Raw genomic sequence first — 144,179 nt, forward strand, 5'->3', positions numbered from 1 at the left:
AAGGCCATGAATGAATTTTTAGAGGTTTTTCGGCGTGTCCATATCTTGCACCCTAAAAAAGTTATGAGCACCCTAAAATGGTTCGTCGGGGAAAACCTATACGGGTTCTTTTAAGCTCTTTTTTTGATGCGAAAGAGATCCTTCATCGCCCAGTTGCCTTTCTAGTGCGCCAGGGAGCGATAGTGCGTGAGGTGAAACCGTTCTTCGCGAGCTAGAAGAGTTCTTTTGGGCGTCAAAAACATTTCAAAAACGATTTTTCTTTTAAAGTGTAGGTTGCTATTTTGACTGACGAGGATTCCACGAGAGTAAAAATGCGAGCATCGAAACACAGCTTGGCAAGAATGAAGCAATTATTCATTTTCCAACAAAAAAAAAAAAAAAAAAGGAACTGGCACATTTTATTTTAACACTTCCTCCCCCTTTTCTCTTAACAAAAAAAAAAAAAAAAGACGCGATTCATGCCTTATGCGGAGAAGATCGGAATGTACTGGCTGTTTGCTCGTTACTACGACCGAGTCGTCTGCGAGGAAGGGTTGGGACGCTGCCATCGAGTTCGCATCCTCTTAAACTTTGTTGACCCCAAAGCTGACAGTGCGGTGGGAGCTACGTGCCCGTTTGACCAGTCGTACGGCGATCTCTTGCCACGTGATCACCCTCCCATCGGTACCCGCGCGGAGAGCGGAGTCAGGTGATCAAAGGGGAGTAGATGATTGGTCCGACGAGGGCGTAGATCCCACCGCTTTGTCAGCTTTTTAGGGGTGATTGTGGTATCGCGCGTCGGCCGAACGGAAGCCCTGCAGGGTGTAAATGCAGCCCGTCGGGGGTGCGGCACCGCGTTTGTTCGAAGGAGGGACTTCGACGAGGGCGTGGTTTCGGCGCGGCCGTTTGTCTCCGAAAGCAAGCGTCGCGGCAAAGGGGCGGGACTGCGTCGCGGTCACGCCCCCCTCCAAACAAGCGAAAAAAAACACAAAAAAACACGGGGCTCCGCCCTCGCGGTTTTGACCGAGTGTCAGCACAGAACCCCAGTCTGGAACGCGGTGCAGCCGTCGACGAGTGGATCACCGCCATATCGGGGCAAATGGATGACGACCGTCGACATCTGGGTGAGTACTCGGCATTTTTGCGGTTCGACCACGATGGTCTTTGGTGCCACGTGACCGATCGAGGAGCTTTTGTTACGCGTGCTGTTTTCCGTCGAGTCACTCAAACGGATAGTCGGAGCGACGCTGCGTCAAAAGGAGTATTGTGCGGTGCTCGAACAAGGTACGAGGAAATTCAGGAATCATCCTCACTCGGGCTGTAGAATTTATCTTAATAAAAAATCTCTAAGGCGCAGTAGCACTGCTCATTCATCATACAAAAGACGCGGTGACACTTCCAGACACGATGACATCTGTGGATGTGTCTCAAGCATGTTCTAAGCATGTTTATCTGACGTGGAATTTTGCGTAGGCAAAGCCTCGGCTGATTCGCAGATGATTAGTCACATCGAAGTGTCACTCGTCCCTTTGACTTTATGGCTGCCGCTGGCCCATCCTTCCTTGAACTTTCGTATTCATTCAAACACACTTCTTTGCGACAAAATACATTCTTTATTTCTGTGCACAAAGACTTTGGTAAAGATCGGCTCAAGGCACTCCCTCCGACCACAAAAACAATGGCTCCTCACCAGTGGCGTAGCCAGGGATTTGTTTTCGGGAGGGGAAAGGGCGAGGAGGGGGGGGGGGAGGGCGAGGTGACTGGGAGGTCCATGATTTGGAGTTCGGAGGGGGGGAAGGGGGGAGGGAATAAAAATACATGCGTATATTATAGGGCCGGCTGAAGGGGGGGGGGGGGGGTCGCTGAAACCCCATATCCTTCACCCCCCCCTGTGCTGCTCCACTGCTTCCCACCTGTCAGTGTTGGCAGTAACGCGTAACAAGTAAAGGCGTCACCGAGATAACGCATTTACTTTTTTCTGTAACGTGTAACGTACTCCTTACTTTTTTTCAAAACAGTAGCGGGTAACATAATTACGTGTCTTACTTTGAAGAACGGGTAACGTTACGTTTTCTTCCTAAGACTTAAAAAAAAAGTTACAATTCAATTTGTTTGTTTTTTCTAGGCGGTTTCGTGTTACATCTTTCGAAATGAAACCATAAAAAAGAAAAAAAAAAGTAATAATGTTAAGTTTCTGCATTGACATGCAGTTTCTTGAAATGTAGCGATTAGCATACCTGTAACGTCAAAACAAAGAAATAGTGTCAATTATTGATGAATAAAGTAACGCAAAAGTAACCTTCGTTACTTTTCATCGGTAACGGTAACGCGTTCCTTTTATTTTCATGTAATGTAGCAAGGTAACGCGTTACACTTATTTGCAAGTAACGAGTAACGTGTTTCGTTACTTTTTTCTTTCTTTCGGTAACGCCTACAACACTGCCACCTGAGCACTTCAGAAGTAGGGCAGCCATTCTTTCTCTCACCTCAGTCACAGCTGAACTGGCTTTAACAGGTTCACACCTGTACAAGAGTGAATGGAGAGGGACGGCGACCGCGTACGAAAAGGTTTGAGTTTTTGTAATTTTTGAATCGCCTTCAGGTCACAGACAGCATAGAAAACGCACGGCTTGTCGAGTCTCGAGCACCTAACTCTCGCTTTCCAGCCAATGAGAATGCGTCATCAGCCGATAGAAGCAGCAAAGAGCTAATCGCGAAGCGAGAAGCCTGGGGCCCTGCCTTTGTCGAGCTTGTCAGCGACTAAACAGTCGCGACCACACTGCCTAAAACATCGTGCAAACGACAGCCCGCGGACACATTCCGAGGCGTGTTTTCTCCTCGCGTGACGGTCCCACATTGGTAATACAAAACTGTCCGCAGGCATGTTCGGAGCGTAGGTATTTAGTTGCTTCGAACATTCTTGAGGTGTGTCCCATAGAGTTATTATAATGTACGCTAGAGATTCAAGTGGCACTAGTGTGCTGAAGCAAATTGAAGCAGACTACAACCAGCCGAAAATTGACTTCCGGTAATGCATTTCTATGGGAAAAAGTGAGTGCATTTTCTCTCTGCGCTCGATCATAAGAGCAAATATCCCAAATAATTCGTAGGTACTAGGTAGCTTGGAACATTTCTCAGTCAGGCCGACAAAATAATTAGGCAGTTACGGCGTTTTTCTCTCAAATTCATCGCATTAAAAACGGTGCTAAAACGGCTTCGTCCGTGTATTTATGTCCACTGTCGGACACTGCGCGAACACGACGTCGGCGCTTTTTAGCGTGGGGGATATACGTGCCAAACGAACGAGGAACATCCGGATATTAAGAAAGACGGCAAGAACTACGCAGTAACACCGGATTAGTAATTACACGTGCATGTTCGATCAAAATAAATTGAAGGCCACGGAATATATTCCGATTTTAAATAAGTGAGTATACCGCTTTATTCTTTCTGCCCTGAGCGAAGCTGCTTGTTCTACGTTCAAAAAATATCACCCGCACGCTCGAAATCTTTGAGAACAAGTGCCCGATAAAAGCTAGCCGGCAGAGAAAATGATACGAAGAGACACCTTTCATAGGCCACGGACTTTATTCTCAACGTTTTGAATGTTTTTATCCGCTCATGCCACGTCGGGTTCATTTTCATATAGTGACAGGACTGGCATATTATCAATATATAAGCGTTACCGGAATGCTGGCGAGCCTTGAACACACTCTATATTTCTTTCGATCGTAATTTTGCTTTGGATCGTCGCTTGTTTTTACACACCTGCTGCGGAACACACGTCTGGGACTGAAATATAGTGAAGTTAAACATCGTTCACTGATGAAGAAAAATGCGCTAACTAAAGCAATTACACTTTTACAGTGTTAATCAAGTTACATACTATTCGGTACGACCCAAATAACCAAAGTGTTCCGTGTTATTTTTCGGCGAAGAGGCAAAATGCACGCGCGTTTTCCCTTAGGAATGCACAGGAGCACTGTAAAAGTAGACTGGTTGCTGTCTGCTTCAATTTGCCTCCCGGAAGTCGCATAGACACTAGCGCCAGTTGAACCTCTAGCGTACATTATAAAAACTCTATGGCGTGTCCCCGCAGTGTGTTTTCAGTTATGTTCGGTCGACCATGTCCGGTGACCATTTTTAATTTTGAAGACGAAACAAATATTTTCTTGACTCAATGCATATAAAACCAAACCTGACTTTAGTAAAAAAAATGTATTTTTTGAAAAAAAGTTAGTATCACACTCTCAGCCCTTAGCGCCTTCTGCGGGTTGCGCAAAGTTGGCATTTTGGGCACCTCCCCCGGAAGAACGGCTACGCCAACAAGTTTTAAAATAGGCGTGAGGTATTTGGGAACATAACGGTAGAGTGAGCAAATAAAAAGATGTTTCGAAGAAATATTAATATATTTGCCGGGAATTCGGCACAGATAGTGTTTTCTATTCGTGTTCTCAAAGGTCATTCAATAAAACAGCGGCAATGACCGATTCGATGCGGGTTCGAAAACGACTGCATGCCCCGATCAAGTGGTCCTCGTAGATGCTGGCAATGGCGTCAACGATGGCAGCGTTTAACGACTGTGGTTTTATGGGGCCCCTAGTTGGTTCTTCTCTCTCGACGACGCCCTAGACATAGTTTTCGAAGGGGTTTGCACCTGAAGATTTATTGAAGGCCACAAGTGGCGGGTGACGTGGTCATGAAGATTTTCAGCCAGCCAATCTTGGGTCGCGTGTGCCTTGCGGCATGAAGCAGAGTCTCGTTGAAAAATGTATGGCCTTCCCTGGGCCACCTTTTTAATCCAAGGTTTTACAACAGTGCCCAGGGTCTCGCTGTAGGTCTTCGAGTTGGCACCAAAGCCTTGTTCGAAGATGTGCGGTGGCATGACGTGATCCTCGTCCCTCACAACGGCTAGGACCATCACATATGACGGAAACTTTGTCTGCGTGATCGTAGGGACCTCATCGGGGCTCGCACAGATCCACCTGTCATTTTTTCTGTTGGCTTTCTGATCTTGGTCAAATCATGTCCGGTTTTTCAGAGTACTTGAGTTTGTTCAGCAAGCGCTTGGGCTGGATGACGCGGTTTTCCTGTTTTTTTTGGGGGGATACAAACTGCCTTCTCCTTATCACTTACGACTGGTATCTGGTCCTCATGCTCCACAAGCCTGATAGTGGGCTCTGCCACCTCCAGCTTGTTGGCAATGGCCCTTATTGACTTTCTGGGGTCGTCGTTCACATCGTTCTGCACCTGCTGGACAATCTCAGTGGTCCTGGTGACCTTCTGACCGCTGGGAAAGTGTTTTTCGCTTGTCGATGGATGCGACGTCCCCGCTAGAAGTCGAAAGCTGTTTTATGACGTTGAATGCGAAGGACCTTGACAGGTTCAAAAAGGTGGCTACATCCAAATTGCTGCGGTCGGCGGCCAAGGTAGCCAGGGCGGCATGTCTTCTTTTTTCTTGTGTTAGACTGGAAGCTGCCAGTTTGAAAGAGATACACCAGGTAGACGACATAGATGCTGTCGAGGGCGAAGTCAAGCGTCTAGACATATAGTATAAACATGATAAGTTAAGCACTCTGCAGTTGTTTTTAAGCAATGGCGTCGTGTGTTTGCAAAGAAAAATCACAAACACGTCCAATTGCGTAATATTGCTTATTGGTTTTTTCCCCTCACGTATATACACGCTGGGACCTACAAACCGTTTTCCGCGCATTGCTTTACATTTTGTCAGTCTTTGCACTAAATATTGTTGTTGTGGTTAGGAGACAAATTTACGAGAAACACCCAAATGGGGCCATATTTCTAAATACGAATTATCCTGAAAATCAGTTAAAACAAATGGTCAGAATTTTTTTTTAAACTATACAAATGCCGGAAGACATAATTTCAAAAGTGCATGCTATCTTGATCCTCAAGAGACTGTGAAAAGTAGCAACAAAAGTGACGTCGTTGCTTTTATCATTACTTTATAAATGGTATAAATACAGTTACTAGCTACATAAAAAAGATAACGTGTTACAGTTTAAAGTTACCGATACGTAACTTAATGTATGTAACTGCTGAGTCACTGTTGCACTATATTGTTATTCTTTTTGAGAAATCTTTATCTTCATGTTTATTACCCAATGACTGGAAGATTCGTGAAGCTGTACCCGTGTTGAAGTCCGGTAAAGCGTGTTCCGTGAACAAAGGCCAATTTCACTAACATCAACATGCGGGAAACGTCGTACACATTCGTTTTTGGGTGATTATAATTTGCCGAAAAGCTCCCAGCACGGATTTAGTAAAAGGTTGTTCAGCGTTACTCAACTAGTGGATTTCGCGCACCATTTTTTTCTTTTGTCCTACACCGTAAAGGTTAGGTTGACGTTATTTTTCTAGACGTGAAAACGGCATTCGATAAACTTAACCAGAGAAGATTACTAGTGAAATGAAAGTCTATACTAAAAAAGTTCGTCCTAGTCAGTTGGATTGAAATGTTCGTTTGCGAAAGAAGGCGATTTGTAGAATTTAGGGTGGCAAACACTCGGATATGTGCAACGTGAAATCAGGTGTACCGCTTATTAATGCCATACACTTAAATCTATCTGTGAAGGCAAGGCTCTTCGCCGATGACTAAACTTTGTATAGTGAAGTTAAAAACCCCGCTGATCAATTTCTTAAATACATGTTTAGCCTGCATTGCAGAGTGGTGCAGTATATGGCTCATGCCACTTAATGTCGAAAATAATTGTGTGCATGACTATTACAACACTAAGCCAGTTGAATTTGATTACAGTCTTGACGGACACCCGATACCAAGGGTTAGCAATTATAAATATTAGAGAGAAACCCTCTCGCATGATCTAAGTTGGTGAACGCTTCTAAATAATATAGAAAAAAAATGAAAGACGTTTACAATCCCCTGTAACGCCAAATTAGAGCGCAGCTCTTGAGGAGGAGGAGGGGAGGTACGGAGAGGAGGCTATGCCACTCCTCCTCTCCTGCTGGCCTCCCATTTAGGGGAAATTATCCGCTAAATTTAGCCGGGAAATTTTCCCACTATATTTAGCGGGAAATGTTTTCCGCTAAGCGTGGAATTTGTTCTGCTAAATTTAGCTGGGAAATTTTTTCCGCTAAATTTAGTGGGGAATTTTTCCGCTAAATTTTGCGGGGAAATTTTTCCGCTAAATTTGGCGGGAAAATTTTCCGCTAAATTTCGCGGAGAAATTTACCCATAATACACCGCGCGGTTACGCCGACGCCCACGGCGAGGGCGACGCCGCTCAAGCTGTAAACGGGCGCCTAAGAGCTGCGTTCTAAAAAGCGAATTCCAAATTGTGCAACTTGAAGCGGAGATTGAAATTAAGTTCGGTTGATACAAAACTCTTGGCGTATAAAACACTCATTCGGCCACTAAACGAATATGCATGAGAAGTCCGGGATCCCCACAATGCTAAAGACGCTCTAAAACTGGAAAGCGTACAGCGGCTCACTTTGAGTTTTCTTTTTTACAAATATAAGTCAACTTTCAGTGGCTGTAGGTAGACTGTCCGATAACAGTCTACCTAGAGCCACTGAAATTCGACTTATATTCAGCGGCTTTAAATCTACCCAAAAGCAAACTTATCAATACTTAAGGCTAGGCCCACAGAAGAAGAGGATACATTTTTATTCTGATTATAAACAATTTAGAGCACATTGATAAAACAGCGTGCCTGACTCCTGGTGTATCTAGGATTACTCGAAACAAGTATAGTCGTAACATTCACCAGCCTAGGTGTTTCAAGGGTTGTTTAAAATATTCCTTATTTCCGTCAACTACCAGCGGATGGAAATCGTTACCTGCCGATCACTTGAATCATTTTGTTCTTATATTGCTTTTAGAAATGACGCGACTGGTAACTAGTAATGTATTGTTTTGCCGCGCTATGAATGACGGTTTTTATGGTCTATACATATTGCCACTCGCGTCTCCGAGCAAGCGCTCCCATGGCCGAATCGTTATCGTTTTGGCTCCCACGCAAAGGGCCGAAGTTCACGCACCTTTTTTGTTATGTCTGCAAATGTTGTGTTCTGGTGAATTCGAGAGCCTTGTTGCTTATTGGAGGACCGAATATTTTACGCGCCGACCCTTCTACGCCGATTTTATAGAAGCCCACGCGTGCACATAAGGGGCCCTGTGGCATGCCGCCAGGTCGGTCTCACCCCAGTGCTCGATCCTGCTTTTAAGCCGCCATCGACGCTAGCCTGCGACGCTAGCCTCCTTCTATTTTCTTTTGGGCACACGTTCGCTCCATTAAACGTTTAGTTGTTTTGAGTCACTCGTCGCCTCATCAATTGTCATTCGTGACATTCTGATGGAGGTGCGGGGTAACGCAGCCCATGAAGCGTACCCCATGCTCCGAAACTTCGCAGCGCAAGTCCAGTCCCCGGCTCAAGAATACCGTCCGTGGAAACGACCGAGGCCCGAGGAAGCCGTCGTGCTCAAGGCTTGCCCCCGGAATTCAGTTTATTGCCGGAGCAGGCCCGCCATCAATCGACGAAGCCGACGATGAGCAATCAATCGTCGCGGACTCCCGGCGCTGCCTCCCCCATCGTTTCCCTGCCCGTCGCCCCTCGAACTCCGACGACCTTCCAGGCGAGATCTACGAAGACTTCGAAGACTGGTTGCAGCAATACGAATTGGGGGGGGGGGGGGGGGGGGGGGGGGGGCATCATAACCAATGGACTCCTGAACAGCGTCTTCATAACGTATATTTTTCTCTCGAGGGAAGCGCGCGACGCTGGATCAAAAATCATGAATGGTTGCTTACCAACTGGGAGCTACTCAAGCCAGAGCAGCGTCGAAGCTTCACAAACTAAAAACAAAGGGCTATTCAACCTCGGGGATTTCCAGACCGTGGATCCTTATGCACGAAGTCCATAAAACGATTTTTGGTAGCCTACCACCATCGATGGTTTTGTAAAGAAAGCAACGAACATTGAGCGGGCCCTCCAATCCCATGCCGTCCCCTACCAACGACCGCCCAACGTCGCTATTCCTGCGCTCTCTAGACTCGACATCAGTTCCAGCCTCGCGGGTATGCGAGAGATGATCCCCGACGTCATCCGCAAGGTGCTGAAAAAATTGCTGCCGGATAGCCGCCCCGCTTCGCTCTCTGTCACCGAAGCAATCCGAGGGGAGGTTCAACGGGCGCTCCAACCAGATGTCCCCGTCAGCATCGCGGCGCCCGAGGGACCCACCCTGAGCTACGCCGCCATGGCTCGACGACCACCGCCAGCGACCCGCCAGTACCAGCACCCGGCGCACCCTCGACGGGATGGCGCATCCTCGGCGCCGCATTACGCTCGGCGCACTGAGGAATAAGCCCCGCACATCCGAGCCGAACCACCGGCGCCAACGAAGAAGGACGTGTGGCGCAGGGCTGACCGACGTCCGCTGTGCTACCACTGCGGGGAAGACGACCACGTCTACCGCCGTAGCCCGTACCGGCAGCTGGGGCTACGCGGTTTCCACCTTACGGCCCGCTTCCACGCTACGGTGAACGACCTCGGGAGGTCAACGACTACCTACGACGTCCACCTTCTGCGACGCCTGCGGCTCGGCGTGGGTCCCGGTCACCCTCACTACGACGTCCAGCTTCGCCGATGCATAAGCCTCGCCGTGAAAGCCTGTTCCCCTCACCCCTCGCCGGGGAAACTATAAGCGCCGCAACCCCTGGAGGTGGAGTTGCCGAAGACGACAGTCGCAAATATCCTCCAAGAACGTCGAAGTGCCCCCACTCTATAGACGACAAGCATCGGAATGACGATTCTGCTACGGGGCCCAACAACCTCAACATTGCCATCGACGGTCGTGACTCATCGGCACTCGTGGGCACCGGAGCAGACTACTCAGTCTTGAGTTGGAGGCTCTTTCGCCGCCTGCCATAAGTGTCGACGCCTTGGGATGGATCTCAAATACGAACCGCCGGAGTGGACCTGATCACACCAGTCGAGAGGTGCACCATTCGCGTCGAGATCCACGATGAGACATGCCCTGTGAAGCTAGTCGTTCTGCGAGACCGTATGAGGGACGTTATCTACGGAAGGGACTTTCTTTGCGAGTATGGCGCCGTCATCGACCTCGACGCAAACCAGTTGACGCTGAGAAAGACTATTCTGCTGCCGGTGGAGCCCAACACGACGTCAACCGCGATCCGATTTATATCCGATTATATGAACATGCCGCAACGGTCGAGTGTTTCCGTAACCATCAAAACCGACGCAGCCATGTGCGGTGAAGCTCTTATGGAAGGCAGCGTCCAATTGCGCCTTGAAAAAGAAATGGGTGTCGAAAGGGTGTAACGGATCTCTAAGACGGACGTAGAACTGTCCTCGTGAAGAGCTTTCGAGAGGAGCCGCAGCACCTAACGCAGCGTACCACCGTGGGCCACGTTGAGGAGCTTGAAGCGCCAGTCGTGGTGACCGTAATCTTTCAGGGAACCTTGTCGTCACAGCAAAAGAGCACATCGCCAGCGCAGCTTGACATCGACCCTGAGCTCCCAGTTCTGAAGCGGCGGCAGCTGGTTGATCTCGCTGAATACAGTGACTGTTTTGACATTTCGTCGAAAGTTCGACAAACACCATTGGCGAAACATCGAATTGTTACCGACAGCGACGTGCACCCAATCCACCTGTCACCGTACCGTGTCTGAAAAAGAGGGAAGTCATCCAAGAACAGGTTCAGAAAATGATCGACGATGACATGGTCAAGCTGTCAAGCAGCCCTTAGACTTCACCTGTTGTGCTCGTAAAGAAGGAGGACGGAACCCTAAGATTTTATGTGGCCTATTGTCAACACAATGCTGTGACAAAGTAAGACGTCTACCTGCTCCCCCGCATCGACGATACCCTAGACCGCCTGCGCGCTCCCGAAACTTTTCGTCGACGGACTTGAAGAGTAGCTACTGGCAGTCTGAGGTTGGCGAACGGGACCGGGAGAAAACTGCGTTCGTCACGCCCGACGGAGTGTACAAATTTAAAATGATGGCCTTCACTATCCGCGCCGGCGACCTTCCAGCGTGTCATGGACACCATATTAGCGGGTTTAAAATGGCAGAGCTCTCGCGTCTACCTCGACGACGTTCTGGTGTTCGCCAACAACTTCGACAAGCACTTACGACGACTCCGTGCCGCACTTCAAGCCAGCAAGGACGCTGGACTAACTCTCAAGCCAACGAAATGTCGGTTCGCTTATGGTGATGTCAAGTTCCTAGGCCACGTCGTGAGCAGCGAAGGTGTTCGTCTTGACGCCGAGAAGACGCGCGCTGTAGCCGCATTTTCTTCGCCTTCAGACAGAAAGGCCGTAAGAAGATTCCTATGCCTCTGTGCATACTACTGGCGCTTCGTTCGAAATTTTGCGAAGCTTTCTATGCCAATGACATACCTTACAGAAGACGCCGTAAAGTTTCAGTGTACAGAAGAGCAGCAGCGGGGGTTTGACGAGTTTAAACGAAGACTTCAAACACCTCCCGTCCTTGCAATTTTGACCAGCATGCAAAAACAAATTCGCACCGACGCAAGTTACTCTGAGATTGGCGCGGTGTTGCTCCAAATACAGAAGGGAACAGAAGGGGTAATCGCCTGTGCAAGCCGGACACTATCAAAGGCGGAAGGTAATTACTCTACGACGGAGAATGAATGCTTCGCCGTCGTCTGGGCTATCACCATGTTTCGCCCGTTCTTGTACAGAAGCCCGTTCCGAGTGGTTACTGACCACCACTGGCTCTCCTGGCTCGTGAATCTGAGGGACCCCTCAAGACGTTTCGTTTGGTGGAGTATACGACTGCAGAAGTTTGACATGACCGCGGTGTACAAATCCGGCCGAAAGCGCAGTGACGCCGATTGTCTGTCAAGGGCCCCCGTCATGGCCGGTCCTGCCTGCACTGAAGACAACGACGACGAGTGTTTTCTCGGCACTCAAGGCGTCAGTGACCAGCACTCTAAAGAGATGATCTTGAACTGCAAGGACTCATCAAACGCCTATAGGGAAAAGGAATTGTGGTTTCCCGCGTTTTTTTACGAACGCTGGCAACCTTCTCCACCCGAAAAGATGTGCTGTACAAGGAGAACATCAGCGGCAACAACACTGCATAGCTGTTGGTGATTCCTTTCAGTCTTCGAGAGTTGATAGTTCAAGCCTGCCACGATAACCCGACGGCGGGACACGTTGGATACAGGAAAACTCTTGCCAGAATGCGAGAAGTACTACTGGTCCAAGTTTGCGAAGACAGTCCACCACTACACCCGATCTTGCCACGGGCGTCAACGACGGAAGAAACCACCGACGAGGCCGGCCGCACAGAGGCGTCGGAACTATTCGGGAGGTGGGGGTAGGAAGACGGTGTCTGTGGTGGGGGGCGACGGCGATTTTGTGCCCCTTCCCCTGTGTTGTTTCCATTAAATTTATGAGCTGTAGAAGAGGGGGGGGGGGGGAGGGCGGTCGCTGCCCCTGCCCCCTGTTTTGACGCCACTGCCGGCAGGACGTCTTCGGCCTATTGCGTCGTCATCTGCCCCATTCCAGCAAATCGGATTAAATTTACTTGGACCGTTTCCACTATCGATGCTTGTAAACCGATGGATAATCATCGCGACCGATTAGCTCCCAGGATAAGCCGAGACGAAAGCCCTTCCATCAGGCACTGCTGTTGAAGTTGTGAAGTTTATCGTCGAATCCATCGTCCACCGGCACGGCGCCCCCGAAGTTCTCATTACCGACCGTTGATCATCGTTCATGACCTAGATGACGCAGGAGCTAGATCCTTCGTCTCAATTGATATAACCAGCCACCATCAAACCACTGTGTACCATCCGCAGATGAATGGACTAACAGAACGGCTAAACAAAAAAAAGTGAAAGCCGTTTACTACTCCCTGTAACACCGAATTAGAGCGCAGCTCTTGAGGAGGAGGAGGGAAGGGTACTGGGGGGTGAAGTGACCTGGGGGGTCACGTGACCTTGGGGGTCACGTGACGATGCCGATGATGTCATCAGTGACAATGACGATGCGGACTCCGATGACGTCATCAGCGATTATGACGATGACGATGCGGATGTCGGTGACGCATCAGTGACGTCACTGATGACGTCATCAGTGATGATGACGATGCGGATGCCGGTGACGTCATCAGTGACGATGACGTCATCGGGGAGGTCACGTGACCTCGGCGGGGGTCACGTGACCCTGGGGGTGGTCACGTGACCTCGGGGGTGTCACGTGACCTCGGGGGGTCACGTGACTTCGGGTGTCACGTGACCTTGGGGGTCACGTGACCCTGGGGGAGGGGTCACGTGACCTTGGGGTGACCTTGGGGGTCACGTGACCTTGGGGGCCGCGTGACCTTGGGGTGACCTTGGTTACGCCGACGGCGACGCCGACGCCGCTCAAGCCGGGAACGGTCCCCTAAGAGCTGCGCTCTAAAACATCGCCGACACGATTTACACTTACGTCGACGTAGAGCACAAGACGAGACGAGGTGTTGTCTTACGTCACATTCGCCTACAACACTGCGGTTCAAAAGACAACTGGGGTTACACCTTTCTAGCTGGTACATGGACGATAGGTAACGACCATGCTTGACGCGATGCTGCCAAGCGAGCCAGCTGACGATGGGAGTGACGACGCCCAGGTGGTTGCTCAACGAACCGAAGAAGTCTGCCAACTCGCTCGACTCCGTATTCAAAACCAGCAACGTGTCGAAAACGGCCGCTACAGCTTTCTTCGTCGGGACGTTCACTTTCAGCCCGGAGACAGGGTGTGGGTGTGGACACCCATTCGACGCCGCGGTCTCAGCGAGAAGCTGCTGAAACGTACAAGTACTGTACAAGACACTTCGTCCATTTGGTGATCCGAACTACGAGGTGATGCCCAACGGAACAAGAAAATTATCACGCCGCCCACCACGACCTCAAGTCGTCCATGTTGTGCGCCTCAAGCCGTACTACGCTCAATAAGACTGCGAACTGTAATCTCATGCTACTCTTGACTGTGTTTTACGAGCATCCGTATTTTTTTCATTCTTTTGTTTCTATTGCTCTCCTTTGTTTTCTTGCACCTTGCGTCGAGACGATGCTCATCTTAAAGGAGGGAGTAATGCCACGCGAGTCTCCGAGCAAGCACGCCCATGGCCGTATGGTTATCGTCATTGGCTTGCACACAAACGGCCGGCGTTCGATGTCTGAGCGGGCGCAGCTTTTAGAGCCCAGCTCTTAGGCGCTTGTTCAAGTGTTTTGCGGCGTCGCCGTCGCCATAGCCGTCGGTGTAACCGGAGGAGGAGGGGAAAGTAGGAGGAAGAGGGGAGGGTACGCAGGAGGAGGAGGGGAGGGTACGGAGGAGGAGAATGGGAGGGTCCGGAGTAGGAGCGGAGACTATGGAGGAGGAGGAGAGGGGGAGGAGAAGGAGAAGGGGAGGGTACGGAAGAGGGCGAGGGGAGGATTCGGAGAAGGGTACGAAGCTGGAGGAGGACACGGAAAAGGAGGAGCAGGAAGAGGAAAATTTATTTCTTAAATTGCATGGTATATCGCAAAATCAAAATACCTCAAGAGCTGCGCCCTAATTTCCCATTACAGAAATTTGTAAACATATTTCATCCTTTTTTAATTTCATTTTTTTTTTATTTTCGAGTGACTTTATTGTTTTCCAGTGAAATATAATTTTTACCTCTAAAAGGGGGCGCAATTTTTTTTGTTTGTTCTTATACTTGACCCGATATAAGCAGATTTCATGTTCCCCACATGCAAATTACCTCAAGCAACGAGCCTCGTTTTTTTTTTTTTTTTGTTACTTCTCTAAATGTGGTGTCCTGGTGAATTCAAAAACCCTGCTGCTTATATCTGGTCTCCATTCCCTTGAGCTGCGGCCATCAAGGCATAGGTCAGACCGGCCGATGCATCAATCCCAGACTTCGGGAACATCACAACAAAGTTTCTAAAGCCTCTCCAGATTCTTATCATCCCATGCCCGTTCGTGTTCGCCTTGTCATCCCCTTTTTGATGAAAAAAAAAATCCGGGGGGGGGGGGGCATAATAGCAGATTCGGCAGGGAGATCATAGGGTCATTCGCCATGACCACAGCAAACAACAATGCGTCAAACCTGTAGTAGCGTAAAAGGCGAGAAAGATTCGAGACAGAGGAACGTGCTGGGCTCACGTGAATCGAAAGATTCGGATGCTGGCGCGTACAAAAAAACGTCTTCGCAGTGCAGTTCTCAGGTCCAAAGTAAAGTGGCTTTAGGTCGCCATATGGGTCCGTTTCCACTCCGCTAAAAATTGGCGACGAGTGTTCGTGGAGAATTCCTGGAGAACGGCTCAAGACGGTGAATGCATCGGGCGAGACATCGAAGCAAGCAACATCGAACGTCTTCCGGTTCATGGGACCAGGACCATTCGATCCGAAAAAAGAGGACTGGAACTTATACCTAATAAGGTTCCAAGCGTCTCTGGGCATTGCCGGAACGACAGATGATGCCACAAAAAGGAATGTTATGATTACATCAATGGGGTCTGAGACTTTCGAGCTGCTGCACTCTCTGGTTCAACCGAGGCAGGTCAGTGAAGTTCCGTATGGGAAATTGACAAACACACTGGACACTTATTTTTCCCCGAAGCGTTTCAAGGAATTTGGATCAGCGAAGTTGTTTTCAACACGCTAGGATGAACGTGAAACACAAACCGAATTCCTAGCACGACTACGATCAGTCATTTGCAACTGCGAGTATGAGAACGAAGTCGATGCTCGCACATGTTCGTTGCTCACTGCTTTTATAATTGGACTTTGAGATCAACCCTTGAGAGCACGTCTCGTTTAAGAGAAAGAGTTATCGATCGACATTGCACTCAGACTGCCGGAAAGCTTTCTTCGAAGGGAAGAAGAGTCCCGTCAATTGAGAAGTGTCGCCGAATCACCCATCGCAGTCAGCCAGGTGAGAGATCTACAGAGGTCTGCTAGACAATGTTTCCGTTGCGGGAATACAAACCATGTGGAAGACAAGTGTCGGTTCAAGCCTGAAAACTACAGAGCTTGTGGAACCAGGGGGGCACATTGCCAAGATGTGCAGGAAATGACAGTCTGGCAAATTCCGATCAACAAGGAAAGGGACGGTGCAAGTAATCACCAGGGTTTAGTCCGTTTTCGATCGAGATGGCAAGTTTCTGGAATGTCAGATTGAAGGCAAGGGAGTGGAAGTCTAAATAGACGGGGGTTCACAAGTCACCTTACTGAACATTCATACTTGGCATCGCCTCGGAAAACCGAAGCTGAACGCAACTCCGTACAAACTGCGAAGTTTCAGCAAGGAGGTCATTAAAGTCAAGGGTCAATGTGAACTTCAGGTTGAATTTGAAGTCAAGGACTACGTCTAGAGGCTATTTTTACAAACACAAGCCAAGTCAACTGGTTGGGGAGGATCTGGGTAAGAGCTCTGAAAGTGGATCTCAACAACTTGTTCGTCGCTCGTGTGAAAACAGAAGAGAGCCTGAAGACGCTGCTGACTAGGCACAGATTGAGTACTGTTCAGAAACGAACTTGGTCGGTGCAGGAAGATCAAGGTCAACTTCATTTCAAATAGAATGTCATACCGAGGTTCATGCGGCCAAGACCACTACCATTAGCATTGCGCGAAGCGGCAGAGTCTGACTTGAAGAAACAAGTAGACAAAGACGTATTGACTCCAGTGGAAACAGCGCAGTGGGCCACTCCGATCGCTGTTGTCCCGAACACCAGTGAATCCGGGAGGGTATGCGGAGATTTCAGCGTGACTGTCAATCCTCAGTTGAACGTCGCGCAGTACCCACTCCCACGACCCGAGGAATTTTTTTCAAAACTTAACAGAGGGCGGAAGTTCTCGAAACTGGATCTGTCGGAGGCATATCTTCAGATGGAGCTGAAAGAGGATACAAAAAAGTATTTCGTCGTAAACACTCACCAGGGATTGTTTCAGTTTAACCGATGCCTTTCGGCATATCATCAGCGCCTGCAATCTTCCAGTGAACCATGGAACAAGTATACGCTAACGTGGGAAGCGTGGCATGCTACCTGTATGATATAATCATCACCAGAGAAACTGATCAGCAGCACATCAAGAACTTGGAGCTCGTGTCCTCACGACTCAAAAACTATGGGTTCACGCTAAAGAAAAAAAGATGTGCGTTTATGTCTCCAGAAGTGGAATATTTGGGTCGGATTCTCTCAACGGAAGGAACACGTCCATCTCAAAGGAAAGTTGGAGCTATACTGAACATGCCGGAGCCGTCTAACCTACATGATCTACGGGCATTTTTGGGCACGGTTCAGTATTACGAAAAGTATTTGCCAGAGTTGGCCAACCTTTGCGCAGCACTAAGTAATCTACTTAAGAAGAACGTTCTTTGGCAGTGGAGTTTGCCTTGCGTAGAACCATTCGAAGACACCAAAACGCGTCTAACGTCCATGGAGACTCTTGTTCACTTCGATCCAATCGAGACAATCTATTTGGCGGCTGATGCTTCATCAGTTGGCGTCGGAGCGATCATCTCCCACAAGATAAAAGAGGAACGCCTTATTGCCCATGCATTGAAAACGCTAACTTCCGCGGAGAAACGATATGTCCAGATTGAGCGAGAAGCTCTAGCCATAGTTTTTGGCGTAAAGAAGTTTCACCATTATCTGTGGGGAAGATTTGTTTTGTATACAGATCACAAACCATTCACGGTGAGGTTTGGTCCAGTGAAAGGAATCCCTGTGACGGCTGCAAACAAACTTCAACTATCGGCCTTGATCCTACAAGGGTACTCGTGTGACATTAAGTATACTACAACAACTCAGTTTGGAAACGCATATGGCTTGCCACAACTACCTCAATGACCTGATCCAGAGTTTGACATGGAAGTTCAACATGAAGTCGCCGATGTTGTGAGCTTCATTTCTTCAGACATCATGGCGATTGTTGAAGAAAATATGACCAAACTTCCAGTCAGGGCGTCCGACATCGCGGCTGAGACTGCTAAAGACAAGACACTGTCGAAGGTCTACCGGTACGTCATGAAAGGATGGCCATCGGTTGAACGCGGCGTAGAGATGCAACAATACGCATTGAGACATTGGGAACTAACTGTGGCGAATGGCTGCCCAGTTTGGGGCATGCGCACAGTGATCCCTCTTAGGTTTCGACGTAGTCTTCTGGATTTAATACATGAAGGACACCTTGGACAATCAAAAATGAAGATGTTTGCCCGTTCCTACGTGTGGTGGTCAAACATGGACAAAGACACTAAGCGAAAAGTCGGGCCTGCGAAGCTTGTGCTTGTCTCTGACAGGAACGAAAACGCTCCCCTAAACCAACGGGAAGCACCAAAACGACCCTGGTACCGATTTCATAAAGATTTCGCAGAATACCAGAACACCATGTACTTGGTGGTGATCGACGCATACAGCAAGTGGCCTGAATCACTTTGATGCCGTCGACCAGAGCTGAGTGGACGGTTGAAGCATTCCAGGAAATCTTCCTTGTTCAGGGACTGCCGGAACGATAATGGACCACAAAATACAAGTGCCATTTTTAAGAATTTTCTAGAAGGACAAGGGATTCGACACATCTTAACACCACCGTACCACCCGCAGTCAAACGGCTAAGCCAAAAACTTTGTGAAGACCCTAAAGTCTGCCTTGCGAAAATTCAAGAAGGGGGAGGAAAAGAAAGGACTGAGACAGTTCCTCCTCAAGTAAATATTTCCATGTTGTTTAGCCCTTTCAAAGTCGAATGTTTTTCACAGACGACGTTTCCAAACAGTTGTGTTTCGTTTCCAAAGGAAGCAGTTAAAAAAAAAAAAAAATTCAATGATTTTTTTAACAATCTAGCAGGAACATCTAAAATGCTTGAAGCCCTTCAGCTTTAGAAGCATCCATTGGAAATACTGAAAGTGAAGAGTTTTCACGTTTCTTCTATTCGGCTTCATTTTGGCGTGTCCGCTTCCTCGACATTTCGGCGGTTTCAGATTCCAAACTGGAGGTACTTCACAGAGCACCTCCATCAGATAGTAAGTTCTCATCCGCTCAATTCCATTCTATGAAGGGTTAAAACTCGGAATCAGAAGAGTCGGCGCTCTAATGGACCTTTCTGAAAAGTAGCGCGCTCCCTCTAATGGGACACGTGAGGCATCATGGGAACAGTGAGGGCCGCTGCTCCGTCGTCTGCAGCTACTGCCGTAACGCCTGTGAGAACCGCGTAGCCTACGTTGGCTTTGGGTCCCCATGAACGGCAGACGGCAATCTTCGCCGTGTGCTGCGCGGCGTTTCCCGAATGAGATGAAAAACCCTCAATCACCGTACGCCTGTCCACTGTCCTTTTTCGGATAGGCCATTATTCTAGACGGGCCACCGTTCTTTTCTAAATGGGACATCGTGCGTGGGCCACGCGCTAGAAAAGCACGCATCCATCTGTTTTTTTTTTGTTGTTTTGCTATGAAAATTAGTTAGCTATACTTCGTCTCACCTTAGCATGGACTGATTGCAAAGGCTGTGCAAGTGCAAGCAGCTAGCCTTAATTTCCTTGACTAGAGCCATAATATCCTTTATTCTGACAAAGCCTGGCAGATCGCCACGAGAAGCGGCCGCCGAAGTTGAAAGGAGAGCCAGGGGAGGAGAGCCATGTGACGGGCACCCAGCTGCGGCGAGACGTCGAAACACACTTCCCCCAGGGCGATGGAATGTCCGCTCGCGTTCCTCGCGCTACCACTTTTTTTCTCGTCGGGATTGAAAACCATGTTTCGGGTCCTCGCCGCTGCAAAAGCTGTGCCTGACGTCCAGGTTCTCCGAGAAATGCTGTGTGCTACCAGGTTCTCGTGCTGCAAATCTGCGACCGGGCACTCTATGGCTCCGTGGTAGAACTGCCAGGCTTTGTAAGTATAGAGGAGGCTAGGCTGGAGCACTCGCTGCACGAGCGCTCCTGCAGCCGCCGAGGTTTCATCCAAAGCAACTAGCTCGCGCTTTCAGTATGCGCGGCTAACAGTAGTCCATGCTAAGCGGATACGAAATACAGTTGGCACATTTTAGTTTCCCCCGCAAATAAAACAATAACAAAATAAAACTACAACAACGCGGCTCCTCGTTTCAACGTTCGAAGACCGTTAGGTCGCCTGGATGCATGAATGGTTAAAAATGGTGCTGCAGTTCGGGCGGTAGCGTGCGCCGCCTAGCATGCAAAAGCGCAATTACGCTATATTTGGCTTGGCTAAAGGGTGTGACACCTCACAGTTCCCATAATGCACTGGAGCGCTCACTGCTGGCGCTGGCGTTTCCAGGAAGGTACAGCCAGCCGAGATGCGAAGCGACCATCTCGCGGGAATTACGCGCGGAACAACGTGATTCCCGCGAACTGGTGCCCCGCGCGTACAAGCACGAGCAGCGCGCGCGTGAACTATGCTTTAACGACCTTGCATTTGCACGGACGTGGCCGCACGAGGAGAGACATTGCGGAGACCTGTCACGCTGCTTGCAATCGTCTATGGGGTTTACAACTTTACATGAACGAATACATGAAATGATAAAACATCAAGGACGGGGACGGAAACAGGACTTGTTTCATTGAGCAACAACATGGAATGATACACAATATAAAACCACCCCCAAAGGTTTTGACGTTTTCTGGCAGTAATGATTGAAAACGAGCGCGTTGGTGAATAAATACGAATACATGCATTTTCATCTATTCACCAACGCTACCAAGCTTAAAGGGTGCTACATTTGTATATCTATTTTAATCACATAATTGCAGGACCGCGTGCACTGTGCACCAAATTTGTTTCTTAATTAAAACTTTCATCCTAACTACCATTGTGGTGGGAAGCGCTCATTTGGGTCAATAATCTACACGATAAAATTAGGGCTCGCCTCTACCTGGGGTTATGTGTTTTCAGATAAATCCGAGAAATTTCGAAAAACGCCCGCCAGCAAAAGATTTGTCAATTCGTATTTATCCGAAAAAACGCCGACTTTCGAGGTTACGATGGCAAAATGAAAAGCAAGAAGACATTTTACATATGAAGTTTGTCGAGTACAAGTTAAGCACTCCTGAAAAAAGGCCTCCTAATTTTTCTTTTAAATTTCGGATTATTAACAAAATTAATGTCCTCATGAATAGGCGAGTTGGTTCATGGTAAACGGAAATAAACAGCGCGCAAAAAAAGACAGGGACGAAGGGAAGATGCCAACGACACAAGCGCTGGACTCACAACTAAACAGAGAAAAACACCAACAAAGTAAACTGCACTATCGCTTCAACACGTGTCAAGATAAGCAGTCTAGAACAGCGGTTTGTAAGAACTTTAAACCGACCGTACTCGACGCAAAAAGAGTCAAGAGCACTGAAGTTGTGCGAAACTCTCGAGTTGACCAAATTAAGAACAGACATAAAGAAGAGTAAGGAAGACCACCCTAAAGGTTTTCTTTTCCGTAAAAACACATAAGGTGGACTCACCCTTCCGGACTATTGTAACGGCTATTGTAGCGTGGTAGAAGCAGGTTAACCAGTTTCTACTGTATCATCTTAGTGCCCTAGAGCTCCGGGATCCGTTTCTAGTGCGAAATTAGGATGCGGTTGTGGAGTATCTTAGTGCAGGCGAACACGCAGATGCAGCGGCATTCTCTATAGATGTGGAGGACCTTTTCTACTCCGTGCCTCACTAGGGGCTCGTTGCGTCGGTCCGGGAATGTATTGATGAAAACGATGTCATTAAGTTTCAAAATCAGAGTGGCGTAGGAGTCGATAATTTTATGGAACTACTAAAGATTTATTTGCAGTCAACATTAATCATGTGTGCCGATGTTTACGATGTGCAAAAATGAGAAATTTGCATTGGCTTTTGTTTAGCGCCGGTACTTTGTGACATTTTCTTAGCCAAATGCGATCAGGCAATCAATGAAAGCTTAGACTAGGAGTGGGTTAACAAAGTGTTTAGATACGTGGACGATTACCTAGTGGTTACAAGAAGGTCTGAGGGTGCCTCTGAGGACAGGGGTGTAAAAGCAGTGTTGTATGTGTTCACTCAGCATTCTGGGGGGCTAAGGTTTACCCATGAACTACAGGATGGGGCACACCTCCAATTTTTAGACCTGTGACTAGACTTTGGAAAAAGTCACTTGTGTTGGCTTTACCAACAACACCCTAACCTCCCATTCACACTGGAAGCGGATCCGCGTTCGCGAAGCGGTTGCGAAAGCGGTTGTATAAAGATCCAGTGCAATTGCACGCGCATTTGATGTCATCGTGTGCGCGTGCAATTGTACTGAATCCTTATACAACCGCGTTCGCAACCGCTTTGCGAACGCGGATCCGCTTCCAGTGTGAATGAGCCCTAAGAAGGGACTACTCCCTTATGACTCTGCTCACTTAAATTCGTAAAAAGGAGCACTGTGTACTCTTGCCTCAAAAGGCCTGTTCACACATACAGCGGAGCGCTAAGTTAGCGCTACGTGAGCGCTCCAAGGAGCGCTCATGTGGCGCTTCCAGCGCGTGACTTCGTTCTAATATAGCGCGTGGTTAGCGCTTTAGTAGCACCTTGTTAGCGCTCCAGTAGCGCCTTGTTAGCGCTTCAGTAGCGCCTTGGTAGCGCTCCAGTAGCGCCTTGGTAGCGCTTCAGTAGCGCCGTGTTAGCGCGTCATTAGCGCTTCTTGTACCGCGGTGCTGCGGATTAGCAGGTGCACTGCGGTTTCGGTTCCTGTGGTTGGATGTGCATCAGCAGCACCATGGCGGACATGTGGGATGCTGAAATAGAAATGCGACAAATGCTCTTAGATACACGATTAGTGCACATCTGTATGGACGGCTTAACTCACAGAAGAGCCTTCTGAATGTGCGAAATCTTTCGCCGCCGAGATACCAACAGGTAGCCGGCGAACCTTGTTCCTAGGCGGAGGGACCGAGACAGAAAGCTCTTTCGAAGGCGATTATTTTTACCTGCGTGTCCTTGAAACCAGCGTCACACATATTGAATTGAAAGCTATGAGGTCGTACACAATCAATTGGTCGCTCAGAGTTCATGACTCTGGGTCACCTGCCCTACCCTCTGCCTAGAGAGCGGCTCTTTTACTTCCTATTCTTTCAATGCCAAAGGAAAGACAACAACCAAGGAATCGCCGTGCACGCGCTATTGCGCTGTAGCAAGAACGGCACAAGGGGCGTGAGAGCGCTAACAGAGCGCTTCTGTAGCGCTAACAGAGCGCTAACAGAGCGCTACGTCACGCGCCAAGAAGCGCTACATGAGCGCTCCTTCGAGCGCTCACGTAGCGCTAACTTAGCGCTCCGCTGTATGTGTGAACCGGCCTTACCATTCAAAGTTAGTAAGCTTTAGGATGCAGGTACAGTGGCCGACAGATGCTCCCTTCCCAGCGTCAGTTATTCTGGCATTGGCGCAGACGTTGTTAGAAAAGATTAAGGGAAGGTTAAGTAAGAAAACAGAGAGACCCACAACGAGGCCCCAGGTGCTCCCTTACATGAATAAAATCTCGCACAATTTGAAAAAGGTAGCTGGGCGGTTTGACGTCCCCGCTGCGTTTTTGGCTCCTCGAAAGTTGGCGCAACTCTGCCCTATTGAATTGTGAAAAAAGCTGGGGGCAAGAGCCAATGTGCCGTAAAGCACAGGAACAAGTATGTTGATTGCGTGGTTGGGGTGGTATACAAGATCTTACTAAGCTGAGGAAGAGTGTACAGTCGGGGACAAAAGTCTCCAGGACACGCGAGCGGCGACTGAAACGCATTGCTCTGCCATCTGCCGGTGGGTCGCCTGGTTTCGAGATCACAGAAAAGCGCATGCGCGTCCTACTATGCCTGCCAACATGTGCGCTTTCCCGCTCTTCTGCGGCGCGGCGCCTAACTCGGAATCGGGCGCGTGGTACCGCCTCGGAGATAGCGCTTACTGACATGGCAGATATCAAGCAAGAAGTCACGGCATCTCAACTGAGCGATAAGCTCAACTGGTTATAAAGCAAGGTGCGCTGACACGGCGAAATGCGGCGAAATGTCCCAGGCGGTATCTCGAGTTTCGGAATGTGTAGCAGACGCTCGTCAGCCGCCAGCGCTATCTCCGAGGCGGTACCACGCGCCCGGTTCCGAGTTAGTCACTGTGCCGCAGAAGAGCGGGAAAACAGACATGTTTGCAGGCAGAGTAGGACGCGCATGCGCTTTTGTGTGATCTCGAAACCAGGCGACCCGCCGGCAGATGGCAGAGCGATGTGTTTCATCCGCAGCTCGCACGTCCTGGAGACTTTTGTCCGCGACTGTACATCGTCCAATCTGGTCGATGTATTCATGACAGGCACGTGAACGTGACTGGTCACTCCGGTCGACCGCTGGGGGTTGCTGCGTGTAAATTGTGCTGCATGTAAATCTCAACCCAAATTCAACAACATCATCATCATCGGAAGGGGCACAGATAAAACCACCAGAGAATTATTAGAAGGGTATGCAATAACAAAAGAGGGGCAAGGTGCATGCGTCAACTAAAAATCGGCTTTTCTTCAGAAAAAGAAAATTGCTTATCTTGACACGTGCTGAAGCGATAGTGCGGTTTGCTCCGTTGGTGTTTTTTCGATAAATGTTTAGTGGTGAGCCCAGTGCTTGTGCCGTTCGCATCTTCCCTTCGTCTTTGTCATATATTTGCGCGCTGTTTATTTCCGGTTATTAAAAAAATTTAGTTTCTCGCTTGTCTCGTCAAGATTCGTTGAGTACAACAAGTCAGTGTACTTCTGGGCCAAGACTAAAGTCACTTTTCTGGACACCAGGTTGGACCATACTATTTCTGCTTCTTGGATACAGGAGGACGGTGGTATTTTTATCAGACTGAAACAAAATAGTAGGTTCTACAGAAGGGCAGTTGCAGAATTTAATCCGGGGTCACACTGCTTATATATCGTAAAAAAGACAGTCTGCGTACAGGCTCGAACCGGAGCCATCGGGAGATCCATGCTTCGAATGCGGCGTGGCATTGAGTTCAAGGGGAAACTTGGCACGCGGCATTCAAACCACGAGAATATCGGTGACTAGTGTTTGCAGACTTTCTTTTGTATGATGTCTGGGCAGTGTGCCCCCTGCCTTACGCTTACCAGCCACTACGTTCAGCACTTCGGCTATATCAAAGTATACTGATGATTATTGAAGCAACACATTTTGCAAGATTTCTCGTGGGATAGATAGTACTTTCAATTGCACGGGTGTTATTGCCAAATGCCGCTGCAGAAATACCGTATTTTCCGGACTATAGTCCGCACCCGGTGTATAGTCCGCAGGGGGAAATTTGGGGTCAAAAATAAAAGATTTTGCTTAGATAGCCCGCACCCGGTGCATAGCCCGCACCCGGTGCTTAGTCCGCACCTGGTGCTTAGTCGACACGAAAATCTTCTCATAGACGGCACACGTTTACACATGTCTGCTTTTTAGCTCACAATAAAGCCTATAATGTGCATAAATCATCATTAACATAAACTTTCGTGCACAAAATTCGTCACGTCTCGTCAAAATAAATGATCTTGAAAAACATAATTCCTGTATAGTCCGCACGCGTAGATAGTCCGCATAACCAGAAATTTCAGCTTTTAAACATGTATAGTCCGCGGGCTATAGCCCGGAAAATACGGTACTTTTCGATACCGGAAGACTTCATCAACTTAGGGTATGCTTTTTTTTCAGAAATGTTTAATTATATAATTAAAGTTTGAAAAATTTAAGAAAAGAGTGAAATTAAACTTCGAATTTCGGAACGTTGACAATTCAACAAAAATATAGTCTGTTAAACGCCAAGTTCCTAGAAAAAAATTAGCTCGAAAAAACCACCTCCGAAGCTTACGAAAAATAAAGTCCTAAAACACGGAATCATACCTTATACCCTTTAGATGGAGCTGCGAATGCATGCAGAACCTTGGCATTACTACACTCTAGGGCGTTGCCCTTAACTTTTCTTCTGTTGGGGTCACACATGGTTTTCGCGTGTCTTTTATTGCTAGTAGCGCAAGAGGTTCCGTACCTTCAGTATGTTTTGTCTAGAACCTGCTTTCCGTATCAACATTGCACTATCGTGCTTGGTTCTTTCCTTCTACTCTTTCTGCGGTGACGAACTCCTCGTTTTATGTTCCCCCCTGAGCCGCAGAGAAATAATTCTGTTTAAGAGGGCTTTGCACGATTGTGGGGTACTGTTGCGCTTGGTTTTGAATCTCGCCTGGTGGTGGGCTCGGGAGAACGATTGACTATCCCTTAAAAATTGGTCCGAACCATCACTTTTCTTTCAGAAATTCTACCTCGATCTTCAGAAACTAAAATATTCCCTCTAAGTGTCCACTATGACGATGTTGGTCAAACAGCCGTGCTTTGGTCATCGAAACTCCTTCTGTTATAGTACGCTATTAGGAGTAGCTTGGCAAATTTTTCAACAATATCTCGCACAGCATAACGGTGTACAAAACAGCGTCAACTTTTAGCCCTCTATGTTCTCGTAAGTATGCACAGTGTTCAGTAAGTTGCGAAGAGCGAAGATGTCAGTGGATGATCCGCCCTTCGGTATTCTTTTAAGAATTTTTGTTTTATAATATTCGACAACTTATTTAGTTCATATTTACGACTTGAAATCGCTGCAAGCATGCGCTGATTTTTCCGGCCGATTTGAGACTGAGCGGGGGATTTATGGCAGCCTATACGTATGCGATGTACAGGGTGTTTTTTTTCTGGAAGGGGGGGGGGGACTAGAATTTGGAGAAGGAACTTGCATTAAGGTTTTTCATAGCCCTGGGCCTTCAATGGGGGCTATGGGGGTCACTATAGAAAAGGTACGAAATTGGCAAGTTAGGTAATTAACAAAACAGTTTTTTGACTAACGTTTACTTTTCCAGTTTATGGGGAATAATGCAGTTTTAGCATTGACGCTCGACGACATTATACACTAGCCGTGGCTCGATATCGTTTATTAAAAGAAAACTACAGAATGACCACTACAGGGTGGGAAATGTCTATCTCGTGTACGGCTGGAAAATCAAAGCTGAGCCGCTGAAGCGCCCTAGGGACGTCAATCACTCCATTCCGCGCCGGCCCCGCAACCCCCGTGCCCACGACGACGGTAACGTGAGTGGTGCGATGCAAGTGCAGGTTCCAAGAATTGAAATCGGAGGTGGGGGTCGGTGGCACAGTTTTGGTCTCGAGCTGGGTGGACAGGGATGACATTTTTTGCCTCGTAGGTCCCACTACGAATATGTTAATACAAATTTCACGTCACGCGGCTATAGTCACCAGCAGAGGGAGAACGGCAGGGCCTGTCTCTCCATAGCCTCCTCTATACTCGCAAAGCCTGGCAGTTCGACGACGGAGCCATAGAGTGCCCAGTCGCAGATTTTGAGCGCGAGGATCTGGTTGCACAAAGCATCAAAGAGCTATTTCTCGGGGAATCTGGACGTCAGAGCAACAACTTTTGCAGCGGCGAGGACCCAAAACACACTTGTTCGCTCGGGAGAAGTGGGTTTCGGCGTCCCGCCGCAGCGGGGCGCCAGTCACATGGCTCTCCTTTCATCCGTTGTCTGCCGCTATACCTTTTCGATTTCGGTGGCCGCTTCCCGTGGTGATCTGCCAGGCTTTGTCAATATATAGGAGGCTATGGTATTTCGAAAGGCCGGCCTCCAGTACGCTCTCCACACCTTCCAGTGTGCTCTGGCTGCGCGAACACGCGCTCGACGTGCACGAGACGCTGAAGTGTTCTCGAAGTTAGAAAGCTGGCGCTCGAGGGGGCACAACTGAACTTCCTCTGCCGTTTGCACCTTCTCAGTGACTATCGGTGACGTGAGCGATCGAAAGCGTCGCTGTGGTCGGCCTGCCACGATTGGCCGAATGCTGACAATGACGTCAGCAAAGGATTTTTCATCGACGGAAATAAGAGTAATGGAGGAACTTCAATTTTGACGGTGTTGGAAGCGCTGGTTTCAGAGCGCAATGATTTCAAGCTTCCACCAGGCTCATTACAAACACCATCTAACTTGTTGTTCGTGAGGTAATGACGTCACGAGAGAAAAAACATTGGAGACCGCCACCAAAACATCTCGCCGTAAATAGACTATGAGGCCGAGCTTAAATTCTCCGAGTACATTACGCCCCAAAAAATTAAACTTAAAAAAAATGTTGGTTAAAACTGCTTATTTGGTTAAGTGATATTTCGCTTTCACCTTTTTTATAGTGGCCCCCATGGCTCCTACCTTGACCTTAGGTCTATCAAAGCCCTATAGCAGGTTACCCTCAACTAAAATTTGGTACCGATAACAAACCAAAAGAAACCTTGTGTATTCATTTGGTTAACATACGTTCTGATCTAAAGACGCTCTGGCTATCTGCCGAGAATCTAAGGTAGAGGTGCAGATAATGAAGGCTCGGGGACGTCAGAACAGCGAGCTCTGGTTCGAGTGATTAATGTGTAGAGCTGAACCTAGCAGCCTTTGTCTCCCGAGCACCCGTCGAACCCGTTCGAACGCGAAAGCCAAACGCCGGACGCCGGCGCTCTGAGTTCTAACGCGTTCGACGAGTGCAGTGGAGACAAAGGTTGCTAGGTTCAGCTCTACCCACTAGTCATTCCGACCAGAGCTTGTCATTCTGACGTCCCCGAACGTTCATTGTCTCTTCCTCTCCCAGAGTTTCTCGGCGCATCGCTGCGATGTAACTTCAGTACACGGATAGCCTGAAGGTTTAAAACAGCGTTCTTTTCTGTTTTCTCGAAAAACTCCGCAGTGACGTCCACTTCCTGGATTGGGCGCCTCAAAGTAAAATGTGAGCAAAGCCACTCCGGGGAAGGTGAGTGGCACCTTTGCCTCGAAGCGACGGAGTTGGCCAGTGGCCGTTCCGTTTCTCGCATTACGTACAAGAATTATCATGTTTCCTTCGATCAGTGTGCTGAGTTTACTTCAGTTCACATATTAATGGAGAGTGTGTTTATGGACTGCATTTTAGGCAAAAAGTGTCAAGCTCGAGTGTAACGAAAAAGGGATACAGGCTGGCCGAGTGCAAAGCACACACAGTCCATAGTAGGCAATGCACAAGCATCTAAAGAGAAAATGCATCCTAAGTCATAATTAATTATACGTACCCATAATTAGTCGCAAATTAATGGCAACAAGCTGATTATAGACGCTTTGTAGCAGATTCTATGTATATACAAAAAAGTAGAGGGAAAAGGGGACAGCCTTGTCGGAGAAAGCGTTGTACCACAATACGTCTCCCTACAGATTTATTGACTATTAGGCTAGTTGTACAGCCACTGTACGCCATGCGCACCCCCTCGCGTATGACTCTTCCTACGTTAACATGATCGAGAATAGCCAATAGGACTTCGTGTGGTACCCGGTCAAAGGCCTTCTGGAGATCCACTTGTAGCATGGCCACACGGCTATGCATGGCGTCGCAGCATTCCAGGACACTCCGCGCTGTGTGAATGTTAGTAAAAATTGTTCTACCTTTTATCCAACAAGTCTGATGAGGTCCGACTATCTTGGTTACAACGTTTTGCATTCTTCTGGCCAAGACCTTCATCAAAACGTTTTGGTCGACGTTGGTCAAACTTATGGGACGATACGATGTCACGAGCCTGAGTTCAGCTATATCTTCCGTCTTAGGGATGAGGATGGTATGAGCCGTTAGTAAAGACGGCAGATGAAAGCTAAGATCGAATGCTTCGTTAAAAACGTCCGCTACACAAACCCGATACTACTCCCGAGCTCTGCGTTTCCGTCTTTTATACTAGCCATTTTGAACGTACGGAATTTCTAGATGACTGCCTAAGCAGTAAAAAATATTCTCAGCATGTTGATCGTTTTTCAGCAATGTCATACCTCTGAAAGTATTTTTAATGGCTCAGTGGCTCAGGGGATGCATCTCTTAATAAAAAGAAAACGCTCGATCATGCCGTAATTATTTGAAAGCCAATAAATCAAGCCGCTCCGATGCGGTTCCAAGCCATGAGTTTGTTTCCCGCACGGCACTTCGTAGCCAGTATTTCTATTGTAGTGTTTGCTTTTCTATTTGTGCTGTTCGCGCACGGCTGCAATTGCAGGCTTGAATTAATCTCTGTAGAGCGGATATTCACTCAGCTGGAAGTGATGCTTCACGGGCAGAGAAATCGCCTTTCGATCAACTTGAATATAGTTAAAGCCGCGACTTGCGGCAGGTGTTAAGTGTACGGAGCTACGCCGTGGCGTGCTCGAAAACTTCTAGCGCTCATCCCAGCGCGCTATTTGGAGGGCAGTTTCTCCAGCAACCGTAGTATATTTAAACAGCAAAATAAAGGATAGCTTTTTTTCGATTTTACCTATTATTTTTATGCTAAAATTTTACTGTAAATATACGCACTTTCTGTCATAAGTTCGTACTGTTCAGTCATTTCCCCAGAGCGCAATCGCTCTCGGGGACCGACAGTCAGATTGGCCACTGTACGATTGGAGCTTACCGTTCAGGCCAGCGTTCCAACATGACTATCCGCACGTCGATCGATTGCACCTAATCCCTATTGATGCACGCTAAAGTTTGCTCCACTGTCTTTTTTTTTTTTTTTTGATGAATCGATTTAGGGTTTATAATTCTGGCGACTGGAGGACGATGTAAACGATATAGGCTGAGAAGTGGGATATGAACCACTTTTCAGTGCTGTCGAAGCGACTGTTGCGGCATGTTGGTTTTGGTAATGTAGTGGTGACCATTCACGGTTCGGCGGCAGAATATCTGCAAAGTGGTACTCCCGAGCCTGGAGAGGTCAATCCCAGGCGTTGTCGCGGTGAGTGGGTGATATCCGTCGGGTTAATTGTTCCTTGGCGTTTAAACTGCTGAACTTAACCCTTGACTTGAGGGTTCTGTGTGCGCTGACGGCTGGCGAGCCAAGCTCTCATCTCGGCTGCAACTGCGGCTGTCTCTGTGGTTCTTGCTATTGCTTCGTGCTCTCTCCGCGCTTTGTAAGGCTGTGTACATTTTGTTCATCGGTAGGCGTAAAACTTGATTCAAGTCGCCCTCTTATACTGCGACTCAGGTGCGGCCTGTTGCGGCTACGCGATTTTCGCCGGCTGCGCGATCTTTGGGGGGACTGCTGCCGCAGTTTTTTGTTGCGCTCGTCCTCCCGTCGGGTTTTGTCTGCCTCTTGTCACACCAGTTTTTCGGAGTGATTAGCTGGATTTCTACCCCGCAGTTCTGGCAGTAAGGCACGCAGTTGTGGGGCGTATTCTCGGACGAACCAGGTGGGAGCTTGGTTCCACACCTCAGGCGGGTACAGAAATGGGGCTTGTGTGAGCACATATCCGCTTGGTGGCCTATGACGACACAGATGTTCCAGAAGAGGCTTGTTGACCTGTGAGGGTATAATCTCATTAACAGCCCAATGCATAGCGCGAATCGAGGAAGGCAGATGCGTTTCAATGTGATGAGGGTCGTTTTGGATGAACCGATCCTTCTCGCTTGGAGGATCTTTGTTCATTGTACCTCCAATTCATGTTAGATTTCTTCATCCGGAAAGGGCGTATGAATACCATGGATGACTATTTACCACGTCTCTCCCACTTGCTTGATAGGCGAGGATAGGGTGTTGTTGGCCGATAATCTAGGGGTGGCGGAAACGAAGGATCTCCTCCGCTGCCGTCGGTCGGTAGAAATCAATCGCGCTGATGATTCAGCGCGGTTGATTTAGGTCGAGTAAAGTGTGTGGGGCAGGCCTCTGAGCGGCCGCCTGCACTATACTTGGTCATTAGGCTTAAATGAAATTCGCAAATTTTGGGGTGGTAAATTCACTCACCGTCCGACCGGTGATCTTATGCGCCTCTCTGACAACATTGATGATGATCCATTTCGCTTTTTCCAGTGAAAATTATAAACAAGTGGCGGAGCGACGGGCTCCTTATGTTGAATCGTATTCTTCTTCCCCTGAATTTATTATATTACTATTATTTTTCTATTATTATTACCAGGAAAATACATTCGACTTCGCTCATTCGCATTAAGACCCAAACACATGGGGCGATTTCCAAGCGCTACGCCCGTGTCAGCGTCACGTCGAGTTGGCGCGCGTCGCGTCGTGCCGATATTTGTCCCGACCAGATCTGGACGTCGGCTCGCACGTAGCATTGTTGTGGGTGACCTCGAGCGACGCGCTTCGAAGTTGACGCGGCCGAAGCGCATGAAACAACACCCCATGGGGTTGGGACTTTAGACAGTGCTTTTTCAGCTCAAAGTCGTCCCCGAGCAGTTCGCAAACGAAAGTCGCAGGAAAGGTAAGACAGACGCAGACGACGTTGCGAGCAGGCGACGTTGCAAAGGAGCAGACGACGCTCAGATAGAGGGTCGCGATCAGCCAATCAGGGCTCGGCGTTCTGACGTCACCGCTACCCCCTGCGCAAGAAGCAGACGAACTTGCCCTCCGCATATGGTAGCGCAGAGCAGAAAGGGCAGAGATAGTGTGCGAGCGCTTGGGTCATGAGCGGCCGCTCCCCGAACCACGCTTGTTTTTGTGTTTTCGTCACCGTCGTTTTCGTACTCCCGGAGAAACGGCTGCAGCGATTCGAAAGGGCGCTGGCAACAATGCACCATGCCGGCGGTGTCGGCGGAGTCGTCAACGTGCCAGCGGAGTGCGTCGTCGTCGGACCATCGTATCGCGCAGCGGAAGAACCATGCAGTTTTGTCTAAGTCGGTTTCGCGTTCGAGGTCCAAGGACCGTTGCGGAGATGCGGGCGCAGGGAGAAACGGGAAAGGAAAAGGGTTGACGTTAGGTTTCTCCTCTCCACAATACCGAAAAAAAAGACGAAAAAAAAAGTGTTTCTGTGTTTAGCCGCTCGCTCTTTTGTAGCGCTAGCAGGCAATCTTCCCCGGCTCATAGATTGACCCAGAATATAGCGTGAGCACTCGATTTGGGCTCGTGATAATCAATAACTCGACAAGCCTTCGGGTAGTGATTCGTGCCCGATCGATTCAATGATGACAATAGCTGAACCATAATAATTTCTGGAACTCAGCGTGTGTCCTGTGCTTTGTCAATTCTAGCGCGTAGATGATGAAAATTGGCGGCATATAATCTACTCCAGATCACGTGGCCACCTGTTCTGACCATGAATTGAGAAAGAAAACGCTGCTCGTTTTTCTTTAATATATTTTTTGACTGCCAATGCACAATAACAAAAACTAACACGCGTTTCGTGGGTTATAAACACCAGAGATTCATTCTAAGCAGTATTTACGCAAAGAACAAAAATCGTTGCACCGACCCATTAAGTAGATCACGCAGTACAGCTAAAGCAGGAAAATGTTTTGTTTTACCGAAATAGGAGACTGTAGACTGGTAGACTGTGCATGATAATTCATTTAGTATGGAAGTATTAGTATGAAACTCCAAGTAATTGTTGCCATACTTTGCTCGCTAGTTTTTCAGAAGTCTCGACGCAGGACGTGGATATATTACACTTCCGCGTATAACTAGCGAATTTCCCTTCTTCGGTGTCCTCTTTCTGCCCTGCGCAGTATTGCCCTTACGGGTTCGTATTCCACTTGTGTTCATTTGACCTCCTGGAAGGGGACGATTCCGCGTCGCACACCTAATGTGCGGTGAAGATAACCAATCTAAATTTAAATAGGAAAACTCTCATGGGCAATTGCTAACCACCTTAAAGGCGTTCTTTAATTTAAATTGAAATAATAACTGTGAATCATTTTGTTTTATTTCTACAATAACAGCTAGCTTAAATCCGGAGCCTGATCTCTGTATCCTAGAATATACAAAATATGCACAGCGAAATAATGGAGTTACTTTTCTCACCGCAGCCCTAACTCGTTGCCATTTTTTACCACCATTGAGAACGTTTATATTGTGTGCTCTTGTGTTATTTATGAAAAAGTATCTTTATTTTCAGTTTTACTTGTATATTGAATTTCTTGTCAAGGGCCCCGCTTTGACTAAAGCTGGTCTTGCTTCGTGGCATACGTTGACCTGAAATGCCAAAAGGCCTTGTCACAGTATGCGGCAAACACCACTTTTCTTCTTTTGCCAAGTGAAAAAAAATTTTATTTTTTTTTAGACGGAAATTTGGTTTGTTAACGATTACCTCAAGTAAAAAAGCGCAAATACACAAGAAAGAGTGAACATGGTTGATACAGGACGCAATGGGGCCAGTTCTTTCATGTAGTACATTAAAAAGCGCCAAAAATCGTTCGTTTGTTATGGTGCGATTACGCTTGCAATGTTCAATCTCGGGAGGCAAAATTACCGTGTACGCAGCATACACTTCCACTGTGTGCTGTGACCGCGTTTTTTTCTTCTTTTTGTGTGCATGTTTGTGATTAAGAGCAATGTTGAAACCGCAAATCGCAAGGAAAACAGCGCCATGTCAAATCGGCTTAACACGACCACACGCTAGTGCTATTCACGTATACAATTCCCCTTAGCATGCAATCCCGATATCTCAGCCCACGTGCATTTATCGCGTCAGCAGGCAAGTACAAACGCGCCATATTAACGCCCGCTGAGGATGACACCAAGCAGACGCTCTTCAATGAACGGGGCTCAGCTCGGAGACAGCTTTCCGGGGCAATGTGAAGCAAGCTATGGGCGCCAAGCGAACGCCACTTAAAATAATCAAGGCCCGCCGAACATCCCCCTCCTTCTCCCTGGAACTTCATCACGCTCGGATGGCGCCGACTCAGCAATTGGGCCCGAGCCCGATGCCCAGCGTCCTTCGACACGCTGATTGGACGCGAGGCCCAGCCGAGCACTGACGCAGCACTCGGTGTCCAATCTGTGTATGGACGTCGATGTTCTTGTTCAGGGAGCTTTGATACTCGAACGTGCTACGCGGACGCCGATCAAGGTCATGCACACGCCTTAATAATTGTGGCTGTGTGGATATTTAGACAACATGCAGTTAATAATAATAATAATAATTTTTATTGCATTTAGTGTACACATACAAAAACAGACGTGCCAAAGCATCATTGGGCTTGTCTGGCAGCGTCTGGTAGTCACCAAATGAAACTCAGACACACAAATAGAGTACAGAAGTTAAAAACTAAACGAAATCAAAATCGAAACCAAAGTCAACCAGGAGAGTAGGGAGGGGTGGGGGGGGGGGGGGGGGGGAGGGGGGGGAGGAGGAAGGGTATCATTAATGTTTCTGAGCGTTTTCTTCAATTTATACCTTGTTGTGGGATTAATAACACTCGACGGGAGTTCATTCAAGCATGCATGTACCTAGTACAATCGGGTTCTTTTACCATATCTTGTAAAACACGGATGTGTCTTATAACGCTCTTTCGGTCTGAGTACGGGCAGGGACGTACGGAGACTTAAAACTGTTGGCCCAAAAATGTCCTTGCAGTTGGTCAGCCATCTAGAAGTTGCGACGAGTCACTCAGTAAATGGGAAATTTAGCCAGTGCAGTACAACCGCTAACCTGGGGTCTTTAACGTGCACCACGCAATAGTGTTACATGATACAAAAAAAAAAAGGAAACACATGGCGGAAGTTGCATAGGAGCTGTTTCACACACAGGAGGCATCGGTGTAAACGCGAACCAGGCATATCAGATTGGTCTCGCCCACAAATTCTGGCTCGTCCTTTACCGAGCCATCTAGACTCATAAACCCGGAGATCAAACTCGACCTGGACATACTCTTAATGATGTGGTTAACCAATTCTCGCACTTCCAGTAACTATGGCTTAGAGTTAAAACTTAACGTTCATACCCTAAACATTTTGTTTTCGTTTTGTTTTTGTTTTCTTTTTATTGCTACGCAATGGTATAGTTGCAGAGAGAAAGTGGGAGAAAAACAACGGGCATTCACCCCGTCAACTCGAAGCCAGAACAAGCGGCCACGTACTTCAGTGCCTATTGTACGCCACCAATGTTCATCATATAGTCACGCCCTGGGGTTGGTAAAGCACGGGGCATGTGCTGACTTGTCAAGCCCCGGTCACACTGCTAGTACATCATACAAAGGACAGTCTGCACATAGTGTCTGAGGCGTGTTTCCTTCTTGATGTCGGTCCTGTCGGCATCGGTCACAAACAATGTCTGCAGTCATGTCGACTGTCTGAGGACACGTAGACAAGGACTGTCAGCGCAGACATGGATCACACAAATAAAATGTCTGCAACTTGAAGCAAACACGCTTCGATCATGCTTGGCGCGTATCCCCAGATAATTCTGTCATATCTGCCGCGAACACCGTGTCTTTTGTATGGCGTATTAGCAGTGGGACTGGGGACTTAGTGTTTGGCAATTCCCTTCATCGCAGCGATTGGACTCGAACCACCACGGAAATGCTCGTCCAGGTATCAAAGTATAACTTGTGAATCGGGGAGGCTTTAATTTGATAAGTATAATTGTTTTGAGTATGCTAAAATGAACTCAAATTTATGATTGAAACATTTTGGACGATTTTATTCTAACTATTCAATAGGAAGTGCATGAAGGAGCTTGGTTGACCTTTGGAGCGCAGCTCTTACCGCTCATTCACACTGGAAGCGGGTCCGCATTCGCAAAGCGGTTGCGAACGCGGTTGTATAAAGATCCAGTACAATTGCACGCGCAGTTGATGTCATCGAGTGCGCGTGCAATTGTACTGGATCTTTATACAACCGCGTTTGCAACCGCTTTGCGAACGCGGATCCGCTTCTAGTGTGAATGAGCGGTTAGGTGCCCGTTGCCGGGTTGAGCGGCGTCGGCGTCGGCGTCGGCGTCGGCGTCGGCATCGGCGTAACCGCGCGTTGCATTATGAAAAAAACTTCCCGCTAAATTTAGCGGAAAAGTTTTCCCCTAAATTCAGCGGGAAAAATTTCCCCGCGAAATCTAGCGGGTTAAGTTGACGTCACGTTACTTCTACACCAATTTAGTTTCCCCGCTAAATTTAGCGGGAAAATTTCCCCGATAAATTTAATAAGAAAATTTTTGTCAAATTTCACGGTAAATTTAAAGGAGACATTTTCGCTAATGCTTGTGGGAAATTCAGTGAAAATCTTTTTTCTAAATGGGAGGGCAGCAGGAGAGCAGGATGGGAAGAGGAGGAGGGGGAGAAGGGACCTATTCTTCCCTCCGCACCCTCCCCTCCTCCTCCTCAAGAGCTGCGCTCCAATGCGGCATTACATGGAATTGTAAACATCTTTATTTTTTTTTTTCTAACAGTCTTTAGTACAATATTCGATGATAAAAGTGTACTCCACGTTAAAACCGTAGCAGGTTTTCATTTTCGGAGGTCGCGGAATCATACAAACACGCATCGTTAAAAGTAAACTTGGAAATAAGGACTTGTGATGTCTTGTCTAGTATTGCGTTCGGCAGTGGCGATGCCGTGAAGGGAACGAGCTTATAATCGCCGAAATGAAGGCGTGTACCTACACGCTATGGTTTTAAGACAAGCTGAATGTTGCACCTCGGTAAATGTGAGCTTGTTTTCTTTCGTCACAGGAGAGCACCAGATCAAGAGCAGTCCCGTGATTGGTCGAGTTCTCCGTCCTCACTCCACACCGGCCACACTTGTCTGGTGAGTTCGGTCATGATAAACTGACAGGGGAAATAAAGCAACACAGTCTCTCTTGATAATGCTTATCTGAACGAAAGAAGAGATAGTTAACATACTTGAATAGTAATTCAATGAACCTGGATGGATGAATAAATAAATGGATGGATGATGCCGAACCTATTGAATCGGGTGGTAGCTGGCGCCACCTAGCCAGTGTTTTTATCCTAACATTTATTTAACACAGAGTTATATATCTAAGATTTATTCTTAAAAGTTCCGATACGTACGACGGAGGCGCCTCTATGCAACCGGGTGCACACATCTTCCGCCCTACGGGCCGCCCGAAAGGGAATAAGAAAATATTAATTCTTCCCTCGACCTATGCCCCCCGTCATTGATGTCTCTACCTCCCCAATGTTTGTTTTTCTCTCACTATCCCTAAATCTGAATGCGTTTGTTAAATTAGTCGCCTCATCAGCTATTTCAAGGTGAAGCCCCTTACAGTAAGGTATAAAGTGCTCAGCCGTCTCCTTTTCCTCTCTCCAAGCTCCACAGCCTGTATCTACTTCGTCATGTCTATACTCTTTTTCACCTTATGCTGTACCGCAGAAAAGGCTACAAGCGCGAGCTTCTTGCTCTGGGGCACATCTCGGCGGCACAAGCTCTCGTGCAGTAAGAGCAGCTGCCAATGATATGAGCTCGCGCTTCTAGCCTCCGCTGCGGTCCAACATAAGGTGAAACTCAATGTATCTTAATCCGCAGCACTCCCGTACACGCCCCGAACAACAAGGAGCTCCCCCTAGAATTGTCGAAGATGGGCTCCTTAGTAATGTCTTTTTTAAACGATCTGTAGACTTTCAATGAGGCTTTAGTCTGCATGCCTGCTTCCGATATTTTCCTCTCAGTTTCTTTAACTTTTTTCTTAATTATTTTCTCCTTCGCCTCCTTGAGATTGCCCATATATTTAGATCTAAGTTTTATAATCCGCTTTTTCCATTCTGTATCGATGTTTTTTATGTGTTAATGGCTAAGAACTCTTCGTGCCTATCGTTCAGCGTCTCTCTCAGCATATCGTCATATTTATCTACTGCTAGCTTCCCTGCCCTCAAATAAGTACCATCCAATATGGCTTTCCGCACTTTGGTTCAGTGTTTTGCCACGTGCTCGCTGAGCCAGGCTACCTACTGCACGGTTATTTATTTCTAGCGTTGTCTGGACGTCCAGATTTCTGCAGAAAACTGCATTTGTAAAAGTCAGGCTTGGAATCAAAACCCCTCTCCAGATCTCTCTCACCACTTCATACCTGTTATAGTTCCACAGTCCTCTATCTTTCATTACAGCTGCATTTCTGTTGCCCTTACCAGTTATGCATCTTGCATGTTAACGAAGGTATTCTGTACCCTAGTTAATCCAGGCTCCTTGTTACTTGTATTTATTAACTCACTCGATCTTAAATCCTTGTATCTTTAACTCTTCAATTCCGTCATCATTGAGCACCATCAAGGCTGATTTGTCACTACTGAATTCTAAGCCAAAGATGTTCCCCTCTGCGCCGCATATATTCATCAGGGACTGAAGCTCTGTGTTGCTATCGGCCATTAGGACTGTATTATCAGCATGCAACACAGATTTTTTTTTTCAGTAACGAGCGCCGTCTGTGGACCGGCCTGTGAACTACAAATGAAGGGAAGCTCAATAGGCCTTCGCACGTCAAAACACGCTGGCATCACTCCGTTGTATCGGTTTTCATTGCTTTACCTGCTTCATACTACCAATGTCCAAAAAGAGATTCGTCAAAACTAAGAAATACGTGAAAAGATGGTTGCTGACAATGTTGGTCGTGTGGGATATGGTGCCATCCGGAAATGTCGACAGCGGGCAGCATGGCCAGGGGAGAGGTGTACGCCTCAAGACGGCAAAATTAAACCCGTTATCTCACGACTGTTCAGTTATAATTAAAAAGTTACATTCTTAAAAAACTGCTCCAAGCTAAGGAGCACAAGGTTGTCTCAATCTAATGACTTTTGATCAAAACCTTGGCCAAGCGTAAGCAATTATGGACATCAGTTCAAACCAATGACAAAAAAAATGAAAGGTTAAGACTGTTTCATAATAAACTGTACGTTTATAATAATTTCTACTCTTGGCATGAAAGCACGAACTAAAGAGTCATACTTCGAAGAGAAAGATCGCCACCCATAGTGACGGAATGACCAAGCGACCAACCTGATTTGTGCCAACGTACCGAAAAAATATCTTAGAATAATTTGTGCGAGCGTGCAAAGTGTGGTGACTAAAAGAGAGCAACTAGAGTCTGCGTTGTTAACTTACGACCCACGTGTGGCAGTGATTCCAGAGAGTTATAATACGACATATCGGATAGATTTGTTTCCGCCTTCCTATACAGTATACAAAGATACCGACAATTCAAAGGATCCGACGCAGTAGGTGTAAAATCCGCGACCTCCTTACAAACCGACTTACAAGTAGAACTCGCTAACTATCCCGCCACCTCGGCGTGTAAGCAATTGAAGGAACAGTGGGGAGAAAATACAGCTTTCTTTATTTGAACTAGCCTTCGGTAAATCAAATTAGACCCTTAAAGAAGTTTTCATTAAACAAGATACGGAATATGAAAAACACTTCACCGAACGCAACGCCAGAAGGACGTAATAGGATAAATATTAAAATAGAAGAGTTCGCTGTCTCACAAATATGTTAGCTTCTAAGTGCCTATACGAAACCGGATGCATTATTATCAAACTCCACAGCCTTTTCTTTTCTCATTCCGATGGAAGCAAGCTTCAAGACTGAAGAAGGCGAGCGGGTTGAACATGAATACATAAAATTGAAAGAATAAAACACAGAGGACAAGCATGGACAAGACCATGAAAGAAAGTGGTTGTCCTGTGCTTGTCCTCTGTGTTTTATTCTTTCAATTTTATGTAAGCTTCAAGAACTCGCGCATTCTAGAAACGTGTTATGAAATGAGCACACAGCAGCATTTAGGATTTACGAAAGTGTAGGAAAATAAAATCCCGTGACGTAATTTTTTTTTTTTTTTTTTTTGCGCAGTTTTTTAATTTTCTTTCTTCTGTGCAAGCCGCGACCAACGCAATACTGGTTCCTATGTCAAGATTCATGGATGCAGCGTTTGTCAAGATTCATGAATGCAGCGTTTATATTCCTAAGACTGAGTGGAGAAGGAAAATATGTAAGCGAGGTGTGTGTCAGTTGACGGCATTTAAAAAACAAATGGCATTGATAGCACATTCATTGTCAACAGCGCGTGGCCGAACCGTTTCGACATGAGTCGGTAACCGTTATTTTTTTTTCGGTTCAGTTCCGGTTCGGGTTCATCGCGATAACAATATAACGGTTCGGGTTCGGGTTCAGTTCCGGAAAAAATACCGCTTCGGTTCCAGTTTTCGGTTCGGTTCGGTTCCGGTTCGACACCCTGATATATATATATATATATATATATATATATATATATATATATATATATATATATATATATATTTGTAACTTTTGTAACTCTTGAACTCGGCTGTATTAGGATTTTTTTATTCTAGGTTATCCTGATACAGCTCTTGGGTCATTCAAGGATCATGACATGAATTTACTGTCGAATAAATTCACAGATCATGGTGAACATTGCGTGCGGACTTTTGTCCCTGCAAAGCGAAAACAAGTCGGTTCCAAAAACCTGCGGATAATGCGAAATTCAATTATTTAAAACAAAAAATCAAACGCCAAAGAAAATCGCAGTTATGTAACGCAAATGTAATTTCGCAGCTTCGCGATTTCATAAAATAAAAACTGGCAGAGGGCAGGTGCAATTATGTTCCCAACAAACTTTCAAGAGTTATGAAATATTGACCCCCGAAAGTTTGGCAATATCTGTCTCAAAACAAAGAGGACATTACGCAGATTCTTCGCAAAGGTTACGCCGTACGGAACGATAAAGTGGCTGATTTATTTAACCTGCATTTTTAGATCGTTTTTTCTCACGCAAGCGAAACTGGTCCACTTGTAACTGGCGATGTAAGAGAAAATGAGTTGTAACAAAATTACAAATCAGGGTGTGCCTGCTATGCTACTTAATATTAACGCTAAAAAAGTCGTGTAGCCCGGAAGGTATCCCAAACTCTTCTCTGAAGAGATATGCGGAAGTGCTGGCAACTTTTTTAACAGTTATCGTCAATGCGTTATTTTCGGTTTTGATTGTACCCCATGACTAGCGCTCGGCACGTCTGGTTCCGGTTTTTAAGAAGGGCAATCCTCTGCAGCTCTCGCCCAGTATATTTAACTTGCTTATTGTGTAACCTTATCGAACAGATGATTACAAATTACCTAACCAAGTACCTTTATGAGCACAATACACTTTCGGACGCGCAGCATAGGTTTAGGCGGGTATTTCCCACAACCCAACTAACAGCTATCGCACTATAGGCTATAAAAGCCGCACGCTTTCTATCGACGTCAGCTTAAAGCGACGAAATGCTTTGATATTGCTGCAATGCGGAGAAACATATGTGCTGATGAACGAGTTTATTTCGATGTGGATTTGACGCCGCTCCTTGGGTAGAAGCTCGCATTCCAATCGGCCTCTCCCGCTGATGCTGCATGTCGGAGAAAAGCAAACTGTGCCGATACTTATCTGAGAAAAGGTACCTTGAACATATACTCGGTACTTGTCGAAATCTTTCCTGCTGATGCACGCGAGTCATTAGCGTTCTTACTGAGAGCGGCGGAGTGGCCGATTCTTTTCGCACTCGCGCGTTCATAATCTCGGCAGTCATAAATCCAACCTAGAGTCCGCAACCTTTCTCTCCTCTTTTTCTTTTTTTTTCAACTGCGTCCTACTGCGGCAGCTGATTCTCCGCAAGGCACCCTCCTCGCAAAGCAAAGGACGGTGTCACCTCAACTACCGAAAGAATTGCTGAGTAGAGCGGCCCGTGCGGTCGAAACTGCCTGCTGTCACAAACTCAAAGATGGCGACCTACCCAGAGTGCACCGCTTGCAGGCAGCGCGTTAGGCAGCAGAGATCTTTGCGGACAGCCAACAGAGCGGGTGATCGGCTGCGTCGGACCCACGTGATGAGCACGCTCCAGGACTATGTCCAGGGACGGACGCAAAAAAAAACAGCGTTCCCCCCAACAAAACAAAAAAAAAAACAAAAACGAATCTTATTAAAGCGTACCGGAAGTGGCGGGAAAACCTCCGTTTCCAGTGCAGTAAGTGCTGTGCACAGCAGAAAGCGGGTCCTGTTTGGACAGCGGGCTTGACAACATCCTGTGCCAGGCGGTTACACATATGCACATCCCAATTTGATTTTGATTCTCTTTACTGTGCAGGTTAGAAGAAAACTACGAGGTTGCCGAGGGGGTCTGCATTCCACGAAATACCCTGTACCTGCATTACGTGGACTTCTGTACCAGGAACACAATGCAACCGGTCAACGCGGCAAGTTTCGGAAAGGTGAGAGAAGGAAACGTGACGGAAGGCTGTCTCCTTTAAACGACGGGAGATGGCGTCAAACATCTGTGTGGTACTTTACTCAATTCCACATTAAGTGCTGCCGCGGCCAAAGGTACGACCTGATAGTGCCAGTCAAGCAGCGCCAAATATCTATTTGCTAAGTAAAAAAAAATTGCTAAGCAAAAAAACAAACAAAAAAAACAAATTGGCTGCAGATTTGGTCATTTTGCGAAACGTGTTTAAATGTGACAGCTTTATAGGCTGCGTGGTGCGCTCCGTTCGTGTGGTGCCTAGGGCAGGATTTAGTCTTTCAATGCCTGGACAGGTGGTGCTCATAGTTAAGGTGGTATGCCCAGGGTTTTGCATGGAAACTGATAATGTCACACGAATGTCTCTTTGTGACGCTGAGCGCGCTTTCCTTTAGCACCTCCCGGATACAAAGCCTTTTGCGCTGAATTTTCTGGGTCATCATGAGAAGGGAAGCGTGCATTCCTGCTCTTTACACTCCTCGTTCCGCTGGTTCTTCCTACACCATCTTCTTCTGCTCCCCTTTTTGTTGCCCTTCCCACCTCTCTGCGTTCACCGCGCTTTATCACGCCACCTGCTTCTTCTCTCTCCTCCCGTTCCTGCGTGCTGGGTCCGTAGCTCAAAGATTTTCGCCGGCTTTCACTGAGCGCTGGCGTGGGATATTAGACTCCTCCAGAGCATCTTCAGCGGCACAGCCGGACCGCGGTGACAGGGATGACTCAGCTTCGACTGATTATAAGATTACCTTGACGCCACTGCCAACTGGTTTCGCGGTTTTAAACACCGTCTTCATGCATGCTGACGGTCGGGGCCGCCCCTATCGTTTGGAAGACATCCTGAGTCAACTGGGACTGCTCCCCGAGGTCATTGCTTTGAGGGAGCACCAGATGAACCATGCAAGTCTGGGCCGTGAATTTCAAGTCACACGAGGGTAAAAGGAGGGTTCTCACAACGGGAGACCTCATCGTCAAAAAGCGGCCATGCATCGACATCGACCCGCGCAACCGGGACGTCCACATCAAGCTCCGCTAGTTGTTCTTCCACGTGCCCGACGAGCAGGAGAGGGCGGTACCCGCGCTGTATGGCAAGGTGACCGAAGTGTGAACCGAGATGTGGAGAGTGCCGGGCGCTGCGGGCTGTGTATCGATGACGGATACGTCCATAAATCGGCTCAAGCCCGGGTTGGGTTTGGATGAAATGCCATATCATCTGCAAATCGCCGGGCAGGGCACCGCTTTACCTGCGCTTCCAGCGGACCGGCCACATCCACCGTGAGTGCCGTGTGTCGAAGTGCGAAACCTGCAACCGGTTTGGACATGATGCCAACCACTGCGTGGTCGTACGCAGCGGCTTCGGGTTCTGGAGGTGGGGATGCCACCACCGAGTTCTTCATGGACGAAACGGAAGCAAAGGCAACTGTCGAGGGGGCGGTTCTCGCCCCCTCGACAGGCCCGCATTAGAGCATCCACCTACGACGGCTAACACCACACCGGTCGCCGAGACCCCAGCGAAACCTCAAGAGGCGGCATCAAGCGAGGATGAGGGAACGGCGACGCCTCGTGACCAGTGCACTGGCCACAAAGCGACCGCTTGAGCAGGACTCAGATTTGTTTAGGGTCGAGAGCTTCTCGAGTCCGTCGGAACCGCCGGAAGATACGGCCGGCAAAAAAAGAAGAAGCCGTTAAGACTTCCACCAAGTACTGTGCCCAAACCCAGGGGCCCGGATAAGCCGGCCTGCTCACTCAGCCCTGAGTCAACTCCTGGTGAGGGCCCTAGAGTATGAGAGTCCCTGATTCGCTAGGACGCCTAACCATGTCAATGAGCTGAAGGTGGTAGCGGTCTGCGGGTTCGCCTCACGTCGTAAAAAATGTGCTAGGCTGTTTTCAGGTAAGTTCGGCCGACCATGTCCGGTGACCATCTTTAATTTTTACGAAAAAAATGTAATTTGTAGACTCAGTGTCCATCAGAACAAAACCTAAATCTGTTCTGCGAAAAAGTCCAAGGGCACCAAAGCACTTCTCATGAGTAGTGAATGCGAAAGCGTGAATGTCGTTCTTCCGCACCCTTAGTTTGTCTAGGGCGTACTGGCGTGGACGGCCACGTTTCGCCGGCCGACAGCCGAGCGCGAGCTCTCGTGAAGTGTCTGCACCACGCTCGGCCATACACCCGCTCCGGAGTTTGCCCGAACGGGCTCTACCGCCACTGCCAGCCACTGCTCCCTCTTACTATCGGCCGGGTCGCTGCGTGCGCTGCGCCGCCATAGAGAGGGCTTTTCTGGTGGCCTTCTTTGGAACTACGCCGCACGAGATCTAATGGGAGCCCCGTCCCTTGATGACGCCCGCCGTCCAATGGGAGCCTATCCATCAGATTTCTGCTACAGACGACATTGGGACAGGGGAAGGTGCCGTTTGGCGCGGCTTCAAAGCTGATGACGTCGGTTCAGTCCATAAAACAATTAATGCTTTTAGATTAAGAAAACATTGTACTTGCGGAAAAAAAATTAGAAGCACGATCTCAGTGCTAAGCGTTTACTGCGAATTGTGCGAATTCGGCATCTGGGTCACCTCTCCTAAACAAACACTTTTGTGGCTAAAGGTATAGAAATATTTACTGACAAACTGCGTATAGGAGAATTGACTCAATATATTTATCATTATGTAAACGACGTTGTTAATTTCTATAAAAAAATCGCAAACACGGCACGTTCCGCAAAAATACTTACTTTTTTTTCTCCGCATTTATAAATACCAGAACTTTAAAACTTTGCCAGCTTGTTGTCCTGTATCTTTTTATTATTGGCGCTAAATATGTTTTCCCTTGGCAGTAAAGTAAATTTATGAAAAGCGCTCAAACGGGGCCATTTAATATGTACGAGATATTTGGTAACTCAATTTAAAAAAGCACATCTTCGATTTCTTTTAAACTCTTTCACATTAAGTGTAATAATAGGTACTAACAGAATCTGCAAACAGCATGTTGTATTATGTTTGAGCATTTGAAGTTATAAAGCTAGAAATAAGACCACATTGAAGCTACCGCAGCACCGTGAATAGGGCGTGTAGATACACATAGATGACAAATTCATAATTTTTTACGAACTAAAAATGCTTGAGTGGGGTCAGAAAAAACAAATTGACTGCAGAGGAGTGAACGGTGGTTTTAAATATAAATTTTAGTGCATTTTTGTTGAAGAGTCAAAGAAATCGCGCGGCGGTCCGGAGCGATCTAGAGTCTTTCTCATGTCGCATGCTTCTCAGGGCCTGTTTTCAATAGCCGGCGTGCGGGGTCTCTGTGTACACCACGCAAGGGAAGCGACCGGAGCGGCTCAGCTTAACACATGTTTATCTCAGCCTTTTGCCTAGCGGTATGGCGCGGCGGAGCCGGCCCGCCTCTGCTGCGGCGTACCTGTGAAACGAGGCCGGACCTCCCGGCAGGTGCCCGTGAGGCGAGCGGCAGGCAGATCGCGCACCACCCTCAGTAAAGCACTATCGTATGCGGTTTGCTTAGCGTAATGACAACTGATCATTTTGTTCCCGACGCTTTTGTGTATTTTTGTTGTAGTTGTGGAACGCATGAAAGAGCGCCTCCCTTCACTGCACGAGTTCTGGACATTGACGGCATTTCGTTTTCGGCGATTTCTTTCTATTTTTACTATGAGCGCGTGCTGTTGCATCGTGTTCTACAAACAATGGTATCACCCTAAACAAAACGACGTCGAGGCACCGTAACGTGCTCCACTTGGCTCTCCGGCGCGCGTTGCGCAAACAGATGGGTGCGCCGGCCGGGCTTGAGAATCAAGTTTTACTCCCTCCTTGCGCAGTCGCGTTCAGACGGATAATAAAAACAGAACCGTTTGAAATCACAGAGTTGGACTGCGTTTATCGTCCTTAGCTTTGAACATGTAACCACAAGCCGTAAAACGCGAAGAGAATATAAATACTGAAGGGTACCCGTTGTGTAAAATGGCTTTTATAATTATTTGTGATCAGATTCGTATAAAATTTGTTCTAGCCGTCTTGCACTAGACTGCTCACGGATGCTGCTGGAAGCAAGTCTTTATTTCCGAAGTGACTTCTTTGTAGACACTCCCGTTCTTGATACCAGCGATTCGTGGTGCAGTTGCTTGACGCGTGTGCACATGCCAGAAGTGTCAGGATTTAATTTTAGACACCGGCCGGACAGAATCCAAGGGTCTCGTTTTCATTTTCCTGAACAAGCCTTGGCAGGTGAATTAGTGCAACATTCGGTAATTTTGTCTTGAGGACGTCCACCATATGTGACGCACACTTACTAGCTGATGTGGCACGTCTTCAGAGACTGAGTATAGTTGCACGGTGTTTGAAGAAGCCTCCAATCCCGTCACAGACGTTCTTGCCACGCCCAGTAGCTGAAAATAGCCATTTGACCGACAGGTACTTGGTTTTCGTGAGCTTATAGAGTTGATACCGGTTCTTAAATTCACTCGCTGCACCGCCACTGACGTGCGCCACATGTGCGTAAAGCGGAGCAACGTCTTCAAGTCACTCGTGAATGTTTGCAACGGCGTAACATGCATGGGAGGAATCGTGGCTGGTGTCATCACTGATGACGGCGCAGCTACGCGTTTCTTTTCTAGTTGTCAAAACGGATATGAGGATCGAAACTTGCGTCTTTTGCCAGTGATGTGACTTAAATTATTCACGGAAGAAAAGTGTCCAGTTTTCTGCGAAATCAAAATGGAGCAGGACATTACTCTACGAATTATTTTGCTTCAGTTATCGTTTTGCCATGCTCGCGTCGAATATATTCATGCTCCACCCATTTTCTCAAGAACTCTCGTAGGTGTTCCACAAACGTACCGGACTCATTTCGTTTCACAGCGGACCTGTTAAGGATGGAACGCATTCCTCAGGTTGCGAAACAACTCCGGACAGATATTGCAGATTTGTACAGAGGCTCCAGGCTCCTCCGTGGCTCCATAGGCTGCAGTGAGGCTTGATGAAATTGTATTAACGAGAAAGCTCTCGATCTCCCTATGCATCCGCCTTGCGTAAGGCTTCCGACTATGCGATTTCAACTCGGTCCGTGATTTCAGAGGTGACATTTCTGCTGACTGAATAAATCTATTGAAATCCTGGACTGCTTGTTCCCGAGGAAAAAAAAATTCGTTACGCTGAGATGTCCCTGGACAATCTTTGGCGAGTTGGTAAAAGTGTCTGAAGCAGTTCTGACACAAAACGTCCACATCTCGGATGGCGTGAGCCGCTTCTGGCATATCCTTTTTTTAAGAAAACAATCTTCAAATCCTTCACTCTGCGAAAGTTTCTTTGATATTTGATATTTTTTCCTCTGCCTGTCGGGATAGAGCAGAGCGCTCGCTTTAAGCTGCACGGTTCAGCCATTTAAACGCAGGGAGCACTTGGCGTGTGCAGTAAACGCGGACGATGCTCACGAAGCGTCCGCCAGATGGTCCACAAGGAAGGCAAGTGAAAGTGAACGTTATCTCTGGGGTCTTCTATTATTGCTATAACTTTGAAACAATTGGTAAGCTTTTCTCCAGTGCATGTCTTCTCTTCGCGTTTCACGGTCCACCGCGGCGGCGGCTCCTATGCTGTGAGGAGGCGCGCCATTCCCACCACGCCATATCATGGTACCTCTAGGCTAAAGTCTAAGATAGACGCGTGTCAAGCAAACCTGATGAAAACAGGCCTTGCAAAGTATGTGACGTGAGAGTGCCTCTCGATCGCTCTGAACAGCGCGCATTTTCTGCGACTCTTATACAGAAAACACGCAAGAATTCCCACTTTAAAACCACCGTCCTCCTCTGTTTCATCAATTTGTTTATTTCTGACCACCCTAGAGCATCTTTACACTTTTTACAAATAATGAATTTGTCATTTATGGGTATCCACAGTCCACAAGCACAAATCACGGTACTGTGGTGGCCTCAATTTGCTCATATCTCTAGCTTTATAACTTCAAGTGCACAAAAAAATAATGCAACATGTGTTGGCAGATTCTGTTAGTACCTATCATTCGCCTTAATAAGAAAGATATTAAAAAAATATGAAATATGACCTTTTTAAATGAGTTTCTAAATGACTCCTAAATATTAAAAGGGCTTCATTTCAGCATTTCTCAAAAATTTGTTCCGCTACCCAGGAGAATAATATTTAAGCGCCAATGTTAACAAGATATAGGACAACACGCTGGCAAACTTTGAAAGTTCTGGTGCTAATAGATGCGGAGGAAAATATATAAAATATAAGTTTTTCTTTACGGAATGTATCGTGTTTGCAATTTTTCACTTGAAATGAACATCGTCGATACTTAATAATAAATATTTTGAGTGAACGTAGTTTGCACACAAACTACGTTGACCTCATACGCAGTTTGTAAGTAAATACTTTTAGACCCGTAGCCATGTGAAGTTTCTTTTTGGGAGAGGTGCCCACAATGTCTACTTCGAGCCATTCGCGGAAAGCGCTTCGCACCAGAGAATGTGTTTCTAAATTTTTTTCCCGGAAAAATAAAAAAAAATATTTTTCGCAAAACAAATTTTGTTTTTGTTGTGATAAGCACTGAGTCTACAAAATATTTTTTTTTCCGTAAAAATTAAAAAGGGTTACTGGACATGCTCGGCCGAACTTATCTGAAAACACCAAACCGACAATGGCATTGACGCCCTCGTGAGTCAAGAGAAGAAAATGAGAGAGAGGGAAAGCGATGGAGGGACCGGAAGCACGCTGGCGCATTTCTTCTATTCTTTTGAAGCACGTGTGTTGCACGCAGACGGAACGTCTGGTGAGTGTGTGTTGTTTATAAATGAGTCTAAAAGGTCATTGTCGACACTGAAAGGCAGTTTGTCATGTGTGACTGTAGTATTAATAACATGAAGCGAATAATGAATGTGTACGCGTCCAACTATTCTAGAGAAAGAAGAAGGTTTTTGAACGCATGTATTTGTATTTAGAAGTAACGCGAGCTCATGGGTCACATATTACCAATCATCAAATCATGCTCGCTTTGACGGGGCATATGTGGCCTTTGAACTTCAAACTTGTTATGACAAGCACAATGTTTTATCAGGTTTTCTTTGAATTATGCATTGGTTGCTTTTATTGTCGAGGAAAAAATTAAAAACCTAGTTTTCAATAGATTTGTGGAAACTGTTCTGTGGAGGCTGTTAAATGACTCTTTAGAAGATCGTTAAATATGAGTAAAAGTGCGAGTGAAAATGAGAATGGTTTAAAAAGGTACTTAAACTAAGCGCTATAGAACCTCCAATACACTTGCGCACTCGAAAAAAGCTGGAAAAAAAGCTGGTACTTGATGACTTTCCTGCAATGTTGAATCTTGTCATTGAAATCCGGGAAGGTTTACTTATCAGCTTAAATTAGTAAAGGATAACATCGATAATTAGCCAGATAAAGGATCCCCCATATGGGCTTGCGTTGATAAACATATTTTAGGTGAAGGTTCTACCAAAAGGGCTTTAAGGTCCGTTCACACACTTGCGACTGCTTACGACCGGAGAAAAAGGTATGCAAGGGAGTGCATCGCAGAACTCATCATTAACGGAAAGCTATTAGAGAGAGTCAGAGTCGAGTCCCCTGTTAAACAGGGTTTCCCTCTATCACTGATGTTTTTTTTTTCTTTCAAACCTCTTTGTAGGAGTGTAATTAAAATAGTCAAGTTAATTGGTTTTCGCTCGTAAGCATGAAATCGCTGGCTTATGCAAGGTATTTTTTGTAAAGATAAGAATTGTAGCAGGGGTTAAGAAGATCAATTTATATTGTGAACTGACGGCCATTAATTGGCCAAACTGTTGTGGCCTTTGGATTGGGGCCACCAAACTTCGCTTCTTTCAAGATAGAACATTTTTGTCGACGCCGACCAAGTATCTTGGGATTCCGCCACAGCATTATGAAAGTTCTCTACTGCTCGACAGTTGTTCAGGAAAGAAGGCTAGCAAATGGGGCAGGTAGGAAATTTTTTCGCGGGCCACCATTTGTAACACTACTTTAATTAGAAAAAATACTGGTATCTTTAAATTTTGGAGCCTGCGAGAGTAAATGTACAAAGGTTTCAACGTGTACTTAGTGCGTTCATCTGGCGGTCTAGATGGAAAAGAGTATGCGGCGCCACGGTTCTCCTGAACCAAAATAAATAATATTATTATTATATTATATTATAATCGTCGCGTCAGCAAAGGAGGACTGTCATCATCGCATATGTTTGTTTCAAAAGTTGCTTCGCGTTTTCTGTTTTTTTAAGAGATCAGTCGAAGTTTTTTAATCGCACTGTAAGCCAGACCAGGCTGTCGGAAGAAATCTTATTGTTTGTTGTTTCTTCGTGCTGCCGCGAGCAAAGTAGAATTGCCAGCTTTGTCAGAGAAGTAAGAGATACGTTTCATGTCCTATGTGTTCGTTTTTCTGTTGAATAGTTTGCGAGTCTCACGCGAATGCGCTTAATGTGGGATATAGTTGAAATTGTTATAGGGGTACCTGCATACCGTTCATTTTTTGATGCAGGCGCAGGACATGATATTTATCTAGAGTAAAACGAGTATAATTTTGCGTTTCATTAAAACATTCGTTTTTAGCTTCACACGAATACTCTTCATGTAAAAACCTGACTTGACCAGAAAAAAATATTTTTATTTCTTAGGGTGTAGATTGTTTCCTCTGCAAGAGACCAAATTGTGTAGAGCACGTATTTTTAGACTGCAGGGGTGCCTTTTTATATTGGGACGTTCTCCGGCGAGCCCCATGGCATTCGGTTTCTCCCTGTTGAAATGGATAATGAAATATCAATTGACAACACCATGCTGCTGGTGCTGCATTCAATTTGGCGAAGCAGAATAGCTGTTAGACATTGTGATGTAGACACGGGACCCGTGCGGTTGTATGTTAAAAAAGTGAAAGCCGTTTACAAATCCCTGTAACGCCGAATTGGAGCGCAGCTCTTGAGGAGGAGGAGTGAAGGGTACTGAGGGGAGGGTAGACCCCTCCCCCTTCTCCTCCTCCTCCCCTCATTCTTTAATATGCTCCGGGGGGGTGTCACGTGACTTCGGGGAGGGGGTCACGTGACCTCGGGGAGGCGTGACCTGGGGGTGACCTCAAGGCCACGTGACCCCAAAGGTGACCCCCACGTGACCTTGGGGTCACGTGACCTGGAGGGGTCACGTGACCTCGGGGGGTCACGTGACCCCACGTGACCCCACCTTCCAAGGTCCTCTCAAGGTCACGTGACCCCACGTGACCCCCAGGTCACGTGACCTCAGAGGGGTCACGTGACCTGGGGGTCACTTGGGGTCACGTGACCTTGAGATGACCTTGGAAGGGGTCACGTGACCTTGGGGGTCACGTGACCTCGGGGGTCACGTGACCTTGGGGAGGCCACCACGTGACCTCGGGGGTCACGTGACCTCAGAGGGGTCACGTGACTTGGGGGTCACGTGACCTTCAAAGGGTCACGTGGGGTCATCTTGGGGTCACGTGACCTTGAGATGACCTTGGAAGGGGTCACGTGACCTCGAGGGGTCACGTGACCTTCAGGGGATCACGTGGGGTCACGTGACCTTGAGATGACCTTGGGAGGGGTCACGTGACCTTGGGGGTCACGTGACCTTGGGATGACCTTGGTTACGCCGACGCCGACGCCGACGCCGACGCCGACGCCGACGGCGACGCCAACGCCGACGGCGACGCCGCTCAAGCCGGGAACGGGCCCCTAAGAGCTGCGCTCTAAAAAGTGAAAGCCGTTTACAACTCCCTGTAACGCCGAACTGGAGCGCAGCTCTTGAGGAGGAGGAGGGGAGGGTACTGAGGGCCACGTGTTCTCGGGGGGGGGGGTCACGTGACCCCCCCCCCCCCCCCGAGGGCACGTGACCTTGGTAAGGTCACGTGGGGGCAAACACGTGCCCCCTCAGAGGTCACGTGACCTCGGGAGGGGGTCACGTGACCTCGGCGTGTCACGTGACTCCCCAGGTCACGTGACCCCCCGGGTCACGTGACCAAAATTTTTCCGCTAAATTTAGCGGGGAAATTTTTTCCGCCAGATTTAGCGGGGAAAGTTTTCCGCTAGATTTAGCGGGGAAATTTTTTCCGCTAGATTTAGCGGGGAAATTTTTTCCGCTAGATTTAGCGGGGAAATTTTTCCGCTAGATTTAGCGGGGAAATTTTTTCCGCTAGATTTAGCGGGGAAATTTTTTCCGCTAGATTTAGCGGGGAAATGTTTTCCGCTAGATTTAGCGGGGAAAGTTTTCCGCTAGATTTAGCGGGGAAATTTTTTCCGCTAGATTTAGCGGGGAAATGTTTTCCGCTAGATTTAGCGGGGAAATTTTTCCGCTAGATTTAGCGGGGAAATTTTTTCCGCTAGATTTAGCGGGGAAATTTTTTCCGCTAGATTTAGCGGGGAAATTTTTCCGCTAGATTTAGCGGGGAAATTTTCCGCTAGATTTAGCGGGAAAATTTTCCGCTAGATTTAGCGGGGAAATTTACCCATAATGCACCGCGCGGTTACGCCGACGGCGACGCCAACGGCGACGCCGCTCAAGCCGGAAACGGGCGCCTAAGAGCTGCGCTCTAAAAAATATCTCCATGCACTGAAAGCTGTGTACGCCACGCTAGAGTGTCCGCCTGATTGGCTGCCGGTGCTGGACGTTCTTGCTGATGTGAAGGAATTTTTAGCTTCATGCAGGCGCACAGTTTGTCGTACATGTGAGTTTATCATTGCAGTTTTTTTTTCAATATTCGTCAAAACAGGCAAGGCCACTTACTGCATCCGAAGCTCAGTCATAAGCGCACTCGGCTTCTGCGCCAAAAACCAGGGGTCAATCCCTGACACTGGTTGCCGTGTTTGTTTTCAAGATCAGGGCCGGCACTACACCATCAAGCGCCCCGGCCGAACTCCGGCCGTGACGCCCCTCCCCTCCCCCCCCCCCCCCCCCCGCCTTTTTATGCGCCATGATCCACTAAGTACGACATCGCGTTGTTAGTAAACATGTGAGTAGTGGCCCAATACGAGCATCTTGTCAAACTAAAACCCTATTTCAAGAACGAACGGGGCTGGAGCATATAGCGTTGTACCGGGCACCGTGTTCAAATTAATCACAAGGCCAACCGTAGGGGTAGGCGACCTGGGCGGTCGCCCGGGGCGCAATTAAAGGGGGAGGGGTGATGCGGCGGCGCCCCCCCCCCCCCCCCCCCCCCTTCTTTGATGGCGCCCTGGGCGGCCGCCGAGGTCGCCAACCCCTACGGCTGGTCCTGTCCAAGATAGACCTTTTTCGCATAACCTCATACCAGCGCGAAACTGACGTACCCTCGACCTGGCGCACTTCTAAAATGCCCGCTGACAACCTCCAAGGGTATGGGCGAAAAGGCTTAGAAACAGACGTAGTGCGTGAGTTAGTTCCTAGCGTTCCTTTCGATCCGTCTTAATATCTTCGAAAATCCAGGGTTACCTGGCTAGCAGTGCGTCGTCATCGGGTATACATATAATTATACATATACATATACATATGTATACATATACCTAAGAACAATAATTATAATTTTACATATACCAATACTTACGTATACATATACCTAAGAACAATCGCGGAAAGTGTGCGATGAGCACAAGAAGCTGCAGCGCGAGCGCGGCTGCAATGTTATTGAGCTTCACATTTTCCCCAAGGTTGGTTAATTATGAAGTCCGTCGATTGCAAGCGTGATTCGCGAGGGCTTTGTATCAGACTCATCGCCACGTTTATGCCAAGACCACTTCTTATACGGCAAGAGGACCGATTCGAACGCGGTGCAGGTGCTCCAATTAGCCTATCACTGCAAGGTATGCCATTGCTCTATGGCATGCGAAGGGTCTGAAAACGTCTTCGTGCCACCACTCAAGATGCAGCTGTCAAATGCCGAGAGCTTACCTGCATAGACTACATTAAACGGACCGTACATACCTTCGTCGCAGAAAGTCAATTAAGACACCCCATCGTCTTCGTCCTCGTTCTTTCGAAGAGGCAAGGTGATTGCGTCTCAATAGCCAGCTAGATTCAACCGGTCAAGCTCAAACCAAGTTATCGTGGCCCACCATAGCCTGTCTAGCCAAGTTCCCCCAATACCCCCACTGTTGCTGTCATACATGTGGCTTGCATGAGGCAGCAGATTCAGCGCCGTCGCCGACGGGTTATCGGGTTTTGTGATTGTTATATTTTTGTTACCCGGGGTGTGTGCTGATTGGCGCGTCGAGGAAAGGCGACGTGACGACGGAAGGAAGAATCGACGAGACGGGCAGTTCTGGGCTGGAGCTGATTCAAGCAACACTTGGAGCTCGAATAAAGCGCTTTCCCCCCCCAAAGGCTGGCTCCCTGCCTTCCCGGGTCCCACGGCGCCCAAACCACAAGCCGTGACTGGCGCAGTCGACAGGATTGATTCGGGTGCAGACGTTACAGTGGTTCGAAGGTCCATGGCAACCATTTTGGATGATAATCAAAAGGGAAAGGTTCGGTTAAAGGGCGCTTTCGGCCACGAGGTGGAGGCCGATCTCATGTACGCGTATGTCCCGTTTCGACTTGGTAGCAATGCATTATTCATAGGAAAGGCATTGCTACCAAGTCGAAAGTGTTGCAACCACACAAAGAATATGCAGGTGCATATATCGATGACATTGCAATATATTCGTCTAAGTGGGAAGACCACCTTTTGCACGTAAAGAGTGTTCTCGAAACCTTGAGTCGCGAGGGGCTTACGGTAAAGCTGTCCAAATGCAGGTTTGCCCAGGGAATGGTCATGTACCTCGGCCACCAGATCGGCTCCGGGAGGCATGCTCCTGATCCCGTTCGTGTCAAGGCGATCCAGACCATGGAGAGGAAAAAGACGAAAAAAGAACTGAAGAGCTTTTTAGGACTAATGAGCTACTATAGAGACTACATTGCGATCTATGCTGAAGTGGTGTTACCATTGACCGCGCGAACTGGAGACAGGACTTTGAATGTGTTACCGTGGGGTGACGAGGAGGAGCAAGCGTTTCAAAAGACAAAGCGGCTCCTGATAGAAGTTCCAGTTATGAGATCGCCAGATGTCAGCCAGCCCTTCATTCTGTCCACTGACGCATTGGATAGAGCGATAGGGGCATGTCTTGCACAAAGTGCAGATGATGGGAAAGAGTACCCGGTGGCCTTACTCAGTAAAAAAAACTTACTGCTCCCCAAACTCGGTGGGCCGTAATCGAACGTGAAGCTTACGCGGTTGTGTGGGCCTTGGGTCAGTTGGAAACGTGGCTATTTGGGGCGGAGGTCGAAATTCGCACCGATCATAACCCTTTGCAGTATTTGGCGTCAGCAGCACCAAATAGTGCGAGGCTGACTCGTTGGGCACTCGCGTTGCAAAAATTTAACTTGAATGTACGGTATGTAAAAGGGACGAGAAACATCCCTGCTGATGCGTTGGCAAGGCTGTAGTGGGGTGGTTTTGTTTAGGGTTAAGGTACTTTAGACGTTCTTAAGCAGTTTGTCAGTCCTTCTTGTGATCATTCACGCCGAATGGACGGGAATGTGCGCGCAGTTCGCTTGTTCAAAATGCTACGAGTGTACAGGGATACACAAATTATGATTTTCTTTTTATTGGAAAAGAAAAAAAAAAAGGGGGGGGGGGCGTGTCATGCATGTGGCATGCATGAGGCAGCAGATTCAGCGCCGTCGCCGACGGGTTATCGGGTTTTGTGATTGTTATATTTTTGTTACCCGTGGTGTGCGCTGATTGGCGCGTCGAGGAAACGCGACGTGACGACGGAAGGAAAAATCGACGAGACGGGCAGTTCTGGGCTGGAGCTGATTCAAGCAACACTCACTTGGAGCTCGAATAAAGCGCTTTCCCCCACAAAGGCTGGCTCCCTGCCTTCCCGGGTCGCACGGCGCCCAAACCACAAGCCGTGATTGTTGCCTACCCAAATAGCTGTGCTGCCAGAGCCAGCCGGTATTTCAAGTTTTAAACCGTTAGACAACGCCGTCGACGCCGCAATGCTCAAGAGCGTGGCGCTGGTGCAAAAATGGTAAATAAAGCTAACACTTTAATATTGATCGTCAACTATGGTTCCAGCTGCTGGTATCTTTTCGTTATTTATTTAGTTGTTTACTTATTCGGGTATGTACATACTCACGAGGCCTTAAAGTATGAAGAAAACATTTGAGATGGAAGTAAATATAGTTGCACGAGCCAGAAATATAAGAACCACAATAGCATGAAACTTTTTTTAATTGTACATCTATCATAACAATTGCTAGGAACTTCTAAAACGACGCTAGAGATAAAATGGCAACACTAAAATGTATGCGTTAAATAAAACATATTTTATCAAGAAATGTAAGGATGATTAATTTCATCAAGAGCTTCTCACACAACTGAACTTTTGAAATCGCATCCGGGGCCCAACGGCCAAGAATTTTCCAAACCTCCTGCTGTGTCCCACAAAGTGCCATTTTATCTCCCCCCCCCCCCCCTCTTTTCAACCTTGTATTGCGTAATCTCGCAAAAGAACTCGGGAAAATCGAGCCTCTTCAAATTACTATGTATCCGAACAGTATTACTCTCTCGGTATATCAGTCGACATTCAGACCACCATAGCCGCTGTACATGCACAAGGCTCTGGACGCCTTAGACCGGTGCTTACCGGCTACAGTAATGAAGCCACCACCTGAGAAGACTACCTGCTTATTTATTAGCAACCTCCCACATCTCCGGGCACAACTCCGTCTGATTATGGCAGGGACACCCACCCACCGACCAGAAGAGCGCTGGGTGCGCATTTACAGAATTCCCTTCCACGAAGAAGGAGGAGCTTAATGGCTCAGCCAACTTCAAGCTACCTGGAGACCGCGCTTACAGCTCATCCGTCGCATTGCCACACCCTTCGAGAGAACAGGCACCCGCACGCTTCGTATCCTTACGCCGGCGGTACTGACATCTAAGGTCTGCTACGGCGCTGCTTGTTTTGATCTCAGGAAAAACGCAAACCGCCCAACTAGAGGTACTCCACCGGGCGTGCCTCCGTGCCATTAGAGGTCTCCCCCATCATGGTCACAAAGAAGAGTTGCACCACTATACTGACTTCCCACCCATTCAAGCGATAATTGATACGAGCAATGAGGGCCATCTCCACCGGCTGTTATTTTCCGCAGCTGGGAACTCCTTTTGGCTCATTAACACAACGTACCTCCTTGTTCTAAACAGAAACAGCAGGTCCCTATTTTTAAAAGTATTTCCCCATAGGGAGGCATTATGATTCGTCTGCCTAAGCCTTTTTCTCTCAGAACACGGCGCGAAGAACATAGAGAGGAGAGAGCCCCACTAGGGCTGCCCGCATAGATAGGACAACAAACACCATCATTATGGACATTTCCTGGTGCGAGGGCACCAAGAGCGCCACCTTCGCCTGGGTTTCCGGCATAGACTGGTATGCCGAAACCAACAGTACGTTCAAAACCCCAGCATCTGTCGCCTGAAGCTAGACAGCATCCACCTGGCACAATCCCGTCTAAATGCCTACACACCTTTAGCCAGCTCCCCACAAACCCCACGGGTTGTGTTCCACATGGACAGCATAGACAGCCGACAGGTCGTCACAAGGCTCGGTCTCATTTGCCACCAAGAATTCCTCTGTCAGCGTATTAGAAGTCTATGCGCTAAACTGCTCTCCACCCACAATTTTGAGGTACGAATGGATTGGGTAACGTTGCACGTGGGTGGCTCAGGCAGCGAAGCCGCCCAAGCGTGTGCGAGCGCGCAGTTGTATATCTGTTCCCACCCGGACATCTCGGACTCCTGCCCTAATTGACTTCGACCACTGGGAGAAGAAGGCAGCATCCAAGGCGGCAGTTCACTCCCACCTGAAGGAACAGACCCCAGCAAACGATTCACATTTACCGAGCGGTTTACCAAAAGGTGCTCAAGTTCTCATCCTTAAAGCACGCACCGGTGCCGCCCTCTGTTGAGACGTCCTGGTCCGATGGAAAGTCTACACCCTGACACAGACACAGATGACCGAGATTGCACAGATGACCCGGGAAATATGCGCTCTTTGCACACCACTTCCAACGGCGAATAAACGCAGTCAATTGAAGCTTATAACCTAGCGGCGACCTGTTCTACATGATTTGCAGGCGTTCCTCCCACAGTCCGACATCTGTTGTGGGAGTGCGCGGGGCTCCACGACGAGCGGACTTGTTTTATTGACTCCAGTATAGGTACTTAAGAAGACTGGATCACCCCGAAGGTGCGGTGCCCGAGCAAAACAGACGCTACTAACTCTTTGGGACTTTGCCCGATTTGCTAGTATGGACCGAAAAATGAGCTTTTCTTAGTTAGCTTCTTCATTAACCTATCCCCTCAAGGCCGTCGAGCCATCCTTGTCGCAATAAAATGTAATAACGACAACAACAATCGCTAGGTACAATGTTCGCTTCAAAAAGCTGCAGTTTGTTTCATTTGTTCTGCAACGGACTCATTGAACCTTATTAAAAGTGTCTCTTTCTCGTGATATGTAATGATGTGGGTGAAGGTAACTCGCTTTTTGAATACCGTATATTAGCATACCCTTCACTTCTTAGAGATGTGACCACCGAACAACCGTCCCGACAACATACAAACAGAGAAATGCACATAACATAAAGCAACCAAGAGTAAACAATGCATTCATGCCACAAACGTCTACTCACACAAAATAATGAAATTAGTTTCAACCTCATGCACAGCCCAGAAAGAAAAAAAAAATATTTTGGCGATGTGGGTGAATTGGTTTATTATTAAGGAAAATAGAACAACGCAGAAAACGCTGAGTGGCATGGGTACAAAGGACAAGCGCTACCCGGACATCGTAGAAATTATGCGGCCGTAAAAAAAAAGTAGAAGTGAGCCTATATCTAAAAGAGCGCGAATGAACACAAGGACAAGTAGAAGGGGACAGAGACAGCGCTGACTGTATGTACGTAAGAACGTTTATTATGATGCCGCCTTCTGGCCTGAAGGCCTCAGAGTAGGCGGGGAAAAGGGTGAAGAAAAGTGAAAATGACGATGATTAAATCAACCTACTTACGACTTGCTCTCTTTTTTCTTTTTTTAAAACACATCAACATGAGAAGCCAAAGAAAGAAAATGTAATTAAGCCGTTGTGCGCAGGGCAATAAAACATTGCACAAAGGTGATTTTAGGTGGCTCATTTATTATCGATTCATGTTCCGTGAGTGTAAGCTTCACAAGAGCATGTAAGCAAAAAACAAAAAAATGCGCGGGCGGAAAACAAAAGACCAACCGTCTGGTTGGTCCTGCTACTCCCATGTGGCACCACACACACTCAGATTGGCTGGGCTGGACCAGCTTTGAGCTGCGGTCACACTCCTCTTGCATCATACAAAAGACACGGTCCGCAGACATGGTGAGAAAATGATCTACATACATGCCTCAAGAAAGTTCTAAGCATGCTCGTTTTATACACGCTTCGAACATATCTACAGATAGTGTTTTTATGACCAATGCGACCTTCGGCAATGGAAGGAACACTCGTTAGGCAGTGTCTGCTGTCTGTTCTTTGTATAATGTATTAGCAGTGCGAGCGCGGCATTACGTGTTCACCGGGAAGAGGATTATTGCAGCACGCGGTGCCGTATTTGAATAGCACCGTGAACCCGACGGGGTTTGCTTCTACTTTCCTACCGCGCATAGAAAATGACCAGATTTTCTTTTCTTGGACCTACGTTTTCCCAGAAATCTACACTCACGAAATTCGGGTGTGATAAATGCACCACCCAAAGACATTTTTATGCAAAGTTTCACTGCACCGCGTTCATTGGCTTATTTAGAACATTTCTGTTCTACGACCGAATAGCGCTCCTGAACTCCCCGAAGAAGCGTTTCAGAACCGCCCATGATCTCGCGAACACCATTGAAAGCAGTGTGTAAATAATAACAAAAAAGAACGTTGTATCTTTACACTTTCACGAAGATTTTAAATTAATTTTTAAGCTGTCTGGAAGGCTGACTGGTGCAATTGCCCGAAGTTACCACCCGAACATTTTGAAGCAACTCGAGACTGAAAACTACCAATGTTGACACCAAGGGAAGAGACTCAAAATGTTTAATACACACCAGTTTAGTTGCGCCCTTACGTTCGTTTTGTTACCATTCGAACCGTTTCCTTCGCTGCGTGTGTGGCGTCATTGGACTCTTTCTCAACGACTTGTTTTCACAGGGGCGGAATTAAATGAGGGGGGGGGGGGGAGGGTGCAGAGGGGCGATCGCAAGAGGTGAACATTTTTTATTAAAGTGAACATACAACATTTTTGAATAGGAAGGTATATCTCGCTCGTCTTGGTGCAACGGGGGTTATCTTCGTCCGTGGTTTCACATTCGTCCGGGATGTCACATACGTCCGTGATGTTACATCTGTTCATGACGTCATATTAGTATATGACGTCACATCTTTTTGCCACGAAATATTTGGCGCAGCAGATATTAGTTGGCGGGAACTTTTCAGAAGGGCATATTGTTCCTGTATAGAGAAGGGCGTGGGCAGACCATTTATCTCACCTAAAATTTGCGTTCCGTCTTTTTTATTCATAATCCCCCCTTACTTTCTTTCAAATAATCATGCAGAAATATTCCACCCTGCACGCCATCAAACGAGATGGCTGAGCGATGGGCTCACTGAATTGCTCCGAGCAACGGCTGCTCATTAGTGGCATTTTACGCCTCGCGCACCCAGCCGTACCTTTCCCAATTAACACCGGAGGCGAGACTGTCGTCTCTCCGATGAATCCTCGGCTTTATCGTGTGTCCTCCTCTTTCTTGCCCTTGCTAATCTTTCGCTCTCGGACGTGTTTTCTACTAAGCCGTTGAAGCGGTAAGCGTGCGCGTCCAATCGCTCGCAATGATCCAGGCGTTCCGGAGGGTATCCTACATCATTTGTTGCGTAATTTCGAAGCTTTTTTTTGTTTTATATGCCATCTCGAATCATAGAGAGCTATTAATAGACTATTTATGCTTTACGTGTAAATTCGAGGCTGGTCAGCTACCGGCGCGATATAGATGGATGTACCGAGCATCAACTATAGTAGGGTATTCATAGTGAATCTTATTGCTCTGTAAATGAGCCGAAAAAAACAGCGCCTGCACATAGAAAGCTCAAACTGTCACCAAATGTGGATTGAGATAGTCGTTTTTACCTTTTGAAATTTCAGGGCGACGTAGTTGACTTCATTTAAAAAGTAAGACAAACTTAAATTTGTTGATCTAATTCTTGAAAGGAAGTCCTCTCGCTTATGCTGTAAAATTCAGTCTAACATATATGTACGAAACGCCACACCTTGACGGAATATCATACAAAGCACTTTGGCGAGAGGATACTGGAGAGTTTCTCTGCGTTTTTGAACATTGCTCAAGGATTCCAGAAAAAGGCTTTAACTTCTCGACTGTTTTTCGCGAGAGTTATATCAAACTTGGCCGCTACTGCCTCGATGTCTCGATACATTTGAATAAATTTTTAAAAGCAGAGCCTTCACTTCGCGTTTCAATTATTACAAAAAATTATATAACCCCTTGGTCTCAAGCATAGATGGCGTTTTCAAATATCCATCTTTTTGATGGGTCCGAATGGTTTTAAGAAAAAGTAGACGCATCCAGCGACTTTGTACACTAAGGTTTCTTTGAACCCCCATTCATTCATTAAGTTTCAGTCACACTGACCAAATACCACACAAAAAAAAGCAATACGGTTTTTACTGCAGACATGTTGATAGGATTGTCTGTGGATGAGCCCGAAGAATCTTCGAAGCATGTTTACCTCAATGTTCCACATTTCAGTTCATTAATGGATGTTTATTGGCAGAAATAAAGGCTGGATGATGGTGATGATACGTATGTATGCTTTTAACATATCTACAGACAGGTTTTGTATGATCATTGTGACAAGATCGCCCTAGAAGAAAGAAACACGCCTCATTCAGTTTCTTCAGATTGTCTTTTGTACAATGCATTAGCCTTCTAACTGTGTCTTTAGTTTCCCCAAGAGATCCGACTGGTAGACTCCCAACGTCAACAGTGCGCATCAGGTGTTTCAGTTTATCCCCATAGAAAAAAAAAATTTCCCACAGCGTTAAGAAAATATTCTAGGCCAGGTAACTTAACACCGTGGTTCGAGATTACCATTGCCGACGTTTTGTACTTAGTTCCACCTTAGGTACTACGAGCGCAGTCAACGCTACGAGCCGATCGGACACTCATGAAACAGCATCAAAAACGCAGCGTTACGGTGTGTGTTATCGCTTTCTGTACGTGCGCTATCACCGACTCAATCAAGGGCAGTGAATGACCCTTTACTCGCGCGTTTAATGGCTCGTCCGTAGCTGTACCTGATCCGGCCTTCGACTGCACGAGTTTTAACGAAAAGGGGACAAACAAAATAATTTCGTTTCACACGAAGTCCGACCGTAACTTACGCTACTATCCGCGATGGAATCAAATCAAGCTGCGCCAAAAATGGCATCGTCATCGCGCTCTTCGTCTTTGTCTATTTGCTATACACCGAGACAGTGTTTCCAAACCAGCCCGCTTTGCCCGCACCAGGTGGGGGCATTGCGCGTACGTTACAACCAAATTCGGGAGGAGTGAAGTATCTGCGCATGCGCAGTACCGACAGCAGCGCCACGGCAGTGACGTGACGTCAGTGAGTTGAGTTGGTCTATAGCAGGGTGTAAGATAGACAGGTGGGGAAACGGCCCATAGAAGCCTACCGCAGCGCCGTGACCGGATTGTGTACTCGTCTGCTTGCGGGTACCCCCGATTTGAGACAGATGGCGCTGCGGCAAGAAGAAAAAAATCGGAATCGGATTCACGTGGAACTCTATGGGAGAGTGCGCAAAATAAACCGAGAGCACGACAGTCCTCCATTCAAAATCCACGAGAAACTATCTCCGTTAGTTTAGCCAATCGCCACCGGTCGCCCACCCGGAGTGAGAGTTGGCGGTGCTCCACATAGATGGCGCCACGGAAGAAGAGAAAACCGAGGGGGACACAATCCGGTCGCTCATTTGGCTCTTGTTTCCCCACTGTCTATCTTACACCCTGGTCTATAGCACATGGCTAAACGGATCCTGCACACGCAAAGAAAAAGCACAGCATCACGACACGTTCACTAGGCATGCACGTCTAGGCAGTGATAGAAAACGCACAAAGACGACCAGCGCCGTAACGATATACTTTTTGTGCGTCCTCATTGGCTAGCTCGGTCGAATCGTTGCGTTGTCTGCGGTCGTAACTGAATGTGAAAGGGAGTTTTGAATAACCATCCCTCCGCGGCCTTTCGAGGTCTTGTTCAAAACCTGGCGTGATTCTTTCCATTTCCTAATTCAAGAGCTATTCAAGTTCGTCTGCTTCTTTTGCAGGGGTTGTGGTGACGTCAGAACGCCGAGCTCTGATTGGCTGCGGTTGAAGGATAGTGGGTAGACCTCGAAGCAGCTTACTTTGAGGTCTACCTACGGTCCTTTAATCAGGGCCAATCAGAGCTCGGCAGCGCTCTGACGTCACAACAACCTCTGCAAAAGAAGCAAACGAACGTGCCCTCCGCCTTCTTCGGGGTTCCGTGTCTCCGGACAAATCCGAAATAATGAAATAATAATAAAAGAAACACTCACCGCTAAATTTTTTATCAATTTGGATTTATTCGATAATCACCACATTTCAAGGTCACAACAACAGAAAAAAGAAAGGGAAAAAAAAAAAAAAACGACGATTTTATCTTACAAAAATAATTTAGAAGAGCACAGAGTCAGTAAATCTGAGGAAATGCCGCTTCAGCTTTCCTTTCAAATCCCAAACTAGTCACAAAAAGGGGTTTACCCTTTAGCTCGTCAAGGTTCCTTCGGGACATTGGTCGAGGCACCCGGATTTCATTTATTTCGTTTTGTTTTATTTTAAAACTTGGGAACAGTAAGATGACGTCAGAATTTCATAGAATTTGAAATATATCAAAAATAAACTCCGACAAAGCCAAAATATTCACGAAAAAAAAAATACTGAAAAAAAGAAAAGCAAAAAGAAGCACCCTTGAATTTTACGAAAAAATAAACTCCGAAAACACGGAATCCTAGTTATAGCTGAAGTCCAGACGCAGCCGCCGCTACGCGGTAAGGGGACCAACTAGCAACGCCAAAAGCGCGAGTAACTTGGCATTTTTTTTTTTGGGGGGGGGGGGGGGTGGTTTTAGCGATGATTGAAACACGTACATAAACACGACGGTCGGCGGTGTGCTTTTGACGATATCTTCTTGGTTCCATCAGCTCGTAGAGTCGTCTGCGTCTGGACACGAGGTGAACCAAGGTACCGTCTGCGTTTTTCTCAAGTGCTACGCGCTTTATTTTGCTTCGCAGATAATCCGGCAGCAGTTTCCGCAGCTGACCACAAGGAGGCTGGGCACCAGAGGCCAGTCCCGCTACCACTACTACGGCATCGCAATCAAGGAAGCGTCACTTTACTTCGAATCGTCCTATTCCAGAAGCTCGGGCTGTGGGTGAGCCCTTTTTATCTCCGATACGCGCTCTGAACCCGGAGGAAACGACTTTTGTACTTTGTTTCACTTTAAAGACCGACGAGCAGTTCGCGCTTTCCCCTTTCCCTCGCTTTCTCTCTCCCTGTTACCCTGTCCACCGTTGCATGTTTTCCTTTCCCCTATGGTGAGGAGGATGTTCTGCCTGGCAGAATCTCGAGTCTGGTCGTCGGCCTTTAAGCCCTATCGCACCTGACGCCGGCACCCCTTGGTGCCGATCAAGTGGCAAAAACGTGCATTTTCACGCGCTTCGTCTTTTCGAGTTCGCCTTTAACGGCTAAATCGATCGCGTGCAGGAAAAGCGCCGAATCGCGGTGCACACTAACTTCGCGAGCTTGGTTTAGTTGATGATAGCAAATGCACAAAGGCAATGAGGCAATGTGACGATGTACTTTTGGCGCTGTTTCATTTGCTTCATAGAATCCCAGATTCAGCAGTGGTCAGGCCTAAAGTGAAACGGAGTATAGACCGCTTTCGCGTTACGGTAGTTACGTTAAATTATTAAATTATAACGTGATTGGGTTGGGCGAAAAAAATAAATAGTGTAAGCGTGACTACAATAAAACAAATTTATAGCTAAGAAATAAAAAAAGAGTAGAACCATTCGCACGAACTCCTTGAATTCTAGCGCCTTCTAACCGGCAAACAACGTGGTTTACTCATTTTTTTCCCAACACTGCTACGTCATTACTCAAAACGGCAACCGTTGTGAAAAAAAAACACGAAAAAAACGGTATATAGGTTTTTTTCGAAAGACTGCACTCTTTTGGCAACTGTGGAATCCCTGCACAATAGAGTACAAAATCTCGAACGTCACGGCACACTTTAGGCGTTTGGTTGGATTAGAAAGCAAAAACACACCCATAGAAAAAAGGTGATGAGCGCAGTGACGTTACAATTTCGACTCTGTTTGATTGGCTCGTCGGCTCTTGCCAGCGTTGTATGCAAATCGTGTGGTCATGCAAGCGCTTGAAAACAGCACCAGACTATATTAACATATGAAGTCAATCGACCTGCACACTCCGGGCTTGGAAATTACCCGCCTCGAATGGTGTAGTTGAAAACGAGAAAGACAGGAAAGGATATAATAAAGATGGTGGTGACAAACAAACAAACAAAAAAGAACAGAAAACAAGACAATCGACATGCTGCAATTGAAAAAAAAAAGTATATATATCATTTTTCTTCAGTCAGCGTCTAGGACTCCTGGCGATCGACGTCCCAGCGACAGGCACCCGCAGTGTCGGGCACCTCGTCGCTTCGCCTTTCCATTGTCGGCTCCAGTTTTTGACACCGCAGAATAAGCCAACAAAAACGCTCTGACAGTCGTCGATTTCTCTTTAACATTAAGTTGACTTTTTTTTTCTTAGAAGCATTGGTTAGCGGCAACCAAAAACACATCAACAAAAGCACCTAGAAAGGGAGAGAGAAGAGGAGACTAGAGCGCGGCGGGTACGTCAAGAAGCCGAGTTCTAGTTCGAATGATTAGTGGGTAGATCTGAAGTTATCTACCTTTGTCTCCACTTCCTTCGTCGAACGAGTTCGAATGCAAGAGCAAACGACTTACGCCGGCATTCTGCGGTCTAACGGGTTCGACGAGTTCAGAGGAGACAAGGGTTGCCTTGGTCTCCCCTGCACGTCACAGAGCAGAGTTGGTGTATACTGGATAAACTCCAGTTCTCCTTGCAACGACCTTCAGCGTAGCGTTCGTTGCACCTTATTGTGAGGGGAAATTAAATAAAGATTTGGAGTACGCCGCCGCGCCGACTCCAAGTGTTGCTGCACGCAGACTTGAAATTGAATCATTTGTTTCACTATCACCGTGCTGTCTTCACGTCGCTGTCATTTGTATAGTCAACACCAACGGTCAACACTGCCGTTGCTGACGCCAGCGTCGGGTATATTTAATTTGCTTCGCAGCGGCGCCCGAAAAAGCGTGCGCGGCTTACATTTTATTAACCCGAACCGTTTTCCAGTGAACCGCTAACCGCCACGTGAGGTTGCGGTTTCGTTCCGGTTGGGGTTCAATATCAATGCGGAGGGCAAGTTCGTCTGCTTCTTGCGCAGGGGGTAGCGGTGACGTCAGAACGCCGAGCCCTGATTGGCTGATCGCGACCCCCTATCTGAGCGTCGTCTGCTCCTTCGCAACGTCGTCTGCTCGCAACGTCGTCTGCGTCTGTCTTACCTTTCCTGAGACTTTCGGAAGCGCAGAGGCCAGATTCACGAAACGACCTTACGCCAAAATTGTGCGAAAGACAAAACTTAAGAACAAATTCGTATTCAGGAAACGAAATTTTTGTAAGTTTTGCGCAGGTTATGATGAAATCCTACGGCAGCTCCGAAGCTGTCTTAGGCACTTCTTACGATCAAATCAGCACGGCCGACAGCGTCGCGGTCGCGACGACCCACGGACGTTAATTTTTCTACGTGCGCTTCTCACGCGTCCCGACTTCAGGCAGCAAGAAAAAAGTAAAACGTACTTGAAACAGACCACGACGAACAAGAGCGGTGGATCCACAAACACCCGGGAAAAGCTCCAACGACCACGATTCCACCGAATGCGACCAAGCGAGCTTGCAGTTAGGCCTAGCAGGCACTCCGCGACTCGGCGACCGTCTCGACCGGCTGGCGTGCTGAATGGAATATGTCCGCGCGACCCTTGTGCGCCCTTCCCGTATTATACTTTGATTACTGACCTCAATTTTAGATTAAGAGGCCAATCTCTTCCTCTTGTCATCTCCTTGTTTTCCGAGGCAGCGGTGACTCTCGCCGGTGAAAAAGCGGTGAATCTCCGACAGACGCTGGAAAGGTAAAGCAGCCATCGCTTTGACTAGCAGACGTAAAGCAGACGACGTTAACTGTGCCAACCCGCCGACGCCGTTAAAGAGTGAGGGGTCTCGACGCACGCGAAAGGAGGGAAAAAGCATTTGGGAGGGAACTTGCGGACACTAACCACTCTCACTCTCACTTGTTAGCAAACAAACCTCGGCGCCTCGGGACACCTCGCCAGTGAGTCCTTTGACTTCCCTCCTTAATGCGCGTCTGCCAGTTGTTAGACAAAAACAACGTACCGCTCGAGTTATTTCGTCTGCCCTCTCTGAAAGGCGAAGTCGAGCTCGCTCGTAAAGACCTGCACTTCCGAAAGTCGCAGGAAAGGTAAGACAGACGCAGACGACGTTGCGAGCAGACGACGTTGCAAAGGAGCAGACGACGCTCAGATAGGGGGTCGCGATCAGCCAATCAGGGCTCGGCGTTCTGACGTCACCGCCACTTCCTTTCTCATGCGCAGAAGACGAAAATGAGCCCACTTGCTAGGCGTATTGTTGGGTTTCGTTAGCGGTTTTGTTCCGGTTCGCTCAAAAACAGCGGCTTTGCTCTACTTTTAGGTTTGGGTTCAGTTCGACACCTTGGTTTTAGGATAGATAGAAGAATATGTATGTGTAGCAAAGTAATGACACAAATTAGCTTATACATAATTAGACCGTACATCTTTCTGTGTTTGTTTGTGAGAAAAAGTGGAGGATGTTTTGGGTGTTTATTTACTCCTAAAATCCGTGCATTCTTGGCAACGTATTTTGTACGAACGACAAAAATGGTGCTTAGTGGTAAACAGTTTCACAAACTAAGGGTTGACATATAGTTTAAAATTTATGCACACCCTTACAACTCTTTGCACTTATCATAATGCGACAGTGTTTGCAAACCACGGACGAGTCCGACTTCGGTTCAAAGTTCGAATATGCGCTCTTTAACGAATCATCCGAACCTCTTCATTTCTTTTGAATACTGCATTCTTTGTGCTCCTTGTTATGACAACAATAAGATTGTTCTCAGACAAAGTGTTTCTGCCATGGGGAAGTTACAGTTGCTCTTGGCTCTTTCGCAAGATTTTATCGATAACGACCACCAGGGTAGTTTTGAATGCTCTCGTCAAGCTCTGACCAGAGTAAAACAAACGCATGGTAATAAGCCGTTGTGAGCGATTGACTTACCTAACTCCTGTTATGTCTCGTGAATGGGGATTACTCGCCTTAAATCTCGCCTTAAATAAGTTTTGTTTTCCATAGAAAAGCCTTGTATGTTTATGTGCCATCAAACTTGGAATCGCCTAACCTTTACATCACCGTTCTCCGAAGTCCGTGGTTCCTCTGACTTTGAACTAACAGAGTACTTGATTTTAAGTAAGACTACGCTCCCAAAAAAGATCTACAGAGGAAAGAATTCGGCATAAACAGTCCTCGTTTTGAGCAAATTTTTAAAACTTCGGTGTCTTTTATTTGTAACAAATTTTGTATTTTTGACATCAATGGATGTCTATCGGTGCCTCTCATTAAAACCGCAATGTCTACGACTTAGTTATAACTTGAAAGGAGTGCCTTGAGGTTTGTTTAGTTTTTCCTCTTGGCAATCGCTTTTGCCGATCAATTTCTAAAGCTGACTTCAGATGCACAGATATTTTGGTGACCTAAAAATTGTCAATTAAAAAAACATTTATTAAAAATAACAGCTGGTTAAGGTCTTTTTTTCTATAAGAAAAGGACGACGCCATTACAGGGTTTGGAAAAGTGCCCCCTGACATCTTCCCCTGATCAAAACTGCACAACCCACCTCGTGTAATTCTTTACATTCCAAATGTGGTTACATGCCTTCGAAAAAAAATCCTACATATTTCACATGTTACACAGAATAATGATACACTAACAAATTACCAAATTGGCTGCGTGAAGAAACAAATTGTTATCATGTTTACACAAAATAAGCACGGAGATCTGTTTTAGAGAGCATAATTAAAAAGGATTGTTAGTTTGAAGATGCCATTTGTTTTAGAATGAAGCGATGTTATAATGAACAAAGTGAATATAATTATTTGAACGATTACGAGTGATCAACCATTTCTCCTGATAATGTGTACTGATGGTGCTCTTATGTTCAGCGAGTTTGGAACTGCGGTACATAAATTCAACAAATGCAATGAATGAAAGCGAATCGAATAAAGCAAGCGATACTAAAAAATGTTCTACGTGAATTACTTGGTATTTGTTAAATAAACATTCCGTATGATAATAATACGGTACATCCGCTACATCTCCTAATTTTTTTTTCAGTTGCACACTTTTATTTAGGTGTGTTTTGGTAGTTTTACGCCAAACCAGGTGGCAATAATTAAAATGGAAACTAAGCAAGGTAACAAATTTTTAATTTATATTACGGGTAGGAATTTATGGCACCTAGTGACAAACCCAATTACAGGAGAAAGCTTCTTTGTTAGATATTCAATATGGTAGTTCGATGTCGTGTGTTGAGAAAAGTATACGCTTAGATTTTTATGTTGGCCCATAAAGTCAATTGACGCGGTTCCGAGTTTTAGAGGATTTGTTATACCAACTAATTTATTAACAGACTTTTAAGTCATTGACTTCCGACCGTAAGAAAAATTCGTTTAAAACTAAGTTTGTCGTTCTGATAAGTTCATCAGCATTATTTCCGGAGAAAAGAAGACTGGTATCGTCTGCATACATATAAATTGAGTTTGATAGGTTATGTTTACGACATCATTTATGTAAGCACTAAATATTAAAAGTTTTACGATGCTGCCCTGTGGGACGCCACAAACAATGCTTGAGAACGGTGAGGGGTGACCATCGACCGTTTCCCTTTGCTGGCAGGTCTCTAGATATTATTTAAACAGTTAAAATGGCACGCCACGAATACCATATTTATATAACTTTGCAAGTAACGTTGTGTGATTAAGACAATCAAAAGCTTTACCAAAGTCGATAAATACAGCATGTGTTACAAGTCGCTTTTCTATCTTTTCTAGTATACTTCATTTTTGTAATAACGAATTCGACTCTGCAGATTTCGGTTTCTGGAAGCCAAACTGGACCTCTGCTAGCACAGAATGTTTTTCGCAAAAAAGTCTTCGAGGTGCTTAATTATAATTTTCCCAAGTCCCCCAGAAAAAAATGGGAAGAACAGTATTTACCTATAATTGGCCAACACATTTTTACCCCGCCTTTCTAAATAAACGATACCTTAGCGAGCTTGATATTTCGAGGAAACTTTCCAAAAGCTCAAGACAAGTTAAATATTTGTACTAAGCATGGTGCAATAATATATCAGTCAAATATGATATGTTTAGTTTGTAATTCATCAGTGTCACAGCTCTTAGTATACTTTAGACCAGGGAAATTGTTCAATATTTCTTGCTTCTTTGTAGGGTTTATAAAAACTGCCATTCATCTCGCGAACAAACGACAGCACACTGTCACTTTGTGGTTTAGGTATTACGTCTATAAAATACTCATTAAAGCGTTTCACGAGAGGGGCTCTAGAAACAGTTTGCTCATTTGCAACCATGTCACTTATTTGTTTTGAAACCGTTCCGCGGTTCAGAGCTTCGGTAACTTTTTTTTTTTTTTTCACATAATGTCAGGAATTGCAAGAAGGGAAAGTACGCAGGCGAGCTGGTTATGTAGCTGGTTTTTATTTTTCCCGTCTCATGTTTTCTTTCAATGAAATGCCAGGTCGTTGTTTATCGACGTTTTTTAAATATTTCTTTGTGGTAGAAATACTTTGATTTGTGTAATTCGGAGGTTAGCTCGTTCAGGAATTTCTTAATGTAACCAGTTTAGATCCCGTGACCTTAAAGATGCCTTGTATAAACGGTCTTTTTTTGCATTATCTTAATATATATTAGAGTGAGCCAAGGCTTTCTGGTGTCTAAGTCTTGTAGGTGCAGCAACTGTTACTTTTGGAAAATGCATGCTGTAAAAGAGTCGTGAATGTTATAACAAATGCATGATATGCATGATAAACATCTAGATGCGAGCAAAGAAAGTTCAAATCTTGGCTAATAATAGCCAAATAAATGCGAAAATATTTTAACTTAAAATGTTCTAAATTTTCTTTATAACGGCGGGTGAAGGCGGCAAGCGGCACATTTGCGCTCTTTGGCGACAACAAGCAGGACCACAGGCGCGGCGCTGCGTTTCGATATGAAACACAAACTTTAAAATTGGCAGCAAACTTTACCTTCAATGTCTTATTCTGCATAAAATTCATTCTAGAGAATCGGTGAGGCAATCGGTGTGTCAAGTGGCGTATAGTTTTCCGCTATATTTAGCTAAGAAACTGAATGGTCGTTTCGGTCACATGACGTCGGGTCACGTGACGTCGATTCCCTCGGCTAAATTCAGCGGGGAAACTGAAGTGTGTCTGCGTAACAGGACGTGCATTTTTTCGCTAAATGTTGCGGGTAACTGAATTGGTGAATAGATCACGTGACGTTAATTTTCCTCTAAATTTAGCGGGGAAAGTGAATTTATGTTTCTCCACAAGACGTGAATTTGTCCGCTATATTTAGCGGAGAAATTGAGTTGACGTATATAGGTCATCTCCCAAAAATTTCCCCAAAGTGTATAGGTCACATGACGTCATCTGACGCCAATTTAGTGGAAAATGCATGGACGAACAGACGGACCGACGGACGGACAACATTTTGGGATTAGGAGGCACGGTTAAAAATACATTTCTGCTTTAAAACGCGACCAAATTGAGCGTGTTTTTTAACGTTGTAAAATCTGCAGAAAGCTACATTTTTATCATCATTGTTTGTGACGCAGCCAGACCGTCCAAGGCTGTTTCATTCTTAGAGTTATGGAAACCAGCCCCTGATCAGAGGTATGCACCACCGAATTCGCCACTCAATTTGGCTTAATTACGCATTCCTAATAGCGAAAATCGGCGCATAATTGGTGGTGCGGCGCAGGTCATTACGTAAGGCATTCCAACGAGAGCGGGACCGAGCTGATAGCAGTTTTTCACGAGCAAGCTGAGAGCGAGATACGAACACTCATTAGTCTCCACCCAAAAATGTAGTGCCAGCAGTCCAGACCAGGTGTCAAAGTTTCAGAGCGAACAGTTATTTCATTCAGCATTTATGAGCTATTTTCAAAAAATTTTGCCGCTGTGCCATTAAACACCTAAGTTTCTTCTTCAAAAAAAAAAAAAAAATTTCAAGGGGAAAATGATAGCCGAGGAAGCCCATGAAGACATGGGGCTGAATGGCGCAAACTGCCGGGAAAAAGAGATCCATTTTCCATTGAAAGTTTCAGAAAATTATTTATAGCTTGAATAAAATAAGGATTATTTTTGAAACTTTGACATCTAGTCGCGGCCGCTAGCCCAATATCTGGGCGGATATAAAGCGTTCGGAGAGGCACAGTTTATATTTTAAGAAGAAATGACACTGCATTTGTTTTTCTGGACACCTTGTATTCGTTTAGACATGGTCTGCTTTTAAGGGTAGCTACAGCATTCGTAAATTCTTAAGGCCCGTTCACACAGTTGCGTTCGGAGCGACCACTATGCTTACGAACGAATGCAACCGCTGCGACTTCAACGACAACTGTGCGCGACGTGTACACACACGTGCAACCGCATGCAACCGTACGAAGTAGCAGCCAATGAGAAACGAGCTTCAGCTCTTGCGCCTAGCCAATAGTAAGCAACCCAGATACGCTTACAAACATGGCGGACGGTTTCCTGCCCGACGAGAGGTGGCGAGGTTCTCAGACTCCTCACCGGAGCAGCCGGAGGTTTCGGATACGGCGAACAGTCACGAAGATCTGCTGTGCGCCTACAATAACTGTGTAAAGGCTGGTTCTGACATCTGCAACGAACCGTTTATCCACGACTGCGTCCGTTGTGACCAGAGCGACCGGAACGACCGCTCTGCGCCGCACGTACTCCTGCAACCACAGCCACAAGCGCAGCGTGTCGGCAGCACGGCGACCGCCTCTCCACCGCCATCAGCTGTTTCAGCGGTGCCTCTAAGAAGAAGGGGACGCGCTGCCACTCACTTGCGTAACAGAAAAGAGACAGACCGTCTTCTATGACCTAAACTTTATTTTTCTTTTTCAGGATACGCTTGCAGGGTAGCGCATTAAAAAAAAGGAAACGATGCAGTACGCCGTCTTGCACGATCAGGACTTTGTGAACAGTACAAATCTCGCCACACGCCGTTTCTACGATCATAAAAGACGACATAATTTTAGCAGCGATATAGCAACGCAGAAATATAATTTCGTGATCAGATAGACGTTGCCAGCGTTCAGGATTGTTAACACTAATCACCTTTCTCGGGTGATGAAAACGCGTGAAAACTCGCATCCTTTATACGGTACGCAACAGTAATACCTTGAACTTGAGCACACGCATGAAATGCGCCAAAAAAGAAATCCGGGCGATGTTCGCGGACACAAATGCTTAAAAGCACCACTGTAGTCGAAGTAAACAAACACGACGGTACGGGCGTTTCTGCTGTCTTGAGAGTGCCGCACGAGATCGCCGCACGAGTAGGTGGATCTTCCCTTCTAGTACGTGCTGGGTTATCATAACGACACACGACGAAAATTCACAGTCAGGGATAGCGCTTTTACGGGGAACGATGAGCGTTCACGACGCCGTCCATGTCGACGATCACCACCGACGCCATGTTTGCAAATAGAAGGAGCCTGGCACGACCGGCATCCATCGCGCGCGATCGAGCTCTCCTCGGCCTGTGATTGGTCTGTCGCTCCCGTCGTTCCCGAACGTAACGAAAAAGTTCAGCCCGGCTCAACTCCTTCCGTTGCGAACGAACACGAACGAAACGACCGTTTGTCGCTTCGTCGCTATTTTAACTCGTCGTTCCAACCGGTTGCATTCGTTCGTAAGCGTAGTGGTCGCTCCGAACGCAACTGTGTGAACCGGCCTTTACTGGCCTAGCTCTATCAAGGTGTTGTGCGTTATTCGAAACTTCGCACCATACTCACTAGAAAAACGGGCATTATAGACGATTTTGTTTCGGTGTCATACTGTGTGGAGATATTAAACCAAGTTTAATTGTTTCCGGTTGGTGACAGTCATTCACGACCTGCTGCAGCGAAACTGATTTAAGAAATAGTAGTAATTATAACGGTTTCTTATATTTCCTACTGCTATTTTACTCTTTCAGGGACCTCGAGTACAGGCGGGAGATACCCTATACAAAGCAGGTATGCTCCTTTTTATGCTTTAAAAAACGTCAAATGTGTGTTTAGCAAAAAAAAAAAAAAAGAATCGCGTCCAAAATTCAACGAGGAATTCCAAAATGCACGAATGAAGCTACGACGAACACTTCGTATCGTCACATCAGTATTTGGCCCGTTACCGACATTGAATAAGAAATTAGCGTTACTCGTTAGTCATTTACAAATGATCGCGTTACCGAAATTCGTGGCCGTCCTCCAAATGTAACGAAATACCGTTAGCGCCACCTCCAAAAACTATGGAACGTTACTCATACGTTACTTTTTTTTAGTACTTGGCAGCCATATGCTGTGGTTATAAACTTCGACAGCAATTAAGCGTTTACAGAGCGGTTTGATGTGTTCCATTTTAGCTTATCAAATTCGTTGGATACAGCAGGGCCCCCCATTGGTACGCCGGACCTTTTAAATGAACCAAACACGTGACTAACTTTAATCAAAAGCAATAGAGTAACGAATCATGTAATTTGATAGACAATGCCACAAAAATAGTGAAGGAATCAATTTATGTTTTTTACATTAAATATTACGACGAATGCGTTAGAATATGACTGAAAATTTAATATTTGACCAGTAACGTAAGTATTTGTAACTGAATTTCAACGCTACGTCTGATTTACTTGGCACATCACTGTATATTTTAACATTCACTGGTCACAAGAATCCTTCGCAAACAAACATAAATACTTATGGAGTTAATTTTTTTTTTTTTACATTTTAACACTCTTAATTTTCGATCCAATTCACTTGTTATCAGCATCCGTATAATATTTTTACACATTCATTCAACCGCAGTCTATAGAATGCAGTCGCTAGAAATGTGTAAGGTCTATCGCAAAGTCACCATAAACTTTTCGTGAGCTTATTTGTTCGATGAAATTAAAGAAATAGAAAATATACACTGACGAGCTGCGTTGATAGCAGTTCCAAGCAGGCTACGTGTGGATAGAAAAATGCGCGGCGCAAGGCCTGTTGTAAGCTACGTACGCACAAAAATTTGCTTGCAGAATGTCTGGCTTCGAACAATGAAACTATAAACGTTTAAAAATCACCGAACAAAGCAAGTGCGGTATTGACAAATATAAATATATCCTAGCACCCCACTAAATTTCTCACCGAGTAAAGAATAATCAAAATAGTGTAGAATTTGTTAAAATACTCTTTTTTTTTCTCATACTGTTAATCACTAGAACATGCTGTCCGATTGATCAGTAAAGCTGCTATATGTTCCCTCAATTTTAAATTAAATATCATTGTGACGTTGCCTTTTATTTTTTGTATAATCTTGTATTCCCGCTTTTTATACCTTCTGTGATGTTGCTGTATTTTGTATTCTTTTATGCCTCTCTACTGTAATGCTCACAGGGAAATGTAGGCAAGAAATAAATAAATGAATAATAATAACAGAAGATTTCCAATCATATAAACCGTATTTCGAAGTCTCAAACACTGCCAATACTACAACTCAGTGAGTCAAGCATATGTGCGGGAGAGAGACACGTGCCTAGGCGCCACGCCATAGAAAGCCATAACTTTACACAAGCTTGGCACTCATGGGGGCCTAACTTGAACCTAGTACGGCTTTCCTCTAAGGCGTAAGTTAGTGCCAAAGTACTTTTCTTTGATAATGCTATAGCCGTGCGTTACCGGCGGGACTGCCAAAGGCTCGTACCAGACGTGTTCATCTGAAGTTCATGAACACCGAGAAAACCGTGAGGCCATTGGTTGGAAAAGCAGAAGGAAAAACTCGGGCACGAGAAAAACGAGGGGCCCGAACGGAGAAGGAACGACCACACTCACGAGCTAGGGAGCTAATCAGCGCCGGTCCCAAGTTCAGACTTTTTCGACTAAGTAAAATATTTTAGTTACGTTTCTCGGCTGTTTTGTACGGTACTTGACCCGTACGCGGTGTGAACAGTCGGGAACGCTACAATGCAATTAATGCAAAGGTGCAAGCGAGCTGGACAAAAATGACGATAATAAACCCTCGAGAAGGGGAACAATGGGGAAAAAGGACAAACACACACCACCAAACACCGTGAAGTGAGTGGTGTGCGACCGAAGAAACTCCGCCTGTTCCTGGTATTGACCCAGGGACCTCTCCATTTCCAGCGGAGCGCTCCACCAACTGAGCTAACCAGGCGTTAGACGTCAGTAGAGCAAACGGGTTTTATCAGCTTCCACCAGTCTAACACCAACAAGAGTGAACCGCCTGCATTTTAAGGTTTTGGTGATAATGAAATTAATGCAAAGTTGCAAGCGAGCTAGACAAGAATGACGATAATAAACCATGGAGAAGGGGAACAATGGGGACAAAGGACAAACACACACCACCAAACACAGTGAAGTGAGTGGTGTGCGACCGAAGAAACTCCGCCTGTTCCTGGTATTGAACCAGGGACCTCTCCATTTCCAGCGGAGCGCTCCACCAACTGAGCTAACCAGGAGTTAGACGTCAGTAGAGCAAAGGGGTTTTATTAGCTGCCACCAGTCTAACACCAACAAGAGTGAACCGCCTGCATTTCAAGGTTTTGGTGATAATGAAATTAATGCAAAGTTGCAAGCGAGCTAGACAAGAATGACGATAATAAACCATGGAGAAGGGGAACAATGGGGACAAAGGACAAACACAAACCACCAAACACAGTGAAGTGAGTGGTGTGCGACCGAAGAAACTCCGCCTGTTCCTGGTATTGAACCAGGGACCTCTCCATTTCCAGCGGAGCGCTCCACCAACTGAGCTAACCAGGAGTTAGACGTCAGTAGAGCAAAGGGGTTTTATTAGCTGCCACCAGTCTAACACCAACAAGAGTGAACCGCCTGCATTTCAAGGTTTTGGTGATAATGAAATTAATGCAAAGTTGCAAGCGAGCTAGACAAGAATGACGATAATAAACCATGGAGAAGGGGAACAATGGGGACAAAGGACAAACACACACCACCAAACACAGTGAAGTGAGTGGTGTGCGACCGAAGAAACTCCGCCTGTTCCTGGTATTGAACCAGGGACCTCTCCATTTCCAGCGGAGCGCTCCACCAACTGAGCTAACCAGGAGTTAGACGTCAGTAGAGCAAAGGGGTTTTATTAGCTGCCACCAGTCTAACACCAACAAGAGTGAACCGCCTGCATTTCAAGGTTTTGGTGATAATGAAATTAATGCAAAGTTGCAAGCGAGCTAGACAAGAATGACGATAATAAACCATGGAGAAGGGGAACAATGGGGACAAAGGACAAACACACACCACCAAACACAGTGAAGTGAGTGGTGTGCGACCGAAGAAACTCCGCCTGTTCCGGGTATTGAACCAGGGACCTCTCCATTTCCAGCGGAGCGCTCCACCAACTGAGCTAACCAGGAGTTAGACGTCAGTAGAGCAAAGGGGTTTTATTAGCTGCCACCAGTCTAACACCAACAAGAGTGAACCGCCTGCATTTCAAGGTTTTGGTGATAATGAAATTAATGCAAAGTTGCAAGCGAGCTAGACAAGAATGACGATAATAAACCATGGAGAAGGGGAACAATGGGGACAAAGGACAAACACACACCACCAAACACAGTGAAGTGAGTGGTGTGCGACCGAAGAAACTCCGCCTGTTCCTGGTATTGAACCAGGGACCTCTCCATTTCCAGCGGAGCGCTCCACCAACTGAGCTAACCAGGAGTTAGACGTCAGTAGAGCAAAGGGGTTTTATTAGCTGCCACCAGTCTAACACCAACAAGAGTGAACCGCCTGCATTTCAAGGTTTTGGTGATAATGAAATTAATGCAAAGTTGCAAGCGAGCTAGACAAGAATGACGATAATAAACCATGGAGAAGGGGAACAATGGGGACAAAGGACAAACACAAACCACCAAACACAGTGAAGTGAGTGGTGTGCGACCGAAGAAACTCCGCCTGTTCCTGGTATTGAACCAGGGACCTCTCCATTTCCAGCGGAGCGCTCCACCAACTGAGTTAACCAGGAGTTAGACGTCAGTAGAGCAAAGGGGTTTTATTAGCTGCCACCAGTCTAACACCAACAAGAGTGAACCGCCTGCATTTCAAGGTTTTGGTGATAATGAAATTAATGCAAAGTTGCAAGCGAGCTAGACAAGAATGACGATAATAAACCATGGAGAAGGGGAACAATGGGGACAAAGGACAAACACACACCACCAAACACAGTGAAGTGAGTGGTGTGCGACCGAAGAAACTCCGCCTGTTCCTGGTATTGAACCAGGGACCTCTCCATTTCCAGCGGAGCGCTCCACCAACTGAGCTAACCAGGAGTTAGACGTCAGTAGAGCAAAGGGGTTTTATTAGCTGCCACCAGTCTAACACCAACAAGAGTGAACCGCCTGCATTTCAAGGTTTTGGTGATAATGAAATTAATGCAAAGTTGCAAGCGAGCTAGACAAGAATGACGATAATAAACCATGGAGAAGGGGAACAATGGGGACAAAGGACAAACACACACCACCAAACACAGTGAAGTGAGTGGTGTGCGACCGAAGAAACTCCGCCTGTTCCTGGTATTGAACCAGGGACCTCTCCATTTCCAGCGGAGCGCTCCACCAACTGAGCTAACCAGGAGTTAGACGTCAGTAGAGCAAAGGGGTTTTATTAGCTGCCACCAGTCTAACACCAACAAGAGTGAACCGCCTGCATTTCAAGGTTTTGGTGATAATGAAATTAATGCAAAGTTGCAAGCGAGCTAGACAAGAATGACGATAATAAACCATGGAGAAGGGGAACAATGGGGACAAAGGACAAACACACACCACCAAACACAGTGAAGTGAGTGGTGTGCGACCGAAGAAACTCCGCCTGTTCCTGGTATTGAACCAGGGACCTCTCCATTTCCAGCGGAGCGCTCCACCAACTGAGCTAACCAGGAGTTAGACGTCAGTAGAGCAAAGGGGTTTTATTAGCTGCCACCAGTCTAACACCAACAAGAGTGAACCGCCTGCATTTCAAGGTTTTGGTGATAATGAAATTAATGCAAAGTTGCAAGCGAGCTAGACAAGAATGACGATAATAAACCATGGAGAAGGGGAACAATGGGGACAAAGGACAAACACACACCACCAAACACAGTGAAGTGAGTGGTGTGCGACCGAAGAAACTCCGCCTGTTCCTGGTATTGAACCAGGGACCTCTCCATTTCCAGCGGAGCGCTCCACCAACTGAGCTAACCAGGCGTTAGACGTCAGTAGAGCAAACGGGTTTTATTAGCTGCCACCAGTCTAACACCAACAAGAGTGAACCGCCTGCATTTCAAGGTTTTGGTGATAATGAAATTAATGCAAAGTTGCAAGCGAGCTAGACAAGAATGACGATAATAAACCATGGAGAAGGGGAACAATGGGGACAAAGGACAAACACACACCACCAAACACAGTGAAGTGAGTGGTGTGCGACCGAAGAAACTCCGCCTGTTCCTGGTATTGAACCAGGGACCTCTCCATTTCCAGCGGAGCGCTCCACCAACTGAGCTAACCAGGAGTTAGACGTCAGTAGAGCAAAGGGGTTTTATTAGCTGCCACCAGTCTAACACCAACAAGAGTGAACCGCCTGCATTTCAAGGTTTTGGTGATAATGAAATTAATGCAAAGTTGCAAGCGAGCTAGACAAGAATGACGATAATAAACCATGGAGAAGGGGAACAATGGGGACAAAGGACAAACACACACCACCAAACACAGTGAAGTGAGTGGTGTGCGACCGAAGAAACTCCGCCTGTTCCTGGTATTGAACCAGGGACCTCTCCATTTCCAGCGGAGCGCTCCACCAACTGAGCTAACCAGGCGTTAGACGTCAGTAGAGCAAAGGGGTTTTATTAGCTGCCACCAGTCTAACACCAACAAGAGTGAACCGCCTGCATTTCAAGGTTTTGGTGATAATGAAATTAATGCAAAGTTGCAAGCGAGCTAGACAAGAATGACGATAATAAACCATGGAGAAGGGGAACAATGGGGACAAAGGACAAACACAAACCACCAAACACAGTGAAGTGAGTGGTGTGCGACTGAAGAAACTCCGCCTGTTCCTGGTATTGAACCAGGGACCTCTCCATTTCCAGCGGAGCGCTCCACCAACTGAGTTAACCAGGAGTTAGACGTCAGTAGAGCAAACGGGTTTTATTAGCTGCCACCAGTCTAACACCAACAAGAGTGAACCGCCTGCATTTCAAGGTTTTGGTGATAATGAAATTAATGCAAAGTTGCAAGCGAGCTAGACAAGAATGACGATAATAAACCATGGAGAAGGGGAACAATGGGGACAAAGGACAAACACAAACCACCAAACACAGTGAAGTGAGTGGTGTGCGACTGAAGAAACTCCGCCTGTTCCTGGTATTGAACCAGGGACCTCTCCATTTCCAGCGGAGCGCTCCACCAACTGAGCTAACCAGGCGTTAGACGTCAGTAGAGCAAACGGGTTTTATCAGCTTCCACCAGTCTAACACCAACAAGAGTGAACCGCCTGCATTTCAAGGTTTTGGTGATAATGAAATTAATGCAAAGTTGCAAGCGAGCTAGACAAGAATGACGATAATAAACCATGGAGAAGGGGAACAATGGGGACAAAGGACAAACACAAACCACCAAACACAGTGAAGTGAGTGGTGTGCGACTGAAGAAACTCCGCCTGTTCCTGGTATTGAACCAGGGACCTCTCCATTTCCAGCGGAGCGCTCCACCAACTGAGCTAACCAGGAGTTAGACGTCAGTAGAGCAAAGGGGTTTTATTAGCTGCCACCAGTCTAACACCAACAAGAGTGAACCGCCTGCATTTCAAGGTTTTGGTGATAATGAAATTAATGCAAAGTTGCAAGCGAGCTAGACAAGAATGACGATAATAAACCATGGAGAAGGGGAACAATGGGGACAAAGGACAAACACACACCACCAAACACAGTGAAGTGAGTGGTGTGCGACCGAAGAAACTCCGCCTGTTCCTGGTATTGAACCAGGGACCTCTCCATTTCCAGCGGAGCGCTCCACCAACTGAGCTAACCAGGAGTTAGACGTCAGTAGAGCAAAGGGGTTTTATTAGCTGCCACCAGTCTAACACCAACAAGAGTGAACCGCCTGCATTTCAAGGTTTTGGTGATAATGAAATTAATGCAAAGTTGCAAGCGAGCTAGACAAGAATGACGATAATAAACCATGGAGAAGGGGAACAATGGGGACAAAGGACAAACACACACCACCAAACACAGTGAAGTGAGTGGTGTGCGACCGAAGAAACTCCGCCTGTTCCTGGTATTGAACCAGGGACCTCTCCATTTCCAGCGGAGCGCTCCACCAACTGAGCTAACCAGGCGTTAGACGTCAGTAGAGCAAACGGGTTTTATTAGCTGCCACCAGTCTAACACCAACAAGAGTGAACCGCCTGCATTTCAAGGTTTTGGTGATAATGAAATTAATGCAAAGTTGCAAGCGAGCTAGACAAGAATGACGATAATAAACCATGGAGAAGGGGAACAATGGGGACAAAGGACAAACACACACCACCAAACACAGTGAAGTGAGTGGTGTGCGACCGAAGAAACTCCGCCTGTTCCTGGTATTGAACCAGGGACCTCTCCATTTCCAGCGGAGCGCTCCACCAACTGAGCTAACCAGGAGTTAGACGTCAGTAGAGCAAAGGGGTTTTATTAGCTGCCACCAGTCTAACACCAACAAGAGTGAACCGCCTGCATTTCAAGGTTTTGGTGATAATGAAATTAATGCAAAGTTGCAAGCGAGCTAGACAAGAATGACGATAATAAACCATGGAGAAGGGGAACAATGGGGACAAAGGACAAACACACACCACCAAACACAGTGAAGTGAGTGGTGTGCGACCGAAGAAACTCCGCCTGTTCCTGGTATTGAACCAGGGACCTCTCCATTTCCAGCGGAGCGCTCCACCAACTGAGCTAACCAGGCGTTAGACGTCAGTAGAGCAAAGGGGTTTTATTAGCTGCCACCAGTCTAACACCAACAAGAGTGAACCGCCTGCATTTCAAGGTTTTGGTGATAATGAAATTAATGCAAAGTTGCAAGCGAGCTAGACAAGAATGACGATAATAAACCATGGAGAAGGGGAACAATGGGGACAAAGGACAAACACAAACCACCAAACACAGTGAAGTGAGTGGTGTGCGACTGAAGAAACTCCGCCTGTTCCTGGTATTGAACCAGGGACCTCTCCATTTCCAGCGGAGCGCTCCACCAACTGAGCTAACCAGGCGTTAGACGTCAGTAGAGCAAACGGGTTTTATCAGCTTCCACCAGTCTAACACCAACAAGAGTGAACCGCCTGCATTTCAAGGTTTTGGTGATAATGAAATTAATGCAAAGTTGCAAGCGAGCTAGACAAGAATGACGATAATAAACCATGGAGAAGGGGAACAATGGGGACAAAGGACAAACACAAACCACCAAACACAGTGAAGTGAGTGGTGTGCGACTGAAGAAACTCCGCCTGTTCCTGGTATTGAACCAGGGACCTCTCCATTTCCAGCGGAGCGCTCCACCAACTGAGCTAACCAGGAGTTAGACGTCAGTAGAGCAAAGGGGTTTTATTAGCTGCCACCAGTCTAACACCAACAAGAGTGAACCGCTTGCATTTCAAGGTTTTGGTGATAATGAAATTAATGCAAAGTTGCAAGCGAGCTAGACAAGAATGACGATAATAAACCATGGAGAAGGGGAACAATGGGGACAAAGGACAAACACAAACCACCAAACACAGTGAAGTGAGTGGTGTGCGACTGAAGAAACTCCGCCTGTTCCTGGTATTGAACCAGGGACCTCTCCATTTCCAGCGGAGCGCTCCACCAACTGAGCTAACCAGGAGTTAGACGTCAGTAGAGCAAAGGGGTTTTATTAGCTGCCACCAGTCTAACACCAACAAGAGTGAACCGCCTGCATTTTAAGGTTTTGGTGATAATGAAATTAATGCAAAGTTGCAAGCGAGCTAGACAAGAATGACGATAATAAACCATGGAGAAGGGGAACAATGGGGACAAAGGACAAACACAAACCACCAAACACAGTGAAGTGAGTGGTGTGCGACTGAAGAAACTCCGCCTGTTCCTGGTATTGAACCAGGGACCTCTCCATTTCCAGCGGAGCGCTCCACCAACTGAGCTAACCAGGAGTTAGACGTCAGTAGAGCAAAGGGGTTTTATTAGCTGCCACCAGTCTAACACCAACAAGAGTGAACCGCCTGCATTTCAAGGTTTTGGTGATAATGAAATTAATGCAAAGTTGCAAGCGAGCCAGACAAGAATGACGATAATAAACCATGGAGAAGGGGAACAATGGGGACAAAGGACAAACACACACCACCAAACACAGTGAAGTGAGTGGTGTGCGACCGAAGAAACTCCGCCTGTTCCTGGTATTGAACCAGGGACCTCTCCATTTCCAGCGGAGCGCTCCACCAACTGAGCTAACCAGGCGTTAGACGTCAGTAGAGCAAACGGGTTTTATTAGCTGCCACCAGTCTAACACCAACAAGAGTGAACCGCCTGCATTTCAAGGTTTTGGTGATAATGAAATTAATGCAAAGTTGCAAGCGAGCTAGACAAGAATGACGATAATAAACCATGGAGAAGGGGAACAATGGGGACAAAGGACAAACACACACCACCAAACACAGTGAAGTGAGTGGTGTGCGACCGAAGAAACTCCGCCTGTTCCTGGTATTGAACCAGGGACCTCTCCATTTCCAGCGGAGCGCTCCACCAACTGAGCTAACCAGGAGTTAGACGTCAGTAGAGCAAAGGGGTTTTATTAGCTGCCACCAGTCTAACACCAACAAGAGTGAACCGCCTGCATTTCAAGGTTTTGGTGATAATGAAATTAATGCAAAGTTGCAAGCGAGCTAGACAAGAATGACGATAATAAACCATGGAGAAGGGGAACAATGGGGACAAAGGACAAACACACACCACCAAACACAGTGAAGTGAGTGGTGTGCGACTGAAGAAACTCCGCCTGTTCCTGGTATTGAACCAGGGACCTCTCCATTTCCAGCGGAGCGCTCCACCAACTGAGCTAACCAGGAGTTAGACGTCAGTAGAGCAAAGGGGTTTTATTAGCTGCCACCAGTCTAACACCAACAAGAGTGAACCGCCTGCATTTCAAGGTTTTGGTGATAATGAAATTAATGCAAAGTTGCAAGCGAGCTAGACAAGAATGACGATAATAAACCATGGAGAAGGGGAACAATGGGGACAAAGGACAAACACAAACCACCAAACACAGTGAAGTGAGTGGTGTGCGACTGAAGAAACTCCGCCTGTTCCTGGTATTGAACCAGGGACCTCTCCATTTCCAGCGGAGCGCTCCACCAACTGAGCTAACCAGGAGTTAGACGTCAGTAGAGCAAAGGGGTTTTATTAGCTGCCACCAGTCTAACACCAACAAGAGTGAACCGCCTGCATTTTAAGGTTTTGGTGATAATGAAATTAATGCAAAGTTGCAAGCGAGCTAGACAAGAATGACGATAATAAACCATGGAGAAGGGGAACAATGGGGACAAAGGACAAACACAAACCACCAAACACAGTGAAGTGAGTGGTGTGCGACTGAAGAAACTCCGCCTGTTCCTGGTATTGAACCAGGGACCTCTCCATTTCCAGCGGAGCGCTCCACCAACTGAGCTAACCAGGAGTTAGACGTCAGTAGAGCAAAGGGGTTTTATTAGCTGCCACCAGTCTAACACCAACAAGAGTGAACCGCCTGCATTTCAAGGTTTTGGTGATAATGAAATTAATGCAAAGTTGCAAGCGAGCTAGACAAGAATGACGATAATAAACCATGGAGAAGGGGAACAATGGGGACAAAGGACAAACACAAACCACCAAACACAGTGAAGTGAGTGGTGTGCGACTGAAGAAACTCCGCCTGTTCCTGGTATTGAACCAGGGACCTCTCCATTTCCAGCGGAGCGCTCCACCAACTGAGCTAACCAGGAGTTAGACGTCAGTAGAGCAAAGGGGTTTTATTAGCTGCCACCAGTCTAACACCAACAAGAGTGAACCGCCTGCATTTCAAGGTTTTGGTGATAATGAAATTAATGCAAAGTTGCAAGCGAGCTAGACAAGAATGACGATAATAAACCATGGAGAAGGGGAACAATGGGGACAAAGGACAAACACACACCACCAAACACAGTGAAGTGAGTGGTGTGCGACCGAAGAAACTCCGCCTGTTCCTGGTATTGAACCAGGGACCTCTCCATTTCCAGCGGAGCGCTCCACCAACTGAGCTAACCAGGCGTTAGACGTCAGTAGAGCAAAGGGGTTTTATTAGCTGCCACCAGTCTAACACCAACAAGAGTGAACCGCCTGCATTTCAAGGTTTTGGTGATAATGAAATTAATGCAAAGTTGCAAGCGAGCTAGACAAGAATGACGATAATAAACCATGGAGAAGGGGAACAATGGGGACAAAGGACAAACACAAACCACCAAACACAGTGAAGTGAGTGGTGTGCGACTGAAGAAACTCCGCCTGTTCCTGGTATTGAACCAGGGACCTCTCCATTTCCAGCGGAGCGCTCCACCAACTGAGCTAACCAGGCGTTAGACGTCAGTAGAGCAAACGGGTTTTATCAGCTTCCACCAGTCTAACACCAACAAGAGTGAACCGCCTGCATTTCAAGGTTTTGGTGATAATGAAATTAATGCAAAGTTGCAAGCGAGCTAGACAAGAATGACGATAATAAACCATGGAGAAGGGGAACAATGGGGACAAAGGACAAACACAAACCACCAAACACAGTGAAGTGAGTGGTGTGCGACTGAAGAAACTCCGCCTGTTCCTGGTATTGAACCAGGGACCTCTCCATTTCCAGCGGAGCGCTCCACCAACTGAGCTAACCAGGAGTTAGACGTCAGTAGAGCAAAGGGGTTTTATTAGCTGCCACCAGTCTAACACCAACAAGAGTGAACCGCCTGCATTTTAAGGTTTTGGTGATAATGAAATTAATGCAAAGTTGCAAGCGAGCTAGACAAGAATGACGATAATAAACCATGGAGAAGGGGAACAATGGGGACAAAGGACAAACACACACCACCAAACACAGTGAAGTGAGTGGTGTGCGACTGAAGAAACTCCGCCTGTTCCTGGTATTGAACCAGGGACCTCTCCATTTCCAGCGGAGCGCTCCACCAACTGAGCTAACCAGGAGTTAGACGTCAGTAGAGCAAAGGGGTTTTATTAGCTGCCACCAGTCTAACACCAACAAGAGTGAACCGCCTGCATTTCAAGGTTTTGGTGATAATGAAATTAATGCAAAGTTGCAAGCGAGCTAGACAAGAATGACGATAATAAACCATGGAGAAGGGGAACAATGGGGACAAAGGACAAACACAAACCACCAAACACAGTGAAGTGAGTGGTGTGCGACTGAAGAAACTCCGCCTGTTCCTGGTATTGAACCAGGGACCTCTCCATTTCCAGCGGAGCGCTCCACCAACTGAGCTAACCAGGAGTTAGACGTCAGTAGAGCAAAGGGGTTTTATTAGCTGCCACCAGTCTAACACCAACAAGAGTGAACCGCCTGCATTTTAAGGTTTTGGTGATAATGAAATTAATGCAAAGTTGCAAGCGAGCTAGACAAGAATGACGATAATAAACCATGGAGAAGGGGAACAATGGGGACAAAGGACAAACACAAACCACCAAACACAGTGAAGTGAGTGGTGTGCGACTGAAGAAACTCCGCCTGTTCCTGGTATTGAACCAGGGACCTCTCCATTTCCAGCGGAGCGCTCCACCAACTGAGCTAACCAGGAGTTAGACGTCAGTAGAGCAAAGGGGTTTTATTAGCTGCCACCAGTCTAACACCAACAAGAGTGAACCGCCTGCATTTCAAGGTTTTGGTGATAATGAAATTAATGCAAAGTTGCAAGCGAGCTAGACAAGAATGACGATAATAAACCATGGAGAAGGGGAACAATGGGGACAAAGGACAAACACAAACCACCAAACACAGTGAAGTGAGTGGTGTGCGACTGAAGAAACTCCGCCTGTTCCTGGTATTGAACCAGGGACCTCTCCATTTCCAGCGGAGCGCTCCACCAACTGAGCTAACCAGGAGTTAGACGTCAGTAGAGCAAAGGGGTTTTATTAGCTGCCACCAGTCTAACACCAACAAGAGTGAACCGCCTGCATTTCAAGGTTTTGGTGATAATGAAATTAATGCAAAGTTGCAAGCGAGCTAGACAAGAATGACGATAATAAACCATGGAGAAGGGGAACAATGGGGACAAAGGACAAACACACACCACCAAACACAGTGAAGTGAGTGGTGTGCGACCGAAGAAACTCCGCCTGTTCCTGGTATTGAACCAGGGACCTCTCCATTTCCAGCGGAGCGCTCCACCAACTGAGCTAACCAGGCGTTAGACGTCAGTAGAGCAAAGGGGTTTTATTAGCTGCCACCAGTCTAACACCAACAAGAGTGAACCGCCTGCATTTCAAGGTTTTGGTGATAATGAAATTAATGCAAAGTTGCAAGCGAGCTAGACAAGAATGACGATAATAAACCATGGAGAAGGGGAACAATGGGGACAAAGGACAAACACAAACCACCAAACACAGTGAAGTGAGTGGTGTGCGACTGAAGAAACTCCGCCTGTTCCTGGTATTGAACCAGGGACCTCTCCATTTCCAGCGGAGCGCTCCACCAACTGAGCTAACCAGGAGTTAGACGTCAGTAGAGCAAAGGGGTTTTATTAGCTGCCACCAGTCTAACACCAACAAGAGTGAACCGCCTGCATTTCAAGGTTTTGGTGATAATGAAATTAATGCAAAGTTGCAAGCGAGCTAGACAAGAATGACGATAATAAACCATGGAGAAGGGGAACAATGGGGACAAAGGACAAACACAAACCACCAAACACAGTGAAGTGAGTGGTGTGCGACTGAAGAAACTCCGCCTGTTCCTGGTATTGAACCAGGGACCTCTCCATTTCCAGCGGAGCGCTCCACCAACTGAGCTAACCAGGAGTTAGACGTCAGTAGAGCAAAGGGGTTTTATTAGCTGCCACCAGTCTAACACCAACAAGAGTGAACCGCCTGCATTTCAAGGTTTTGGTGATAATGAAATTAATGCAAAGTTGCAAGCGAGCTAGACAAGAATGACGATAATAAACCATGGAGAAGGGGAACAATGGGGACAAAGGACAAACACACACCACCAAACACAGTGAAGTGAGTGGTGTGCGACCGAAGAAACTCCGCCTGTTCCTGGTATTGAACCAGGGACCTCTCCATTTCCAGCGGAGCGCTCCACCAACTGAGCTAACCAGGCGTTAGACGTCAGTAGAGCAAAGGGGTTTTATTAGCTGCCACCAGTCTAACACCAACAAGAGTGAACCGCCTGCATTTCAAGGTTTTGGTGATAATGAAATTAATGCAAAGTTGCAAGCGAGCTAGACAAGAATGACGATAATAAACCATGGAGAAGGGGAACAATGGGGACAAAGGACAAACACAAACCACCAAACACAGTGAAGTGAGTGGTGTGCGACTGAAGAAACTCCGCCTGTTCCTGGTATTGAACCAGGGACCTCTCCATTTCCAGCGGAGCGCTCCACCAACTGAGCTAACCAGGCGTTAGACGTCAGTAGAGCAAACGGGTTTTATCAGCTTCCACCAGTCTAACACCAACAAGAGTGAACCGCCTGCATTTCAAGGTTTTGGTGATAATGAAATTAATGCAAAGTTGCAAGCGAGCTAGACAAGAATGACGATAATAAACCATGGAGAAGGGGAACAATGGGGACAAAGGACAAACACAAACCACCAAACACAGTGAAGTGAGTGGTGTGCGACTGAAGAAACTCCGCCTGTTCCTGGTATTGAACCAGGGACCTCTCCATTTCCAGCGGAGCGCTCCACCAACTGAGCTAACCAGGAGTTAGACGTCAGTAGAGCAAAGGGGTTTTATTAGCTGCCACCAGTCTAACACCAACAAGAGTGAACCGCTTGCATTTCAAGGTTTTGGTGATAATGAAATTAATGCAAAGTTGCAAGCGAGCTAGACAAGAATGACGATAATAAACCATGGAGAAGGGGAACAATGGGGACAAAGGACAAACACAAACCACCAAACACAGTGAAGTGAGTGGTGTGCGACTGAAGAAACTCCGCCTGTTCCTGGTATTGAACCAGGGACCTCTCCATTTCCAGCGGAGCGCTCCACCAACTGAGCTAACCAGGAGTTAGACGTCAGTAGAGCAAAGGGGTTTTATTAGCTGCCACCAGTCTAACACCAACAAGAGTGAACCGCCTGCATTTTAAGGTTTTGGTGATAATGAAATTAATGCAAAGTTGCAAGCGAGCTAGACAAGAATGACGATAATAAACCATGGAGAAGGGAACAATGGGGACAAAGGACAAACACAAACCACCAAACACAGTGAAGTGAGTGGTGTGCGACTGAAGAAACTCCGCCTGTTCCTGGTATTGAACCAGGGACCTCTCCATTTCCAGCGGAGCGCTCCACCAACTGAGCTAACCAGGAGTTAGACGTCAGTAGAGCAAAGGGGTTTTATTAGCTGCCACCAGTCTAACACCAACAAGAGTGAACCGCCTGCATTTCAAGGTTTTGGTGATAATGAAATTAATGCAAAGTTGCAAGCGAGCCAGACAAGAATGACGATAATAAACCATGGAGAAGGGGAACAATGGGGACAAAGGACAAACACACACCACCAAACACAGTGAAGTGAGTGGTGTGCGACCGAAGAAACTCCGCCTGTTCCTGGTATTGAACCAGGGACCTCTCCATTTCCAGCGGAGCGCTCCACCAACTGAGCTAACCAGGCGTTAGACGTCAGTAGAGCAAACGGGTTTTATTAGCTGCCACCAGTCTAACACCAACAAGAGTGAACCGCCTGCATTTCAAGGTTTTGGTGATAATGAAATTAATGCAAAGTTGCAAGCGAGCTAGACAAGAATGACGATAATAAACCATGGAGAAGGGGAACAATGGGGACAAAGGACAAACACACACCACCAAACACAGTGAAGTGAGTGGTGTGCGACCGAAGAAACTCCGCCTGTTCCTGGTATTGAACCAGGGACCTCTCCATTTCCAGCGGAGCGCTCCACCAACTGAGCTAACCAGGAGTTAGACGTCAGTAGAGCAAAGGGGTTTTATTAGCTGCCACCAGTCTAACACCAACAAGAGTGAACCGCCTGCATTTCAAGGTTTTGGTGATAATGAAATTAATGCAAAGTTGCAAGCGAGCTAGACAAGAATGACGATAATAAACCATGGAGAAGGGGAACAATGGGGACAAAGGACAAACACACACCACCAAACACAGTGAAGTGAGTGGTGTGCGACTGAAGAAACTCCGCCTGTTCCTGGTATTGAACCAGGGACCTCTCCATTTCCAGCGGAGCGCTCCACCAACTGAGCTAACCAGGAGTTAGACGTCAGTAGAGCAAAGGGGTTTTATTAGCTGCCACCAGTCTAACACCAACAAGAGTGAACCGCCTGCATTTCAAGGTTTTGGTGATAATGAAATTAATGCAAAGTTGCAAGCGAGCTAGACAAGAATGACGATAATAAACCATGGAGAAGGGGAACAATGGGGACAAAGGACAAACACAAACCACCAAACACAGTGAAGTGAGTGGTGTGCGACTGAAGAAACTCCGCCTGTTCCTGGTATTGAACCAGGGACCTCTCCATTTCCAGCGGAGCGCTCCACCAACTGAGCTAACCAGGAGTTAGACGTCAGTAGAGCAAAGGGGTTTTATTAGCTGCCACCAGTCTAACACCAACAAGAGTGAACCGCCTGCATTTTAAGGTTTTGGTGATAATGAAATTAATGCAAAGTTGCAAGCGAGCTAGACAAGAATGACGATAATAAACCATGGAGAAGGGGAACAATGGGGACAAAGGACAAACACAAACCACCAAACACAGTGAAGTGAGTGGTGTGCGACTGAAGAAACTCCGCCTGTTCCTGGTATTGAACCAGGGACCTCTCCATTTCCAGCGGAGCGCTCCACCAACTGAGCTAACCAGGAGTTAGACGTCAGTAGAGCAAAGGGGTTTTATTAGCTGCCACCAGTCTAACACCAACAAGAGTGAACCGCCTGCATTTCAAGGTTTTGGTGATAATGAAATTAATGCAAAGTTGCAAGCGAGCTAGACAAGAATGACGATAATAAACCATGGAGAAGGGGAACAATGGGGACAAAGGACAAACACAAACCACCAAACACAGTGAAGTGAGTGGTGTGCGACTGAAGAAACTCCGCCTGTTCCTGGTATTGAACCAGGGACCTCTCCATTTCCAGCGGAGCGCTCCACCAACTGAGCTAACCAGGAGTTAGACGTCAGTAGAGCAAAGGGGTTTTATTAGCTGCCACCAGTCTAACACCAACAAGAGTGAACCGCCTGCATTTCAAGGTTTTGGTGATAATGAAATTAATGCAAAGTTGCAAGCGAGCTAGACAAGAATGACGATAATAAACCATGGAGAAGGGGAACAATGGGGACAAAGGACAAACACAAACCACCAAACACAGTGAAGTGAGTGGTGTGCGACTGAAGAAACTCCGCCTGTTCCTGGTATTGAACCAGGGACCTCTCCATTTCCAGCGGAGCGCTCCACCAACTGAGCTAACCAGGAGTTAGACGTCAGTAGAGCAAAGGGGTTTTATTAGCTGCCACCAGTCTAACACCAACAAGAGTGAACCGCCTGCATTTCAAGGTTTTGGTGATAATGAAATTAATGCAAAGTTGCAAGCGAGCTAGACAAGAATGACGATAATAAACCATGGAGAAGGGGAACAATGGGGACAAAGGACAAACACAAACCACCAAACACAGTGAAGTGAGTGGTGTGCGACTGAAGAAACTCCGCCTGTTCCTGGTATTGAACCAGGGACCTCTCCATTTCCAGCGGAGCGCTCCACCAACTGAGCTAACCAGGAGTTAGACGTCAGTAGAGCAAAGGGGTTTTATTAGCTGCCACCAGTCTAACACCAACAAGAGTGAACCGCCTGCATTTCAAGGTTTTGGTGATAATGAAATTAATGCAAAGTTGCAAGCGAGCTAGACAAGAATGACGATAATAAACCATGGAGAAGGGGAACATTTGTTTTACGTGAGTAAAAAAAATGCCATGTATGCTTCAAAGAACCGGCAGTGAGGCCTAATTCTACTACTTGTTTTGTAATTTAGGCTGAATGTTGCCCCATGAAATCCGAAAAACCAGGAGTGAAGCTTAACTCTAGCACTTTTTCGGAAATTTGGGCCATAAGATACTACATGACAGCCGCACTACCTGCAGGGAAGACTATAGCGCTTGTTGGGAGACTTATTAATTAATTAATAAATTATTTAAATAATAAATAAATAAATTACTGATTATATATTAATTGATTGATTAGTTAATTAATTAATTATTCACTCAATCAATCAATCTTTATTCGCGTCTTAAAAGAGTTCAAATGTTAATTCCACATAAGCCAACAATGACTTGTGCGTGGGACGCGACAGATGCCTTTGCATTTTTATTTGAGAATTATAAAACTTGCACAAGAACGCGCCATCGCAAAATAAGTGGAGTTTCTATTTCAAGAAAATAATATGGTTACCGTCTATGACACTAATTCATTAAGCAGCAGTAATAAGATATGATGAATTTTGGCATTACTTACGTCATGTCGTTAACTACAACTATTATATAGAAGCAAACCAATTTTCTAGGTTTTATTTTTACTCTGTTCTAGTATCCACGTTTTTATAGCATTTATATTCTTTGGAATTTTATTTTGTGTAACTTTTTAGGTAATTAATTAAAAATCTTGGGTACATAATAATTTATTGTGGCCTCTCCATATTTGGTATAAATTAATGGTTCAAGAAATTTTCCATTCGATCTTAACGTTCTTCCTTTGGCATTTGCCAGTTTATGTGTGTTGTTGAATAAATGATGTGTTATAATATCATGCTTCATCTTGTCTCTAAAACGCGTCACGCTTAGGTTTTCATGGTACCCGGGCTCTGGTACCTTAAATTCCCAAACAAAATCCAAATATTACCTCAAAGACCTGTGCTACCTGGGTGACTATGCTTTATCCCATGCACTGCTCTCAAATCCACGGTCGTTACAAAGAGGAAAGCCTCTTTTTTACGAATGCTGAGTGATGAGCTAGTCTCTTGGGTGGAAAAAAGTGACGTCGGGGGGGACTTTTTCGTGGTTTGCGAGGACAGTCGCCATATGATACGCATGACGCGTAGTAGGGGTGGATATGAATTGTGAAATAATGTGAACTCTTAATAGAAGCTTGGGCGTGTTAGTAAGGCATGATTATTTGAAACGTACAGCGAAAAAGACGGGACGGAAGAAAGGAGGCAAAGAACCGCTGAACTTAAAACTGAAGTTTTAATCGTCAAGGCGCAGCTATCCTTGACCAGGGAGATTATAGAGGCAGATAGCGCGCTTGGAAGAAGGGTGTGTCAGCACCCCGCCACTTCTGTTGTCGGCTGAAGAATTTGATTTTCTTTTTCCATGACGACAGCATGTGCGATGATTCTGTGGGTTTCCGTGGGGTGTTATTGGCTTTGTGTGTTTCCTTTGTTTGGTCGTGTATAGACCTTTTCAGCGGCAGTCTCGAACGAAGCGAGCGGGCGAAAAATGCTGAGTCACTGAGCTGTGGACGCATGCGCAGCGTCCGATATGCCGCACAGCAGATCAACAGTGCATGCTTGGAAGGCGTTCCACAGCCCAGCAGACAAAGATGGCAGCGCGCAGGGGGCGATTTCTGCAAAGGTTTCTGCGCCTTGACGATTAAAACTTCAGTTGCAAGTTCAGCGGTCGTTTGTCTCCTTCCTTCTGTCCCCGTCTTTTTCGCTGTACGTTTTAAATAATCGTGAACTCTTAATTTTTCATTACTTTTTTTTTACGTGATAATTACCATTTTCTACATTCGCACCAAACAAGTTGTTAAATACCGCACAATTTTTTAATAATAAATAGAATTAAAACAAAAACACTCGCCCATTAGCCTGATAAATAGGGTTCCGTGTTTTCAGGGTCTATTTTTTTTTAATTCTGTTTTTTTTAGGGCATATCCTCCTCCAATGACTTGGTGTTTTTTGGCATCAATTCTCAGTGTCGGACCGAAAATCGGGTTTTATCAGGGTTCTTGTTGAATAAATTGGTCACGAGTAGGTTATTCCCCAATCTTCAGAAAACATATTTGTGACCTAGGTTCATGGAAAACATACCCTCAACAATAAGGCAAGGAATCAGGGAAAAGGGTTCCGAAAAGAGAACGAGCCCAGATTCATTTGGGGTTCTTTTCTGGGTTAGCACAAAATAGAGCTGTATATAAATGGTATCTTCCCGTGAAGCTTTGGTTTTGCTTATTCAAAGACAGCTCCCCCAATGGACCTTTTTCGAGTAAGGAGCGCCGTCTGGGGAGTTGTCTGCCAACTACAAACGAAGAGCAGCCCAACATGCCTCCGCCCGTGAAAACACGTCGGCATCGTGCCCTTGTATCTGTTTTCAGTGCTTTTTATATCCCATACTACCTGATTCTAAAAACAAGGAGTCAAATTAGACTAAATACGCGCGAAGATAATGTTCCGGTCGCCATCCTCGCAGGGCACCGCGTCCCGGTGTCCTGCGAAAATGGCGACAGCGGGAGTGTACGCATGCACAGAAGCTTACTGGAAAAAAGGTCCATTTAAGGTTCTTTGGTTTTCTCCGATCTTCGTAAAGTCAGCTCTAGGGTTAATTCTTGGGGTTTATTGGTATTTACCGAAAACAAGAAATTCTACTTATAAATTGCGCGCAAAAAGCGCGCCTTAAGTCCTGCCCACGATGACACGTAAGAGAGTGACGTAGACATTCAAGCATGCCGCCACTCTTTCGGCGGTGCGTCCTTGGTGGATTCGTCAACGGCCAACGTCGGCGACCAGTAACCCTTCCCCCCCCTCCCCCCCCCCCGCCGCCCCCTCTAACCCCATTGTTTTGGGGGGATGGCTGCTATGGTGAGTGAAGAGGAACACGCACGCTTCGAAGCACAGCCTCTAGATGGCGTTTCATCGTACTCTACGAAGCACAGTTTTGAAACGAAAATTTAGATGGCGCTTCAAAGGACGGGAGGCGGACTGAAGGGACTGAGAGGGGAGGAGGGAGGTACCCCCTCCGCCGAGATCTCCGCAAATGAGGTAATCGATACTTTGTTTAATCTTAAGCCTAGTCGCAGCCGACGCTGCCAGCTGATGGAACCAAACAGACAGCGTCAATAACGCACCAGTATGATGTTCGTTATGTTTCTGTGCGTGTTCTATGATCGCTGAACCAATCATAAACAAGAAAGGCCCAGTGACTTGAGCTTTTGACGCTGCTTGATGGTCCCATGAACTCTTAGTGTCGGCTGCGTCTGCACTTAAGCTAAAACAAAATATAGTAACGTCGACGACAAACTGCAGAGATTGTGACGACGTGACTGATACGACTACGTCACTCCTCTGAGCGTCATTGTGGGCGGGACTTCGGGTGCTCTTTCTGAGCTCAATATTAAAACAAGCGAAAAGACGCAAACTTTATTGATGAATATATAAAAAATATATAAATCTTGAAAGTTTTTTTTATTCATTTGACTTGTAACAGTAATTGCCGTAAATGTAACAATAGCAAGATATTAAACGAATAAATAATACATTATGAACATATTTTAGTAAATAGGCTTAGTGAATTGAATTTGAGGTAGCCAACAAGCTGGTGAATATTACGCAGGACAAAAACTCCGTGACTGCGAGTAAAAGTGACTCATACACTAACACATTCACACACATATGCCGCAAATACCTCTTAGTGTAAGTGTGTCGTTTTCACCCGCAGTCTCGGGGTTTCGTAAGGCTTAAAAAGGCCATACTGACCACGACTAATATCTTCTCATCATATAATGGTACGTTGCGCCTAGGCGGATGCTGACACACACTGGTAAACCACTGTGGCTCGGACTGATCGAAATCCGCAGTGCCGTTTTATGCTCGATTCCAGCATTACATAGTAGCCTCTTGCGGGCACGCTCGCACCCCATTGCTGAGAGAAAGACCTCTACTGAAGATTTATTTTGAACTCACTAATTCTCAAATATAAGCACGCATTCTTATTAAATTAGTACTTTTTTTCCCCGTAAATTTTGGCGTGATTGACAAGGCAGGATTGAGAACCCACCATCGCCTGCCAAATGATTTCAAACGTTTATGACCTAAATATGACGAATTTAACGCAGGATAGACCCTTTTCGAAACCCCATCAAGCAACATTGGAGGTTTCTCTCTTTCGAAAGCACGATGCGTGAGATTAGATCCGAGACTTCGCCGAATGCTAAGGCGACCTTCGTGTCCAAGGCGCCGAGAAACTGAGGGAAAGGAGAAGACGAGAGCACGCGGTGACGTCAAAACAGCAAGCTCTGATTGGAACGATTAGTGGGTGGACCTAAAGCTAGCTTCCTTTGTTTCCCCTACACTCGTGGAACTCGTTTGAAGTCAGAACGCCGGCGTCCAGCTTTCGAACTCAAACGCGTTCGACCAGTCCACTGGAGACAAAGACAGCTAGCTTTAGCTCTACCCACTAATCATTAGAATTAAAAATTCGGCGTTCTGACGTCCCTTCTTGACTCCTCCTCTCCCTCAGTTTCTGCCGCATACATGTTTAGAGTTTACGTTCACTAACAATGGCGTACCAGGATAATTGCGCAGCCGCTACTAGATGGCGCGCACTTTTGAAAAGTGTCTCTTGATATTTGCTCTTCGCTCTGGTTTACGGTACATGCTGAAATAGAAGATGTGCGTTCGAACGCGTTCGATCACTCGTGCATGTGGTTACAAACACTCGTGGAGCGCAGCTGCAAAGAATCACAAAACAACGCGCTTTGGCCTATTGCCATACGAAGGTGCCTGCTTTCGACAGCTGCGCGCGCATCGTCGTGCTGCTTTGTACTTTTTACGTCACAGAACTATTCGAAGTCTTTGATCATACTTAGTAAAGATATTTTTGAAGGGAAACCTAGAGCGTGCAGGGATTTTAAGGTAAGTGTTGGTGCTGCGGCGCAGGGATCTACTTTTTCGGCCGTGCCACCCCGTGTCCGCATCAGCGCGGTGCTGCCGGAGTTTCCCTGCGTGAGGGACATGGTGCTGCCCAAGGAGGCCGACGCCGACAAGGTGAGCGGACCGCCGTCTCACGCTACTCCCCTGGTGGGTGATTCTTAAGCAGCGGTCAGACTGCATACACATCCTACAAAAGAAACGTTTGAAGACGGTGTCTGGAAATTGTTTCTTTCTTGTATGAGGGTCCTGTCTGGTTGGTCATAAGAAATAGGCTCGTTCGATTTACCAGTACGCCGGAGCAGAGGAGTATAAAGCGGTATACTTTAGGTCGTATTTCAATACACATACCGGAAGTAAATTTCCTTACATGTTTCTGCACCGGTGCAGGAGCTGCAAGTGAATTGAACGAGCCAAGTGTCCGCAGACGAGAGCGGCACGTACAAGCGTACAAATCAAACGGGCTTCGAACACGTCTGAAGCGGAAATAAAATAGTTGACTATACTCCGCGACAACTTCTCTTGGCAGTGCAGTAGAAGGTACGTCCCGCGTCCCCTCTCCCATTTTCAGAGTACGCAGGCTCTCTCCTCCTCCCCCATTTCCGGGGAGAGGAGGAGAGCCTTCGTACACTCAAGATGGGAGAGGAGACGCGGGACGTACCTTCCAATGCATTGCCAAGAGAAGTTGTCGCGGAGTAGGAGAATACATTTTACACTCCGCTCATTTGCATGAAACAGTAGCGCGCCTAGAGCACTAAATACTCCCCAGCGCTATAGATTGCCAGCGTTCGAGAAAATGCACCTGCATCGCTCCGTCCACGTTCTCGCGCTTTCGTGCTGCCTCCAGAGAGAGAAGGCCCACCAACCGAGATCCCGGATTTGCCAAGACAGCATAGACGGCTGCCTCCGCTGTCTTGAGGGCGGTCCACGACGAGAGGGGGCGGCAGCCACCCGTCCAAATTCAAAGATATAAATCACCGAGTCTGCACGCGGGCCTAGCTGTTCCAACTACGCAAAACACGTCGGCTTCAAGACCTTGAGATTTTCGCGCAGTAAAATGAATTCCCTCATGAAGTATTTGCCATTTCAAGCTGCTCAATCGGGGTCTCGTAGTGTATGGCGTCACGCTTGAAATATTAACTGCAAGGACCTTACAAACGCGGGTATCATCGGCTAGTGTTTGTCGCCACGCGAGAAGGAAAGGATTTGGACCGTCTAAAGTAGGCTAGAGGCATTAGTGTACACGCTGTAGTTGGATCCAACTTTTTGCTGCTAGAGCCCACCCCAAAGCCTCGTTTAAAATTGCGGGAAACTCTCTTGCCCCCAACCGAATTCATTCGGCGGAAAAAAGACCGCGCCGTTCACGTTTGTAGCCGCCCGCCGCGCGATGCAGAAAATACAGCTCCTGGGCCCGTTTGCCCGAAGCTCTAAATGCGGCTAAAGTTAGCCACAGCGCCTAGGAGAGGGATTTTGAAATCACGTGACTGGCTCGGTAGGGATGCGGGGAAACATGGCGGTGCCCCGGTGAGTGAGCGCCGTTCGCTTTGGAACTAATACGTCGTCGTAGCTGCAATATCGGGCGCGTTTGTCAGCAACGAATGGTGCAGGAGGTTTTCGTTTTGCCTTGCCTCACTTAAATCGCAAAGCATGAGCAATGACTTCGCCGCCTTTTTAAAATAATCTTTTGATTTTGGCTATTCCCAAGACTAAATGAACGCGATAATTGTCGGCATGGCAATGTCTTTGGAAAGCGGATTACCTTGACTCAGTCGGCCGGGTATTGATAGCACACAAAAGCAGACAGCGCTCCAATAGACCTTTTTCTAAATTACCAAAGCATCGAGGAGAACACTGGGAGTGTAATTCTACGGTTCGCGCGCGCTAGTTTTCCTCTTATAAACGATTCGAAGTAAATAATCATAATAAGGCTTTGACGAACGCGCGTGCAAGGCAAAATTTGTTTCAGACGTTTTGCTTTAGAACAGTTACTACTGCAGACGCCAGCACGTGCAACGGGCGTAACTACACTTGTAGCATGCATCTCGGCGCTTGGGAAATTTAGAAAAAAGTCTATTGGGACGCTGTCTGCTTTTGTGTGCTATCAATACTCGGCCGATTGAGTCAAGGCAATCCACTTTCCAAAGACGTTGCCATGCCAACAGTTATCACGTTCATTTAGGCTTAGGAATGGCCAGAGTCGAAAGTCTATCTAAAAAATGCGGCAAGGTCATGACTCATGCTTTGCGATTTAAATGAGGTAACGCAAAGCGAAAGCCTCCTGCATTATCCGTTGCTGACTAACGCTCCCGATATTGAAGCTACAACGACATATTAGTTCGAAACCGAGTGGCGCTCACTCACCATGGCACCGCCATGTTTCCCCGCATCCCTACCGAGCAAGTCCACGTGATTCAAAAATCCCTCTCCTAGGTACTGCGGCTAACTTTAGCCGCGGTTAGCGCTTCGAGCAAACGGGCCCTGGTTCGCGCCCTGTTGGAAAAATTTATCTCGTAGGCTTCCTCTCGCAACCTAAACATCGCTGCTACGCCACGTAAAACAGCTAACGGCCCACGGTGGAAAAAAAATGTCGAATAGTTTCTCGGCTATACGAGAACGAAATTATAAAACATCGAACAGACGGAGGCAACGTGCATATATATACGTACCGCTCACGCTAATTTTATTTCACAGACATGATCTTTGTGGGCATTGTTTTTGTTTCCCAGATTCTTCTTGTTCAAGATCGTTGAATATTTATTTTTGTCTCAATTTGCTGGCACCAATTTGTTGCTGCGAAATTGGTGCCAGCAAGACGGTGCAATTTAAACAACTTGAGAGCACCGACAACTCCGGCGACTCGGCCAGGACGTAACGTCCACAAACGCCGGCTTTTATTCGCGTTCTGAGTAGATACGGCAGCACCAAATCATTTTCCGCTTGTGAAAAATCGGTCCCGGACGGATTGCTCTCGCGGCCGACAATTCCGCCAGATTTCACGTGGATTCACCCGCGGATTCGCAAGTGTAATCGCGTCATAATAGACGGCTCCAGGTTAAGAGTGTAATGTCGTCTCGAGAATTAGACAAAAGAAACGTTTACCTTTTGGTGCAATTTTGATCGTGTTTCAATTTTCAGATGGACACCTTCTTGACCATGTACCGAACCCACTGCCAGCGAGTCTTAGACACCGTCCTAAGAGCAAGTTTGGAAGAGGTAAATATATTTCGTCAATTTAAAACGCTCGTTTGTTTCATTGTTTACACTCTCACAAGAAGGTGGCCGGAGTTGTCCTTTCAAAGGATGAGAAACTAGAAAGGCATATCAAATTCCTGAAACGATATCGGTACGATACCGGTACGGTCCGGGTGTGGGGTCTTTGCTGCTTTTTATGCGCGCCACTCGCGTAGGCGCACGGGGCGACCGGCAATTCGCTTCCAGCGTTGCTCGTAACTAGAAGACAACCCCTATGGTCGCTGACAAAGTGAGAACGACAGGGCGTTTCTTTCGAACGTTTATCCTCCAGCATGCGCGCGCTGCCTTCATCCGTGCTTTGACTTCACGAGCATGCTCGAGGCTCACAAGACGCCGACGCGTCATCGAAGGTAGGAAGTAGGCGGGACAACTGAGACTCCCTCCTGCCCTTCTCATTCCGTTACTGACTATAGTGTTACAAACAGCAGAACCGTGTTTGTCTTAGCATGCGTAATGAAATAATGGCAAACACTAATAAATAATGAACCATGCCACGTGCTTTAAAATACCGATAAAAAGACACGCCTCCGCGTGTACTTTTTGACAATCAGCGTCTCGGTCGGTATATTTCCATGGCGTGTTGCCTTTTTGCCCGTGAAAGCAATGTTCTAGGTAACTAGGTCATGTTGTTAGTCATCTTGCCGCGTATGCCGTGGGCACGAAAAAGGCAATAGCGAGTTTTAGGAAACCATTTTTGGACGCGCGATACGGTACGATGGGCCCTCCGGTACGAACTGCGCATATGCGAGACTTCTATGTTTGCGCATGCGCAGTTCGTACCGGAGGGCCATTGATACTGTATCGGATGCGCAAAAACGGTTCCCTAAAACTCCCTATTAGGGAGTTTTAGGGAACCGTTTTCGGACATCCTGATACGGAACGATGGGCCCTCCGTACGAATTGCGGGTATGCGAGTCTGGTGCGGTAGCGCATGCGCAGTTCGTACCGGAGGGCCCATCGTACCGTATCGGAGGTGCAAAGGCGGTTCCCTAAAACTCCATAATAGAGAGTTTTAAGGCTCTGTTATACTCCGACGTAACGCGTGCGCGCGTGCGAGCGCGTCACGTCGGCGAAAACCCCACGTTCTATACTCCGGCGTCGTGTCGTAACCGGCGCGACCGGCGGCGTTCGACGCAGCCTGACCGCCTCAACGCCAAAATGAAGCATGCCGTATTCCGCGCCGGCCGCGCCGGATCAGGATACATCACGCGCTGGCTCCCGTAGCCCTCGCGGCGAATACGAGCAATAGCAGGCGACGGGAGCACCACTCCGTGTGGCGTCATGTTTGAAGAATCGGACGTCTCGGGTCGTCGAGAAGCTGATCGAGGGAATTCGTTCTCACCCGATTGTCTACGACTCGAGGAAGCTTGAGTACCGTAGACAGTGCGCTTGTCAAAGATGTACCGCATGTACATTGACCGCCTACGCTTGCGGCGGAGGCGGTGCGCCAACAGTGCAAGCCCGAGTTTTCGTCGTGCAAGGTACGTGCACGCCATCACTCGAACTCGGCGCTCAAGAAGCGCGAGAATTCTCGTCTGCTATTCGAAACGAAAAGGAACCGGAAATGGCGCACTCTCGCAGGAAACGCGCCCTCGTAGCCAGATTCTGCGCATGCGCCGCGCTGGCGGCCCACCGACGCGCGCCGCGGAAGTCGCCAGGGCCGCCGGAGTCTAGAGAGGGCGAATTTTTGACAAGCGCGGCGTGACTGACGTGACGTAGCCGACTTCGGCCAGCGGTCGCCTGCGCGCGTGTTACGTCGGAGTATAACAGAGCCTTTAGGGAACCGGAACAAAATACGATCGATAAACAAAAACGATCAATACCTTGGATCGCGTGTATGGACCGATTGTGCGCCTTGAAACGGCTTTGGGGGAACCGTATTTGCAGACGATAGCAGACGATCGGTACAGGTCGCGCCCCCTGGCAACGGAATCCTGCATCCGCCTCATCGAGAAAAGACAAATTTGCGTGTGTTTGTACAAATCGCAGAAACTGAAGTAAATAAAGATCGCACCCTAAATATATAGAGAACCGAAAGAATAGTATACCTACTTATAGTTCGTCTCGTTTTTTTACTGGAATGAATGCGCTTCCGTAATACAAAACCTGGCGCACCACGGCGTGTCGCCCCTAGCACAGCGAAGTTCTAAAATGTTCGTCTGCTAAAGAAGCAGACGAGCTTTCCGACAACAATGGCGCTCGATCTTTTTGACAATGACTTGAAGTTGGCTCTATTCAGCGAAAACAATTTAGAAAAAGTGATTTTGTACGACTGTCTGCGCACTAAGAGAAGACGCTTGTTGGCGGCAAGGCATGGGACGTTCAACTTGGCGTAGCTTTTAAGTAAGCAACAAAGCTGAAATACCAGGAATGATGTGCGGATACCACGAATGATGTGGTAGCGTATTTTGGGGTTTTTCCTTTCAGTTTACCAGATTTATATACTCAGGGAATAAAATAATGCCTCGACCGTACATGGTAACTTGTTTTCTAATAAGTCATGCGTTCTCAGCGGGCAAGTTTTGGTGTTTTACATCAACCAAATATGATCTTTACACCAACCACGTCCTGATATGCTAAAACGTTGCCGAAAGCAAACTAGATTTGGCACAAGAACACGCTCGCGCGCGCTTATCATCAACATTCGAAGTCGTCTGCTAGCGATCCTGTCTCTTTCCCTGGAGGCCCACTGCAGGATCGAGTATTAAGAAAGCTATGGACAAATAAAACTAGAAATATTAAATTGCGAAGAAAATACAAAAATAACCAAAATATACTCACTCTCTCAAGTTCATGCGGTCATTGTTCTTGTACAAAGTTACGAGGAGGTCAATCCGTTCCTTCGCTCCTCGCAACGAGAAGTTCTTTTTCGACGCTGCGTTTAAACCTTTAAGGACGTCATTCCAAAGGGCTGGAGCGAAAAAGGAGTAGCGCCTAGCACCTCCCGAAGTAGAAAGATGTTCTACTGCTGTAAACCGCTTGCGAGAAGGAGGCGGAGGGACGGAGGTAGATGCGGCGCTCATGTTGCTCTCTTGCGTTACAGATAGCAGACGTTCACGGTCGTACGCCCGCGCACCGATCGTTGCGCTGTGTACGGTACGGGCACAAAGAAAATATAAAAGAAAACCTGTAACTTTACTGCTGTGCACTTATTAAAACTATCACCGAATATTCAAAGGGCTCGTTTTATAGGATGTATATGATTAGCATTTGTACAGAAATTTTTAATTCATACAACATTTTTAAACTAAAATGTATCTAGAGCCTTGATGTAGAAGGCTGTTGCTCACTCTGTTGCCACTACAGATAATCCTCAGTCATAACAACAGCTGTAAAAAATCGGGTGAAAAGTGCTCGAAATGCACATCCAATGTTTGTATAAAAACAAAAAAAAAACTTATAATATAAAAAAAGGAAGCGGTGTATGTATGGGCCAACGGGATTCGAACTCTCCATTACCGCTCCTCTACGAGCTCAAGAAATTGGCGCTCCAATCCGCTGAGCTACGAAGTAGACGATTCTTGACTTTGCTAAACATTAATTTAATTCTATTGAAAAAGTCATATTTCGTTTTGTTCTTTATTCTTTTTCTTATTTGTTTACTCAACCTTTATGGACTTGCTGTCACATATGGCGCTCGTGCCTGGCACTGCCACGATTTATTTTCTTCATGTTTGGAGCCACGGCACGCTCTCTCGGCCAGCGAAATGGCCGTTTTGCTCACCAAGCGAGACTGTCCATGTCGGCCATTGGTCGTGCGGGTCGTGCCTTACGGTTCGACCAGCGCATTACGGTAAGATCGCAGAAGACCCGCGCATGCGCAGTTCGTACCGGAGGGTCCATCGTACCGTATCGGATGTGCAAAGACGGTTCCCTAAAACTCTCTAATATCCGCGGCTGCCAAACCGTGATTCAGTATTGTACCTGCACTAGACTGCTGTGCTCTCGCGAAAGCTATGATCGCAGTCGAAACCACGGGTGTTGAATTGTGAGAAAAACATGCATGCCGAATACTCGCAGGCTCTCATGTGTGCTCTAACTCCAGCCTGCCAAGTAGCCTTGAGAAATATTATCCTTCGATATACTAACGAGCGTGTCACGTTTGAGTAAAACGAAAATCTGGCGAAAAAAAAAAAGACAACATTGTGTAACACAGGCACAGCTGTATAACCTTTCGATTTGTAGTTCGCCCTAGCTCCTCGAGTGAGTGTTATTTCTAGAATGTTGAAATTATGTTTATACCTAAGCTTTTTTTGCTGGCTTTTTGGCATGTCACGTTATAAATTCCTGACGTGTTGAAAAAAAAATTATCGCTAAAGTACTCAATATATATATATATATATATATATATATATATAACGGGCATGGTTGCGGGAGGCCGAAGGCGTGGGTATAAAACTGAGAAGAAAAAAACCCTTAGTGAAAACAGCAACAACGAACGATTTAATCTTCGACGTTTCGGCCGGACTCCGGCCGAAACGTCGAAGATTAAATCGTCCGTTGTTGCTGTTTTCACTAAGGGTTTTTTTCTTCTCAGTTTTATATATATATATATATATATATATATATATATATATATATATATGTATATATATATATATATATATATATATATATATATATATATATATATATATATATATATATATATATATATATATATATATATATATATATATATATATATATATATATATATATATATATATATATATATACATATACACTATGGATGTCTGACACCGAGAAGTCAGCCTACGTTAAGTTACGACAGACCGTGTCATCACCCGCAAGCCATCCTTTGTAGAGGATGACTTCACCGCAATCAGAGGTTTATTGAGGAGAAGCATATTCACAAACTGAAGGGGTTCTGGGTTGGAGGGAACTTCGGATTGTACAGCCGTTGAGCGGACTTTCTTAACTCTGCCGAATTATAATTTGCTTCGAGCTTGTCAGGCCGGAAACTATTATCATAACTTTTGTTTGTCTTGATTGTACGTATGACGTTGCTATACACAAAATGTGCTTCCGCGGCATTCTTTGGGGTTTAGAGAGGACATTGAGATTTCCTTTTGCGTGTGTGTGTGTGGTTATAGCATTTTATTTTCTTCTAATCATCATCATTTTTTGTGATCTTGCGCACGTCTTGAATATTTTGTTTCTTTCGAAAAACGGTTTGAACGCGAATGCCGAACACCACAACTTCGAACGCCGTCGTCATACCTGTATCTCAAGTGTTGAGCAGCGCCCCTGGCATGCTAAATTTGATAGTTTTAGGCCGGGCTCTCGTTGCGGTTGCGTTGCATCCTTTCAGCCCACAGCCTCCTTTATTCTAGAAAGCCATTCAAATCTCGGAAGAACATGGCTGCTTTAAAGGGGAGAGTAAGTTAGGTAAGAGGACGGCTCGCAGAGGGTTTCTCAGGCAGCGCCAAACAATGCCCCAGCAGTAAAATCTGGAAGCACAAACGCGCTCCTTCTTCTTTTTTTTTTGCAGGAAAGAAAAAACTTTTGCTTCAACCCTCCGCTATTCCGACAATCTCAGGTTTCTTTATACGGCAGTATCCTCCTTTTATTTTTGCTGCGTTGCGGCTTCTTGTTGTTTTGCGAACAGCCCAACGCGTGTATTTTCGACACTATAGTCAGTTACAGGTTAAGAAGGTAGCGGCAAATGCCCCTCAAAGAAAATCAGATATCCCTCCGCCACCTCCGCATCCAATAGCTTCCCACCGTTTCCGTGACGTCGCGGCCAACGCGCGAGGAGGGTCTTGCCCTTTTGTACATATTTGCTTTATCTTTCGACTTTGACTTAGCATTGTGGAAGCCACGAGAGGGAGATTAGAGTTCTCCCCCTCCGATGGAAACAAATACGACTTTCGGGGATTAGCTTCCCCCCCGATGGATATAAAGGCTGCTTTCAGGGGCTCGGTTCCCTCTCCGATGAATACAAAGGTCGCTTTCTTAAAAAGTGGGATCGGAGACAAGTGGGAATCCATTGAAGCGGAACAAGGAGCGTTTCCAGTGAACTCTTCTTTCGACTGCGGAGAGATTTGAAACAGGCGCATCACACTTGTAGGAGGAGCTTCTCCTACCTTCTTGACTTGTAACCGACTATAGCTGAGAGACACCCGAAAGTTACCTTGTCGGTAACCGTCCGGCGCTGCTCTTCGCCTCTTTCCGGCGACCAGGCGCTCATTGATTCGCGGTGAAAATGACAGGCTTTCTAGAATAGAGGTTATGTTCAAACGCTCTGCTAGTACCCGTGGACAGGCACTCACGGACGCTAGTTTATGCTCGCAGAAGCTGCCTGATGGGACGCTATAACGGCGATTCACATCAGCATTACATGGGTGCGCCTCGCGGATGCTAGAGGAGACGCCTTTTTTGTGGTCTCGTCTCATGAATGCTACAGCTTCCCTGGTCAAAGAAACAAGCCTACTGGTGTTGGCGTTCAAGGAGTTTGTAGAGACCACTGTGGAAGAATCAAAACCAGCTAGCTTTGCGTCTACTTACTTTAATGCGTCCGCGGGGACGCATTTATTTGGAATTTTGTTTTGTATGATAAGTTAATAGTTCTTTTTTACAGACTGCCCTCTGAAGTAAGCGTTACACATTTATTATAATAATAGTAATGTTTATTTTGTAGTAAAAGAAGCGAATGAGTAAAGAAAACTGAGGAAAAGAGCTTCATAATGCAAAATTGACCAGCCCCCCCCCCCCCCCCCCCCCCCCCCCCGTTCTTGCGCGGTTTTCGTGGTGTGTCGAGGCGCTGCCAATCTCTCTACAACTTTCATTTATTTTCTCGCTTGCTCACTGGCGACTCTCAACAGTTCGCGGCTCGCGAGACTCAAACCTTCGACCTACCTTGACATCAAGTCACTGTTGCACTGTTGCTCTTCTAAGTACGGCAGATCTACTGATACATGATGATGATGATTAGGGTTTTAGTGGCGCATTGACAACGGAGGTCATATTGCGCCAATTCAATGTTGTTTAACTGGCACTAAGCAAAACGGTTTAAGATAACAGTATAAAAAGATTACAACTGGTGTAGGTAGCCAGTTTTCTTTAGGTAGTCGAGAACACGGTGAAAAGGCACTAAAGGGCAGTCACTAAGTAAAAACATTGGATGAAAGGGAAGATAACCTCTAAAAATTTCAGGGAAGCTAGACCGGCGCAACTGATGGGGAAAAGGGCAATGCCATAAAATGTGTAACACTGTAAGGCCTTTCCCACAATGGGCACAAAGCTTCACATTTTCGTCACGAAGAAGGTGCAAGTGCGTCAAGCGTGTGTGGCCAATTCTTAGGCGGCAGAGCAGAACCTCTACACGCCGTTCCCTGTGAAACGAGCTCTCCCACAGGGCCAAAATGGGTTTGATGACATGAAGCTTATTGTCATACTCTCTGTCCCACTCCAACTGCCATGACATCAAGAGTGATTTTTTCAAAAACGGCTTCAAATCTTGATGAGGTAATCCACAAGTTGTTACTAAATCCTTGGCAGATGCAGCCAAGCTATCGGCTTTCTCATTCCCTGGAATCCCGACATGACTCGGCACCCAACAAAATTTTATGTCTCGTCCGAGTCGGAGGGCTCCATATAATTTACCTCGTACATGTAGGGTAAGCAGATTCTTTGTAGGGAGCAGTGAGGACACAGCCAGTAATGCGCTGTGAGAATCAACAAAGAGAATAGCTTTCCTTATATTGTATTTTAGTATGTGATCAACAGATAGTAAAATGCCGTAAAGCTCTGCAGAAAAGATGCTTGCCACACAGTTAAGTTGAAGAGATTTCATGAAGGAACCAGAATATACTGCGCAGCCAACAAAAGAAGAGGATTTGGATCCATCGGTATAGAATTCAGTGTAGCCTCTATATGTCTCCTGCAATGAAAGGAACTCCTGCTTGAGAACTCGTGGGGAGGTAACCCGCTTACTGTATTTTGTAAGTGTCCAGTCGCAAACGATTGGGGCTTCGTCCCAAGGAGCAACTCTACCCTGTAATTTAGCACGGCAACATGAAGTGGGACATGAAGGGAAGCACTGAAATTTTGAATGCGAAAGTTGAGTGGCCGTATAATGCTCGGCTTGTTTTCAAAAAGTCGAGAAAAACGACAGGTATGAATGGCATTGTAAGCTGGGCGCTGTGGATCAGAATAGACCCGATAAGCATAACAAAGACTCAGGTACTGTCTGCGTTTCTCAAGCGACATCTGATGTGTATCGGCATATAGGTTTAACACAGGTGATGTGCGAAATGCGCCGGAGGCAAGTCTGAGCCCTAAGTGGTGAACGGGGTCTAGCATCTTCAAAGTAGAGGATCGTGCCGAATCATACACGACTGCACCGTAGTCAAGGCGAGGCCGAACTCGCGAGTTGTATAATCGTAAGAGGCATAGCCTGTCCGATCCCCATGAAATGTGGGACAACGCCTTGAGAATATTTAAAGAACTTAAGCATTTGCGTTTCAACTTTTTCAAATGTGGCACAAAAGAAAGCTTCTTGTCAAAGATTACACCAAGAAATTTGTGTTCCTGTTGAACAGATATGTCTATGTTATTGAGATGCAAAGTGGGGTCCAAAGACAAACCCCTGCGCAATGAAAAGGGAACACAAACAGTTTTTTCGGGAGAAAACTTGAAACCGTTTTCATCCGCCTATTTGCTCATCCTGTTGATAGTGAGTTGTAGTTGCCGTTCACAACTGGAGAGGTTACATGAAGAGAAGGAGATCTCCACGTCGTCTACATAAAGAGAATAAGATACCGATGGCGGTATCACCCTTCCAAGACTGTTGATTTTAACAGCAAAAAGGGTAACGCTTAAAACTCCTCCTTGAGGGACCCCATTTTCTTGGCTAAAAACATCTGACAGTGTGCCACCCAAGCGAACCTGAAAGGTTCGCTTGGTTAGGAAGTTTTGTATGCACTGAAGCAATCGACCACGCACACCGCAGTTGTACAGATCTCGAATGATTCCATACCTCCATGCGGTATCATATGCTTTATGCATATAAAAAAATACCGAAACACAATGTTGTCGGTGCACAAATGCCTCACGAATAAGGGTTTCTAAACGAACCAAGTGATCTGTGGTTGATCGTCCCTCTCGAAATCCACACTGGTTAACATCAAAAAAGTTTTCAGCCTCCAAAAAATAAAGAAGACGCCGATTAATGAGCCTTTCATATGTCTTCCCCAGGCAACTAGTGAGAGCGATGGGACGGTAGCTTGTGGGGACAGATGGATCTTTTCCATGCTTCAAGAGGGGTATAACATAAGCACACTTCCAGCACTGAGGGAATGCAGCTTGTTTCCATAGGTGATTAAAAAACGTAAGAAAATGGCAAAGTGATTCAGGGGAGAGGTGTCTAAGCATTTCATAATGAATTTTATCTGGGCCTGGTGCAGCCTGCTTTTTTGTAGCAAGTGCTACTTTGAGTTCACCCATAGTGAGTGGTTTGTTGTATGAAACAGTGGTAGACCCTAACATGGAGATTGACTGCTTTTCAGCAATAGACTGGAATTTCTTAAACTTTGCGCTGAAATTTGAGCAACTACTGATAAGCTGAAAATGCTCGCCAAGGATGTTTGCTTGATCTTTGAGTGATACAGAGGAGGAGGAAACGAGAGGAGTTCGAAAGGATTGGTAATCTCCTCGGACCTTCCGCAGGCGGTCCCACACTTCTTTTAACAATACAAAGCTATTTAGGGCTGAAATATATTTAACCCACGATGTCTTTTTGGCTGTTTTCTCGTCCATCAAGCCTTGGCTCTGCTTTTTTTAAATTCTATCAAGTTAAGAGGCGTCGGATATCGGCGGAAGATTCCCCAAGCCCTATTTTGTTTCTTTCGAGTGGCGGTACACTCATCGTTCCACCAGGGTTTGCATCTCCTGGGGAGCTTACCAGAGGTTTGTGGGATAGACGATGCAGCAGCATTAATTAAACATTCAGTGACATAAGTTGTCGCCTCCTCTGCAGACATACTAGTAAATAAGGAGGGGTCAAACACAGCTTCTGAACCAAACAGAGCCCAGTCGGCCTTCTCAAACTTCCACCTCGGAAGGCGGGTCGGAAGCGAAGGAAGAGGTATAACTGTTTCTAAAATTATGGGGAAGTGATCGCTTCCAAAAGGATTATTTAAAACCTTCCACGAAAAACATGGAAGCAAAGATAATGATGATATGGAAAGATCTATTGATGTGAATGTGTTATGAACAGAGCTAAAAAAGGTTGGTTCTCTCTTATTCAAAAGACAGAGTCCAGATAGCGATAGGAGCCGTTCAATAACTCCACCGCGGGAATCTTGACGAGAGCTTCCCCACAAAGGATGGTGGGAATTAAAATCACCTAAGATTAAAAAAGGTTTGGGCAGTTGATCTACCAGGCCTTGGAGTTCATGGAGATGCAATGGACTGTTAGGTGGAAGGTAGAGCGATACAATGGTGATGAGGCGATAAAAGAGGACACGAACTGCCACTGCCTCAAGTGGTGTTTGAAGAGGTACTTGAGCACACACCACCCCATTCTGCACTACTACTGCAACACCACCGGAAGGAGTGGGGGAAAGGCGATCCTTCCTAAAAGCTTGGTGACGACGTAAGATCTGTGTACGATTGTCATTGAGATAAGTTTCCTGTAAACAGAGTGCCACGGGACGAAGCTCATCAAGAAACATGTTCACGTCATCAATATTACGAAGAAGGCCGCGACAGTTCCATTGCATGACGCCCATATGTTTACTCATAGCAATAAAAAGGTAAAAATAAAAAATAAACTAAAAAACAGAACGAAACGTAAGATGACATCACTATGCTTTAAAATCAATTTTTACACGTGGAGCGTTTTTCTTTTTCGACCTATCTGTCTGCCTCCCAGTGGAGTCACTGGGGGCAGAAAAAGAGAACACCGATCCTGAGGAGGGAGCCTCCTCGTCGGATCTGGGCCCACTCTCGTCCATGGGCTCCTCATGCGTCGCCGACGGCCACCCCTGGAGGGTCGACTGCCGCGACGGCTCACCAGGTCTATTCGGACCAGAGGTGCGGGGTGGCCGGCCCCGACCAGGGGGGGCCTTCCCCTGCTCTGAAGTGGATGCTAGTGAGCCAGCATCCACCCTGGGCTTGGGACCCGGTGCCACTGGCACCGCCCCTGTGGGTTTAGGAGGGGACTTCAACGAGAGCCGCAGATCATCCGGAGACGTCTGGGTTCCCGTTGATGCCGTCACTGGTCGTGCCGGTCCCCTGCGCACGACCTCGGCATATCCACCCTTCGATAAGAAAGAAAATCGTTTTTTTGCTTCTACGTATGGTATGTTTTCTTTGGCTTTCAGCGTCAGAATTTCTTTCTCTTGTTTCCAGAGAGGGCAGGAACGCGAGTATGAAGGGTGGTTACCTTCGCAGTTAGCACATTTTGGCTCATTGTCACAGTTGTCGGCAACATGTTCTTTGCTTGAGCACTTAGCACATGTGTCGGCCCACCGACAGCTACGTGACCCATGGCCGAATCGCTGGCACTTGAAGCACCGTTGGGGGTTCGGCACGTAGGGTCGGACTCTGCACTGCAGGTAGCCTGCCTTTACAGTGGCAGGGAGAGTGGTGCTGTCAAAGGTTAGGATGATGTGCTTAGTTTTTCGTTCGTTGCCATCACGACGAATATTGATTCGTCGCGCAGCGAGAACTCCTTGGCTAGAGAGGCCCTCCACTAACTCTGTGTCTGATGTGTCTAGTAGGTCTACCTCGGAGATAACTCCTTGGACAGTGTTCAGTTTGCGGTGCGGAGAAACAGTGACTTTGTAGTCCGAAACTGAATTGAGAGCCAGGAGGGCATCACTCTGCTGTTTTGTACTGATCTCTACAAGGAGGGGATGCCATTTTCTTCGCATGAAAGTTCTGACCAACAACGCCTTCTAGTACCTTGGCTACAAGGAACGGTGACAGTTTGCCCAGTGGCTTTTCACTTTCAGAATGTAAAACTAGAAATCTCGGAAACTTTTCGGAAACAAGGGACATTTCAAATTGAAACGGTACTTCGGTGCGGACCGTTTTCAGGGTCCAATCAGGAGGTTTTTTAGCTTGAGAACCCATATAAAGGGGGAGGGCTTTCGGAAACTGTGGTGCACCGCCCACCACCGAGCCCAACAAGGGAATAGGTAACGCTCCATAACAAGAATGGCTTGGCTGAAGACGTTACGCTATTAGTGCTGCCCAGTCTCTATAACCAAGAGTGGTTCTGGACAAGGTGTCTGTCGCCACCCAAGGTTAGCCCTTGCCGCCAAAGGAGTTGAAAAGGAAAGAAGAGAAATGAGAAGAGTGAAGAGGAGGAGAAGACACGGGTGAAAGTAGAGAGGGGATAGTAGAAGTGGCGACTAGACTGAATCATCCTGGCCGGGCCTTACCAGGACTCCCGTCTACGAGAAGCAGGGGCCGAAGTGGTGTATTGCCTCACCCGGGGGGCCCCGAAGGGTCCAAACATACCCCGGGCTCGGCTCAACCACCAGGATGCCCTTTTCCCCGGACACGGGAAAGCCACGCACAGCCATACGTGGGCGGGCGAACCCGCATGGCTCGGGGTCCGTGGAGACGCCACTCTCCAAACACCTGCTTTCACAGGTGCCCCCTGCGGGGATCTACTGAGGCATACCTTTGCACATTGCAACAATGACCACCCGGTGAATGACAGCTTCAAACCCATTGTACAGCGTGCTCTCGAGCGCTATGCGGAGGTAAAACATGCGTATAAAAATATCAATGAACGAAGTGCATTGAACCTTAACACAGATGTATCTTTAGGTGGTTTATTTATTATATTTAAACTTTATGAGTATCGGTTTAACAAAAATACATTAAGCCTAAAACCACAAGTTTTTGTTTTATATACCCCGGGAGGAAGACAGCAAAAACCTTCTGCTGGACGCTGCTGCTCACAGACGGCACTAAACAGGCTAAGATATGTTAGACCTGCTTTTAAGTATTAATCATAAAAAAAAGAAAACGCTTTTTTTTTAGTTACGTGCCATTTGCGGGTGACAGCGTCAATTAGAAGGCTTTTGCCGTTTTACTTTCTGTGCATAAAAAAAACGAAAAAGGGTTTCTAAGCGAAATTCTTTTTCCTGGGGCCTACACTAATAAAATTGGACTATAATAGATCACCATCTAACGACACCTTTGTGAAAAGGTTCAGTGCACTCAGTTCTTTGGTTTATATATACCAGTTTTTGATGTTCGAATAGCGCTCAGGAACAACTTGCAGAAGAATTTCCACAGCCGCAAGGGAGACGTTGGGTTTGTTTAAAACATTTCATAAAGGATATAAGGATGGAGACGCCGGAAATCAGATGGCACATGTGTTCTGATGTCAGCCCCTGAGTTTAATATTTAGGTATTTTTTGTAACTATTCCATCAACGTGCTAACGTCAAACATTCAGGCCATGTGTCTTCGTATATCACTAGGTCAAAGCTTTTTTTTTTTTAACAACGTCTGAAAGGTTATGGAAATAAAGATTCTAAGATATCTAAACATTTTATACTCTTTTTTTTGTTGTTTGCTTGTGCTAACATAAATAGTTTAGTTAGGACAATCACAAAGGTTACGGTAACAATGAACGGTACAAAAAGGCCGTAGAGTTGGTGTTATTACCAAAAACAAAATCTGCCATCACGAGTGTTGGTGGTGAGGTTAGTCAGTTTTTACATAAAGATCGCACAAGGTAACAACATTTTCCCAACGATTGACGAACTGGAGGATGCACTGACTGTAGAAGTCGTTATTTTGGCTTCGAGATGTTCCACCTCTACCATGACCTCGTCATTGGCCAGGGAACGCTTGCCGCCTTGTGGGTTTTTATATAAGATGTAGTGTTCCAAGGCAAAGACGAGAACAAAGAGGAAGCTAAAAAGGGGAACAAAGAAGAAGAAGGCGATCAAATAAAAACGCCATTTAATGCTGCTACGTACTTCGGACCTTTATACTTTCCGCAGCCGACGGGATTCGTTGAACGATCTGGATTCAAACATCTTTGACCCATGGAGAAGAAGGACGGCCGATCGTGGAGAGCTACCAAATAGACGGTGAGGAACCAGTTCATCTACCCCAGCAATCTATCAACTCGGAGCTCATCACCTTCATCTCCGGTAAGGCGAAATTGTCGCCAGAGATCTTGTCCAAAGAAATACAGTAAAGCTGAATATCAAAATAGACGACTTCCAAGAGTGGTTCCACAAGCCAACCGCCACTCTACTTCAAGTGGCCCCGGCCGAAGATAACCTCTCATCAGTTGTTGCTCAGCTGCTGCAAATGCAGGTATCATACCTTGAACAGCAAAGGCAGTTTATGACAACAGAGACTGAGACTATGAGAGTTCCCGACCGAAGACGGGAGGAAATGGTGAAGTCAGATATGTTCGATGGCGAAACTTCAGCTGCGGCTACTTGATTAGACTTCTACGAGTACGACTGCAAGAAAAATCGTTGGGTAGAAGACACGCAAAAAATTTAAAAAAAATGCGGCTATTCTTGACAGGGAATGCCAAGAAGTGGTATAAACTCCGCGTTCGTGACTATATGAGTGGTCTGTGGGAACGTTGGAAACAGTGTTTCACTACTTCATTTGAGGTCAATGCTGTTGAATGCTGGGACAAGGCAATCTTCCACAAACATCGGGGAGGCAGCTTGCTGGACTACTTCTATGAAAAGAGACGACTTCTCCAGCTCGCTGACCCTGCATTGCCGGAAACATCCATCGCCCCACTGGTCATCCATGGCATGAACAAAGACGTACAAAAGCAAGTACAAGCAAAGTCTCCAAAGACCACTGAAGACCTCCTGCACACACTAAAGGACGTATATCTGGACGTCCTAACTGCCCACGGGCAACAGCGATCAGTGACCAACACTAAAAGGGCGACTTCCGACGCTGGACAACCAAGCTCTCACTTATCTCTTAAGCTTTACTTAACCGAAGGGAAGGCTGACCAGGTGGAAAAGCGACATACAACAGTTCTCGTTTGACACAACCCACCGACCCGAGGAAAAGCTTCCCGATGCTGATGCCCTCTCGAGGCTACATATTCCTAAAGATACCTTTACCGAGAGCATTCACCATGCACGGATTTGGGAAGGCACCCAAGACATGGAAGTGCAAGATGGAAAGGTTTATGAGCCAGAGTCCAGCGTTCTTACAATTCTAGTTTTACCATGAAAGTCCGGGATCAGGAGGACATGAAGGATTTTGGAGAACCTATTGGAAACTGAAGCGAATGTTCACAAGGGAGAACATCAAGCACGACGTCACCAATTATGTGCGTACTTGCTACACGTGTTAAAGGAATAAGGATATGTACCGACCTCGGGAGATGAAATGGTCACACTCAAATGCTATAACGTCCTTTTTGATATCATTCATCTTGACTTTGCCGAAATCAAAAAGAAGGGAGAGGGGATCAAGAAAACACAAGCGTTCCTCATCGCCATTGATGAATGCACGCGAGTAGTGGGTGCCAAGTCTGGCAAAGAAGACGCCAACTCTGTCGTTTCGCTCATGGAACAAGAAGCATTTTGGTATACGAAGGTCATTGTCTCAGATAATGGACCGGCCTTCCGCAGCAAAAAGTTGCAGAGATGGGCGCAAGAAAGGGGAATCAAATTCCGATTGAATGCTCCGTATCACCCAGAAGCAAATTCGTTAGCTGAGTGGGTGATACGAGACACCAAAAACTTCATGGCAATGTATCCGAACTTTACGGGTGGGTGGAAGTGCGATATAAAGCAGCCATTGTGCACCACAACAATTCTCATACAGCTGGACTGGGATGTAGCCCACACTTCACCCTATGCGGAGAGAGCCCGTGGCTACCTGCAGATTACCTGCTGGGCTTAACCAACAAAATCAAATTGCAGGAAGAGGAACGACTCCCACGGCAACAAAAAAAAATTCGGTCAGCAATGAAAAATAATTGCGACAAAAGACACCAAAGTACAGTACCAGAAGTCCAACCAGGCGACACAATTTTAGTCCGAAAAACATTACAAGGGTCCAAGATCGCATTTTCTGGGCCTTACATGGTCACCAAAACATGCAGGCAACAAGGCATGCTCAAGACTCTGTACTACTTGGAGCCGAATGACTCCACCGAAATCACTACTCTTAGGAACGTGGTTCCATATCGCGCCAGGAGGGTCGAGGAAAAAAGGCCCGGCGTGTGTAATGTTCCAAGGCAAAGACGAGAACAATGAGGAAGCTAAAAAGGGGAACAAAGAGGAAGGCCATCAAACAAAAACGCTATTTAATCCTGTTACGTACTTTGGACCTTTATATAACAGAAAGAAGGCAGAAGTAGCTCGGTAACGGCAGGGCGGGCGGATACGGGGGCAGAGGCAGAATTTCATAGCCTACAGCTGCCGCGTGCGCCGCTTGTGTGTTGTGGCGGAGCAAACGTACTTCCCTGGTTCGCTTCTTGAGACGCTTGGTGATCTGCCGTAACTCATAATCAGCAGCTTCCAGAAATATTTTCTCTGACTGTTTAGCCCGGTCTGTCATGAGCACACTATTGCAGCCTTGTAGCTCTAGTCATCACCTTCCCCGATAATGGCTGCCTTCACTTTTAAAACAGGTAAATCAAACGAGCCTATGGTTTGCTTTCTTTCTTCGTCTAGCGTAATGGCAGACCTGTCGCTCTCAAGCTCAGAGTAGGGCCCGCGTCGCGTTTCATTCTTTGAGATGCTGTCTTTAGTGCCCGTTTACAGACGCGGAGAGACGCTACCAGACGCTAGTTTGCGCCCGTGAATCGAGCACAAAGGAACGCTAGGACCATGGCCTCCTCTATACTGACAAAAATGGAAAAGTTGGAGCGCAGACAACGGATGAAAGGAGAGCCACGTGACTAGCGCCCCGCTGAGGCGAGACGCCAAAACGTACTTCTTCCGAGCAAACAAGTGTGTTTCAGGTCCTCGCCGCTGCAAACGCTGTGCGCTGACGTCCAGGTTCCCCGAGAAAATGCTCCTTGATGCTCTGTGCTACCAGATCCTCGCGCTTCAAATCTGCGACCGGGCACTCTATGGCTCTGTCGTCGAACTGCCAGGCTTTGTGAGTATAGAGGAGGCAATGCTAGGACACCGCCTCACTTCAGCACTAAATGGTCGCGTCTCGCGGGAGGTAGCGGAGGTGCCATTTTTTCTTGCGGACACAACGGCGCCCCCTTGCCGAGAGAAGCAGTCCTATGCAGAGCGCAAGTTCGTCTGCTTTTTTTTAGGGCTTGTGGGGACGTCCGAACGCCGAGCTCTATTTGGCTCTGATTGAAGGACAGTGGGTAGGCCTTGAGGCAGCTTGCTTTAGGGTCTACCTACCATTATTCAATCAGAGCCAATCGTATTGGCTCGGCATTCTGACGTCACCACAACCCCGACAAAAGTAGCAGACGACCTTGGGCTCTGCATACTCTCTTCCACGATCTTTCAGACGACCTTAGCAGTCGTCATGGCCGGCTCAGCAAGACGGCGTCATTTCCGTCGCAGGTTCCTTTCAACCCTGTTTTTGCACCGGCGTAAGCAGTCGCGAAACCTAGCGTACTGAGACCTTCACCAAATCATTGGGCATTGAGAGATAAACATTTTGAATATGACGAGTTTACAAAAAACGCTGGCTTGTACCACCACGCAAACTTTGTCGATTTTTGTTTTGTTCCGCGAATAACATAAACTTTATGAGTGCCTCTCTTATGAAGGCGTTACAACGACGCCTCGTGCCCTCTATTAATAACAATCTCGAAAGAAGCGCATTCTCGAGACTGCTTTCCCTTAGAGTTGGGGATCGGAAGACCCGCAAATAACGTTTGTGGGACAGGACGAACTGCAAACTTTATAACGTTGATGGATCCCTACTGAAACGTAAAATGATTTTGTTATGGTAACTGACGGCCTAAGCAGCGAAGGGTTTGGCGAGTCCCGAGATTCTTATGATCGCTCTACGGCCAATCAGATTGCGGCATTAGCCGATCAGAACGCCATGGAGCCAATCACAGAGCAAGAAGCGGGAACATAACCTTGCGTTTCTTAAACTATGACACTAGTAGCTTTCACGTGTCTTTTAAAACTGGGCACAGGCGCAACCTCGTTCTTGCGGTGTGAAAGAAGTGATAACAAAGAGTTGCGTGTAGAAACAAACGCAAGCGCTGTGCGTTTGACTACGCGTTGCGTACGGCGGTCGGGGACCTCGTCAAGCTGTTTTCTACAGCTTTTTTTCCCTGATCGCCACCATAAAAATCTTATGGTGAAATAAACGATTATTATTATTATTATAGACCACGTTGACCGTGCACGTCATCGCCATGCGCCAATCCAATACCGCAGTTTGGGTTCCGCGCACGCGCAGTATGAAACACGCAATGCTATCGCCAACGCACAGTACTTGAGTTTGCTAGGATACGCAATACTAAAACTCACTATTACCATTTGCTCGCTTTTATCGCGTTTACGTAATAAAATCGAGCTGGGATATTTCAAAATAATGAAAGAATGTTTGTACAGTTTCTAATTTCAGAATTAGCAATTTCAACACCAGGATTTCAAACAGGAGCTGCATGTGCCATTTTCTTTAAGCTTTTTAAAATGACGCAAGTGTATTCAACTGGGAAATTGAGAAAGATTTCTCTGTTCATACCTACTCAATGGGAAGTATCCCGGACAGGTCACAAGATGCGTGCATAGCGAAATACTTGAACGATGCACGGCTTCAAAACCTAATTGCTGGGATATCAAAAACAAAACAAACACATAGTGTGAAAATTGAGTAACGAATATAATAACTACTCTATCGGCTTTTACGATTATATTTATTAAATCAGATCACTCAGGAACGCGGCTATTATCAGAATGGAGGCGAAAGTAATTCTAGTCACTGTTAATTTTGCAATATGTCTCACTATCAGTTCAGAAATTGTGACTGGTTGAGAGGTTCTTTATATCGGTAACAAAATTAACCGAACCTCATGATGCATCTGAGCGAACCATAGAAGCATGGGAATCGGTATCGCAGACTTTAATAAATCAAAGAGTTGGGATTCTGCCGGCCATTGTTAGCACATTAGCAGCGGGAAGATCGGAAAACGGTGTGCCAAGAAAAGGGGAAGCGATATTTCGACCGAAAGGTTTTCTCCGGGCCGACTGAAAGATGGACCAAAACAAACGTTTAAAGGGGAAAAGAAGACAACATTTGATAGGTGCGATGCAGTGGCGTCGGTGGGATTTAGGGAAAGCGTGCTCAGACAACAGTTGTTGTCTGACCAAGCCACAGTGTTGTTGGCGTTATCGAAAAGAATAACGAAATAAGTTACAAGTTACTTACAAATAAAAGGAACACGTTAACTACCTCCGTTACATGAAAATGAAAGGAACGCTTTACCGTTACGGATAAAAAGTAACGCACGTTACTTTTGCGTTTATTTAATTTCTAAAATATTACGCCTTACTATTTCTACGTTACAGGTATGCAGAAGTGCCGTATTTTAAGAATCATTACGTCCATACATAAACTTAACATAACTACCTTATTCTTTTTTTCTGTTATGATTTTGAAGGGATGTGGGATAAGTGCAGAAATTCATATGACCTCGGGACTAGAAACACAATATTGAACTGTATTTTCTTTTTCGTTTCGTTTTCGAAAAAAGACGTAGCGACTAAGTAACGACATTAGCGATTATTCGATATAAGTAGCGTAAGTATGTTATCCGTTATGAAGTTAGCGATGTGCGTTATCAACGTTACCGAAAAATGTAACGCATTACCGCCAACACTAAAGGTCAGTAAGGGGGGACATGACCCACACCATCTAGATTATTCAAGGCCGGAGAACGTCCTCCTCTTCCTCCACAGAACGTCATCATAGTAGGTTGGCGCCAACTTAGCAACAGCCAGACCTCACCAGGAGTTGCGCGACGCCACCGCTGCCGCGGTGCATTCTGGTACCTGTAGGTCTCCCCAGTTTTCCAACCGCGCCAATGCGCGTTGTACGCCCGGTGTTTTGAAATTTCCTGATTAGCACGAGACTTTTATTTGGGTGTTTACGCACGATATTGGATGGGTGGCATCACGTGTTGTGTGCCAGGATGCTGCAATAACAGCACCTGGCAAAAAAAAGTTTCAGATTTGATGTCTTCCCGAACAAAGTAACCCCCAAAATTGTGGCTAAGAAAGATAAACAGAGCCGGACCAAGCGGCAGAAAAGAGAGTTTTTTTATTTGTTTAGTGATCTGCTTCATACTTTATATCCACCCCACTGCTCGTTAGTTTAGGACTGCAAGATCACAGGTCACGGGACCTAGAAGGGCGTGCCGAAGTGTTCCGAACGTTGGAATCTTCTTGAGCACTCGCTCTGTAGATGGTCTACCAGTTGGTCTATCTGCACCGCTTTGCAGTGGCCCTCTTAAATACACTTTTTGCTTCATGCGTTTTTGGGGTTGTAACTGTTATTGCGACGAAATGTTTCAAGCACATCTGTGCTTCAGAAGATCAGGACCATCAATAAAAAAAGGAGCAGCGATTACCGATATGCATCACTTGACATAGAACAACTTCTTCGAAAGCAGCCTTAATTTTTCTTTTTTTTCATTGAAATGTGAAATCATTGCATAATGCAATTTAGAAGCGCCACACTTACCGCCAAAAAGGTAGCAAACGTTATGTTACAACTTGATATTGTCACGCCTCTTATGCCACAACTTGATTTTGGATGGCGTTACTGATCCATTTTGCATTAACACCAATCGAGACCGCAGTAGTAGTAGTAGTAGTAAACAATCTTTGTTTGCCACAAAAAGTATAGCAGCTGGTTGGGAGACCTTTCGAGGCCACCCCTTCACCCACCCCTCAGACGGCGGCCCGAACCCCTTGGGTCCCGGCGGCGTACTCGGCCAGTTGGACAAGACGTTCCTGCACCTTTGGATCGGGGCAGAGTAGAGTTTCCCAGCTGTCTTGGCTCTTGAGTATAGGGTTGAGTCTTTCGGTCGATCTGGCTTCGAGACCGCTGAAAGCTTCCATCGACGGGCGACTGCTAGAGTTCAGAGCTTGCGTAAACAGATTAAAACTGAATAGAAACTGTACTCGAAAACTCATCTCCAACCAGTTTTCATGCAGCCGGCATGGTTGCATCTTTTTGACAGATGCGAGTTGTTATGGCACGTCAGGCGTGACCTTTCTGTAGGTCGTTTCTTTTAGAGCACAGCTCTTAGGCGCCCGTTTCGGCGTTTCGCGGCGTCGGCGTCGGCGTAACCGCCCTAAATTTAGCGGTAAAATTGACGTCACGTTACCTCAACACAAATTCAGTTTTCCCGCTAAATGTAGCGAGGAAAATAACATCACATGACCCGGTGTCACGTCACCTATGAACAAATTCAGTTTATCAGCTAGATTTAGCCAGAAATTTGATGTCACGTGACCTCAACAGCAATTGAATAACTGTAGCCTCAACAGCAGGGAATCTTTTTTTTTTTTTTTTCTTTTTGCGTGACTGCTTTAGCCGATGCAGCAGACGCACAAAGACGACGAGTGCCGTAACGGTGCACCTTTGGCACTGGTTTTTTGGCTTCATCAGATTGTAGTCGGTCGGAGGGACACTGTAATTATGCTCGCGAAGGTTTTCATTTGTACGTGACAAATGAGAGCCCCACTACCCACAACACAATTTGCGGCTCGATATTCGTTTCCTGTCCATCCAAAAGCCACAGACCAAGTTCTGGCCGGTTTGAGTCGCGCTCACTCTCTTCTCCGTGGTCACGTACCGTTTTCTATGATTTAGACACAAACACCTTAGATAATCGAAGTCGTGGTAATCGAAGGCACGCACTCAATATTAAAAGTACAGACAAAATATGATACCCATTTATTGTGGCCTCTAAAAATCTGCAAATACGTTGATTGGAAAGGAAAAAGAAAAAAAAAAAAGAAAACTGGAAGCACTTCGTGCATTATCTTCGTAATTCTCAACATGGCGTCGTATTGCGGGAATCGCGGGGTGGACGGCTGAACGAATTGGACTAAACGATGGCGGCGTACGACAAGCGGTGCACCTCTACTTCAGAACTGTTGTTCGCGGCAACAGAAAATCTGTCTGGCTTCGAAAAAGAAAAATCGTTTACCGATCAAAACAACGATTTATTCGGTACGACACGCCCGACCACCAAGCTGATTTCCACGAAGACGTCCCCGAGTCGTCGCCCCATCTCCTGGCTGAAGACATTGCCTGTCTTACGAGTACAATTTGGTAAGAGGTTGAAAAACGCACAGTCATCAAGCACGAAGTGCTTGGCTTCCCTTTTCTCGCGCAACGTCCGACGTGCGCTTTTTTTGTCTAAATCACGCCAAAAAAAAAAGAAACGCAGGGAGAAAAACAACGGGGTCGAGCACAGCCACGTGACTTCCAGCCCAACTCTCTCCCTTTACATTTCATTTTCCTCCCTAGTTAAGTTTCTGTTTAGGTTTCGAGCAATTGCGTTTTTTTTTTTACTTTATTAAAAATATACGTTACGCTGCAGCAAAATATTGATTGGGTAGTCTTCAACGTGAGGTGGAGTAGACTGTAAAGGTGGTTTCGGTCAAACACCAGTCGGAGACGCGTTCCGGGTCGGCCAGAGGAGGAGGTATACAGGAAGCACGTCTTCTCGCAGGTGCCCCACTACCTGAGCCACTTCTGGCACGGCATCCCGCCACACCTGGTGTCGGTGCTGTCGAGCAACGCGCTCATCAACCTGGTCGGAGTGTGCGACAACCTCCTCTACGGGGCGCTGTCGGGGGTGCTGTTGCCCCCGCTCCTGCAACCGATGCCCGACAGGTACCCTCCGTCCCCGCTGGCTCTCGATACCGCTCGCAGCGAGCTCCGTTTTCGAAAGTGTGCGCCATCCAGTAGCAACTGCGCCAAATATTAGAGTCCTCCATTGTTCGGGCACGTACTCATGTGCTGGGCACGAGCTCTGCGTCGGCGTTAGTCGGGAACTCGGCTACAGTCACACGTTTGATGCCCAAAAAATAGCAACCACCAAGCTTGCCTGGTGGGTCTTTGAAGGCGGTTCGTTAGACCTTTTTAAAACCCACCCGTTTTCGGTACCAAATCGAGCAATATTGGCAGTTGCCATTTTTGTTGTTTGTCTTTTTTTAGACTTAGGCTGGATGGCGCAATCTACCGCCCGTTGCAAATGGTATATATAGCCATTAACATCCGTCCAACATCCATCCATCCACGTTTTGGGCACAAAGCCTATGATTGGACGTAACTCTCACCGAAAGCAGACGCAGCATCCGTTTTCGTTATGAGTTAAGCCAAGTTTAGGCCAAACACTGAACGGAGCTCTCCTGTCCAATGCATGATGTATAGGTGCCCAAATAATGGAGGGCTCGGATAAATGATGGAGCAGCTACTAAATATGGCGCACTTTCCAAAGGGACCTATGTACGCGGGTGGATTGGGCCGCCCGATAAACGCGGGGGGATTTCGCGGTCGAAACGTTACTACTGCAGCAATAAGGCAGTGCGATCATGAAATATTCCGAGCCGCGTCAGCCGCAGTACTTCCCTTCCAATGTCGCTCCCGCTGCGGTGAAACACAACGAGTCGAAATGCGGCTCGCCCGATTCCTCGCTTGAGGGCCCATATGGCAACGCGCGCTCGCGTATAGGGAGAGTCGTGCGTCTCGGCGGACTCAACACCGACACGTTGTTTACGGACAAGTCCGCTTATGCCCACGCCGGTTGTGGGCACGGCGCGTGCGCAAAAGCCAGATTTGCCCGAGGTGAACCGACTGCGCATGTGCCGTGACGACAGCCCCGCCACCGCTTCAGTGTGGCGTCAAAGCCACTCATTGCTCTACACTTGGTTTCCCTTTCCCGTTAAAGGACCTTTCCACGCGTGTAGCACAGCACCACTTCGTCATTCGGCGCTGGAAAAAGCGCCGACGTTGCTGGGGCGGATCTGACTTGGCGCTATATTAGTGATAGAACACTGATACAGCGCCGCATGAATGCTAAGTTACGTTTAAGTCGGCACTGCATCGGCGCTGTCAGTGTCTAAAAGCAGCGTATCAGGGTTTCTCTTAAGTGACACGGCTCTTAAATCATACAAAAAGACACTGTGTTCCTTGCAGAGATGATGACATGATTACCTGAAGGCACGACTCAAGCATGTTTCAAGCAAGCCTGCTTCATTCATGCTCCGAAAACGACTAAATAAAATTTTTGCATGATCAATAAGACGGTCATACAAGCAATAAATAGGTCTCAGAAAATCTGCACACTGTTGTTTGTATGATGTATAAGAAGTCTGACCGCAGCTTCAGTGTTCAACTAGCTGTAAATATGAACAAATCAAGTCTAGTGAATAAGAAATTATAATGTCAGTCGATCAAATATAATGACTAACAACAGTGCATCATCACTCTCCTCAGTTTAGAATGACATTTAAATATCAATCAATCAAATATAATGGCACGAAAAATCAACAGGATGCAAAGCATATTTAAAAAGGAGCTTCGTAACCCGCCTGTGTTGACAATGATGGCAAAAACTGTAGCTTTAGCTTCACGTGGACTTTTTTTATATACCTCGATTCACACGTTGATATTTTGTCAATAGAACACGTTTTTGTTTGCAAGATGCTGAGCCGATTCATGTGGTTTCTGCGCTCAAAGCTCATACTCCCACTGTCTTCTTTTTTTAACTTCAGCGTGTCTCGGGCCATGCGAACTTTCTCCGAGGATCTGGAGAAATGGCTGGACGGGGCTGTCGCCGGATTTCCCGATAACCTCCGCACTGTAAAGATCGAAAGTAAGTAATTTCGTTCGGGATTCGCGCGTATTTATAAACTTCCGGGTGAATTAGGATCAGCAATTTGAATTGAACTCCAGAGAAACAGGTGCACACGAAAAACTGCATTCATGTTAACCTAAAACCGCAGTCAAACTGTTCACGCATCGTACAAAGGACGCGGTGTTCGATCTGCAGACTGCCTTTAGGATGATCTACTAGAACTGTGACCGAGGCTTTACATTTGGCTGGAGGTTTATTTATTTATTTATTGAAAGTACCCTCAGGGCCCGAAGGCATTACAGAGGGGGAGAGCACATACATGAAACAAAGATAGTAGTATAGTAACAAGTCAACAATATTAAATATACAACAAACAAAGAATAATAATATTAATAGGTCATGGGTCACTGCTAAAATAGCTAGTGATGGAATTTCTAAACAAGTTAGTATCAGTTATAGTAGCAATCAAACCGGGGAGGTGGTTCCATTCCTCGGCTGTGCGGGGTAAAAAGAAGATTGAAATGTTGTGGTAAACGAACTTGGAACTCCAACTTTATGCTGATGGTCAAGACGGGATGAAATGTAAAAGGGGGGGGGGGGTAATCATCCGATTGCGTAGGAGAGGGTTATGAAAATACATTTTATGAAATAGACATAGGCGTGAAATTTTACGTCGCAAGGAGAGAAGTGGTAAACATAAACTATTTTTCATTGATGTGACACTAGCAGTACGATGGTAGTTGGAAAGAATGAAACGGGCTGACCTATTCTGAATGGATTCCAATGCAGTGATTAGAGTATCGTGACCGGGATCCCAGATGGAGGCTGCATATTCTAATTTAGGCCTGATTAATGTTTTGTAGAGGATCAATTTTAGTGAAATAGGTGCCAATGAAAAGTTGCGTTTTAAGTTGCCCAACATGCAGTTAGCACGGGTAGTAACATATTGAATGTGGGGTTTCCATGAAAGGTTATTTGTTAAGTGAACACCAAGGTACTTGTACGTTGCCACTTGCTCCAAAAGGTTGCCATCTAGGTGGTAACAGGGACTATTGTTAGGCTTGCGGGACACTCTCATTTGTTTACATCTACTAGTGTTAAGTTTCATTAGCCATAATTCACACCAACGAGAGACAGAGTTAATATCAGACTGAAGTGTAGACAGGTCAGAATCGTGACAGATTTCACGGTAAATTACACAGTCATCGGCAAAGAGACAAACGGATGAAGACACATTAATGGGAAGATCGTTAATATAGATTAAAAATAGTAGTGGGCCTAAAACCGACCCTTGAGGAACTCCAGAATTCACAGACACGGGAGGAGAATTTTCGTTGTTAATTGTTACAAATTGTGAACGGTTATTTAGAAAAGACCGAATCCATGCGAGAACGTTAGGGTCAATGTTAAGTTTTGAAAGTTTTAACAGTAATAGCTCGTGACACACCTTATCAAATGCCTTGGCGAAATCTAAGAAAGTGCAGTCCACCTGGGAGCCTCGGTCAAGAATAGAATGAATGTCATGAGTGAAGGATAGGAGCTGAGTATCACAAGATAATGATTTACGAAATCCGTGCTGTGCTTCGGTGAAAAAATTATTCGACTCTAGGAAATGTGCGAGTTGGGAAAAGATAACGTGTTCCAGAAGTTTACATGGTATGCTGGTTAATGAAATGGGACGATAATTGTTAGGGGAATACTTATCGCCACCTTTCGGAATTGGAACCACCTTCCCCACTCGCCAATCACAAGGTAAAATACCATCTTGCAGCGACTGTTTAAACAATTTTGAGAGAATAAGAGATGAGTATAGTTTAGTGTTTTTTAAAAACTTGGAATTAATTCCGTCCACTCCTGATGAGGATGATAACTTCAGTTCATCTATAATTTTTGCAATACCAGCAGAATCAACAAAGATAGAATCCATTGGCAGATAACAGGAACAGCTCATCGAAGGGTAAGTTATGTTGCGAATATCGGAGAAAGATTTTATAAATATACTATTTCGTCACTGGGCACGCTGTCACCACTAGAAGTTGTAAGAGAAATTGAAAAACGGTCCTTTTTGTTAACAGTATTCCAAAATTTAATGGGGTTATTTACCAACATGTCTGGAAGACTATGTGTGAAAAAGTGAGATTTAGCGCCTTCAATCGCTTTTTTGTACACTTCTACAGAATTGTGATATGCGGCCCAGCGACGCTCACACTGGGAAAACTTGGCCGCACGGTACAAGCGCTTTTTTTTATTTGACAGTCTCTTCAGGGCTTTCGTGAACCAAGGTGACTGATTATTTTCAAGTATATTTCGGAGCGGCACGTATTTGTTGATAAGGGAGATTACCTTATCTTTATACAAATTCCAGTTTTCGTCAACCGAGCGGCCCGAAAAGTCTGTCAAATACTGGTCAAAGAAAACCGCAAGATCATTGTTAATCTGATCAAAATTCGCTCTACTGTAATCGCGTATTTTCTTTCGTCGGTCAGTCGGCCTAGATACCGACGTTTTGAAATGAAAATGTAACATAGAGTGATCACTGATCCCTGGAAGATAAGTTATGTCACTTGCATGTTCAGGGTGAGTAGCCAATATTAGATCTAAAACACTTGCTGTCGTCGGAGACACTCTGGTGGGATGAAGAACTAATTGCGACAGGTTAAAATCGAGACACAAGTTAATGAACGAATTACACTCTGTAGTGTGTACATTCATACAATGAACGTCATCTGACCATGATATAGCGGGAAAATTGAAGTCACCCAGAAGGAAGATGGGTGCGCTGGGATACCGCATCACTATTCTGTTAATGGCGTTATGCAAAGTCTCAACAAATGACGACGAAGATGAGGGTGGCCGATAACATACTCCCATGATCCACTTCTTATGGTTCAAAACAAGGCCGACCCAGGTTAGTTCTATATCGCACGCAATGTTTAATGAAAAAGATTTAATATGGTCAGCAATTGCAATCAGGACGCCACCGCCACACCTGTCCTGTCTATCGTTCCGATACACATTGAACTTTTTTGAACCATCAAACAGTTCACTGTTCCGTATCCTCCCAGAAAGCCATGTTTCGGTTAGAACAACAACATCAGCATCGGTAGAATCAATGATGGAACACAATTCATCACGTTTTTTTATTACACTCCTTATGTTAGTAAACAAAACAGAGACGTCGGAAAACTGTGACAGCCTAGCTCTACCCCTCGACAAATCCTACGTTGGCGAGCGCGCCTCAGCGGAATCTGGAGTAAGAGATGACTGTGTCTGGGGAATTGTCGGCTGTGCGGGAGAGACAATAGGCAAACTAGAAGGACCTAGCTCGTAGACTTCGCCATTTGTCGAGTTGAAAGCGTAACACCGGTTGTTAATGTGCAGCTTGTTGTGCCTAAGCTTAAACGTTCCTCCCTTAGATTTACCAAATTCTAACAGTCTTTTTCTCGCATTACGCGTAGCAAGCGAAAAGTCTTCGCTAACCGTAATACGGTGCGTTTTTAATGCTTGTCTTGCCATCAGGATCTGGTCCCGCAGTTTAAATGACGAAAATTTTATAATTATAGGTCGTCATTTTTCGTGATAAAATCTTCCGAGACGATGAGCCCGAACAATAGAGTCGCCCGTAACTGTCATGCCAAGGGACGTTCGAAAAACGCTCAACATTCTTTCTTCCGTCTGGGCCCAAGTTTCTGATATGGTGTCAGTAACCCCAAAAAATATCAGATTGTCTCGACGGGACTGATCTTCCGCCTCGTCAAGACGTGCTCGCAACGCAATATTTTCGCCTTGTAAACCATCAGCAACATTTCTGGCGTCGATTACTGCTGTTTGAAGTTGTGCTACAACAGAGGCGCTGGATTCGACTGCAAGGAGCCTCGAGTTGATGTCTGAGATGTTGGCCCTCATTGTTTCTTGGTTCTGTTTAATCTCGTTAATAGATGTTAGGATTCCTGATTGTGACGATTGAATCTGTATTGATTATTGGTTAGATATATATTATATCTGTATTGGTTAGAAGGTATACTTACACCTGAATGTTGCTATCTGCACGAAGATGCCTGTTCTAAGTAAGCGTGCTTTATCGAGAATTTAGACGTTTCGTAGTAAACGCACAAACCTACATTTCTTTTTAGTATTGAGCCGCACTGGTCGTAAGCTCGGTAGACGGCGTCAACGGCAGACTAGGTACCAAAATGATGGAGTACGTCACCATAAATTACGCAGTCGCCGGGAGAGAATCAGTCGCGTTGTCTGCTATGCTACACCTGTAACCGGAACTTTCATAAACTGTTTTTAAAAAAAATGCACTCTTTGCCAAATTCGCCGCAGGGCAATCCAATTGTCTTGGCCCCCCCCCCCCCCCCTTTTCCTTTTTAATTTTTTTGGCTGTCGTCTGTGGTTTAAGTTATGTGTAGGCCATAGACTTTCTGGTTCCAACCGAAACATCCGCCCGTGTCATACGAAACATCTGCAGGTTTGAACCATAAAATCCGCCGACGTCAAACATACAAAATCGATTAAAACGAAAACAAAAAACACCGATAACCAACGGTTACTGTCAAAAATTCAATATTACTTAAAACTAAAAAAAACAACCACCGAGTTCTTTTAGACTTGGACTCTAGAGGAGGCGAATACAAAGTTGCCTCCACTCCAGCGTTTGCTCTGAGAGAGCAAAGAGTGGAGTTAATTGCGGGAGAAGTTTGTCCAATCTCGAGCAATCGCGCGGGAAGCAATTTCTTGAGATTGGCTGTCGCAGTTCCGGTGGCATCCCGCGCCAAATCTAAAAAAAAGATGAACGAGCGTGTCGTGATCTTGGATCCCGTCTTGCATTGGGCAATTGGACATGTATCAATCGCGTAATGCTTTTGTGTTGTTTTTTAGAATGCATAAAGCCGTAGGTTGTGGGATGACCATAAATAGACGATTTTAGAAATAAACTTAGAGCCCCTTTATGAAACAAGGGCAAGCTCTCCCCGCAATGCTGGAGGCCTTTATGGGGCTCTATAATGTGGATGATCGGGCTAGTTGGCAATTCCTGCTTGGATGAAACAGCGCTGTTCCATCCAAGCCGTTATGCGAGGAGCTTGTCCTGGTGGCCGGGCTGACCCAGCCTAAGAGCGGCAGACAAGATCACTAAACTTTCGAAAGCCGCCTGGAAGAGGAAATTCATAAGAAAAAGGGGGGGGGGGGGCAATCTTTTGTCCAAAGCAATAAATGATACTTGAACCACTTTAGATCTATCCGAGTCAAATTAGTCCAACTGTATACGTAAGGTAGCAGTAGCACAGGACTACCAAACCGCCACCTGTCTTTCACTTTAAGACGCTTTCCATTTCTCTTTTTGCGGAAGTGCTCTAGTGACCCCGGGAGGGAGGCGGAGGGGTTAGGTTTACTAGGGAGCAACGAGACGCACTTTAACACGCAAAGAGCCGCATGCGGCTCGCGGAGCCTCAGCTTGGCCACCCCTGAACTATATAGTTACATGTGAGTTCGGTCAACACCACCTAGAAGTCAAGGCTTGCGTAAGACGTCATCGCTAGTGTATCCTTAACGGCCGCCCCAAGCGGGAGACGCGCCAAAGCTTTACGAAAGTCGCCGCGAAGCGGCCGACGCGTGTGTCTTGGCGTCGTCGCTTGCTTGCGTCTTGTACGTCACATGTGAGACACTGCAAGACGCACTGTCGGCGACGCTGACGTGATATACACCAACTCATGTTTACAAACAAACCGGAGCGCCCCTAGCGGACGCCACCGGCGCCGCGCATGCGCGGTGGATGATGGGCAAAAAGCCCGCCGCCGCCCATATACAAACCATTGAATTGCGTTGTTGTCGGCGTCGGTGGGAGTCCCCGTGCTCTTTTTCGCGTTGGAATTGTTGATTCTACGTCCTCCTAAGAATGTCTGACTACTTGAGCGGCTTCAGCAAAACTATCGAGGCAAAACTTTGCGTGAATAATGTGACGTGCGGCGATTCATTTCACGTGGACGCCGCAGAATGGGCGCTAAAGCCTGACTCCCACGATGAAATTCTGCTCGCTATTTACAGTCGCGACGTCGCTCGGACTGCAAAAGCCTGGACCGTAGCTGAGATGGTGGACATCGATACTGAAAACCGAAAGTAGAATCGGGAATTACAAGTCGGTGATGGCCACTGGTAACAATGATCAACAACTTATTGTATCTGTTTACACTTAGCCGACTTACCCCAACCAACCCTCAAAAGTGTTTTGAGGCCTGCACTTAGTTCTTATCGCAATTACCGGGTCAACGTTTGGTTTACGGGCCGCTGTCGTTTGAACGAACTGACGACAAAAAGCAGCCAAGTTTGAAAGAGCAGACGACAGATCGAACGCACGCGCAATGGAGTACGGGCAAGAAGCACCACGTCCCGCGTAAACAAACCATTCGAATGTCACGTTGTCGGCGTCTGTGTGAGTCTGCATACTCTTTTTCGCGTTGGAGTTGATTCTACGTCCTCATCGCAATGTCTTACCACTTCAATCGCCTGAGCGAAATTATAAAGGCTCGTTGCGCCGCTAAACTTTCCGTAAATAATTTGACGTGCGGCGATTCATTCGCATGAACGCTGCAGAATGGACGCCAAAACCATCATGAGATTCTTGTAGCTATTTTCGGTCGCGACGTCGCTCGTGCTGCAAAAGTGTAAAAGGTAGCGGCGATGATCGACGTCGATACTGAAAGTCGGAAGCGGGAACAGACCAAGCGTAGCAAGTAGGTGATGGCCACCGGTACCAATAATTAACATCTTGTATCTACTGTTTACACCGAGCCTACTTAAGTCTTTTGAGGCCCGCAATTACTTCTTATTGCAATCACGGGGTCAAAGCTTGGTCTACGGGCCGCTTTTGTTTGAACGAGCAGACGACAAAAAGCAGACAACTTTGAAAGAGCAGACGAAAGTTCGAACGATCAGGCGGCCGTGTGAATTTGAAGACGCACTGAATCCGTGAGTAGTCCGGACAACTTGGGGTTTTTCTCTCGTTCATGTTGGAACAAAGCAAATACATCTGGTGACCACAAATTGTGGCCCGCACACGCAATCGTAGTTCGACAGCGTCTGGTTTGCCCTTTTCACGGCTGCTATCCACGTTCTCGGACGAACGGAGGGGACAGAAACACATGAAAACTGATCTTCAAACCTTTCCAGATTCTCTTGGTAAAGCCCCCATCGCAGCATTTTGACGAAAAGTCAGGTTTTTTGTCTCGTTTCTTCCAAAGGAACACAGGAATGCATGTCTCGCACGGCCCCAGACCGGAAGTGCGTCCGGCGCGCCACCACCGCGGCGTGACGTAGGAGGGTTGAGTTGGTGTATAAGCGTTACTCAGTGGATCCAGCAATGGGGACTAGAATGCCTAGCTTTAAGAAAGGCCTATAACTCAAACCCCGGAGAGCGTTTGAAATTCAATGGCAATGACTCCTGCGAAGATCGGCTGCAACTTTGCTTGCATCGTGTTGTCAGGAGGAAAACAGGCGGAGAGGCGAAAGCGCTCGTTTTTTTTATTCGTTCATTTATTTACTCATTCGACCCATAAAAGCCTTAGTAGAGAATTACATAGGGGGAGGGGGGGGGGTACATAAAATAAAGAACAGGACAAAGCACGTTGTATGAAGATCACCAAAAGCAGAAAAAAAATGTACGCCGCGTATATTGCGCCATTTTTGAAACAGGAGCAGTGCCAAAATATTCATTTGTGAATTATATAAAAGGAGTCAGTATATTTTAAAAGAGAGGTTATGAACAGAACAACGGAAAATCATAAAAAAAAAGCTTCAGCACTGGTAACTAGCAGCAGTAACTAGTTAAAGGGGTACTCCGCCGATTTTTGAGCTACCTCAACTAACTATATTTTCTGACTCCCCGGCCTTTACCCTTTCTGGTACGCTATATAGTATCGTGAAATTCATAATAGTTATTGCGAAATCGGCAAATGAAAATCATGCAAAAACAAACATTCAAATATACCCGCCCTTTTCAGGGCCGTGACGTCATTGGAAGGTCAGCTTGCCAGTCGGGCGAGCAGTCTAAAAAATAGAATATGCCAATCATTTGTTCCGTGATGGGGCGCGGGGACTGGAGCGAGCTTCCAAAGCATTCATTTGACACCATGAAACTGCTTCGAATAAATTGGGAACAAATTCTACAGTCCAAAGAGTGAACCCCTGCACTTCCACTGACGTCACTTTTTTATTGTTGCCAGTAGAGACTTTCAGTTTGAAAAACACGGTGAGGACCAAAATTGTAAATTCAATAACTTCGTGAAAAAAACTTATTTTGACCTAATATTTGGGATACTATTTTGGCGATGTTGTTTGGCGAGTTTAGCAAAATTTCAAGTAAATCGGGAACTATGAAGAAATCGGCGGAGTTCCCCTTTAAAAAATAATGATGTCAATGAATCACGCAATAGGCTAGTGTCACTGATGTCTACGATGGAGTTGGGAGGGCCGTTCCAGTCTAATATGCCTCGCAGTACAGCGGAATTAATAAATGCATTAGTCGTATCGGTCAGACGTTCGAAACTTCTGGTGTTTGGTGATTGTGTAGGGATCCATTAAGAGGCTTGAGAAAATGTACATTTGCATTATAATAGTAAATTTTATGAGTGACAAAAAAATTACGGCGGTTTTCAAATAGAGGGAGAGAACGATCACGTTTGAGAGAAGAACCATTTATATTATAAGAATAACTTGATGTTATTAAATGTGACCTTTGATATTTGGACGAATTCAATGCGTTTGATCAAGTAGTTTTAAGGGGTCTTCTAGATTGGGTGAAGCGTATTCAAGTTTGAGGCAAACATAAGTTTCGTAGGCTAATTTCCGAAGGCAAGGATGGGCTGCTTTGAAGTGTCATTGATGGACATTATGAGGCTCAAGAAAAGGTACATTTGCATTATAATAGTAAATTTTATGAGCGACAAAAAATGTATGTATCGCTTAATGTATCCCATAATTCGATTATCATTAGCAATTATATCGTTACCTGGGGGACGCATAAAAGGTCAGGAGTGAAGTGAAATCTTAGATATTTGGAAGTAGAAGCAACGTCTAAACCAAGAGAAGAGGAAAAGAAATACAGAGTTTTTTTTTTTGCTAATACAATTCAGTAGTTTACATTTTAATGTGTTAAGGGGCATTTGCTATTTGTCACACCAATTATGAATGATGTCAAGATTGCGCTGGAGAAGTAGATTATCATCTCAGTGGTTAGTTTTCCAGTAAAGGACACACTCATCTGCAAACAAACGCATATTAGAGGACAATAGTGTGGGAAGGTTATTGTGGACAAGAAACAGAAGAGCGCCTAAGACAGTGCCTTGGGGGACGCCAGATGTAATATTCGAAATTTCGGCCTGAAAGTCCCCATTTTTATGTCTTGGTTGGTGTATGCTACAAGCCGCCTCATGTTACCGCTGATTTTGTCCAGGATCTTTGTATTAGCCTCGATGACGTTATTTCTCGTTACCCCGGATGTCCCGTGTTTCTTGGAGGAGATTTTAATTACCCAGGAATTGACTGGATTTCTTGTGAACCAATACCTGACTGCAGACATGTTTCCGAGTGTTTAGAGTTTTTGAATGTTTTTAAATCACTTTTCCTCTCTCAAGTTGTTCTTGAACCTACCCGAGGTACCTCTATTCTAGATCTATTTTTCACGACTGCCCCTGACTTAATTAAGCGCGTAAATGTTCTTGAAGAAATTAGTGATCATAAAATGGTTTTAGTCGAAGTCGAAATGACAACTCAGCACCCCCGTAACCAGTTTAAAGAAATCCACGACTACTCAAAGGCAAAAACTGATGAAATAAGCACAACTATGAGGATCTTTTTTGATGACTTTGAGCGGTCGTTCCGCCTACGGTCTGTTGAAGAAAACTGGATCGCATTTAAAAATCAGCTGAATTATATCCTCAGAAACTTCGTTCCAACAATCAAAATTCCGAACAACCCTTTACGTCCGTGGTTTTCTAAAAATCTTAAGTCTTTTTTGAACAAAAAGAAACGCTTGTACAACAGGGCTGTGGAAAGAAACACGAATTTGTCTTGGGACTTGTATAATTCCCATTCATCTATATGTGCTTCCGAAATTAAAAAAGCGAAAACAACATTCTACAGAGATGACCTAAATGGCCTTCTGAAGTCAAATCCAAAAAAATTCTGGAGTTGCATAAATCCACCGAAAACAAGTTGTGATCTTAACTTTACGGATGCGGAGGGAAATAGATGCACTGACCTTGAAACTGCCAACAATTTTAATGAATGTTTTAGTGAAGTTTTTACCAACGAATCGTTTCCGTTACCTTCTTGTGAATTGACCTATGACCACGCTTTCTTGGAAAAGATCACTGTTTGTTCACGTGGTGTAAGTAAACTCATCGAAGACCTTCCTTATCGTTCCTCGCCAGGCATAGATGGCATTAACACTAAACTATTGAAACTTACGCAGCCGTTCTCTAGCGACATACTAGCTTCATTGTACCAGCAATCCCTCGAAGATGGGCATTTGCCGAGTGATTGGAAGCATGCAAAAATAATTCCGGTTCACAAGTCTGGTGACACGTCATGCTTAAATAACTACAGGCCTATATCGTTGACGAGCATCCCTTGTAAAATATTAGAGCATATCCTATATAGTCATATTATTAATTTTGTCATGGAGAACAACATTCTTTTTGAGGGACAACACGGCTTCAGAAAAGGCAAATCGTGTGAGACTCAACTTTTCGAGCTTGTAACCGATCTTTATGATAACGTTCATTCGCTCCAACAGACCGACTTGATATTTCTAGACTTTTCCCGGGCTTTTCATTGTGTACCGCATCAGCGGTTATTACAAAAACTTGAAACGTTGAATATAGACCCCTCACTGATATTTTGGATTAGACAATTCCTTACGAACAGAACTCAATCCGTTGTAATTTCTGATCAGTTGTCATCGTCCACTGATGTTAAGTCTGGCGTGCCCCAGGGCTCTGTCCTGGGACCCCTTCTCTTCCTTATATATATAAACGATCTCCCTGTTAGCATTTCTTCATCGATTCGACTCTTCGCAGACGATTGTGTATTGTATAAAAAGATAGTACATATAGACGACACCTCGACACTTCAAACCGATCTGAGCTCTATTGCTTCGTGGTGCGACAAGTGGCAAATGCGAATTAACATAGATAAAACCAAATATATGACCGTGACAACAAAGAAAACATCAATTAATTGCAGCTACTCTATCAACGGTGTCCCTCTGGAAAAGGTAAATAAATATAAGTATCTGGGTGTTTTTATTTCCGATAGTCTTAATTGGCATGACCATATTAACTACTTAGTTGGGAAAGCAAATCGTTCTTTAGGATTCATCAGGCGGAAGTTGTATTTAGCTCCCCCTGAAACTCGTTTGCTAGCTTTTAAGTCCTTTGTCAGATCGCAGCTCGAATACGCCAGCATCATATGGTCTCCCCACCAGGACTACCTGATTGACCTAATTGAAAGAATTCAAAACAAAGCCGCGCGCTTCATATTTAGTGACTATTCACCGTACACGAGCGTTTCGGCACTGAAACAAAGGGCTAATTTACCTTTATTAAAAGTCAGGCGCAAAGTCTCCCGTCTTACCTTCATTCACAATATTTATTACTATAATGTTAGCCTTAAGGAACTCTTATTACCTCCCCCTCATCGCATCTTTCCCAGACATGATCACCCTCACAAAATTCCTTTATCAAATTGTCGCACTAACCAGTTTCGCAACTCACCATTACAGCTTGCCATTGCAGAATGGAACTCTTTGCCCCACCACGTTGTAGATATCATAGATAAAAATGAATTCAAATCACCATGTGAACGTTTGTTTCACTTTTCCATGGAATGAATCGCGGGATGGTGTCTTTCTTGTTTTTCCTGTGCAAAGATGGTCTTTTCTCTCTTTTTGTAGCCTGGTTGGCACGTTGTTTCCTGTTTGTGTAAAAGTGTATTCCTTTCGAGTGGGTGCATTGCATTGTTTCTTGTTTATTAAGAAAATATGTACGATATGTATCGTTTCAATATTTTTGTCGAAAACCTTGTACTCCCCCCCCTCATACAATGCCCGAAAGGGCGCTTTGAGGTAAATTAAATAAATAAAAATAAATAAATAAATTCACATATATAAAACGAAGCGAAAGAAAGTTACGGATCTATGACAGAGTTAGTGACTCCAGATTTAGTGGGGAGAGTTTTGATATTAAACGACAATGAGGTACACGATTGAAGGCTTTAGATAAATCAAGAAACCTGGCATCAGTTTTTGAGTTAGTGTTCATGTTAACTTGAAGCGCATGGGTGAAATTCAAGCAACTACCTATCGCATAAAAAGTCTTTCCGAAATTCATGCTGATATTCATAAAATAAAGTGTTAGATTTATGGTACGACGCTACATCAAAGAATATTACATGTTCTAATAACTTGGACACCGCATTAGTTAATGATATGGGACGGTAGTTATCCGCAGTATGGCAGTTGCCCCTTTTGTAGATTGGAACGACGTCCCCAACCTTCCACTAATGTGGAATGCAGCCGGTGGATAATGACCGTGTGACTAGCAAACAGCATATTTCACTGGTTAACGTCCTTAGTAACTTTTAAGATCTTTGAAAAAATTGTGCGGACTCCAGCCGAGGCAGAAGAACGACACTTTTAGCCCCTTCTTGCAGCTCATATTGCTGACGTTCCGCCAGGAAACCACGTGACCCCAATCGAACGTTTGGAAACACTCTAAATCTAGGCACACGAGGGATGACGTCTGTGGGGGAAAGACGCGGGCCATTGTTTTCTATAGGCGGTATTGGTCCGATGCCTGGTTCGAAGCCAACTCGCGTCCTGTACCTGCGACCCGCAGTGGGTCGGCGGTTCTCGCAGAGCCTGCGGCGGCACCTGTCCCTGAGCCAGCTGGTGCAGGCGTGGCGCGTGCTGGCCCGGGGCGGAAGCCAGGGGTCCGGCCACATGCTGCGCGACTGGAGCCAGCTGGACCTGACGGCCCTTTGCCAAGAGACGCTGTTCGGGGGGCAGCAGCAGCCCAGGCCCTCGCTACACTTCCTCTACAGACGTCAGTGCCACAGCCGGCTTAGGGGCTGCGCTCTTGCCCGTCCCTAAGCCGCACACTGCTCGTACATGATGCAAAAGACACGCTGTTCGTGTTCGACATGATGACAAACGTATGCTCGAGGCATGTATGCTTCAAAGATATGCGCAGACAGTTTTTGTGTGAGAATAATAAGAGGGTGTTCACTGCAGACACAATGACAGAATTATCTACATAATCAAAGCACGTTCGCTTCGTATGTTTGTATGCTTGAAACGTCTCTGCAGACAGGCTTTTGTATGACGAATGTCACAGGGCGGTCATACAAGCGAGACATGCGCTTCATACAGCGTCTGCAGACTATCTTTTCTATGATTTATTAGCGGAGTGGTCGCGGCTTTAGACTCCGTCGAGCTCACGTTAATTCACCATCCAAAGTATGGTGGGCTAGAAGGGAGAGCTGTAACGGTCGCGCGGGCGAGAGCAGTTTCCCGTTTTCTGCGCAGCGCTCGCCGTACGCTCGTCCAGCCGACAGCAGAGCAAATCTGCGAAAGCTTTGCGAAAGGTGCGCCGCGGAACTTGAGTCGTCGCTTTCGCTGGCTGGAACTTGCTGGAACCCGGAACCGGGGAGAGCGGCGAGAGCGTGAGGTCGAGACTGAAGGGACAAGGGTCGCTTGGTGATTACGGACAAAGAGCGGCGAGCAGTCTTGTCGCTGCCGTAGGCTATTTGAATATACCGCACGCTGAGCGGCGGAAACGGGGGACTACTCTCGCTCGCTGTGCCCGGCGCGTGATGGTCACACTCCCCCTTTCTAGCCTACCATATCAAAAGAACGCCATAGGAACTGAAAAATAAATTGACAAAATTAGCCAATTTTAGTTGAAAAGAGTATGCAGAATGACGTTTTATGGGGAACGCAGCGGGCGCTGACGTCCACCCTCGGCTTTCCTGGCAGGCGCCGCCGTGTCTTTTCAAAGCATCGCCTCGTCCTCCTTTTCTTAAGCTTCTTTCTTTTTATTTTGTTCTTATTATATTTTTTGCAGTACATATGCACACGGTATGACGACGACGAATATACTACTGTCTGAACCAAATAGAGTTCGTTAAATTATTAGTTAAAGTCGACATGTAAGGTGCCTTGATTTATCCTAAATGAAATCGGCACCTTGTATCGAAGCAACCATTGCCTCGAGTTGCAACGAAGAAATTACTTACATCTAGTAAACATTTGACGCCATAAAATCAAATAAAATAACGCTACTGGGACCATGGGGTTTTATATTTGACAAAACAGCAAATATGAGCAAAGTCAGAGTAATTAATTTTTGTAGATATTCTGCATTTCTTTTTGCTAAGCAGGGTCGAGAAACACCGTGATTTGTTTTAGAAGGATCAGATAAATCTGATTTATTTTATTCAAAACGGGTGTATTGGATTTAGGTTTCTTTGTCTCCAAGAATAGTAATACATTAATACTATATCTATGTTTAAACCTGGAATATTAGTTGAACAATCTGTCTGATCACTGATAATGTTGCGGAACTACCTTATTTAACAATATTTTATTGATGGCAACTCGCCCTATTAGGACAAGAATAGGCTTGATTTCTTAAAGTCGGTTAACGATCTCTATTTGCTTCGTTTTTTGCGTCCTGACATACTTACAATATTAAATTACTTTCCTAGTTGTCGTTTCTCTGTTTCGCGTTCTGGTTTGCTTTACGTAAGTAGTGATGAACGAAGTGGAAGGTATAAATAAAGCTTAAGGCTCCAATTACCCAGAAGAGATGTTTGTTGATCGTTGTTCAGCCTTATATAGATCTTTCTTTTTTATGACTATTTGATTTAATTATAGACAAATTCACAGAGAAAAAGAGTATTAGCAAATGAGAGAAAAAAAGCAAGAAAAAATATTTCCGGGGTAATTTTTGGTGGGAAAGGTTCGATTTCATTCAGCATGGCGAGACTGGCCTGATATCTATTATTATTAGATCACTATTTATATCAAGATTAAAATAATATTAAAAGGCGATTTAAATAATATTAAAATCACAATTTAAATCATATTAAAATCACAATTTAAATCATATTAAAATCACGATTTAAATAATACTAAGGTCACAATTTAAATACATATTTAAATCTACTTGATCTTTATTATCCACACTCATGACAATGTTAGGGACGATACCCAATAACCTACCTTTTTTGTTTTCTTTCTTCTAACCTTGAAACAAAACAAAAAAATAAAGCGAAGTCATTGGTTTATTGAAACACTGGTTTTTGTGCGTTATGCTTATTCCGGCACGAAGCACATTTTTCTTTGGAATCTTTTTAAATAAGTTTTCTACATTGTCTCACTTGTGTGGCGATATATTAAGATCTTTCAATATTAAAGTAGGTTCAATCAATTTCCCGATGCGCGCTAAATAAAAAAAAATCAACGTGTTTTGCATTCAAACGGAAAATGCTTAATGCACTAAAGGTTTATAAGCTTCTAAGGCCCGATGTGTAGACCTACCCTCGGCTTTGACGTCACGCCCGCTGCGGTGACGCTCCTGACGACACGTGGCATGGGCAGGCTTCCCACCTGCCATGAATCTGCATGGTTTCTGCGCACGCGAATGCCCACACTTGGTCTAAGCAAACGCGGGCATGTTTTTTAAACAGCGCGTTAACCTCTCTTTGCAGTGGTCAAAGAGTTTGAGGCATTTCTGGCAGAAGACACCCCCGTGGAAGTCTATCTAGATTGGCTCGAAGCTGTCATCCGGAAAACCGTGTCTTTGGTGAGAAAACATTCTCGTTCCAAAAGTGCTTTTATGTGTGTATATATAGGTATATACCCTCGTGTCGGGAACTAAGGATAAAGTGTGATGTTAATTAAGGCGTGTTAAAAAAGTTGTGCTTATGTATTTACTGGTATTTCTCTATGTATTTACTGGTATTTCTCTGTCTGTACTCTTAAGACCGCGCAAACTCTGTGACTTGCGTCGCAGCCCAGCCTGCGGAGAGGGCTCTCTGCCCGAAAGCTAGCTGGGGAGTTCCTGCTTCTCTGGTCGGCATTTGGGACAAGGATCATTCGTGACATGACCCTTCACAGCGCGACGACCTTCGGTAAGTTTCCATGTCTTCATTTATCAAATATCGCAGCTTATCTTCAAGACCTAATTCTCTAGTGTGTCCACTGTGCTTCTTAAGCTGTAAAACGAACCGGAATAATCGACGCCTGCACATGGAAAGCTCTAAATTTCAGCGGATGTGCATTATGGCGGTGGATGTTACCTTGTGAACTTTCAAGGCGTAGTTTTATGTCACTAAATAACTAGAGCATCAAACTTTCTGGAGTCAACGGCGGACGTGTTCGAAGACGACCGAGTTAGCGGTGAATGTAACTTGTGGCGCCATTTCCAGGTAGGCGCAGCTGGCAGACGACAGAGTGCGTCGTGCGGTAGAAGCCCCTATCGGGAACGCGTGACATTTTTGTCTAGCATACTATCATATTCATTTTTATTAAAAAGTGACTTGACTATGCACATGCTTTCCCATTTGTCTGATCTTGCAATTATATGTTTTTTTCCGCCCCCCGTATAACACCTTCTACAAGGGTCACAACGCGCGACCACGAAAGCGGCGTTTTAGCGTTCTTTCATGTATAAACCACGTTCCAAACCAAACGTCTGTCAGCGTCCGTCGATGTGTGGTAAAAAGCGACAGGAAAAAACTAAAAAAACAAATTAAGTTTTTTATAACTTTTATGTGTTTTTTGTTTTGTTTGCTCGTATATCGTCAGGATTGCCAGATACTCGCAGATCAACTCGGCAAGTTTTTGTGAGGTATGGTCCCCAAATATCCAAATGTCGGGCTATAAGAATACCCCAGAACATGGAATTTTATTCAAGGCATCTGAAACATCTCTTTGAAACACTAATGACACATACATGACATAATACGTGTATTTACAAAAGAACGCAAAAAGAAGACCAAACATTACTAGTTTCCAGAACCAGTGGCGGAATACGGGTACATCACGGCAGTCTTCCGCGGATTCAGAGGAAATGTCCCAATGCCCTAACCCTTCCCCCCTCCCCCCCAGTTTCATTCCGCATGTGCAAAAATTTAGACCGGGGAAAAGCTCGGGGAGGGATGTTTTCTTATACATCTGATACCCTGACCAAATTTTTGCTGCACCGAATTTAAAAAAAAAAACAAATGATGAAAGTTACTTGAATGCGCTTTTCACTGCATCTTCATAGGGCTCGGTGGATGTTAGATGGGAATGTAACCATTACTTTTATCAGAGTAATTAGTAAAATTCGTTAAGTCACTTTTTAAATTAATGTAATTGGGGTATC

At 46.2% G+C, this 144,179-nt stretch overlaps 2 protein-coding genes and 1 long non-coding RNA gene across 3 annotated transcripts; all 3 read left to right on the top strand.

Annotated features, from left to right (window-relative positions):
- The first annotated feature begins 1,050 nt into the window (after positions 1 to 1,050).
- On the top strand, positions 1,051 to 65,517 carry LOC121835244 (transcription factor RFX4-like). Its single transcript, XM_042289235.1, has 5 exons — positions 1,051 to 1,103; positions 28,725 to 28,787; positions 37,418 to 37,493; positions 42,833 to 42,956; positions 65,374 to 65,517. The coding sequence occupies exons 1-5, from the start codon at positions 1,079 to 1,081 to the stop codon at positions 65,515 to 65,517; spliced, it is 432 nt and encodes a 143-aa protein (XP_042145169.1). The 5' UTR covers positions 1,051 to 1,078.
- A 10,031-nt stretch (positions 65,518 to 75,548) lies between these two features.
- Positions 75,549 to 101,887, top strand: LOC121835286. The gene is made up of 3 exons (XR_006077527.1): positions 75,549 to 75,589; positions 98,719 to 98,826; positions 101,845 to 101,887. It is a non-coding gene; the product is annotated as an uncharacterized LOC121835286 (long non-coding RNA).
- Positions 101,888 to 126,678: 24,791 nt separating this feature from the next.
- On the top strand, positions 126,679 to 143,003 carry LOC121835245 (transcription factor RFX4-like). Its single transcript, XM_042289236.1, has 4 exons — positions 126,679 to 126,765; positions 139,644 to 139,850; positions 142,519 to 142,613; positions 142,824 to 143,003. Coding segments are annotated over exons 1-4 (483 nt in total). The 5' UTR covers positions 126,679 to 126,764.
- Positions 143,004 to 144,179: the final 1,176 nt, after the last annotated feature.

Source organism: Ixodes scapularis, unplaced genomic scaffold (genome assembly GCF_016920785.2).
Source record: "Ixodes scapularis isolate PalLabHiFi unplaced genomic scaffold, ASM1692078v2 PGA_scaffold12__126_contigs__length_90152505, whole genome shotgun sequence".
Taxonomy (NCBI): Eukaryota; Metazoa; Arthropoda; class Arachnida; order Ixodida; family Ixodidae; genus Ixodes; species Ixodes scapularis.

Bases quoted from the DNA above. Each gene is read 5' to 3' on its own strand.
- LOC121835245 (XM_042289236.1), top strand. The intron at 139,851-142,518 runs GTCAGTGCCACA...CTCTCTTTGCAG, and splicing joins GCTACACTTCCTCTACAGAC to TGGTCAAAGAGTTTGAGGCA. The intron at 142,614-142,823 runs GTGAGAAAACAT...CTTGCGTCGCAG, and splicing joins TCCGGAAAACCGTGTCTTTG to CCCAGCCTGCGGAGAGGGCT.
- LOC121835244 (XM_042289235.1), top strand. From the start codon at position 1,079: ATGGATGACGACCGTCGACATCTGG. The intron at 28,788-37,417 runs GTGAGTGGCACC...CTTTCGTCACAG, and splicing joins GCAAAGCCACTCCGGGGAAG to GAGAGCACCAGATCAAGAGC. The intron at 42,957-65,373 runs GTGAGAGAAGGA...TTTGCTTCGCAG, and splicing joins ACGCGGCAAGTTTCGGAAAG to ATAATCCGGCAGCAGTTTCC.